Source organism: Prunus avium, chromosome 2, assembly GCF_965620075.1.
Source record: "Prunus avium chromosome 2, drPruAviu1.hap1.1, whole genome shotgun sequence".
Classification (NCBI taxonomy): Eukaryota; Viridiplantae; Streptophyta; class Magnoliopsida; order Rosales; family Rosaceae; genus Prunus; species Prunus avium.
The window spans coordinates 4,286,006-4,430,184 of NC_142285.1; the positions used below are offsets into that span (position 1 = coordinate 4,286,006).

Below are 144,179 nucleotides of genomic sequence, written 5' to 3' on the forward strand. Positions count from 1 at the left end.
AATAAATCACGGCCATGAGCTGGCCGAAGGAGCCCCTTTTTCTCGGCCCTGGCACTTACTCGTAAAACTGAAACGCAGCGTTTCAACAAGGTACTTTGCCTTCCTGAAGACAAAAGAAAAATGCTAAGGCATGGTCATCTCGGCCTCGAGTGCAGGCCGAGGCCGAGGCTGAGCAAAATCACGGCCAGAAATATTAAAGTCAGATCATCACGTGATAGTAGGGACCCATGCTTCATTTAATGAAGTATCGCCTGTTTAATGCAGCAATCCCACTGGCCACAAATAAGCATTTAATGCATGAGGGAAGGTGGGAAGTGACTGAAGTCAGGTTTTGGCGACAGAAGACAGAGTGATTAGACGTAGACATTCTCACAAGAATTCTTGCAGCTTGAGAGATTGGGTCACTAGCTATCAGAGCAATAAATGCGTCTCCACGGCCAGCGGCGCAGAAACCACGATTAGGGCGGCGGCCGAGATTCACCAGGATTTATGGGGTCACACCACCATGCTTCACGATCCCAAATGTCGATTGGACACCCACTTGCGCTAATCAGACTCCACTATGCGTAAATTCAGCCTCGATTACTCATCCAGGAACTCTTCCTATAAATACAGGGCTCGAGCTACATTCAAAGGGTTCAAACACCAAACAAAAGCCTCCCACGGAGCAACTTATAATTTCTTGTAATGCACTTTCAATATTTTACTTGCTTTCCTAGGAGTAGTGATAGTTTGTAAGGAAGATTCATTCATCAATATATCATACGACCCTTGATTTTCAAGGCGCCGGAGCACCATCTTTGTTGTTCGTTCCCTCACCCCATATATCATACGACCGTCGCTCCCTGAGCAACGCGCCGGAGCACCGCCCAAAACCCACCACTAACACCATCACTTAACGGCCTTGTAGTTCAGGTCGTGAACCTAACAGCCGAGACTAGTTCCTCTCTCGGCTACAATCGTTTGATTAGAAGACGAGTTCAAACAGGCGCACCACTCATCCATCCTACGCTCATCAACATCTCGACGCACGGTAGACCGTGCTGGCACGCCCGCGCACAACCGCACCACACCCAAAAGCAGGAAACCACGTGTCAACGCATATCCCCTTGGCCCGGAACTCCAGGCCGTGAGATTTGCGCGGCAGACAATACAATGAGAAGGGATGAAAATCAAATGGCAATTATTGTCAGTTACAAAGTGATGGACAGACAAAAGATTATGAGTGGTTTGGGGTGTGTGAAGAATGTTGTGAAGATGAAATTTGGAATTGGAAGAGTAAAAAGTTGAGTTACCAGAGTCGTGAATATCAAGTGACTGACCATTAGCAACCGCAACTTTGTCAGGTCCAGAATAATCAGAGTGAAGCTGTAAGTTGCTGAGATCATTGTGAGGTGGTTAGTTGCGCCAGAGTCCGCAAACCATGTGGAGGAGGAATGGGAAGACGGTGTGAAAGCAGTGTAATATGCAGAGGGAGATGAAGGATGGAAAGATTGGGTGAGTTATGGAGTTGGAGTATGGCCTTGGAAAGAGCTGTCCATGCAATGACGGCAAGTCAAGGCAGTGTGACCATTGCAATTACATATCTGGCAAGAAACCCTGGGTTGAAAGGTGTTGTTGTAGTGAAAAGATTGTTTATTAGAGAATGTAGGAGGGCGTTGGAAGCGAGAATTGTTGTTATTTGTGTGGAAGGGGTTGTGGTATTTATGATTATGGGATGAGGATTGGGAAGAGGAGGAGTTGGTAAAGGTGGAAGCTTTAGAGCTGGAGTTGGTAGATGGGGTGGAGGTGTGGAAGGCATGATTTGTTGGCTCAGAATGAGGAAAGAGTGTGGCTTTGTGGTCAATAGCAATTTCTTCACTAAGAAGTAGGCCATGGAGGTCTTCTGGAGATAATGGTTCAGATCGAACACGAATGGAGGTAGAGAAGGCATCATATTCAGTGAGTAGACCTTGAAGAATATGGGCAATAAAATAAGTATCATCTAATGGAGCACCAGCTGCTGCTAGGCCATCAGCAATAGTTTTGATTTGTTGAATGTATTCAAGCATGGTGAGGGAGCCTTTCTTAATGGTTTGAAGGCGAGCTTTAAGTTGAAGGAGGTGTGAATGTGTGAGGAAGGCTTAGCTGGGTCGGATAGTCGCTAGTCTTGAATGAAGCCTTCAAGTCCCTGTTTCTGACTTAGCGAGAACTAGGCCCAAAGCATCCCGAAGGGAAAGCAAGCCCTAGGGGGTACTCTGTTATTCTTACAGCAGCTCCATATTTTGACTGGCTTCTAGTGCTAATACGTGGAACAGATGAACGGCAGCTCTAGATGGTGTGCACTGCTGCTAGATGGTGTATGGTACTGTTGGATAATGTATGACACTGTTGGATGGTGTACCTAGATGGTCTTGTAAAATGGGGTCACATTGCGTGTGGCATCTCTGGAGAGAGTTGAGAATGATGTGTTTTGGTTGTACAGAGATAGGCTTGGCATGGGAGTTTCCTCTGATGAGTTAAGGTAATGAGCTTGGCATGAGAGGCCTGTGGTGTGGGAGCTAAGAATCCATAAGTTTAGCAGGAGAGAGTAACTTGCTTGAGAAATGAATGATTATTGCAGTATATTGTGGAATGATTGGATGGTGTTCAAGGCTTAAGGTGATATTATGGAAGAAAATGAGAATGGGGAGGTTAAGGCCTGGGTTTTGTGTGTTTATTTAGAGCACGGCAGTGCATGGTTTGCTGGGTTGTTTACTGTGGCTAGAGCACGTTAGCAAAAGAAAGGTTACGGTAGCAAAATGAAGGTTACGACAGCAAAAGCATGGTTTGCTAGAGTACGGCAGCAAAATGGAGGTTTGCTAGAGTATGGAGTATTTTGGGGTGAGCACGGCAGCAAGAATGGTTGTTGTTTCTGGGTTTGGAATGGCTAAAGCTTGGAATATTTTTTGGGTGTTCCCCACCAGTCCTCCCCGCTTTTTCCTTTGTTTCTCTTGCCCTTTTATACACCTTGGGAGCTCACTTCCCCACACGCGTGCACTCCGGTATCAAGGTGGTCCGGCCTGCTCTCCGGCTTCGAGGTGGTCGTTTCCTTTTGGTCGTCTTGGCCCCCCAGCTGAGATGACATAACCTCTTCATTCTATGTAGGTGCCGGGTAGGGAGTTATTCTAGATGCTGGGTAGTTGGTTTTGCTGTCGTATGCTTTGTTTTGCCACTGGACCTTTGTTTTGCCGCTGGGCCTTTGTTTTGCTGATGGGTCTTTGTTTTGCTGCTGGACCTCTGTTTTGCCGTTGGCCCTTTGTTTTGCCGCTAGCCCTTTGTTTTGCTGCTGGGTGGTTATTTAGGTAGGATAAGGGTAGGTCGGAGGAAGCGACCGGTCACAAGGGATGAGCGACCGGTCGTTTTGAAGCAGATTCAAACAAGCTGGAAATCGTGACCAGCGACTGGTCGGTACGTGCAAGCGACCGGTCTCTTTTAGGCAGAGTCTTCAACGACCGGTCGCTAGTGACGGGCGACCAGTCGCTCCAGCTGTGCTGTTTTGAATTTTCAACTCTATGCAAAAGCGACCGGTCGCCCAGAACGCGCTGGCGCTGGGCTTTTCTTTCTCTCTGCTTACCCATTTAATGACTCAAGAAAATGGGCTTGGATTTTGGGGCTCCCAAGCAGCCCAAAATCTGCATTCTTTTGAACCTTTAATGGGCCTCATGGATCCTTGTAACCATCCACACCACAACCCGCTCAGCAAGCCCCAGGCACGTATGTGGCTTGGGCTCACTTAAGCTTGTTGCATATTTTGACACTAAAAGGGAGTTGCTTGGCATCTGTTGCTTCAATTCAGCTGCACCAAAATGGATTCAGCTGCATCCTCAACTTGTGATACTCGCAAGTGCACGAGCCGTTTGGTAGTATAGCATATGTAAGTGCGAGGTCGATCCCACGAGGATTGGTGATTGAATGATCCAATTTGTTTCCCCTACACAAAATAGAAATGAAAAAAAGAAAATAAATAAAACAAGAAAGAATGAAATAACTCAAGCAAATAAGTTCCCAAGTTCAATTAGATTAACGGATTGATTTTAGCTAAAGTATGATTAAGCCATGGTGTTTGGTCATAACCTTGTGTTCCTAATTCCCTAATTTGATCATTTGTTGTCTAACCTAAAACTAAGCATTAGGAACCCATTAAGCATAGAAGAACAATTTAAACAACCAAGCATGTATCTAATCCCTGTTGTCGAATGTCCATACATACTCTTCCTATTCATAGTTCAATTCGAATTAAAGCATGGTGTCTACTCTTAATTCAAACCAAGATAGCTAACATGCAAGCCTAAATGGTGATCAATCATTCAAACTAGCATATTAACTTATAAGCATAATGAATAAGAACAAAAATCATAATTGAAACTTGGAAACTAATTAAACTTGAATACTTAAGAAAGAATGTACATTACAAATAAAAGTAAAGTAGAACTTGAAAAACTTAAGGAGAATTTCAGCACAAATATTTCATTACAACAATTGAAAACTAGAAAGGAAACTAAGAGAATTTGAGGGAGAGAAGGGAAGGGAGCTCTAGAGAAGTGTTTGAGAGCTCCCCCCCTTGGGGTGTGTTTTGAAGCTTGAAGGCTTCTCTATTTATAGGGCTAAGAGGGAGGAACAACATGATGAATTCCCACACCATCCTTCATCTTTTGCTGCTACACAAGCTTTCATCACATGGGTTCAAAGGTGATCAGTTTTGCTGCCAACCCATGTGATTGCCTTTTGCTGCCAACCCATGTGGTTGCCTTTTGGTTGCTGAAAAACGAGTTTTCTGAACCAGTCTTGGTGTAGGAAGGCCAGAGGTTTCAAAACGTATCCAATGGGGCTCAAATTTGGATATGTTATACTAGACACCCATTGGAACAACTTCTATGAAGAAAGTATTTCCATCGGACCAGTAGAAGTGTGCGTTTTGGCCCTTGCAAGTTGGCAGCCGAACAGAGACTGAAATTGACTTCATTTCATTTCATTTCTTTCTTTTTGCTTTACATGCATGCACATGCTTTCTTTAACAGCTCAGAACCTAATCTCCAGCTCCAAATTGATCTGCCAATTCAATTCCCATGTTCAAAGGCTGAGCAAAAATGCCTCTCATCATTCCTCTTCTTCTCTCTCTCCTTTCTCTTTGCTTCACATGCACATGCTTTCTCTATAATAGCTCCAACATGTACCCACTTGCTCATTCAGAAATTCATAGCTGGAAAGCCTCCCAACTTCACTCATTATGTTGGGTACAAATTCAGTTGCAGCTGGGGTGAGGCACATGGCTAAAAGGAGGCACACGACTAAATGCTGGCAGCTGCAAATCTTGCTGAGCAAGGTTGGGTGTTGGACGGGCTGAGCACTCCACAAATGTCCAATTGGGCTGAAATTTGGATATGTTGTAGTAGACACCCATTGGAACAAGTTTCATGAAGATCTTCACCTCATTCGAGCCCCATAGCATGCTGATCCAAGGCCAAGAAGTTGACCTACGAAATTGGGCTGGAAAGGGGTTGTAGCCAAAATGTGTTTGTCTTTAAGCTCATATTCCTCATATGCCAATCAGCCCTTAACATGCATGGATTGCATCAAATGTTATCTCTTGCTATCTTAACCTACAAAACACACAAACAGAGGTAAGTGACTCAAAATAAAGAGAAACTAAGCAAAATCACTAAGTAAAGAAGGCATGCAAGTGTATGAAATTATGGACTTATCAAAACAGAAAATGGATTAAAAACACAAGTTTAACTCAATAACATAACCAAATCATAAGCTAGAAGGGTACAAAATGATATACAATTATGAATCGATCAGCATCGCGTGTTATTGCCTGCTTACGCTTGGGCTATTTGTATTGCAGTGGCTTGGGCTTTGCGTTTTAGATAATGCTTGACAGTGCAGCGGGCTTGGTAGGCTTGGGCTTGCGGAACCTTGTAATTCTTACAAGTTTGCATGTGAAAAGTAGTAAACTCGTACCACCACCCCCACGTGTCAAATTGTAGCCTTGCTTGGCATGGCATGGCATGCTGTTTTTATAGCATGATAGTGCATTGGGTTTAAAAATATGCACGGGCTTTCCTTCAGATTTTTTTGGGCCTTAACAGTGGGCGTTTACAAAGCTAAGCTCATGTAAAGATCTAAGGGTTTTATCCTTGTGCAACAAAAAATTGCAGCTACAGATCTTATTGATGGATTTAGCCTTATGCTCATACACTCTAAATGTGAAGGGGGAAATACAATATAACAGACTAAATAAATAACATATTTTTGGAGATGTGAAGCCCGAAGGCTATACAAAGCTCCTACACAAACTTACTTGAGACAAACTTCAATAAGATTGATACTTCAAATACTCTACTACAACACACACTTGATACTCTTGATACACACTAACATAAAGTGGATGCGACGCCTATTTATAGGCCATAATATTAACTCAACATTAAACATAATCATAATTATTATACTCACTAAGCCTCACATTAATTTCAACTCATAAACTAGACATAATAGCTAAACCCTTTAGATTCTAACTTTTTATTTTCTAAATTTCTGACCTTTGAAATTACCCAAATAGATCTAACTTGCCGAGTGAGAAAAAGAAAAAGGAGAAGGAAAGAAAGAAAGTAGGGGAGAAGGAAAAAGGAAAGAGGAAAGAAAAAAAGTAGGAGACAGATAAAGTTGGGCTTGGGGATTAGGTTTTGGGTTTGGGAATTTGGGATTGGGCTTGGGAATTTGGTATTGGGCTAGGGAGTTAGGTTTGGACTTCAATATTTAGAAAATAAAATAAAATGAAATACTATAGTCGGTCCCGTTCAATTCAAATAAGATTTTTAAGATGAAAATGAATCGGAAATCAGACCAAACCGGTTTGATTCAGTTTTTTGAACGGAAGTTGATCTTTTAATCAACACGGTTTTTCTCGGCTTTGTTCAACCTGGTTAACCAGTTTTCTGGTTTCGATGCTTGCCCTTTTGATGAGGTAAAGGGATTCGTTTGATCTTTTGATTAGGGCTAAACAATTTCCTAAACAATTCCAAAGATGACTGGTAGTAATAAAATGATTAAGAGGTATCAATTGCAGTATATAAACTCTGTATCATTAGTCAGTTGTTAAAACTTATTCCAAAGAAGGTCTAGATCTTTACCAAAGAGAAAAAAACCCAGAAGAAAACAGTCCAAAAATCATGAAAACCAAACGTAAATTTTGTGGGGCCTTCTGTATTTGTTTTTAACGCACCCTCCAATGGATTGCATAGTCGAACTGAAACTTAGAGGGATAATGCAGTCTTGGTACCACGTAGTAATCTAGGAAAGTCGTTTTTAATTTGCATTGGCTGGCCAAAAGGTCAATTTTCTGACCCTCTCATTGTTAAGACCGACGGCATAGTTTAAGACACTCACAACCCTTATCGAGCTTTCTCTTTCACTGATACCACCTAGAGGCCTAGATCTTGAAAGCATCCAACTGATCAAGTGTTATTGATTTCTTCTTGGTTTGTTTTTGGTGAGCTAATTTGACTCTATAAGAAAAATACAAAATTTGAAAGCATAGATATAAACCGAGATAAGAACAAATTTGGCAAGATTTTTTGATACATACTATGGTTAGTGAAATTATGAATATATTGTCTTCGAATGTCCAAAACTATGTCCTTTTAAGTCTTTTAAAATTTTTTTTGTTTTTTTAAGGGGAGATCAGCTATTCTCACCACCAGCGCCATGACAGATCCACAACCTGGTGGAGCTACACACAGTACAGGGACCTTACCATCTGAACCAACCCTCGTTGGCATCCTTTTAAGCCTTTAACATTGAATCACAACCCTAAATTCTAAAATATATAACATTGTTTTAATCAAGTATAAACATTATTAAAATATAAAATATATACGTAAAATCCTATTGGATTCTCTTAAGATGCTATTTTGTAACCCTAGAAAAGTTAGGAAATCCAATTTAATAATAATTGGATTTAAATTCTATTCTGTATTCTCCCAATGACTATTGTACTATGCTGATCCAGAATGATATGTAATATACACACAAAAAAAGCCATAAAAAAAAATTAAAAAAAAGAGGCAGTGAGAGTCTAGTTTGACTTCCCTATGCTGGGCATGCAGCATGTAAATGCAAACAAATAATTCACAGACAACAATACAAAGGAATTGGAATTGTTCTGCCGAGCCCGAATTATAAATAGTAAGTGCCGAGAAAGAAAGAAACTGAGAGATGCTTCAAGTTGTCGACTTATATTTGGAGCAACCCATGCAAGTGCTGGCTGACTCATAACTCATTATCATCCCACCCACATATATCTCTATATATATATATATCCATGGAATAATGGTTGTAATAAATATATTTCGAATAAATGGTAAAATATAATCCATTCAGTTCAGTAGTTGCCATATCTGAGGAGCAACATTTGAGCGTGAGAGTTTTTTCTTTAAATAAAAAAACATTATTTTATCCAATAATTATGGTACATGAAATTTAAATTCGGAACTTGCTCTAGGTGTCAATACTAGTTCTTTAAAAAAAAAAAAAAAGGGGTGTGAATCTACCAGGGTTTGCAGTCCATAGCTGATGATATTTGGCAACTGATGGGAAATTCTCTTAAATATCAAACTCACATTTAGAGAGAATCGAATATTAGCGCGCTTTGTTCTTCATATTGGAATTTCGCTAACTTGGTTTGAGGAACCCCCAGATTTTATAGATGATCTTTTATTTGAGGATTGTAACTTGTAATTTTTTCGGGTAGGTTCTGAGAGGGACGGAGGGCACTCTACTGGAGGTAAGGCTCCTACTCCCGCTTTGCGGTTGAGCAGGTACGGCTACTCAGTTACCTTGACGATCGAGTTCAATGGTGTAGAGACACTCGCCTAATCCCCGACGACATAGCCCGATTTTTATACTTGTTACTCCTCTTTATCAAATAAAATACTATAGTTATTCTCTCAAAAAAAGAAGAAGAGAGAATTGAACATGGTAGCCAATCTTTTAACAAAGAAGGGTCATTAATTTATAATCATTTATTTAATTTTGCTAAACGGCCTTAAAATCCACATGTTTAGGTTGCATTAATTTATTTTGCTTTATGTTCTGACTTTTTTTTTATTATAAATATATTAGTGCCAAGGTGAAAAATCAATATGAATCCCTATGAGGACGTGATTTTCTATAGCTACTGCAATAAATTCTCTTGCTATGATTCTTGTTGGCGCTAAATCTGAACAGATAGAGATGAGTGCAACTTACAAGTGATGAGGACGATCTAGCAGATCGATTGAGTGATAGATGCAGATCCTTCTTGTCCTTGGATGCAGATCCTGAATAGAAGAGAGTTTGAGGTTCGTGAGGTCTATGGAACCGGTGTGGAACCAGCCTAAGACCCTCCGATGCTCAAGTAAGATTGTTTATAAGAGCTCTTGTTGTTGACCATATAAAAGTATAGAAGTCAAGCTGAAAAGTCTTACCCCTGTATTGTAGTGGAGGGGCTTATTTATAGAGGGCATTTTGTATGCTCTTAGTACTCATTTTCGATGTGGGACTCGTGGGAGGGCCCTCTGAGGTCGACACGAGTCTTTAGATATTTTGGGCGGATACTTCGAGGTTGATTCTGTACAATCGGTAAGGGATGCCGATTGTAGACGAGCTGGGCCTGTAATGCCTGTTCGTAGCTTTGAGACAATGCCATCGGTGGCCGATGCCGATTGTCCAAGGCCATGGGTACTTGGGCGAGTTTCTAAGATCCACGTGTCGTTGTACGAGTGGAGGGTCAGATACGGTACAAACAGTAGTCCCCCAAGTTGCCGATTGAGAAGCTTCTCGGTTGGGGACTTGAATATGTATTCGGCATTCTGACCCGGACACAATGGTCTCATAGTTGCCAATGGTGGTATGTAGTCCCCCAAGTGCCCGAGCGAGTGAGCTTGGATAGGAGACGGCATGATGTGCCGATTGTTGCAAGGGGTGAGTGAAAACTCATTAATATGCGGCTGTCGTTCGGCACGAGAGGTGAGTGAAAACTCATCGATGTGCGCCTGCCGTTCGGCACGAGAGGTGAGTGAAAACTCATCGATGTGCGCCTGCCGTTCGGCACGAGAGGTGAGTGAAAACTCATCGACGTGCGCCTGCCGTTCGCCACGAGAGGTGAGTGAAAACTCATCGATGTGCGCCTGCCGTTCGGCACGAGACGTGAGCGGCACGAGAGGTGAGTGAAAACTCATCGATGTGCGCCTGCCGTTCGCTAGTGGAGTTCTGCTCGAAGGTGGCTAGATCTGCCACGTTCGGGAAGTTGAAGCGTCTCTGAGGATTGGAAGCGTTTCAACTGACAACGTTTGGTCTCCCCCATGCATGCGTGACACGTGTCGGCATGGCTATGAAGAGTCGCGTCGTTTCGTATCCCGATGCGTCGCTTCGCTTCCCGATGCTAGATCGGCTTTATAAATGTGAAGAGGGGACGAGAGTTCAAATACTTGGAATTTTTGAGAGCAAAGAGAGCTTGTGAGAGGCGATTTCCGGCAACCGTGCGAAGGCTGAGCAGGCGATTTCCGGCGAGCGTGAACAAGGTGGAGGCGATTTCCGGCGAACTTGAACCACCGTGCAAACAAGGTATGTTGCCGTGTTTTGGCATTTGTATGAATCAAAGTGTTGAATTCGTTGAATGTTTGTTTGAACAATGTATGAACGAGCATGAACAAGCATGAACAAGTATGAACATAAGTGTTTAGGAGGTAGAACGAGATTTTGATTCTAGCATAGCACTTAGTTTCCCTTCGTTTGTGTTTGTAGATGTCAGATACCGAATCCGAGGGTAGGCGTAGTCCGAGGGCCTATGAGGACGAATCATCCTTGGGGAGTTCGTCCGAGGGGAGTGAGAGTACCGATTCTGGGAGCTCTTCAAGCTGTGAGATAGTGGAGGGGGCAAGAGTGCGTGCCGAGGCAGGGGGCACTTCGACGAGAGTGCCTGAAGATGGTGAGCCTTCGACTTCGGGTCGTGAGGCCGATGGGGGTGGCGTGTCCGTTGCCGTCCCAGGGGAAGGGGTGTTGAGGGTTGTCAGGGGAAGGCAACGGATTCCGATGGCGAAGCCCACGGAACCTTTGTTCGGAGTAGATGATTTAGAGCCGAACATACTAACTGAGGCTGAGTTGGCGAAGATTCGGGCGGAGTTCAATATTCCTGAATCGGTAGGAATGCGAATTCTGGGGCCCTTAGAGTCGCTCAGTGATAATGACAAGGGCGTAGTCTTCTTCACCGACGTGTTTAAGCATGGGCTTCGGCTACCGTTGAGACATTCGGTGCAGAAGATTTTGGCTGCGATCGGGTATGCACCAGGGCAGTACAATCCAAACTTTTGGATTACGTTGCTCGGGACGATCACGGCGTTCAGCTTGGCTGGCGAGGGGGAGCCGAGCTACGAACAGTTTGCCCAACTGTATAGTGTGACGAGGGCAAAGAGTGCTGATAATGGGGGGTGGGTGCAGTCCAACTGTCTATCGGCAGGGCAGCGTGGACACTTTGTGGTTGGGGTGCCGAGCTCCCAAAAGACGTGGCGTAAGCGTCGAGTGATTGTGTCCGGTGATTGGGAATCGGCACTGGGAGTGATCGTGGAGAGGAGGATTCCTACGTCTTTTCAGACAGTCGGTAGGGTAGAGCCTGCCGTTCGGCAGTGTTGTTGTTTTTTTTTTTTACCGTTCGGTGTTTGTGTTTCAGTGTCCTTGAAACGGCCTTCTGCACCGATCAGAGAGGTTGAAGCAATCGAGAGGGTGAGGACGAAGATTGCCGAAGAAGATCGCTTCTTCAAGGAGTTGCTATACTTCCGAAACCTTTACAAGGCAGGCTTGATCGGCAAAGCAGAACACGACCGAAGGATAAAGGAGGAAGAGGAAGAAAAGAAAAGACAGAGTGAGTGATGCCGTTCGGCAGGTGTCGTGAGCTGCTTCCTTTTCATATCTACCATTTCCGATATGGCTTGTGTTTTTGCAGTGGCAGGTGGGCGTCCAATGAGCGAGGCGACTAGGAGGCGGCTGGAGGGGCATGGGCCGCCGAAGCCGAAGAAAGGGCAGTCCCCCAGGCCGAAGAAAAAGGCGGCAGGAGCCTCTGGGGATGAGCAGACGGTGGCGGATCGCCGCCGGGAGAAGCAGGCGGCCGAGGCTGAGACTGTTCGGGAGGTCCACCTCCAAGTAACAGGAAAAAGGATGATTGAGGGTGCCCTCGACGCAACGCCGTTGCCGAAGCGGCCAAGGGGGCCGAATGAAGGGACATCGGTGGTGATTCCCGATGATGAAGGAGAGGGAGAGGAGGGGCCGGTGAACATTGCTTGCCCTCGGAAGGCTGTGCCGTTTATCAACAGTATGATCGATGGCGCTCAAATGGAGCTGTCAGAGATCGAGCAACTGTCGATGAAGACGTTGCGCGAGCAGACCGGATGAGCTTTCCGGCTTCAGGCTGCAGTAAGTGTTTAATTTGTTGTTTTTCAAAGTGGTTATGCATTCGGCATACTGAGTTTGTATGTGTTACAGGCTGATATGGAGATGTGGCTCTGCGTGAAGCGAGCCATCAATGCTGCCGAACGGTACCAAAAGAAGTTTGAATAGGGCTGTTCGAAGATCGCTGGTGCCGGAAAGCTCATTCAGGAGGCTGATCGGCGTGCCGAGGAAAATGCTGCGAAGATAGCGGAGCTAACGTCGAAACTGGCGGCAACGGAGCTGGATTTGGTGGCGGCGCAGGAGGCGAAGGCTGCAGTGGAGGTGGCTATGGATGCGGCCGAACGGTCACATGCCAAGGAGGTAGAAGAGGCGAAGGCGAAAGCCGTTGCTGACTACCGAGCGTCGGAGGAGTTCACGCTTCTGGTAGACAAAGAAGTCATGGAGCAATGTGACGACTTTGTCTACCGATTCAAACGGTACAATGCTGAGAAGAAGCTGAACCTGAACTTTCTCCGGGATCCGCCGCCACTGCCGGAAGGGGTGACCGAAGAGATGGTGGAGGCGTACAAGGGTGAGGATGCCGAGCCCGAGGAAACCGATGACTGGTCCTGTGCCTGCGTCAGCTGATGCCGATGTTGTAACGACCGAAGCCGATCCACCCTCCTCTTAGACTTAGTTAATTCAATCCTCATTTTTGGAGTTGTATAACATTTTTGAACATGCCGAATGGCATGTTGTAAAGACAGATGGCCCTGCGGTGGCCTTTTATATCTATGGCAACTTGGTTTTGGTTTAATTTGCTGAGTTTCGTAATTCTGTATGTGTGCATGCCGTATGTAGAATATTGTTGATATAATATTGCTCTATGGTAATGCCATATGTATAGAATAGGGATTGTGTTGAAATAAACCGATTACAAAGGTGACGACCGAAGGTGACAACCCAAGGTGCGAGCACCTGTACAGAGGGTGATGACCGAAGGTCACGTTACTTGTAGTAATATTTGAGGTGCTCTATATTCCAAGGATGGCCGAGGGTCTGACCATCGGTACCACGCAGTCGGTAAGTTCCTGGTCGGCAGACAGTGACGACCTCATAAGGGCCTTCCCAGGATGGACCAAGGGTGCCGTCGTTCGAGTCTTTGGTGGCGAGAGAAACTTTGCGTAAAACCCAGTCTCCCACTTTGAACGATCGGCGTCTGACGCACGAGTCGTAGTAGCGAGAGGTCCGCTGTTTGTAGGCAGCGTTCCGAAGCTGAGCTTGGGAACGGTGTTTATCAATGAGGTCCAGGTTGAGAGTGAGCAGGGCTTCGTTTTGCTCTGATTTGTAGGATGCCGTTCGGAACGAGGGCGCGTTGATCTCGACTGGGACAACAGCTTCGGTACCGAAAGCAAGGGAAAATGGTGTTTCTCCAGTTGATCGTCGGTAGGAGGTGTTGATGGCCCATAGTGCTTCCGGAAGGAGATCGGGCCAGGCTCCTTTAGCTGCCCCAAGCTTCTTCTTCAGTGTCCTCTTGATGATCTTGTTGATGGCTTCTACCTGGCCGTTCGATTGTGGGTGTGCCGGAGAAGCGAAGAACAAGTTGATGCCGAATCGGTGGCATAGGTGCCGGAACTGAGAGGAGTCGAATTGTTTTCCGTTGTCGGTGATGATCGCGTTTGGGAGGCCGAATCGACAAATAATATTATTCCATACGAAATGTTCGACTCTGGCTGCGGTGATTGTTGCCAAAGCTTCGTCTTCGGTCCACTTTGTAAAGTAGTCGACAGCGACGATGGCGTACTTGAGCTGTCCTTTCCCTTGGGGCATGGGGCCGATGAGGTCTAAACCCCATTGAGCGAAGGGCCATAGGCTAACAATCGGGGTGAGCGGTTCGGCAGGCAGTTTCGAGACTGAGCCGAAACGCTGGCATTGATCGCACTTCTGGACGAGTGTGGTGGCATCGGTATGGAGGGTCGGCCAGTAATACCCCTACCGAATGGTCTTGAATGCCAGAAATCGAGCCCCAGAATGGTCTCCGCAAGCTCCTTCGTGAATCTCTCGTAAGACGTAGTCTCCTTGCTGCGGGGTCAGGCACCGAAGCAATGGTAAGGAAAGGCCACGCCGATAGAGAGTCTGATTCAAGATTAAGTAACGTGCCGATCGGCGGCGGATAGCTTTGGCCTCTGTTTTGTCGTCTGGTAAAGTTCCGCTTGAGAGGTAAGCATGTATTGGATCCATCCAGCTTGGATCCTGCCGAACGGCATGTACTTCGCTTTCCGTGGTGCTGCGCCGAGCGAGGATTTCGATCGGTACGTGGCGACCAACGTTGTCGTCAATTGCTGATGCCAGACGTGATAGGGCATCAGCGTGGCTGTTCTCAGATCTTGGGATCTGTTGAACCTGGAACGCGTCAAAGTGATGTAGCAATCGGCGGGCATGTGTCAAGTAGGCAACCATCGAAGGGTCTTTTGCTTCGAATTCAGTCAACACCTGATTTACGACAAGTTGCGAGTCGCTGCATATTTTCAGCTGTCGAGCGCCCATTCCCTTGGCAAGCCAAAGGCCTGCTAAGAGAGCTTCATATTCGGCTTCGTTGTTGGAAGCTTGGAATTGGAATCGGATGGCGTATTCGATGGTAGTTTGGTCAGGGGCTTTGAGAACTTAGCCGGCCCCGCTGCCTTGTTGGTTGGATGAGCCGTCTACGTAGAGAGTCCACAGAGGGAGTGATGAAATGAATGTGCCCTCGGTTGGATGGGCGAATGATGTTGCTGATTCCGAAACGGTATTGTCTGGATTGGATCCTTCAGAGGTAGTCATTTCGGAGATGAAATCAGCCACGGCTTGTCCCTTCTCGGCAGGCCGAGGGTGATAGTGGATGTCGAATTCGCTGAGTTCAATTGCCCACTTCACTAGCCGACCTGATGTCTCCGGTCTTTGTAGTATCTGGCGTAGTGGCTGATTGGTGAGAACGGTAATGCTGTGAGCCTGGAAGTACGGCCGAAGCTTGCGTGCTGAGAGAACAAGAGCATAGGCAAGCTTTTCCAGCTCAGGGTACCAAATCTCGGCATCCTGCAAGGCGTGGCTGGTATAGAAAATTGGAAGCTCGATGCCATTCAGCTTGCGAATGAGCACAGAGCTTAATGCCGTTGCCGATACTAATAGGTAGAGAATTAACTCTTCGCCAGGAAGAGGGGTGGACAACAGGGGCGCCCTGCTCATATAGGCCTTGAGGTCTTGGAAAGCGCGATCGCATTCGGCGGTCCAGACAACCTGCCGTTTGCTTCCTTTGAGGGCTTTAAAGAAAGGGGCACACCGATCGGTAGCCTTGGATATAAATCGAGCAAGAGCGGCGACACGCCCCGTGAGGCTTTGGATATCCTTCTGAGTCTTCGGAATCTGCATGTCGAGCAGGGCCATGATTTTTTCTGGATTGGCTTCGATGCCTCGTTGGCTGATCATGAAGCCAAGGAATTTGCCCGAGGAGACGCCGAAGGCACATTTACTTGGGTTGAGCCGCATGTTGTATTTTTTTAGGACGCTGAACATGAGGGAGAGGTTGTGGAGGTGAGAATCGGCTGTTTTGCTTTTGACCAGCATGTCATCCACATAAACCTCCATCGAGGTGCCGATGAGTTCAGAGAATATTTTGTTGACCAAGTGCTAGTAGGTTGCCCCAGCGTTCTTCAAGTCGAATGGCATGACTTTGTAGCAGTAAAGTCCTTTGTCGGTGATGAATGCCGTATGCTCGCGATCGGCAGAGTTCATGAATATCTGGTTGTAGCCAGAGTATGCGTCCATAAAACTAAGAAGTTCGTGGCCCGCTGTGGCGTCTACCATCTGATCGATCCTTGTCAGAGGAAAGCTATCTTTGGGGCAAGCCTTGTTTAAATCGGTGTAGTCCTGACACATTCGCTAGGCACCGCTCGACCAGCACCGAATTGGCCAGCCAAATTGGGTAAGCGACTTCCTGGATGAAGCCGATTGTTCGCAATTTCTCCACCTCGATTCTCATTGCCTCATACCGTTCGGTATCATAGGCCCGCTGTTTCTGCCGGATGGGTTTGAAAGTGGGGCAGATGCTGAGCTTGTGGCTGATGACGCTCAGGGCGATGCCAGGCATGTCATCGTACGACCAAGCGAAGACTTCGGTATTGGCGCGCAAGAAGGCAATAAAGTCGGTACGTAGTGCCAAACTCAAGGTGGTACCGATTCGAATCTGGACCACCTATTTCGGAGAGGACGACCGATTCCAAATCCTCAACGGGTTGTGCTTGTGGGGTGACAGCTTCATCCCTGGGATCATCCGGTTTGTCCGCCCCTCTGCCATTCGGCACAGTAGTGTTAGCAGCTACCGAGTATGCTTCGCGAGGCGTGGCTCGTGCCGAACCTTTGGTTGCTGAAACGTAACATGTCCATGCACTCAACTGATCCCCTCGCACTTGGCCTACGCCAGCGTGGGTGGGGAACTTGAGGAGGAGCATGTGTGGTGACAGTATGGCTTTCATTCTGGTGAGCGTCGTCCTGCCGATGATGGCATTATACGCTGTTGTGCAATCGACCACCAAAAGTGAGTATAGATGATCGTTCGTCTGGGAATGGTGCCAACCGCAAACGGAAGTAGGACACTACCGATTGGTTCGATCACGTCACCAGAGAAGCTTAGGAGAGGGTTAATGTCCTTGTTCAGATGTTGCGGATCTATGCCGAGGGCATTGGAAGTGTCAGCGAATAGTACATTGACCGAACTGCCGGTGTCGATGAGGATTCGGCCTACGTCGAAATCTGAAATGTCGGCTCGGATGATCATGGGATCAGAGTGGGGGAAGATGATGCCTCGCTCTTCTTCTTCGGAAAAGGTAATAGGCTCCCAACCGATTCGATGGACTTTGTTGTTGCGGCCTTCATCTACGCTGAGGATCTGGGGGTACCGAACGGCACGCACATAATCTTTGACAGATCGGTTGCTAGTTTCGGCGATGGGTGTCCCTCCACTAATCATATTGATCTGCCGATTCGGTGGTTTATCCGAGGCTGGTTTAGTGCTCAAATACTGATCCAGCTTTCCCTCGTTGATGAGGCGCTCTACAATTTTCCGAAGGGCGATACACGATTCTGTGTCGTGCCCATTGTATTGATGGTATCGGCAGAACACACTGGTGTCCTTCTCGCTCTGCCGAGGAAGCTTCCGGTTGTTCGGCTTCGGTATTATGTCCCCTTCGGTCAGGAGAACATGCTCATAAGTAGTGTTGAGCAAAGTGAAGATTTCCTCTGGCCGATTCCTCTTCGGCTCGTCGAAGTCGCCTCGCCTACCGGAGTCCTTGCCCTTTTTGTTGGTGTCCTGCCGATCTCGGAAGTGGTCTTTCCGTTTATTTCGTGGCGCGGAAAAAGCAGGGGCAAGGGGTGCCGTTCGGTAGGGGGCCTGATTTGTCGCTGGATCCGCCGGGAATCGGTCATAGTGCTGTGTCGAAGGCTGACCGGTCGGTACCGTTTTGTTTGGTAAGGCCGAAGCCGATCCTTTGGAGTTGAAGTGCTCGGCCTTGGCGTGGATAGCTGCCTTTTTCATTAATTCGGAGTAGGTGGTCCAGTTGCTGCTGTGGACCAAATAACGAAACTGAGACGACCGAAGGCCGCTTTTGAAGGCACCGAAGGCTGCCCTATCGTCAGTTTCTGGACATCTGGAGTACTCATGGCTGAACCTAGCCGCATATTCTCTCAATGGCTCATCGTCTTGCTGCCGAACGGTATAGAGGTCATCGGCGGAATACAGGCGATCGGTCTGAATCATAAAATGGTTTAGGAAGGTTTGCTTCAACTGATTAAAAGTGTCAACCGTATCTGGCTCCATTCTGTAGAACCAATTCAGAGCAGCTCCGGTCAGGGTGAAGGGGAATAACAAACATTGGCCTTCATCCGTCAGTCCTTTGCAACCCAAAGCTGATTGGAAGGTATGAATGTGGGTAACGGGATCTTCCACCCCTGAGTAGAACGATATGCAGAGTGCTTGGCTGTAGCGTTGTGTAGAGGGCCCCGCTGATGAGATGGTGGTTCCTGGAGATGTTGGAACGTAATCCGATTAGTCCGTTTCTTCCAGACCGATCGCACTGTACCTTTGGCGTATGGGGGATTTTGGTCCAAGTGCCTCCAGGCGTGGATCGTCGAGCTTCGCCCGGACCTGGATGGGTGAGGACTGCCGTTCCCTCCGCCGATCGTTGATCCTATCGCGGCAATCAGAATAAACTCGATATTCGGGATGGCGCTCCTTTGGAGTGGGCACGAACGCCCTTCAGGAGACAGTCGGTTCGTGTGCGGCCTGCTGCTTCCCTCTATCCTGGACAGTGGGCTTCCGTATGCTTTTAAACGATTTCTCCTGCCGAAGCTGTGTGGTTGGTTCCTGATCGTTCTGCAACTGGGCGGAGAGTGTTTGTTGATGATGCAGCTGCCTCTGGGTGTCATCCAGTTTAGAGGCGAGAATATTGTTGTGCTCCTGCATTCTTGCCATATCCTGCTGTAGGGTCTCCATACGAGCCTCCAGGGTGGCCGGTCAAGCAGGTGTTTCTGTTCGTGGTGTCTGAAGCAAGGGAGCTAGACTTGGCTCGCCGCCGAGGCCGAGGATAGGGCCATCGGAAGGGAGGACCGAAGATGGATTCATTTTTTGGTCTCAGAGCTTTTGAGATATGGGTTAATCGATAAGCGATTCCCATAGACGGCGCCAATCTGTTGGCGCTAAATCTGAACAGATAGAGATGAGTGCAACTTACAAGTGATGAGGACGATCTAGCAGATCGATTGAGTGATAGATGCAGATCCTTCTTGTCCTTGGATGCAGATCCTGAATAGAAGAGAGTTTGAGGTTCGTGAGGTCTATGGAACCGATATGGAACCAGCCTAAGACCCTCCGATGCTCAAGTAAGATTGTTTATAAGAGCTCTTGTTGTTGACCATATAAAAGTATAGAAGTCAAGCTGAAAAGTCTTACCCCTGTATTGTAGTGGAGGGGCTTATTTATAGAGGGCATTTTGTATGCTCTTAGTACTCATTTTCGATGTGGGACTCGTGGGAGGGCCCTCTGAGGTCGACACGAGTCTTTAGATATTTTGGGCGGATACTTCGAGGTTGATTCTGTACAATCGGTAAGAGATGCCGATTGTAGACGAGCTGGGCCTGTAATGCCTGTTCGCAGCTTTGAGACAATGCCATCGGTGGCCGATGCCGATTGTCCAAGGCCATGGGTACTTGGGCGAGTTTCTAAGATCCACGTGTCGTTGTACGAGTGGAGGGTCAGATACGGTACAAACAATTCTCAAGAAGAACTAGCTCACTTGATTAAACGTCACAAGCACGCACCTGAGGTGCAGGGGCTGAGGGCATCAGACAATCTCAAGAGACGCAAATTATGTGTGCACAAGAATGGGTATGACCATGCAAAGGTCTTCACTGATCAAAGTGCTTTGGACAAACATATGGACAAGGTCCATCCAAGGTGGGAGGACTTGTACCCACAGTGCCAGAAAAAAAAAGTGCCACAAAGTATTTTTGAACAACGAGGAGTATGAGGCCCATAAATAGGGGTCATCGTTAGGCCAGCAAGCCCATGGGCCGATAGAGGCTTGCCCGATAGATCGAGAAAAAGCCCGGCCCGACCCGACCCATTGTTGAGTGGGCCAGGCTTGGGCTTAGGCATCTAAAGTCCGACCCAGCTCATAGGCTTGGCCTGGCCCACATGCTCACATACATATAAATAAATATATATAAAAAAACTCAAGTTAAATGAAAGATGGAGGAAATCATTATCTATTATCATTGTAAGAACTATAAAAAAAAAATGACGTATGGGATAAAATATGAGTTTATTAATATGGCAGTTATATAACTATATCTTTATATTTATGAAGAAAAAAAAGAAGGAGAACTATGAAGTTATGAACAAAGAAAAAAATGGAGACATAAACATATAGACAAATGTAAATAGAGAACTATGTAAAAAATGGAAACATAGAAACACGCCAAAATATAGAAAACATAAATAAAGAATTGACAAAACAAATCCATATATAAAAAAAAGACAAAATAAAGTAGGCCCATTTAGGCTCGGCCAGTTGGGCTTAACCCGGCCCGGCCCTATGGGCTTTTTCAAGCTCGGCTCATGGGATGGGCTTGGGCTTTAAATTTTCTAAAAAAACAAGGCCCGACGCTGCCCGTTATTTTCTCTCTCCTCTTTGAAGCCCAATCCAGCCCAGCCCAGCCCAAGCCCATTCGGCCCTGCCCATTGACGAGGCCTACCCTCAACCTATTCTAATCATTTACCACTAAATGAAGCTATATATATATATATATATATTTATTTATTTATTTATTTGTATTATTATTGTCCATTAAATTTAATTGTAGTAGTCCAACCACGTTTCAGTAGGGGTGGGCACGGTCCGGATTGGATCAGTTTCACTTCAAAATCACAGCCAAATCAATTATAATATGACGGTTTGGTTTGGTTCGATTTGGATAAAAGTTATATAGGAAACCGAACCAAACCAAACTAATTTAATACGATTTGGTTCGGTTTGGTTCGGCCAGTTTGGGCCTAAGCCCAATTCTCTTTCTTTTTGCATTTTTTCAACATTGTTAGCCTAATTTTAACCAACAAATTCACAACTTACTTCATACATAAATCATTTTCTAGAGTACGAAACCATCCTAAAGCTCAAAATGTCATAAAACTTCATATTTCACTAACTAATAAAGCTCAATTCAAATATTCATATATAGTTATTAACTAATTAGAGTATTACACATGTAAAATAAAATATAAATAAATAAATATACACATAAACAGTCCGGTTTGGTTTAAGCCGGTTTACAAAAGCTCAAAACCAAACCAAACCAAACCATATACGGTCCGGTTTGGTTTTTAAACTGTTTGACTTTTTCTTTGTCAAAACCAAACCAAACCGGTAATTATGATTTGGTTCGACCTGTTTCATCGATTCGGCCGGATTGATGCCCACCCTTACTTTTCAGGCCATCAACATGTGTAGAATTCTCATGACGCATCGATATACTCTCAAACATACTAGGTGCAATAATGTGGTATATCACTAATTAATGCTGATTAGCTGGTTTAAAGTGGGGTTTAATTTCATATCACATTAATTCGTTTTTTTCTTTTTTGATATAGGTAATATTGGAGAGGAGAGAATCGAATGTAGGACTTCGGGTACAGAAGTAAATAATTTGAACCACTTAAACTATAAATTCCGTTCTCACATTGGTTATTTATACCAAAGAAAAGTTTTTTTGAGGGAATGTGCTAGTCCCTAGGGTAAAAAAAGGGAAATACACACGGAATGGGGCCATATGATATTCTCCCACCCAAGACTCCGCACCAAAAGTTAAATGTTCTATCCACTTTTGGCTTTTCCTATAATTTCCTTGTCTCTTTGTCTTAATGTTAGAAGAAAGTACCAAGTGGATTGTCTATGCCTTTGAAAGAATCCAAATACAAGTTTTGGAGGCACTTGCAAGGCTCTCCCTTGCAATTCCCTCTATTACCCACTAAGCAACAAGGAAGGTTGTTGTTTTGTTTTGTTAGGACATGTTTGGAAGGGCATTGTGTTGGAGAATAGTACCAAAACTTGGCCAGCTCTTATTCCCATCCACTTCACATGTTGACAAAAATCAACTGAGAGAGAGAGAGGGAAACAAAGCAACAAAGCAAACAATTAAGATAGAGAGAAAATCTAGAGAGAGAGAGAGAGGGCTGGCCCTGTATTTCACTAATTCCATATTCCTCTGAACACACTCAAAGGACACACAAAACAAAGCAATGACGACAAAAGCAGCCTCTTGTATTGTCGCCAACGCAGCCATGGAAAAGTCCTTCAAAACGAGACCTTTATTACTATTTCACTCACTTTGCAACAAAACTTCACATCACATGAAACCCTTTGGAGTTCTTGACTCGCTTTGATGGAGTAGGAGGTCGAGCCAACCAATTGAGGAAACTTCCGCAGGAACTTTGCTGGGTTTTCTGTCAATTTGAAAACCCAGTGAGGAATTTCAATTTCGTTTGAACTTGGTCGGTTATTTTTCGGAGGAACTAGTAACTTTCTCAGGTAATTCTTTATCTCTGTGTCATTATTTTGATTCCTCGGTTTTGATGTGTTCTTGGAAATTAGTACAAAAACCCAGTTGTTCATTTGTTTTGATGTTGTTAAAGAGGTAAATTGTTTTGTTTATAGTAGACATTTGTACTTGTTAAATTCCCAGAAAATTTCATTGCTGAGCTATAATGTATTGGCTCCATGTGGCTCAGCTATAATGAATTTGTTAGTTTTGTTAACAATGGAATCATTTGCAAGAACAAGAATCAAATATTGTATTTTTAATCTTCTGCTGTGCTCTGTTTCTTAGAAACCACAAGGTCAGTTGACCCTTACTGGGATCCCTGGGTAATTTTGATTATGTGTTCTCTGATCTTCTTGCCTGTTTCTTGACCTTGCTATTTATGCGTTATTAGATACCAAAATAAGGTCTGTCTGGATATGGAGAAATTTCAGTTGAAATCGAAGTCCTTTATATTTGGGAAACCAAACCAGTAGAAAATAATATTAAAAAAGGCAGACTTAATTATTATTATTTTTTCTCAGCTGCTTTCCTTTTGGTCTAATTCTTTCTGTTTTGAAACATTTCTGGCAATCTGATCTTCAGCATCCCCTAATTGTTTTTGTTGTTAATTGAAAGAATGGCGCAAGAGGACGGGTCCCCAGTAACTTCATCACCCCTGCAGTTCTTTCCCTGGCTATCTCCTGGAATGGGATCACCATACCCAACATGGCTCAGGGAGCTAAAATCTGAAGAGAGAGGTTTATATCTGATCCAGCTTCTTTATTCCTGTGCTAACCATGTCGCTTCTGGTAGCATTGAGAATGCAAATATTTGGCTTGACCATATTTCTCAGCTAGCCTCTCCTGATGGCGATACAATGCAGCGAATAGCTGCTTATTTCAATGAGGCACTTGCAGACCGGATGCTTAAAGCTTGGCCTGGTCTGTATAAAGCCCTTAACTCAACGAAAATAACATCAGTCTCAGAAGAAATTCTCGTTAAAAGGCTCTTCTGTGATCTATGTCCTTTCTTGAAGGTTGCGTATGTGGTTACAAATCAGGCCATAGTGGAAGCCATGGAAGGAGAAAAGATGGTTCATATTATTGATCTTCATTCATGTGAGCCTGCCCAATGGATTTATCTGATTCAGACATTAAATGCTCGACCTGAAGGCCCGCCTCATTTGAGAATTACGGGCATTCACGAACAGAAAGAGGTATTAGACCAAATGTTCCATCGCTTGACTGAAGAAGCGGGAAATCTGAACATCTCGTTTCAGTTCAATCCTATAGTTAGCAAGTTAGAGAACCTTGATATCGAAAGTTTGCGTGTCAAGACTGGAGAGGCTCTTGCAGTTTGCTCTGTATTGCAGCTACATTCTCTCTTGGCAGCTGATGATGATCTTAGGAGAAAATCACCATTAGCATCTAAGAACCTGCAGAAAGTCTTGCATATGAATAAACTCACTTTAGGAGAGTGGCTGGAGAAAGATCCAATCAGTGCATATAACCTAAGTCCTGATTCTGCATTGTCCCCACTATCAAGTGGTTCACCAAAGATGGGGAGTTTTTTAACTTCTCTTTGGGGCCTTTCACCAAAGCTAATGGTGATCACCGAGCAAGAATCAAACCACAATGGCCATGCATTAATGGACAGGATCATGGAAGCATTGAACTTTTATGGAGCGCTTTTTGATTGCTTGGAGTCTACAGTACCGAGATCACCAATGGAGCGACAAAAGGTTGAGAAGATGCTTTTCGGGGAGGAAATAAAAAACATCATAGCATGTGAAGGAACCGAGAGAACAGAGAGGCATGAGAAGCTTGAGAAGTGGATTTTAAGGCTTGAGTTGGCTGGGTTTGGCAGGGTCCCTTTAAGCTACCACGGAATGTTACAGGCTAGGAGGCAGTTGCAGGGCTATGAAGGGTTTAAGATTAAAGAAGAAAATGGATGTTTAGTTATTTGTTGGCATGACAGGCCTCTTTTTTCAATATCAGCCTGGAGGTTTAGGAGATACGAGTGATGTTGGTGGTCCATGTGGGGATTGAGTGCTTTCGTTTTTGTTTTTTTCTTTCTTAATTTTCCTTTTCTTGTTTGTGTAAAGGATTTTATGCATTTCTTCCTCTGCAACTGCATAGTATCTTCCTCAGAAGCTTGGGAGAATTATTCTCTGTTCTAAAACTTTAGTTAGTTGTTAATTTGTATCCTATTTTAGTTTTCTTCCCACATAAACGCTGATGTTTCTGCCATATTTGGGTTTGAACCCTGTTCTATAGATTCTTCAAAGTTAAACACGACATTACACTTCAAAGTTATTTTCTGATATCGAATTGCATTCATTACTGGTCTCAATTGCATGTGAGACTGCAGGACCTTTTTCCCTTTCCGGTAATGTGCAGTGCTCTAAGTTTACATCAGTTTGGTTGCTTAGACAACTGGTGGTAAGAAGAGAAACAGTACTTTTAAGTAGCCGAATATCACACTCAATGCTATGCAAGTTATGCTAAATCAATCAACAGAGAATAGACTGATGTAATCATGGAAGGCAACGCAACTAATAAAGAAAAAGCAACAAATGCAGCATGATATTATCGGTAACAAAAAACCTATTTGTACCACTTTTACTGACCACATCTCTCGCCCACATGATGTGATGCAAATAGCATTACCCTTTTCAGTAGTGCAACACAGACACATTGTATTTGACAGCCGCATGCATCTCCAGTTTTTACACACAAGGAAACTGTCTTCACCAATGCATAGCCCCTTGCATACCGGAAAACCCCAGTACCTCCGACGATTGGCATCTCTCGGGTCCCTTGAAAAAATGGATTCCTACCTAGAATGCTAAGGGCACTGCCATTGTGCACACCGTCTAAGAAAGCAAAGTTCAAGACCATAAGCAGCACAGAGCCGTGTTGAGAAGGAAAAGTATATATGCCTTGAGCTCTACCCACAAGCTTTGAACTTGTTAAATTATAAGTCTCTAGCTGATTAGAATTAGTGAAATAAGCTATGAGCTTAATTGGGTATTCACGTGAGTTTTGTTATTGCCAAGTGTGAAGCTAAGATTTGTAAGGCATACAATGCCATGTCTAATGATCCTAGTCGATAGCTAGATGTATGGTTGAGATCATTTTGTGATGTAAGGGATCCAGCTAAGAGTGCTAACGGTAATATGCCTCGCTCTATGCATGTGAGGTGGTCATGATATGATGAAGTAAAATTCCTCTGCTGTACTGCAGAGCAGTGAGAGAACATTTCATTCTATCTTTGTCACTTTCGTTTCTTTCTCTTTCTTTCTTCATCATCTTTCTCATATATGCATTGAGATTCCATAGAAACCAGAATCATACAAGAAACACTAACATGGCCTCAAAGCCAGGTTCGATCACTTGAATCAGGGCGTTCTTAAGACTGAAATCGAGCTATATCGAAGCTCACTCAAGGTTTGGTGAAGGTTGCTGGATCTCGATTTTGACCTGAAACAACTTGTTTTTGGTTTATCTGAGCTCATAAATGGTTGGATCTGGAAGTTCAGAAGTGAGAACTCCGATCTTCTTCGGTGAGAACTATGAGTTAGGGAGAATCAAAATGGTAACCATATTCAAATCATATGGTTTATGGAATCTGGTGGAAAAGGGAATTACGATTCCTGATTTGGAGAAGAAAAAGAAAGCTGGGGAAGCTTTAGAAGATGAGGTTGATGAGAAAATGGTTGCAATCTTCATGAAAGATGCAAAAGTTCTGGGTATCATACAAAACGCAGTTTCCGACCAAATCTTCCCTCGTATTGCCAACGCAGACTCAGCTAAAATGGCATGGGAGAATATCATGGTGGTGACCAAGTTAGATCGGTAAAACTTCAAAATCTCAAACGTGAATTTGAATACACTAGAATGCGTGATAATGAGCCTCTATCTCTTTATCTTACACGATTGAATGAGTTGATTAGTCTGATGAAAACATTTGGTGAGATTCTTTCAAATGAGAGACTTGTTCAAAAGGTTTTGATTAGTCTCAGTAAAGCATATGATCCTATATGTCTTGTGATTGAAAACACGTTGTAGAATTGCACGAAGTGATTGCTATTTTGAAAAGCCAAGAATAATAGTTCGATTTGCATAGTGTTGATTTAGCTGAGAAAGCATTTGCCTCATTCTCAATGAGTCCAAAAGGGCAAAACAAGGGTGGTGCTCAATTTGGTTCATCCAAATTTCAGAAGAATTGGAATCCTAAGGGTAAACAATGGGAATCAGAACCCAAGTTTCAACATATACTAGCTCAGCACAAAACTTGAACTCGTCACAGTCAATGAGTCAAGAAGTTATAAAACCACAGTGTAAAGTGTGCTCCAAGTTTCATTTTGGTGAGTGCAGATATAAGGGGAAGCCTAAGTGCTATAACTGTGATAGATTTGGTCACTTGGCTAGAGAATGTACTTCAGGTAAGGCAGTTCCAAAGGCAACCTGTGCTAGCCAAATGGAGGTGACAGGGAACCTATTCTATGCAAATAGTGCAATAACTTAGGCAAAGATAAATGGAGAGTGGTACATTGATAGTGGTTGTAGCAATCACATGGCTGGAAATGTGGAGCTCCTTGTTGATATAAGGACAAATGTTGCAAGAAAGGTTCAAGTGCCAATAGGTGCACTTGTGAATGTAGCTGGTATGGGTTCACTCGTTATGGACACAAATAGTGGCAGAAAATTCATCAGAGAAGTGATGTATCTTCTAGGTTTGAATTATGAGCGGTATATTACATTTATGACTATCATGCTTCTATTTATATGATATGTATGGTAAAATTTGTCATTCTAGTTCTATTCTAGAAGATATAACATAACCAAAACCTATTGCCCTTCTTGAAACATAAATAATATAACACACTAGTTAAGTATTTATTTATAATTTGTCCAATTCCAGAAAGAGTTATGCTTTATATATATATATATATAGAGAGAGAGAGAGAGAGAGAGAGAGAGAGAGAGAGAGAGAGAGAGAGAGAGCTTGCTTCAGTTGATGGATCCCTCAAATAGGCTTAATTGAGAGACACCATTGTAGGGCCCACCATGCATTGTATTTCAATGATTTGAACTGTCTAATTTCTAGATATTCCCTCAAAGATCATCTCTGTAAAAAATCACTTAAATACTAAATCATTTGACCACTCAATTCGATGGTTCTTATTATATATAAGGAAACCACATTATATATATATATATAAGGAAACACATACACACACATACACACGCACACACACACACATATATATGGGGTGTTCTCCAACAAGTAGGGATATCAACAAAATAAGGAAATGCTGAATTTTAGGGAAGTGTTTTCATAGACTTCCATTTATGATAGTGGCATCTATTGTAAATTCCTTAAAAATTATGGACATACTAATTGTATGTAGTATATGGCTCCAACCAAATCTCCTGGTCCTAATGGGATGCCTTCTTTATTCTACCAAAAGATTGGGATGTTGTGGGGAGTGATGTTTGCCAACTGTGTCTGAATGTTCTAAATGGTAGTGATAGTGTTGTGGGGTTTAACTATACATTGATTGCTCTTATTCCGAAGATTGCTTCACGGACACAAGTTACTGAATTCTGTCCTATTGATCTCTGTAATGTGCTCTATAAGATTATCTCCAAGACAGTTGCCAACAGATTGAAGAAGGCCTTGCCCCATGTGATCTCGGAGTTTCAGAGTGCTCTTATTCCTGATCGTATGATATTGGATAATGTGCTAGCAGCATTTGAAACTATTCATTATTTGAAGCGGTTGGGAAAAGCAGGAGGGGGAAAGCTTGTGTTGAAACTGGATATGGCAAAAGCTTATGATCGTGTTGAATGGTTCTTTCTAGACCGCATGATGCATACTATGGATTTTCCTGCTCGTTTTGTCAATTTTATTATGGGATGTATTACCACAGCTTCTTACTTGGTGTTACTTCAAGGGGACCTTTTGGTAAGCTTATCCTATCCAAGGGTTTGCACCAAAGGGATCCAATTTCACCCTATACTTACTTCTTATCATGGCTGAGGGATTCTCTGCCCTTCTCCACCAAGCTGAGTTCAATTCTAAGATCAGGAGAGTCTCAATTGCTGCTTCGGCACCTTCTCTAAATCATTTGATGATAGTTTGTTGTTTTGTGATGCAGAGCCTACTCAAGTTGATAAGTTAAATCGTATATTCCGCATCTATGAGGATGCTTTCAGGTCAACAGATTAAACTGGAGAAATCAGCCATGTGTTTTAGTCCTTCTACGTCGCTGGCAGCACAGGCCCAAATTCAAGCTATATTGGGTGTTCCTATTGTCCTAGGAACCCGAAAATTATTTGGGACTCCCTACCATTGCTGGAAAGAATAAAAAATCTGATGTTTCATACTCTTAAAGATTGCATATGGAAGAAGATTACATGTTGGGAAGGTCGATTACTTTCGAAAGTTGGAAAGGAAGTTTAGTTAAGGCAGTTTGCCAAGCCATGCCTACTTATTCTATGAGTGTATTCAGCTTACCGGTTGCCATTTGCAATGAGATTGAAAGTATTATTACTCTCTTTTGGTGGTCTAAAGGCACTGAGAGAGGAATTCATTTGAAAAATTGGAAAGCTTTGTGTCGTCATAAGTCGGAGGGCGGTTTGAGCTTCCGTGAGTTAGTCAGTTTCAATAAAGCTCTGTGGGCAAAACAAGGATGGCGCTTGCTTGAATCTCCTAATTCACTTGAAGCTCATATGGTGAAAGCAAGGTATTTCCCTACTTTTGATTTCTTGAATGCCCAAGCTGGTTCGGCACCTTCATATACTTGGCTATCTATTCTGTGGGATAGAGAGCTTTTACAAGGTGGTTTACGATGGAGAATTGGTGATGGCCGATTGGTACAAATATATGGTGATGCTTGGGTTCCACACAGCCGCAATTTTACTGTGCAAACCGCTCCTCATATCCCCCAATATCCATCATAAGAGAATAAATTTCAATATCAATTTCTTCTAGCTACAATATGGAGGTAGCAAATTCCAGAAGACTGCCACAATTTGGTGAATCCAATTTTATTTCGGGTTAAAAGATTCATATGAATTCAATTCCACATCAATGTGAATACAGAGTGTAAAATCTTCTCTGCTTAGGCAGTACTGGAAATACATATTCTCTTCATATCCTACAAACCCCATCATAACAGAAAAGAAATTACAATTCTTCTAGCTAGATGATTTTAGTATCCCTGGCCTAAGTACAATACATGACTGTATAGGAAAGATTAAAAATAATAAATAATAAATAATAAAACAGGCTCCGGGGCTAATGTAAGAACAAATTTCGTGAGTGTGACACATAAACATTGTACTCAACAATGGCATCTCCTGTACTAGCATCAAACCAAACAGTATGAGCTAAGACATAACCGGGAGCCAACCTAAACTGCCCCTTGCCGCCAACAATACATTGTTCAGAACTGGATTCCTCCCAAGAAACGTACTTCCCTTGTAGCCTTCCTAAAAAACAAAAGTCATGATGACAATAAGTAATGAAATATCATTTGTGCAGCCATGGAGTAAAACCCTTGTGCTCTTCCAATGGTCTTGGATTTGGGGTCTTGCTCTTCAGTGCAGTGTATTATCAATCATCATAGTACTGCCAAATCCGGCACTTGAGCCTTTTGGCGGCCCGATAATTCTAACAGAGGTGGGGTTTTTGCCACTATAGGATGTCATGGAAGAAAAAGTGGAGTTCATGGCCTAAGTGCAATACATGAATGTATAATTAGAAAGATAAATAATAATAGTAACAACACCAACAATAAAAAGCCGGTCCTTGGGCTAGCACCAGGCAAAGTTTTACTAGAAGTGTGACACAAAAACATTGTACTCAACAATGGCGTCTCCTGTAGGATTAAACCAAACTGTATGGGCTAAGGCATAGCCACGAGCAAACCTAAATAGCCCCGTTCCTCCGATGATCGGCATCTCTCTCACATCGTTTAGCACTGGATTCCTCCCAAGGATGCTAATGGTACTTCCCTTGTACTTTCCTTCCACAAACACAAAATTCATGATCACAAGCAGTGCAAACTCATGATCACGTTGTGCAGCCACTGAGTACAGCCCTTGTGCCCTTCCAACGATCTTCGAGGTAGGTTCTTGCTTTTCAGTCAGCGCATCATCAATCATCATGGTGGCACCAAAGGTGGTAATGGTACTGTTTAGTGGCCCAGCAATTCTAACAGCACTAGGGTTTTTGCCACTAAGGATGTCATGGAAGAAAAAGTGGAGGTGGCTTGTTTTTTCGGTTTGCTGGGATTTGATGATTTTCCTAACCTCAATTCCATCCACGGAATAGAAAAAGGTAGAGTAGAGGGTGAAGAGAGTGAAACACTGAAATGAAGACATTTTAGTCTCTCGGGTATCCGTGTTCGCTGTTCTGTGTGTGTGTTGGTGGTCTTAAAGATTTTTCAGGCCATTCTAAAGGAGTTCGGGCGGGGGAAAAAGTGGTAAATATAAAAGCAGATGTTACCTTTACTCTAAGTGTGAGCTGGTTGATGCATTTTCAAGCAAGTAAGAGCATCTACAGTGGGGGATGTATATGGGGGTGTATGTTAAATATACACCCCGAGTCATCGGAATCGTCTCCAATGGTGAGATGTAAATGGATGTAAATATACATCACCACCATGGGGATGTAAAATAAAATGTATATTTACATCCATATTTACATCCCTTGCAGGCGGGACCCACCCGAGAAAAGAGAAGAAAAATGAAGAAAAGTCAACATAAAAAGTTGGGACCCACGGCTACACCCCCGAATTTACACCCCCCCCACTGGAGCAAAAAATATATTTACACCCTCCGGAGGTGTAAAGGGGATGTAAAAGTGGCTTTACACCCCCGAATTTACACCCCCCACTGTGGATGCTCTAACTGCATTGTGTAGGCCTTCTTCTACATTTTCTATTCGAGAGATGGCTAGCTAGTGGGAGTGAGGGGTGTTGGGCTAAGAGTGTTGGCCTTTTTGGCTTTTCTTTTTTGAATACGTAAAGGGCCTTTGCTTTTCAACAACATGAAAGCTTTCGTCCTATTCAAGTAAGGGATGAGAGTAACCAATGTCACACTTGGAATGTGCATCTGCCTTTCAGATTTAGTCTTCTATTGGAACACATTAGTAAACACTTGCATGCCCCACATTAATTGTTCTGAGGTGTTGGTTCATCACACTTCAGCAAAAAGATATTACATAATAAGCTGGAATGTATCAAACAGAAACGAAAGTTTGAAAAATAAGTATAGGACAGAGACGATAAGCTTGGTGCTTTGATATAAGGTTACTTACATATTGATGGTCCCAACTGCAACAATGATAGCAATAACACTGACTGCCCTCCAGATTCCTTCAATTTGTTTTGGTAGTTTGGGGGATTTCATTCGGTATTACTGCATCTATTGTTGAAGAATGTAGAGTCTTACATCGGAAACTTAACAAAATAAAATATCGCATATATAATGAGTGGTTTCACTACTAATAGCACCGAGGCCTTTTGTGATAAGACACCACACACCTATTAAGCATTGGAATAGAAATATCATTTTCTTTTTTTATTTTCTGCTGAGTTCATTTAATTTCAAAGAAACATACATTATAAGGAAAGGAACAAAGCATACCATGAGTGCACATTCAAACAGCTTTGTAGGTGAAACTAGATTAATTCTTGCGAAAAACATTGAATTGAAAACTTTGCACACTAAAGTTTTTTTAGATATTTTCTTTTGGAGTAAACTACGCTCTTATATTGTTCAAGATTCAATTGAATTAAGCAAGAAATTCCCTGTATTTTATTTTTTATATTTTTTAAAAAAAATAAGCAATTTACGCAGAAGTGAACTCCGGGTACTTTTTCCCTACCACAGGTAGTGTTCTGAGTATTAGTTGATGTACGTCAATTTTTGCTCCCATCAAAGAAGTTTAATCTGACTTGGATTTGATTGTAGTATTGCATAATTGTTAAGTCAATATAAATTCAGTTCAATGAAAATTCTATGTGATATAACATATATGTTGTGTGATTGTTGGTCCAGAACCTTTAACTGCCAATGTGATGGGAAAAAGAATCCCTCAGCCTGTGTTTGATTGCAGGGGATGTGATTTTATTTGTGGTTAAAAGATTCAAAGCCATTAAAATCCATGCACTCCTCATATCCCTCCGTATCCATCATAAGAGAAAATAAATTTCAATATCCATTTCTTCTAGCTACAGGATTGAGGTAGCCAATTCCAGAAGACCGCCATGAATCCGATTTTATTTCTGGCTAAAAGATTCATATGAATTAGATTCCACATCAATGTGAATATAGACTGTGAAAAATCTTCTCTGCTTAGGCAGTACTGGAACATAACAGAAACCCCATCATAACAGAAAAGAAAATTGCAGTGTCCAATTCTTCTAGCTAGATGATTGTGGTATCCATGGCCTAAGTACAATACATGACTCTATAGGAAACATTAAAAATAAAAAATAAGAAGAAATTTCATGATTGTGACACATAAACGTTGTACTCAACAGTGGCATCTCCTGTATTAGCATCAAACCAAACAGTATGAGCTAAGACATAACCGCGAGCGAACCTGAACTGCCCAGTGCCGCCAACAATGGGCATCTCTCTCACATCGTTGAGAACTGGATTCCTCCCAAGAATGCTAATTGTACTCCCCTTGTACGTGCCGTCCTCAAAAACAAGAGTCATGACCATAAGTAATGCAATATCATTTTGTGCAGCCATGGAGTAAAATCCTTGTGCTCTTCCAATGATCTTCGATTTGGGGTCTTGCTCTTCAGTCAGTGCATTATCAATCATCATAGTACTGCCAAATCCGGCACTCGAGCCGTTAGGGGGCCCGATAATTCTAACAGAGGTGGGGTTTTTGCCACTAAGGATGTCATGGAAGAAAAAGTGGAGATGGCTCACGTTTTCCGTTTTATCGGATCTTGCAAATTGCCTAATTAGAACTCCGTTAGTGGAATGGAAAAGGGTAGAGCAGAAGACGAAGAGAGAGCAATAGAGAAATAATGAAGACATATTAGTGTCTCAAGTGTTTCACAGTATGTTTATGATAGTGGTAAATTTGTGGTCATTTTAAAAGATTGGGCAGGGGAGCAAGGGGTAAAATCTAGATGATGTTAACATTACTCCAAAGTGTTTAAATAATGTTTGCTCCGGTGGCTGGATTTTCAAGCAACCACTGCTTTCTGTTGGATTGGTCTAAAAATAATGGTTTCAGCTTACATTCTTTTAAAGCAATGATGATTGAAACCAATGCTTGGGAAACAAATTTCTCTTGCAATTTGTATTTGCGGTTTTAGTCTCTATTATAATGTTATATATATTCAGTGTGGTTAAGCTAGCACACGTCAGCCGACCAAAATAACATGAAACTTTGAAATGTAATTTCATGACAGACATTAGTTTGGTGGTTTGTTAAGGTTATGTGAGCCTTAAGTTATGTCACTTATACGATGATGACAATGGAAACAATTAATGATAACAACAATTTACTTTTTCCTTTATCCAAAATTAAACTTCAAGTTTGGACAAAAGTCGGAATTTTTAAATTGTCCCATCACTGACATGACCATCGCCGCCTTCACCCTGCCACCACCATTAACAGAGTTACCATCTACCACTACATCTTGACTGAGGAGTGGAAGTTGGGATTCTTTGAGTTCTTTGGCTTGGTATGATGTTCCAAACTTGTCCTTGATTGAAGGTCCAAGAAGTATGCCAGTCTAGATTCACATCAAATCACCACAAAATCTTATATTCTTATTCTAACAAAGTATCGTAAAAAATTATATAACACAAAAATTTTATAGTTCATCCCATCAAACACTCATTAAACAAACAAAAGCATAGAAGTTTTTTAGTTTCATGAATTTACATTCACACCCATAATTTCTGATAAATCTAGCACATACCACAATTTGCGAGATGAACCTGGGGATCTTGAAATGTTTGAAGAAAAGGTGATGGGTGGTTTGGGTGATGATGACAATCACAACCATCTGCAACTCCAAACGAGGCACAAATTGACTAGCACGAACTCTTGGCGCCGAAGAGTTAAAAACATTACCCCAATGTCTGGTGAGTTGAAGCAAACATTGAAGAACATCTTCTGCGGCGTAATGACATCTTCCTTCAAAGTAGAAATATTTTTGGCAATCATTACATATAATTAATTAAAAGTTCTTGCAGAAGATGTCTGTATTGCCCTTCTTGTTGTCTTCAAAGTTCAAAACAAAAGGTTGGGAGCTGAATCGGTTTTCAGTTCTAAACAGCAAGCGTTGTTTATACCATATTCGACCAAGCAACTAGAAGCAATTCTAAGCAAGGCCAAGAGTCCCACATTGAAATATTGTAAGAAGTGAAGACTCCCTCTCACCTATAAAAGGAGAAACTCGGATCAGGTGAGAACACTAAAATGAGAACACTATATGAGGATCAATCTCAGCCATTCAAAGTCATCTGAACGGCTGAAGAGAAAAAGCAAGCTTAACGTAGAAATGGGTACGCTACACTTACCTCTTAGCCCATGTGTCCTACCGCGCCTTTTCCAATCGCGCCTTTCTTTATTCCTTCCTCCTCAGCTTTTACCAGAGAAACCCCAAAATCTTCAGTAAAGATGAGGAAATATCCAACCCCTCATCTTTCCCCTTCTCCCAAATGTCTGTATCTTTCTTCCTCATTAATTATTTTTTGAAATTTCCACCCCAAAAACTCTCACATTCTCTCCCCCTTCATCGTCCTCATTCTCTTCACCTTCTTCACGTCAATTCTTCTTCCAAGCTACATCTACTCACCCCCTTCCTCACACCACGACAACTTAATCAGCTACAAGTTCCTCTCCTCCCAGTCCCACTTGGAAATCTGGGTACAAAGCCAATGCTTTGCTAACCTCCGCAGTCACAATTTTGGCCTTCATGCATGCCATGGCCTCTATCTCTGATAATCTCAACCACCCAACTCCCACTTCCCAAGTCCAGGTCCTTTATCTTTTCTTTGGTAGATCTAGGATTTAAAAAGTTTGAATTTTGGTTTCCGCAGTCACAATTTTGGCCTTCATGCGTGCCATGGCCTCTATCTCTGATAATCTCAACCACCCAACTCCCACTTCCCAAGTCCAGGTCCTTTATCTTTTCTTTGGTAGATCTAGGATTTAAAAAGTTTGAATTTTGGTTTGAATTAGAATACCCAGTTCGATTTTATGTTTGATTTTGCTTGTTGGGTCTGTTTAGGTGATGAACATCAATTGGTTTCAGAAGCAACCAAATGGGAACGACGAGGTACATTTCTCTAATTTGTAGTTTGATGGGTTATATGTAAAATTGCTCTGTATATGAATTCAATTTGGTATTGGCTTAAATGGGTTTTCTTTGATTCTTCGTTATAATCTTGTTATTGAATTTTATAGTCTAGGGATTAATTTGGTGGTTTTTGTTTTCGAAAATTTGGCGTTTGACTACGAATTCGATATTTCGTGCATAAGTTTCGGATCTCTCTGACATGTGTAGTGCCTCAATATTTACTATTTTAGGGCATTTTTAGATTTTTTTATATAAATTTTTTGGATTTTGGACTCAATCTTGAGTTTCCTTAAGAGTAGCAGATTGAATCGATACCTGGGCCTCTTTATATTTCCCACACAGTTTTACTGTTTTGTTCTTGGTGTTGTCGGTGTTTTCATTTTTGGTGATGGTTGATACGGCACCAAACCAACAGTGTGTTGAAGAAAACTTTGAGAATTTATTTTTGTCAATTTTTGAGGCTCCACTGAACTACAGAGGTTTATTGGACTGAATATATATTCAATTAGGGCATAAATCGATACCTAGTTTAAAGACTGCCACTTTGGGATTGATTTGTAAGCATAAATGAGGGCTTTACACTCATCCTAGTGGAATACAACTCAAATGCAAAAGTAGAGTCCATTTACAACTCACCTTGTTGCTCATACAGAGTATAAGGGCAGATTAAACAATTGAGCTAAAGGAGTCCTATTTGTATAAGGATTAATACATAATATGTACGGTTAAAGTTGGGATTAATACATCATTTTGATATGTTGGTTGTTGTATTAATCTAAAATGTAAACACAACTGTAAAGCTATACAGAATAGTAAAAGACCATGTGCAGAGCCACTTGATGAGGAATAAACATAATGATATTATATTTTATGTGATAATAAGTGCAGAACATGGAGACAAGACTTGTGCTCAAGAAATACTTTGACAGATTTCTTTAATGGGAAGAAATCTGTGAAGAACACACCACTTCAGTTATAAATATGATAGGTCAATGCTCTCTTGATCGAACTGCAGAATCCACCCCCTCTAGCCCCATTGATTGTACTGCATAAGGAGATCGTAGAGTTGCATAAGCATCTGTCATTGAAGCAAGCATCCCTTCATCATGTAAGTGATCAAGAGGTATTGTGAGTTTCCTAAAGACTATAGCAGATTTATTTTTCAGTCTTACATGATTTTCTATAGCAAGTGTCTTTGAGGTTTATTTTCTATATCAAATTTCCATGTGTATGCATTTGTGTGTGTATGGACTATGTATGGATGTACAGATTTCAAAGCAAAGCTCTGAAATTTCTGGGTTTTGTGTTTTAGCTTTAGTAAATCATTTGAATCTTTGATCTAGGTGTATTTTATGTGTTGAAAGTAAAATATAAAACGTTAATATTAGGATCTAGAGAGCTTAATCACCTCTTTCCACTATTGGTATGAGCTCATTGGTTATCTATTTATAAATAATCAATTAGTAAGATCACAGTCCTTCAGCCTTTTAAAAGATGTGGTTGTTCTCCTCAGTCGAAAATGAGGTCCATGGTTTGACTAATTATAGGTGGTAATTGCTGGTGTTGAGGTTTGTGACAGATATAAGAGAACAGAATGAGATTGTTGTGACTATAGGAAAACAGGTAAAAGAAAATTTGACACCTTTTTATTTTTGTTTGGTGACGAAAATAAAAGGTTGTTACTAGAGTTCAAGGTTATAATAACCCCATGATTGTGGATTTTTTTCCTACTATTTGGCTCTCTAATGCTCCACTTCCTTCTTTATGCAGCTTGTTTTTTCCCTCCAATTTGGTTTTGTTTTTCTTTCGTAGTGTTTAATACCAACTTTGTTCTTCATCTGTATATGTACAAAACAAAATTTAGGCATGGTCTTTGTCTATATTTTTTAATGTCACTTTTTTCTTTTGTATTTGGTTCTTTGTCTGTATTTCTTTTTTCTTTGTTACTTTTGATAATAGTGTGAGTAGTATGATATGGGTATCATTTCTGTATCTTAATGTGTTGATAATAATGTGAGTTGGTACCATTTGTGTACCTTAATGTGTTGATAATAGTGTGAGTATGTATCGTTTCTGTATCTTAATGTGTTCACAATAGTGTTAGTATGTATCATTTATGTACTTTAATGTGTTGATAATAGTATGAGTAGGTATCACTTATGTATCTTAATGTGTTATTAATAGTTTGAGTAGGTATCATTTGTGTACCTTAATGTGGTGATAATAGTGTAAGTTGGTGTCATTTTCGTACTTTAATGTATTGATAATAGTGTGAGTATGTATCATTTATGTATCTTAATGTGTTCACAATAGTGTTAGTATGTATCATTTATGTACTTTAATGTGTTGATAATAGTGTGAGTAGGTATCACTTATGTATCTTAATGTGTTAGTAATAGTTTGAGTAGGTATCATTTGTGTACCTTAATGTGGTGATAATAGTGTAAGTTGGTATCATTTTTGTACCTTAATGTGTTGATAATAGTGTAAGTAGGTATCATTTCTGTATCATAATGTATTGACAATAGTGTTATGAGGTATCATTTTTGTATCTTGATGTGTTGACAATAATGTTAGTAGATATCATTTATGTATATTAATGTGTTGACAATAGTGTTAGTAGATATCATTTCTATATCTTAATGTGTTGATGATAGTATCAGTAGTATGGATATGGGTATTAGGTCTGTATCTTCATGTTTTCGTAATCGTTTCAGTATATCTTATGTAAACGGTGTATGTTGCAGGTATAAAATGGAATATAGGTTTGAACTATGTTTCACAAAGGCGAGTACAGTCACGTAATCAAGCAATTTCTATGTATAAACGTCAGTATTAAAATTCACCATAAAATATGGGTTGTAAACGATTCAAAGGATTCACTAGACCTTCAACATCATATTTTTATAATTTTTAAAAATGATAAATTTTACAAATAATAGAGAAATGACACAAGTCAGAATTGCAATGCTGCATCATTTCTTGTTTGCCACCAAAATATCTTTCGTAAACACTTCAAAAGGATTCACTAGAGCTTCAACCTCACTTCATTTATTGTTCACTAAAGCTTCATAATAATATTTTTATTTTTTGACTAAGAAGTCTTCATTAGCACTTTTATGATTGCTTTAAGATGAACTCAAAAGGCGGAGAAAGTTTCACATTGAGTTTGTAGAATTTTTTGGTGTGTATTTTTCTACTATTTAATGAAATACTATGGTTTTTGGAAAAGTTCGTCATCAGTGCTTCTAACGAGCATCATTTTTCGTAGCGCCACGTGTCATCAGAGTTTCAATTTATGTATGTTTATCTTTAAAAATTCACAAACAATTAATTAAAAAATCGAAAAAATCCATCCTTAATTTCTACAAATTCCATGCAACATTATCTTCGATTATGATGCGCTGAATGTTTGATTTTAAAAAAATTCCAAATAATTAATTCAAGTTTGCTTCATTACTAACAATAACACTAAGTTAGGATCACTCTTCATCACTATAACTATTCCCCCAATTATTACTTCAAATTTCCCGATGTTAAATTTTGATTTTCTTGCATCAGAGTCGAAGATAATGTTACAAGGAATTTTTAGAAACTTTCGGTGTATTTTTCTGATTTTTGTAATGAATTTTCTTGAATTTTTTAAGATAAACTCACAAAAATGAAATATTAATGGCACGTGACACTACGAGATATGAAACACCCATTGAAAAAGCTGATGATGCACCTATCAGGCACTGCCATGTGTCACTCTCTATTATTTATTATTATTTTTCAATATTTTGAATTCCAAAAATCATAATAAATTTGAAAAATTCACTAAAAAAGACTCCGCACTCCTTGTGACATTTCCAACATCTTTTGACACTTAAAATATAATTTTGACTAAGAGAAAAATTAAAACAATTTCACAAAGTCAAGTTTGCTTCCAAACTAACAATAACACTAAGTTGAAAATCATTAGTCTTCATTACTACAACTCTTCCTCCAATTATTACTTTGAATTTCCCAAAGTCAAATGTTGATTTTCACGCAATAGAGTTGAAGATAATGTCACAAGGAATTTGTAAAAACTTTCGGTGTATTTTTTTGATTTTTTAATGATTTTTCGTGAATTATTGAAGATAAACACACAAAAATGAAACATTAATGACACATGGCGCTACAAGATACTGACACTTGTTGGAAAAGCTGAGGACCCAGCCATCAGACGCTGCCATGTGTCACTCTCTTCCGTTTATTACTATTTTACAATGTTTTGACTTGAAAAAATCATAATTAATTCGTAAAAAATCCGAAAAATTCACCGAAAAATGCCACAAACTCCTTGCGATATTTTCTTCATCTTTTCAGTTGTAAAATATAAATTTGACACATAGAAAATTTAAATAATTTTTCAAACTTAAGTTTTTTCATATACTACCTATAACACTAAGTTGAAGATCATTTCTCTTCCTGACTACAACACTTCCTCCAATTATAACTTCAATTTTTTGAAAGTCAAATTTTGATTTTCACGTATTAGAGTCAAAGATAATGTTGCAAGGAATTCGTAGAAATTTTCGGTGTATTTTTCTGATTTTTTAATGATTTTTCGTGAATTTTTGAAGATAAACTCACAAAAATGAAACATTAATAACATGTGGCGCTACAAGATATTGACACCCGTTGGAAAAGCTGATGACGCACCCATCAGGCACTGCCATGTGTCATTCTCTTCCATTTATTACTATTTTTCAATATTTTGACTTCCAAAAATCATAATAAATTGATAATAAATCTAAAAAATTCACCAAAAAATTCCCCGGACTCCTTGTGACATTTCCAACATATTTTGAGACTTAAAATATAATTTTGACTTAAAAAAAATTCAAATAATTTCACAAGGTCAAGTTTGCTTCCATACTAACAATAACACTAAGTTGAAGATAACTAGTCTTCATCACTACAACTCTTCCTCCAATTATTCCTTCAAATTTATCAAAGTCAAATTTTTATTTTCCAGTATCATAGTCGAAGATAATGTCGGAAGGAATTTGTAGAAATTTTCGGTGTATTTTTCTGATTGTTTAATTCTTTTTTGTGCATTTTTTAAGATAAACTCACAAAAATGAAACATGAATCACACATGGAGCTATGAGATACTGACACCCGCTGGAAAAGCTGACGACGCACCCATCAGCACTGCCATGTGTCATTATCTTCCATTTATTACTATTTTTCAATATTTTGACTTCCAAAAATGATAATAAATTGATAATAAATCTGAAAAATTCACCAAATAATACTCCGGACTCCTTGCGACATTTCCAACATCTTTTGAGACTTAAAATATAATTTTGACTTATAAAAAAATTCAAACAATTTCACAAAGTCAAGTTTACTTCCATACTACCAATAACACTATGTTAAAGATCACTAGTCTTTATAACTATATCTCTTCCTCCAATTATTACTTCGAATTTTCCAAAGTCAAATTTTGATTTTCACTCAATAGAGTCGAAGATAATGTCGCAAGGAATTTGTAGAAATTTTCGGTGTATTTTTCTGATTTTTTAAAGATTTTTCGTGATTTTTTTAAGATAAACTCACAAAAATTAAACATTAATGACATGTGGTGCTATGAGATACCGACACCCGCTGGAAAAGCTGACGACACACCCATCAGATGCTGCCATGTGTCATTATCTTCAATTTATTACTATTTTCCAATATTTTGACTTCCAAAAATCATAATAAATTCATAATAAACTTGAAAAATTCACCAAAAAATACCCTGGACTCCTTGTGACATTTCCAACATCTTTTGAGACTTAAAATATAATTTTTACTAAGAGAAAAATTCAAATAATTTCACAAAGTCAAGTGTGCTTCCCTACTAACAATAACACTAAGTTGAAGATCACTAGTCTTCATCATTATAACTCTTCCCCCAATTATTACTTCAAATTTCCCAATGTTAAATTTTGATTTTCTTGCATCAGAGTCGAAAATAATGTTTCAAGGAATTTGTAGAAATTTTTGGTGTATTTTTCTGATTTTGTAATGATTTTTCACGAATTTTTAAAGTTAAACTCACAGAAATGAAACATTAATGACACGTGGCACTACGAGATACTGACACCCGTTGAAAAAGCTGACTACCCACCCATCAGCTGCTGCCATGTGTCATTCTCTTCCATTTTTTACTATTTTACAATGTTTTGACTTCCAAAAATCATAATTAATTCGTAAAAAATCTGAAAAATTCACCGAAAAATGCCACAAACTCCTTGCAACATTTTCTTCATCTTTTCAGTTGTAAAATATAAATTTGACTTAGAGAAAAATTCAAATAATTTCTCAAACTCAAGTTTGCTTCCATACTAACAATAACACTAAGTTGAAGATCACTAGTCTTCATCACTATAACTCTTCCTCCAATTATTACTTCAAATTTTCCAAAGTCAAATTTCAATTTTCACAGAAAAGAGTTGAAGATCATGTCGCAAGGAATTTCTGGAATTTCTAGAAATCTGAAAAATTCACCAAAAAAATACTTTGGACTCCTTGTGACATTTCCTACATTTTTTGAGACTTCAAATATAATTTTGAGTATGAGAAAAATTCAAATAATTTCTCAAAGTCAAGTTTGCTTCCATTCTAACAATAACACTGAGTTAAAGATCACTAGTTTTCATCATTATAACTCTTTCTCCAATTATTACTTCAAATTTTCCAAAGTCAAATTTCAATTTTAACAACAATTATTACGTCAAATGTTCCAAATTCAATTTTCAATTTTCATGCATCAGAGTCGAAGATCATGTCACAAGGAATTTTTAGAAATTTTTATTGTTTGTAAAATAATAAAAAAATGATTTTTCATTAATTTTTTAAGATAAACTCACAAAAATGAAATATTAATGACACGTGGAGCTACGGGATACTGACACTTGTTGGAAATTCTGACGACACACCCATCAGGCACTGCCATGTGTATTGACTTCCAAAAATCATAATAAATTCATAAAAATCTCAAATAACTTCTCAAAGTCAAGTTTGCTTCTATACTAACAATAACACTATGTTGAAGATCATTACTCTTCCGTATTACAACTGTTCCTCCAATTATTACTTTAAATTTCCCAAATTCAACTTCGGATTTTTTTTGCATAATAGTCAAAGATAATGTCACAATAAGTTTGTTTTTAGTGTAATTTTCTGACTTTTTTTTTTTTGTCAACTTTTTAAGGTAAAGACATAAAAATGAACATCTCATGACACATGGCGCTAAGAATGGCACTCGTTAGAAGCACTGACAACGCATTATTCAAGTGTTGCCACTTGTCAATCTCTTTCGTTTATTACTATTTTTGAATGCTTTAACTTCAAAAAATCATAATAATTCATTAAATTGCATCAAAATACACACCAAAAAAATTCTACAAACTCAATCTAACACTTTCTACGTCTTTTGAATTCATCTTTAAAAATTCATAAAAATACTAACGAGGACTTCTTAGTTAAAAAATAAAAATAATATTATGAAGTTTTATTGAATAGTAAATGAAGCAATGTTGAAGCTCTAATGAATCCTTTTAAAGCTTTTACGAAACATTTTTTGGTGGCAAACAACTGACGTTGTAGCCTTGAGATTCTAACTTGTGTCATTTTTCTATTATTTTATTGCATTACTTGTAAAATTTATAATTTTTAAAAAATAAAAAATAAATGTAAAATTGCTATAAGTTCCTTTGGCTTTTTGGACGGCGATTTCCTCCTTGAGCTTTGCCATCTTTTCTCTTTTCCTCGCCTGTTGTTTGTGCAGAAGAAACACAAATACCCTTTAGTGATCAAAAGAAAAGTCAAAATAAACATAATTAACGAACTTCAATCTTAAAAACAATAAACTCAAACATTTTTTCTCATCTTAATAATTTTGCAATGCAAATGCAAATTGGAGGGGGAAAACAAGCTGCATAGAGAAAGAAGGAGAGCATTAGAAAGCCAAATAGTAGACAAAAATCGATAATAAAAAACCCAATTGGGTGGGGTTATCTATTTTCTCATTTACTAGCCAAAGACACACATATTTTTTCAGCAATCACAACAACCATAGCAATTAAGGCAATCACAACAACCAATACCAATCACAATCATCCATTTGAACCATACATTATATAACTATACATACATTTACAAAGTAAGATTTTTTTAAAACCTTGATTACTAACCTTCACAGAATCACGAAAGCCAACCTTTGTCCAATCTCAAAGCCAATTACAATTTTAAACAAGGCCTGCCAAATTTAATTAAAGAGGACAAAATCAAACCAAAACCAAACAGACTAAATTAATTAACGAAGAAAAGAATATTGAAAATCAAGTAATCAAAAATGAAAATAACAAGTCATAATTAAAGATATTGATGCAGATAGAGAACGGTAGGAACAACCAGATGGGTAGCCGTAAAAATCCAATCTTTGAGCACCAGTATGACTTTGCCAGATTACTACCTTTTCCTCCACCACCATGAAAAGCGAGGGACACAACGAAGAGGAAAATGAAAGAGATATCAAATGAGAGCAGTAAATAGGGCTTTTGGACCTTGATTTTCGAATTGTGGTAGGGAAAGGGAGGAGAGAGAGAGAGAGAGAGAGAGAGAGAGAGAGAGAGAGGACGATGACGAGGAGGAGGAGAGAGATTGACGCAGAGAAACTGAGAGAGCAATACAAAAAAGGAGTTTGAAAGGAGAGAGACTGAGAGGGCAGAGAAAGAGGAGAGGGGGAGTTCCAGAGAAATGTATCAATTCTGACCAAAGAAAATAGGAGAAGGTATTGATTGAGAGGAATAAGAGGGAGTCTGAAAAAAAAAAGTGAGGGAGCGTGAAAAAATTGGGAGGGAGGGTGAAAAAGTTGAACAGCTGTTTAGGAAGGAGGGAGGAGAGAGAACAAGTTGAGTGACTCACTCTAGTACAACCATTTCATTTACAATTGCTTTTCACAGAGTCGTTGGATATATCCAACGGTGTTCTCATAGAAAATTCTCATATAAGTGTTCTCACTAGATCCTGACCCATAAAAGGAGACCACTCTCCACCTAAGAAGGGATCCCCCCTTGGTTGGGCTTGATTTTTAGTCTTTGCTTTCTTCTCTTTATATTTGGGCCCAGCCCCTTGTATAAAATGTAAATACACATTACAATGAGAATGAAAATATACTTCTCCGTGGACGTAGCCCATTTATTAAGGGTGAACCACGTATATTTTGTCTTCTGTATATTTATCGCTTGCTTAAATCTTCACACACTGGATGATGGTCCTCACCTTCACCCATCATTCATCATACCCTATCACTAAGTTGACCCTCAAAGTCCTGAACCACTTTTTGGCGTCAACAAGCATTATAGGCTATTCGTGTTTGACCACCAAATGTAGTAGCAATCATGTTTAATTTGTGACACATCTTGTTATTCTGTTGTCATTTGAGTTACAACTCATCCTATATATAATTTTACAAGAGATTTTCTATTTAAACCCCACACTTCCCTTTGTTCACCCCATGTTCTAAGTTCACCCCAACCTCTAATTTAAATTTTCACAATTTCTAAGAAAACCCCACTTTCTTCCCAAACTATACCCTAAAATACACCCCAAGTTGAAAAAATAAAAAATAAAAGAGTTTTTCTATTTAAACCCCACTATCTTCCTACTACAAACTACAGAAGAAAAAAAACATATATCTAAACTGAATAGTGGGGGGAAAAGATGAAGAAGGCCCCTACTTTTTGAGAAGAAGATGAAGGTCCCTGTGCTTGCCGCAAGACAGATAGACTCGCTAATTATTACAGTATATCATTTACTGTTAATGGAAAGAGATCCTAGACCAAATAAAGATTTCTAAATTAGAAATTAAATGAGGAGATATTTATTTGCATTGTAGACAAGAAGGTGCAACTTACCTCGGCAAGAAAAAATTTAACTTACACGATGGTACAGTAATCATCTACTGTTTACTTTTGAGCATATAAGAAGTCAAGTAAATATAAAATTTTAAATAAAAAATCAGAACAACCAAGCAATCAACAAAGGGTAGAGAATAAGATCATTACAACCAAGTAATCAACAAGCCTTTCCATCAGCTCCCACGCAGATTTTAAAGAGGTAGGCTCCTCAACATTTTACGTCTTTAAAGAGGAGTAATCTGGCAATAGAATATAGAGGGTTTGTATTTTTCTAAAACTTAATATGAAGAGTAGTGGGGTGTGTGGGGTGTGTATTAAGTTGGATGACCTTTTTTGTCTTTTTACACAATAATAAAACTAACAGCTTAATGATTTAAGTATTGGGGTGAACAAAGAGAAGTGCGGGGTTTAAATAGAAAATCTATTTTTATATACAAGTAATTAACATTGCTTTAGTGGATCATGTTGTTATAAGGGATGTGGCTTAACTTAATTATAAGTCAAGCCTACACTTTTGTCTCATTTCTAGTTAGCGATTGGCACCTCAAAAAGTCATCATACACTCTCGAAATTCTAAGTCAAGCCAACACTTTTGTCTCATTTCTAGTTAGCGATTGGCACCTCAAAAAGTCATCATACACTCTCGAAATAAGTCAAGCCAACACTTTTGTCTCATTTCTAGTTAGCGATTGACACCTCAAAAAGTCATCATACACTCTCGAAGTCCATTTTCAAGTGGGTTTTTTTATTTTTTATTTTATTTTGGGGTCATCCAAGTGGTGTTAAACATTTAGTTAATTTGTTCATGAATAATTTCAACTTTTAGTTAATGTTATTAGTCGGATTTCCTGTTCTGTGCATGAGTTACCAAGTAGCACGGAAGCTACTGCCAAGTAAGGCTTCGTTAATAGGAAGTTACATTAGAGATGACCACTTTGCAAAGACATTAATTGTGTGGAAATTTCGGGTTGATACGGGAGACCGTGTGGGGTCTAGGAAAGACTTGTAAAACATTAACTCATTCACCACTTCTACGGAAGCTGCAGCCAAGTCAAGTCATGGTTGGTCCACAATTATATACAAAAAGATGCATGATTCAATGGGGTTGTGATCTGAAAGATATACAAGTATGTTGACACATTATATTTTTTTAATATATAGCCCATAATTAGTATTAACGAGAATTAATTGTTAATATATAGACTTTGACCCATTGATCAATTAATTGTTAGTATATAGCCCATAATTAGTATTGACGAGAATTCGCGTCTTTAATAAGCAGTCATTGATCAATAGTCTCAATTCACTTAACATTTCTCATATTCAATAATCATCTACTGTTTACTTTTGAGCACATAAGAAGTCAAGTAAATATAAAATTTATGCAGAAGTGGCTCCATTCTCTTTCGTTGTGTGCATTGACCAAAATCTACTAGGAGCAAAACATTAGGAACATGAAGCTATGAAGTGTATTCATGCAGGATTTTGAGCCTCTATATTTATAAACGGTGCATTTACTCACATTTTGCAACATTTAGACCACTCCAAAAATCAAAGGTTGCATCTTGTTGCCTCACAAAAGGCCAACACTGATTCTGATTTCCATTCTTCTTAAATTGTAGTTTCTTTGGCTACTCATGTTTGCCTTGGTCTTCATCATAGTTGAAAGGCAATGGCACTGACTTGAACGCCCTGTACTTGCCAACATTGTTCAGATGCTCATTCTCCAACCTGAAAAAACTCCATATCCCACGACGGATTATCTCCAAGCTGGCCACAACCGCAATCATGGCTTGTCTATGCATGAAAGAAACATTGAAATTCAAAACAGTCTGCAACCAGGCAAATCTCAGCAACACATTTAACACCTGCATTGTTTTGTCCAAAAATCAGTAAGAAAATATTAAGCGCAACCTGCAATTGATCAAGAACGTGTTTTTCACATTGCAAAATAAGCATATATAAGTTTGGCAAGAGAATGTTACTCGATATAGCTACTACTCACCATGGCTCCGAAATATACACTTTTGTAAGGGATCAAGAGTTTATCTCTTAACCAGCGGTTCTTGGAATTCCGTTGCAGAAGTCCCCAATCCACAACAAGATCCCAATATGTTACATAGATTGCTGCAACAATTGAAAAAATCCAAGCAAGAACTTTCCAGGTCACTTCATTTTTAAGACTCTCAAGACTGTATGCTGTTCTCATGCTAACAGCTACTATTGTGAAGAAATATTTCAGCCCATTGTAACCTTGCATGGGATCTTTCTCTTCAACCAAACGGCGGAGGCACTGCAAGAAAATGGAACGGAAAACATTTCTAAGTGTCTGGCTGGGGCTGATAATGAAGCTTAGGAGGACATTTGCAAGAAAAGAAGGGATGAGCTGTGTACCTGAAGGAGACGAGACCAATACGGAATACAAGCAACGATGAAAGTGAAAGTGTTGAAGACATCTTGTGATTCGCAAGTGTTTCGTCTGAGTTTGTAGTCTCCCCAACCATAATAGCAAACGTAGAATTGCAGACTTCTAATGGCTTGCACCTACAAGAAAACAATTTATTGACACTCAGTTATTTCAAACAGAGAGAAGAAAAACAGGAAAATAATATGACTGCAATGTGTGATTTAGGACTTAGGTAGATCATTTTACTGACCTGGCTAGTTAAGTGATCTGCCAAGAAGAAATCCGGGAGTGTGACCTGAAAAAGAAGCAAAATTTTCAGATTGTTAGACCATCCAACTAAGTTAATTCAGTTTCACTTTGAAGAAGAAGAAAAAAAGTGTCTTAAATTGACTTTAATTACCTTATACAGAGGAGCACAGATACAGTGAAACAGACAAACGAGGAAGAAGTAGCGACTTGAGCGATATATGAGGTTGAAGGGGCATAATAATATCAAAACTACAAGCTGCATAAAAAGAATTTAGTTCAGTACATGATCCTAGAAGTGTGATGAGCCAATGCATCTGTAAAAATGAAATGGTTGAATTTATGATCTTACCAAAACCAAGAAGAGAGGGAGAAGTTCGGTTAGTGCTTTGTAATCTTTGGTTTTGGGGTCCATTTCCATGTCAAGATTTGAGAGCACAGAAGCAAGTGCTAGCACTGCCAGTCCAAAACTGAGAAGAAGAACCTCTCTGTAGCCCAACTCAGTTCCTTGCTTGAAACCAAATATGAAAGAGTAATTGACTCTGAACCGCCTCCAAAAGTATATGTTGCCGGCATACATAAGCATGTGCAGAAATATGAATCCAAACAAGCTGCAAGAAAGTTTAACATGTTGAGCAAATTGAGTATTATTTTTTGGTTGGAAACTTGGGAAGAAGAATAGTAAGGCAAAGGCCTAATTATGAGTACCTGTATAAGGGAAACATGTTATCCATGTACTGGGTTTTTCCTTTGTCAAATTCAGGATTGTTGGCATTGTTAATATTGCGAGCACGCACCATCAAAATAAGTGCTAATATAAGAGCAGCTGTACAGCCAGCAAAGTAACCTAAAGATTTCCAATAAACAGATTCAAAGGGAGGAAATTAATACCAAAACTGTCCTTGTTCAGTGTAAAAAAATTTAACTCTGCTGATTTAGCTAGAGGCCTTACCCATGGCAAATGTTATCCTATGTCTTTCTATCTTTGCTTTTGGCCTTAAGACGGCCATTCCTTTTCTGCGATTTGAGTTTGAGAAATGCTTGATGAAAGTAGTTTCAACCCTCTCCATAAGCTTGGTAACCTGCAGTGGTGGCAAGTGCCATATCAGATTAGAAAGCACTTTAGGCCAAGCTTCAGATAGCCTCCAAATAAAATCATAAGAATGTCAGATCATGTAAGAGAAATTCGTCCAACAAAAAAATCGCCTACTAGACAAATTGCCGCAATAGGTCTTCCCTAACAAAAATTAGGCGGGATAGGTCTCTGCCGTAAAAAATATGCCAGGTAAGTCTATCCCAACAAAAAATTGGCCGGAATAGGTCTATCTCTACAAAAATTCGCACATTTGGGCAAAGCAACAATGTTATTTACTACGAGCATAAATTCATAATCCTTTCAACATATATCTTAGAAAGATATAAGGTTGAATTGTCTTTCCTATCTTTAGCATTATGCATGAAGAATTCTCACCTCCTCAGAGCTGCCAAGGTAGGAGTTATCCACCATATTCATGTAAGGTTTTGATGTATCTCTTGAAGTAATCTGCAAAAGTAATGGGGCTAAAAACATAAGTAATACAGACCGAAGTTATCCACCAAAGGAAATACTGACGAATATTTTACTGATAAGAGATCTAAAAGCTGAAATTTCTTTTATTCTTCCATTCTATATGCATACCAATCACCTAAATATTGGCATAGAAGTTAATTGAAAACATTCTTTCAGGAATTTATGGCGTTGAAAGTTATAACTTATACTGGGAGGGGAAATACCTTGTCATATTTCTTCATGATTTTTGAAAAAGCCAACGTATTCAAGAAGCTGTTTCATTCATGGAAAAAATAATTAGCAACACAGATAAAAATAAAAAACAACCAAACTAGGTACCCCAGTTTGATCTTACCCATAGCTCTTTAGAAGCCGAAGTTTCCGGTAAAATTCAATGAAAGCCCCTTTAAGCTGTTCTTCAACTTTATTCAGATTATCTCTGCTGAACTTGAGCTCTGTCTGTGGAGGCACATTGAGGAAGCCTTTAATGGTCGAACGCGGAGTCTCAACAGTGTGATTCATTGTCACATAATTTAGTATGTGCAGTGGTGCAGGTCTAGTGTCTCTTAAGTTCTCTGCCTTCTTTTCATGAATCTTAATATTCTCTGTCTTTTTTCCATTTTTTTCTTCATCACCAGAATGTTCCTCCTGGCTATTTGATCCACTCTCTTCAATCACATCCATAGCCATGGCTGCGCACCCTGCACATGATAAAACGACGTAGTTTTAGACATAAGCAGAATATCAGCGCATAAAATACACATATCATCACAATAAGCACAACATTACTTACTGCTTGCTCTGACTCCGCGGGGAGTGGAAGCTGCCAAGGCAGCTGTTGAAGCAGCAACATCGGAAGCAAGACGAGTCATCTCCACTGACCAATCCAACGGCCTCTGCGGGTTCTCCACTTTGATGCGAAACGCGATGAAAGTATCCATTTGCTTGTTGAGCACAGCAGCTTCCTTCATCACCTCATCCACCTTAGACCTATAAAACTTGTCCACTTTATTGAACTCATCATCAACCTTTCTAAAATACTCCAACTCCTGCACGCCCCCTTCCTCTGCAGCCATTAGAAACGTGGTCTGGTAGCTCTCGGAGCCATCACGTCTCACAGAGTTCACAAGAATGGCTTGGCTTTCGATGTCGACAGGGGATATGGAGGATGGGCTGTTGGGTTGCTGCTGGTTGTGACGGCTTTGCGACGTGAGACCACTGAAGGCTCTGTACAATGTGAGCCTTCGCTTTAGGAGGTGACTGCGCGGTGTGGTGGCAACTGGTGGAGGCTTGTGTCTTTGCTTGCTGCGTTGGATTTCTTTTAGGAGGGATTTTAGATAACCATAATCCATGTATGCTTTCTGCCATTCTGGCACCATTTGTGTTGCAAACTCCTTCCCAAACTTCATTTTTTTTTAAGCTCTGTGAATTGTTAGCTCTAGAAATTAAGTCACTCGGTTTTCAGCAACTTTTTTGAGTGTGAAAAAACTGAAAAGAGCCCCTCAGATTGGTGCTTAGTTAGCTAAATTGGGTTCCTTTTGCACGAACTGCGCAGAGCAAAGAGCGAGTGAGAAATGTCAAGGACAAAGAGCCAACGAGGTAATTGGGTTGAAAATTTATGCAAAGAAGTTTCAAAATATGAGTGAGTCATAGAAGGCGATAAGATTCTAAATACAGAGGGTAGGCAGCCAAAATAGCGAGCAGAGTGGGCTCCACTGTTACTTCATCCCCTAAATTAGGGTTATTCGTTTTATTAGTCCCTGAATTTTGACCCGATTTGCATTTGAGTCCCTCAATTTCCAAATCGTTCCCATGGTCTTTCAACTTTAGTTTCGTTAGGAAAAATAGTCATGCCATCAATTTTGTTAACTTTTTATGTTAAATGCAGGGGTAAAATGGTATTTTTGTATTATTTTTAATTTCCAATTTTTGGATATTCCTTTCACTCACAAAATAAAATTTAAAATTTAAAAATCTTTTTCCTATCCTCAGTCAAACTAAAAATTAAAAATTAGTTCTTATTCCTAAAAACTTGATTTTTTTTTGTTGTTGTTGTTGTTGTTGTTAATATTTTATTAATATTTTAATCAATTTAAAATTAAAAAAATATATAAATATATCATTTTACCCCTGCATTTAATACAAAAGTTAATAAAATTGACGGCAGGACCATTTGTCCTAACGAAACTGAAGTTCAAGGACCACCAGAACAATTTTGGAAATTGAGGGACTCAAATGCAAATTTGATCTAAGTTCAGGGACTAATAAAACAAATAACCCCCTAAATTATTATTATTTTAAATATAAAAAAAAAGTTTTCCTCTTTTGTTTCCCTGCCCTTTTTGGTCAATTACAAGAAAGAAAAAAGGTTTAGGGTTGCCGTACTCGTTGAAGCAGTCGCAATTGACCAATACCTTATTCGTGGGCCCCGTGGTTTTTGTACGGAGGAGAGTTTCCATTAAAAAAAAGCTCATTTTCTAACTACACACGTAACACATTTGGTCTCTCTCTGTTTCAACATTAATAGCTCACAACTTGGAGAAATTATAGAATGATACCGTATTACCACGTCAACTGGTGATACTCCCACTCAAAATTTAACATGTGTATAACTTTTTAAAGAAAAATTTAAAATTTATACAGCTGGATTTAAAATCCCTTTTTCAATTTAAATTTAATTTAACAAAAATGGAAATATCTAAAATAATAATAAATAAATAAATTCCTCAGCAACATCAACCCCTTCTTTGAACTTGCGACAAAGCCCCCACCCCACCCCAACCTTTCTGCCATGGCTGCCGCTGGTCTTTCTTTTTTCATGTCTTTGTGTTTTTCTCTCTCCCCCTCCCCCTCCCTCCCTCCTCTCTATTACGGGTAGGGTTCAAGGAATTTAGATTGAAACTTTCTTGGGGGTGAGTTTATGGTCTTTGAGGAATCCAAGCTTTCAACATATATCAAGAGCAAATTCATTTGCCATGGGCTGTCATCATATTCACAGATAGATAGTCATGACAGGGGGCTTCGTCGCCGTCGATGAGGCAAATGATTTTTGGGTTTTTATTTTTCTTTCTTTTTTATTTGTAAGTTTTTAAAATTCTTTTAATTTTTTTTAAAGGTTAAAATGAATACTCCAGTTGTCAAAAAGTTATACACATGTCAAATTTTGAATGGGAGTATCACCAGCTGACGTGGTGGTACGGTACTATTCTATAATTTCTCCACAACTTGGCTCAAGGAAAATTATAGTAATTAATTATACTAATTAACTTAATCACAAGTTGAATAAGAAGAATACTAGCAACCTTATCTCTAACTTTCTCTTTTAGACATTTTCTCTTTTACTCATGTGACAAGTGTCACTTCTCTCTCACTTAAACCAATATTTTAAGAGATTTTCTATTTAAACCCCGCACTTCTCTTTGTTCACTCTAATACTTAAATCATTAAGCTGTAAGTTTTATTATTGTGTAAAAAGACAAAAAAAGGTCATCCAACTTAATAATTAACCCTAGTACATCTATACACACACCCACACACACTCCACCACTCTTCATATTAAGTTTTAGAAAAATACAAACTCATCTACATCCTATTGCTAGATTACTCTTATATTGTAAAGACATAAAACATTGACGAGCCTACCTCTTTAAATATGCATGGGAGTTGATGGAAAGATTTGTTGATTATCAACTTAACAATACCCAAGTGTTGGAATTCCAGTTACAGTTCTTGGAGAGAAGTAAAGTTGTTCTCTTTCTCTAGAAAGTATTAAATTTCGGGTTTGGGGTTTAAATAGAAAATCTCTTTTATTTCTTATTTTTTCAGTTTGGGGTGTATTTAAGGGTAGTTTGGGAAGATAGTGGGGTTTTCTTAAAAATTGTGAAAATTTAAATTAAAAGATGGGGTGAACTAAGAGAAGTGTGGGGTTTAAATAGAAAATTTCTATTTTAATTACACAAAAGAACATTAATTGTATTTTCATATTTGCCCTTTTTTATTTTTTAAAATAATAAACAATAAAAAAAAATATTTAATCATATACCCATTCTTAGCACTAAAACTATAAATAAACCATACACCATTTAAGTTCTATAAACAAACCCAAAAAACACCAAAAAAATGACCGTAGGCCCTATTGAATTTAATTTTGAATATTAAATTACTTTGATGCCCTATTGAGTGTTTTGGGCTTTTTTATGAGGTTTTAGGGTTGAGTTTGTTTTAAGAAATTAATGGCAGTTTTGTAATTTAAAAGAAGTTAAAAGCATTTTTGTTATGTTGTAAATGGACTTTGGGTGTGTTTCTAAAGTCTATTTCATATAAGGTATTTTTATAATTTGAGCTCCTATATTGGGTATAATAGTGAATCTCCCATAAAAAAAAAAGGGTTCTTCAATCACCCAATCCCCACCCCAACTCCCCCTCACCCCCCCTCCTCAACCTCTGGGAAAACCCAACAGTCAACACCACAACGATCACTCACAACTCATCTCTCCTTCTCCCACCTGTGCAGCCACCCCTACCTCCCACCCCAGCCACTAATTTCATTTTCCCAGCATAACCTCGACCTCTCCCCCGCTGGTGAAAACCCAACAGCCACATCCATTTTCCACCCCACCCATGTTTGATCTTTATTTATTTATTTTACAATACCTCCTTCACACGTCTCTGCACAAAAATATGAATATGATGATTTTGTCATCTTTTTTTTTGTTCGTTTGCAAAAACCTAAATTTCAGGGAGGATGGTGGGCTAGAATCGATACATAGAGATTGGGGGAAGGGGTGGGGATGGTGAGAAATTGTAGGGAGGGTGGGTGAGGTATGAGGGCAAGGACGATGGAGAAGGAGGAAAGGGACGGTGGGGTCTTCCAAATGGTTTTGAATTTGGGTTAAGGGGAGAGACCTGGAATTTTTTTTTTCTGCAAAACCAACAGGCTCGCAAATCATGTTAGGATTTTTAAGACTCAATTAAGACTCAAGAGGTGCATGTGGAGTTTCATTTGTTGACTTTGCCAAAGCAAAGGAGTTAGTTTGCTTAATCAAGGTGACACATGTCATGAGAAAAAGAGAAAATTAGATAGAAGATTGCTAGCATTCCAAGTTGAATAATCTTAGCGATGAAAAGTCGTACATGTCATATTATTCAACCCTAAACCTCTAGAAAGTACCCCGAAAATATATTTACACTAAAATAAATAAATCAATATTAATATGCAGAGGCTCCCATCTGCTTGCATGTCATATCGCAAAGTCACTCGAAAATGCCACTTGAGCTACCATCTTTGTCATTGAAAATAATAATTCAAAACCCAATATATATATATAATTTGGTACATTTACTTATTCAATGACAAAGATACAATTATATTTTTGGACAAATTACATAAAACCCCCCAACTTATAAGGTCATTTTCAAGTTCATACCCGTTTTGAATTATTATTTTCAATGACAGAGATGGTAGCTCAAGTGGCATTTTCGAGTGACTTTGCGATATGACATGCAAGTAGATGGGAGCCTCTGCATATTAATATTGATTGATTTATTTAAGTGTAAATATATTTTCGGGGTACTTTCTAGAGGTCTAGGGTTGAATAATATGATATGTACGACTTTTCATCGCTAAGATTATTCAACTTGGAATGCTAGGGACATTTACTAGTACATACTCAACCTCACGGAAACCCTACAATCACCCTTCGTTAGCCAAACTGTTAGCGAATCTGTTAAATATTGACGTGTCAAAAGTGGGACTTGTTTTTTTGATGACGTGGACTTCCACGTGGACAAAAAAACTAATAAAAAATTATTGATTTTTTCGAATATTAAAAAAAAGGTTAAATTATATTTAATTAATTAATTAAAAGTGTTAATTAAAAAAATATAGGACAAACTACATAAAACCCCCCAACCTATATGGTCATTTTCAAGTTCATACCCAATTTTAGGGACATTTACGAGTACATACTAAACGTCATGGAAATCCTACAAATTGCCCCCTCCATTAGCCAAACCGTTAGTGAATCTGTTAAATGCTTATGTGGCGAATGTGGGCTCCATTTTTTTAATGACATGGATTCCTAGTGGACAAAACAAATAATAAAAAAAATTCTACTTTTTAAAATATTAAAATTCACTATTTAAAATTTAAAAAAATGAAAAAAAATATATATATCTCTCTTCTCCTTCTAGCCCCCAGCTACCCTAACCACCACCCAAGCTTACTCAGGCCACCCATCCCGAAATCCAGACACTCCGCCCCATTCCCAACCTCCCCCACCCCAACCTAGAAAAAAAAAAAAAAAAAAAAAACTCTACCCAAATCCAATAGTCAAACTGAATCCCAAATCAAATAGACAATTTTATCAGATCTATTAAACACATTTCGACTTTTTCCAAATCCAGTATTCGAAAACCCAACTGAAGATCTAATCTTAAGTCAATAACCATATACAACAACATGAACCACGAAAACACATATCTACACAAATAACTAGCTAACAAATTTACTAATCAAACAGTCAAATAACAAAAGAAATCTAGCATACACAGATCTATTGCATACCAGTCACTGTAAACAAGATATATAAGCTATTATGAGCAAAAATATACACCCCAACTGGTACACAGTTCTCCAGGTCGAAGCATATGGCGGTTGCTGGAGATGGTTATGGATCGGGAGGAGAGATGACGCAATCGCCAAACTTCATCTTCATCGCCAAACTACCGCAATCTTCTTCGTCGAAGCCCATCTTCATCGCCAAACCCAGGATATGGGTGTCTTGATAAATTTTTGGGGGAGAGAGGGAGAGAGAAAGAGAAAGAGATCGAGAAGGGGGTAGCTGCGGTTGATTGGGCTATGGTGTCGCTCGTCGGAGCTGTCGGGGGCTGCTCAGTTTGGGGTGGGGGAGGGGTGGCTGCTAGGTTTTGCCAAATTTTTTTAGCTTTTTAAATTTTGAATTAATTTAACAATAATAAATAATTTAAACAATAAAATACTTTTTTATTAATTTTTGTCCACTTAGAAATCCATGTCATCAAAAAATAGGTCTCATATTTGCCACATCAGCATTTAACAGATTTATTAACGGTTTAGGTAACAGAGAGGGTAATTTGTAGGGTTTCCGTGAAGTTAAGTATGTATTCGTAAATGTCCCTAAATTTTGGTATGAACTTGAAAATGACCCTATAGGTTGGGGGGTTTTATGTAGTTTGTCTAAAAATATATTTATCTTGCCCTCTCTCCTCCCTACACAGCTACCCTCACCCTTGCCGTGCGCCCAGCCACCCCCTCCCTCGCCCAAATCCCGCCGACGCTGTAACTTCCGTTCAACAATTTCTCTGACCGGCGATGGTTGAAGATCGGCAACGGTGGTTGTTCTGATTGGCGTTGACACATCTGGACGTACGATGAGGCTGCTATATCTGCAACCGCACCACCAAATATTGGGGTGAACAAAGAGAAGTGCGGGGTTTAAATAGAAAATCTCTTTTTATATACCAGTAATTAACATTGCTTTAGTGGATCATGTTGTTATAAGGTATGTGGCTTAACTTAATTCTAAGTCAAGTCTACACTTTTGTCTCATTTCTAGTTAGCGATTGGCACCTCAAAAAGTCATCATACACTCTCGAAATTCTAAGTCAAGCCAACGCTTTTGTCTCATTTCTAGTTAGCGATTGGCACCTCAAAAAGTCATCATACACTCTCGAAATCCATTTTCAAGTGGGTTTTTTTATTTATTATTATTTTGGGGTCATCCAAGTGGTGTTAAACTTTTAGTTAATTTGTTCATGAATAATTTAAACTTTTAGTTAATGTTATTAGTAGGATTTCCTGTTCTGTGCATGAGTTACAAAGTAGCGTGGAAGCTGTTGAGGCCCAAAAAATTCATGGTTGGGCCCGAATAAATTCCTAGCCCAAAACGATATATTATTGGAAAAAGACCCAATTTGGAGTACACGAAAGTCTGCCATGCACAAGCCACACCTTGCATGCCATGCCAAATAAAAATCTGTCATGCTAGAAATTGATATTAAAATTATAAAGATGCATTTAGCTATGCAAATCCATGCCAATTATCCTATCAATCGTCATAATTAAAAGCATGCCAAACGACATGCTATGCCGAGCGACATGCCATGCCAAGCGGGAAATTATTATTTCACACCCAATCGCACTACAAGCTTAAGTGGGCCCAAGCCACTCGAATGCCCGAGGCTTGCTTGAGTGGGTTGTGGTATGGATGGTAACAAGTTATCATGGGGCCCATCGATTGGTCGAGAAATGGAAGTCTCGGGTCGCTTGGGGGCCTCGGGACTCAAGCCCATTTTTAGGCCCAAATGTGGGTAAGCACAAGAGAGAAAGTAGCCCATTGCCTCAACTAGAATAGCCCAACCAAAGTAGCCCATTGCCTCAACTAGAATAGCCTAACCAAAATAGCCCCATTACTCCAACTAAAATAGCCCATTACCCCAATTAGAATAAGCCAACTAAAAGGCCCAACACTTGATCAGATTATCTCATCCATTGGATGAATCATGTGGTGGACTTAAAAAGCCTATGTAATTAGAATAAAAAGGCAGCACAAGTCTTGGCACTCAGCTGGGAGAGAAAATCACGAAGGAGCTTGGAGAAGTCCACACATGAAGGGCTGCTGGGAGGCTTGGGAGCAAGTTCCAAGCAAAAATCTTTCAAGGAACCAATGGATATTAGCACGCAAGGAAGGATGCCATCCCTTAAACCAGCAGGCGCACCCACTTTCTTTCCTTCATCAGATTTGGCCATGAAAAGAGGAAGAAAGAGGAGAAAGGAGATGAGTGAGAAATGGAAGTTCCCCTCTGAGGCAGCCGCTGGAAGAAGCCTGGAGCACCCAAAATCCCTGATTTTGTGGGATTGGGCAGAGCTGACTTTGCCACCATGAAGTAAGTCAAGAAAGAGGAGAAGAAAGGAGGAGGAAAACTTAGCTAGATTTGGAAGAAACCATTAGGGTTTCTTGGAGAAGAACAAACCCCAGCAACTATAAATAGGGCCTTTTCTACCCAACACAACAACAACCCACAACCTTCAGAGAGCAAGCTTTCTCTCTCTCACTTACAAACCCAGAAATTTTTGTGCTTTGCTTGCCCATTTCCCCCATCTCCCCTGCTTTGGCAGATTGCTACAGCTTTGACAGAGTCACTGTCAAGCTGCCGGAAGCTACGAAAATCACCCAAAACTCTCCTCATTAGAACCTCTCTTCCCCTCCATTAGAACCTCTGCCCTTCGTAGGAACCCACAACTCTCTCTCTCTCTCTCTCTAAAGTGCTAAACCCATGATAATTTTGCTCCCATGCCACATGCCTCTCATGCCAAGCCCGAAAGTTTATCTGTAAGCATGAAGAAATTATCTGTAAGTTGCTGTTGTTTTTGTTGGTGAAGATAACCAAAATACTTCATAAGGCCTTGCTGCCCTTTCGAAGCATTTTGGGGCTTAATTTTCGAACTCAAACAAAGGGGACAACTTCAGCAGCCCAGCCCACTTGCTGCCGGAAGAAAAAAAGCCCCTACAGAAGCTACTGCCAAATAATTCTTCGTTAATAGGAAGTTACATTAGAGATGACCACTTTGCTAAGACATTAATTGTGTGGAAATTTCGAGTTGATACGGGAAACCGTGTGGGGTCTAGGAAAGACTTGTAAAACATTAACTCATTCACCACTTCTACGAAGCTACAGCCAAGTCAAGTCGTGGTTGGCCCACAATTATATACAAAAAGATGCCTGATTCAATTGGGTTGTGATCTAAAAGATATACGAGTACGTTGACACATTATATATTTTTTTTAATATATAGCCCATAATTAGTATTAACGAGAATTAATTGTTAATATATAGACTTTGACCCATTGATCAATTAAATGTTAGTATATAGCCCATAATTAGTATTAACGAGAATTCGCGTCTTTAATAAGCAGTCATTGATCAATAGTCTCAATTCACTTCACATTTCTCATATTCTAAAATTATAATGCTTCATTTTATTTTCTTTTTAAATAATTGAATTAGCGATAACCATGAAGGAACTTTCAGATTTGTGTAAAATGAAGTTAGGATCGATGTCGTTGAATAATCGTGAAATGGAAAATTCTTATGAAAATTCATTTATCTTATTTTACTGGGGAACAAAAATCTGGTGAGTTTTTAGCCCAGAGCAGGAGAATTCATTGAAATTGACAAAAGGGAAATTACATGGGCTCAATTGACTTGGTTCATCTCGTTCATGTAGGTGCAGCAGCTCTTGCGCGTATGTCATGTTGATGACATGTTCTACACATAGATAACAATTATGACCAATTTACTTTGACTTTTGTGGAAAATTTGGCCTGCATTTGAAAGACAGTGGGTCTGCAAAAGGCTTGTAAAATACAAGGGAAGACTTGGACATGAATATGACTATACAATAGCAGAGTTGCTATGATATTTTAATTAAAATAGCTGAGTAACTACACAGATTACGATATTTCTTGACCGAGTAATGCTAGAAAGTGAAGTATCACAATATTTATTTAATTCCATTAGCTAATAAAACATAGGCTTAACTACTACAGTGTCCCCTGAAATATTGGTCAATTCTCACTTTTCCCCCTCAAAGTTAAAGTGACTCACTTTGCCCCCTTGACCGATATTTTGTGTCTCACTTTGCCCCTCACCGTCAAGTCTGTTAAAAATTATGTTAAAAAAGCTGATGTGGCACCAATAGGACCCACTATAAGTGCACCTAGGTTTTTTAATTACTTAAAAAAATTAAAATATAAACATAAAATAGAAAATAAAATAGATTTTAGAAAGGAAGAAAAAAAAAACAAAAACCCAACCCATCCCTTCTACCCCAATCGCACCAAATCCTCCCCTTCCTTCTCTGTCCTTGTAATCCCCCCACGCACCAGAAACCCAAAGCTCCCCGCAATCCACCCTTCTCCCTGTGCAGAACACGGAAAGCCATCACCCCCCACCCGCAACCCATCCCTCCCTGCGCAGAACCCAGAACCTATTCCTCCACCCCTCCCTACGCAGAACCCAAAAACCCATCGACCCCCCTCCCCTGGTAAACCACTCTTGTTAGGTTGATTTTATATGCAAGTTTTATACCCCTTACACTTATTATTTAGTCATGATTTTATATTAAATTGGTGAGTTTAATGTGTCTTGTGTGAGTTTTTGTAGAAAAGATTGTTCGTGAATAATACATCATATAGGAAATTGGATCAAAATTATTGCCTTCGATATAGGATAAAAATCTGGAAAAATAAGCAAAACTGACTTTAGTTGACAGAAAAAATTCCCAGAAACCGTCGCTAAAAGTATGAACAACCCTTTTGTGACAGAGAAAATCTTTGAAGATCGTCACTGAAGCTCTTTTATGACAGAAAATCTGCAGAAATTATGCAGCAAATTTACAAGTTTATTTTCACTTTTTGAGCTTCTAAACGTCCCAATTCAAAATGTAGGTCGAATTTCTGTCCCAAACCTATTCCAACACATCATATTATACATTCTAAACATGTTGGCATCATCAAATTAACTTCACAAACATCCAAAATTAATTTAGGTAGCTAAGTTGATTATGACCAAAATATGAACTCAAAGTGCAATTTTGCAATTTATCTGACATATAACAACAAAACCACTCCAAACACATTTGAAATGACAAACTAAACATGTTCAAATCATCAAGTGGGTGAATCATGGTGGACAATTGGGCGCCAAGATTTGCTAAAATTTCCCTTTCACCATCTGTAAGGTTCTTCTTTGATCCCAATGCCCTCGCTATGTTTCTCGCTGCAGCAATTAAGTCGTCTTGTCCTTCCATTTCCGGACGCATAGACTTGCAATCCCCCATAGACATACAAGAAACAGAGCAAAAATGTAGACCAACAACTAAAACCTTTTCAAATCAACGGCAAGAACTGAAAAACTTTGGCAATTGAACCGAAACCTCTAATTTCCAAGAATCAGAAAAGTAAACAATACCCTCTTGCTGGCACAAATCAAAATCAATGCTTTTGTATCCAATGAAGTAGTTTATGTTGAAAACTGGCGAAGACCCAACACAGAGAAGGTGGTTCTTGGAGACTACCTAATTCAATACTGGTTTCGGAATTTTGTTATTGTTACAGCATTGAAAGTGGTCCCTTCCTCTGGATGATTCTTTACTTGGCATAACAATACTATAATTTGGGCCAAATTAGACACAATATTATATAATCTTCCTATGATGCAACAATAGCTTCTCTTCTGATGGATTTGTTCTCTCTGTGCTTGAGCTCCTCCCAGCTGCCATTTTAGCTCCGGCCTCGGTCCTCTCCCTCGAGGACCGCCAGGTCTTGGCTTACTTGATAACCCGGTCCATGAAAACCATCCCTAATATTTCTTCGATCCCGACCCAAGACCCCGAGAAGAAATCTTCCAAGAAAGGCCCCAAGTCCACCAGCGCCAGCACCCACCAGCCCCAAATGTTCGATTGCGACTGCTTCGATTGCTACAGAAGCTACTGGTTCAAATGGGACTCTTCCCCCAACAGCGAGCCCATCCACCAAGCCATCGAAGCCTTCGAAGATCACCTGGCCAACGACGAGAAGACCAAGAAGAACAGCGGCAGAGGCAAGAGAAGAGACAAGCTGAGCCGTCGCGAGGCCCGAAATCGGTCGATGTTGCTGCCGAAGATTCTATCTTTCTGGAAGAGAATGCTCAAGTTTCACATGAGCTTGCCATTGAAAGCTCTGGTTTTGGTGGGTTCCAATGAGAAAGCGGATGGGGTCGAAGAAAATGACGTGGCGATGATTGCACTGTTTAAAAGACAATTTTTATTTTTTATTTTTATTTTCTTCACACATCGCATTTAGTTTAGCTAAATAGTGGGTCCCATTGGTGCCACGTCAGCTTTTTTAACATAAATTTTAACAGACTTGACGGTGAGGGGCAAAGTGAGACACAAAACATAGGTCAAGGGGGCAAAGTGGGTCACTTTAACTTTGAAGGGGAAAAGTGAGAATTGACCAATGTTTCAGGGTGCACTGTAGCAGTTAAGCCTAAAACATATTATTAGTACTAGAATGGTTTGGTATACATATCTTTGCTTCAAGCTAACTAGTCACTGTAACTACAAAAGAGTCGAATGTGAAATATATTATGTGCACAAATTTCCCATTGATATAATATTAGGCTTCAATCCACTGGCTTCAATCCATTGATATAATATTAAAAGTCTAATTTTATAATTTAAAACCACTAAAATAAAATAAAAATAAAAAAAACTCGATAATAATAAAAATCCCCAACAACTACGCAGATTTTAAAGAGGTAGGCTCCTCAACGTTTTACGTCTTTAAAGAGAAGAGTAATCTGGCAATAGGATGTAGAGGAGTTTGTATTTTTCTAAAACTTAATATGAAGAGTGGTGGGGTGTGTGTATAGATGTACTAGGATTAAGTATTAAGTTAGATGACCTTTTTTGCCTTTTGACATAATAATAAAACTTACAGCTTAATGATTTAAGTATTAGGGTGAACAAAGAGAAGTGTGGGGTTTAAATAGAAAATCTCTTTTACAATTTTGTTCCCAAAAAAAAAAAAATTCACAATTCTGGAAAGGAAAATTTTGGCTCTTTATTTGGGTCAATTGTTGTTCAGTCAAAAATGATTTTATTTGGTTTAACTACTATTGACACTTTATTTCACCAAAACAGTAACCTCTTTTTTTTTTTTCTCTACTAAAATGCAAACTCATAGATATTGTTTCTTTTCATTTAACAAAAAAAAAATTCATAAAAACTCTTGGGGCTGTTTGGTATCCTATTTGAATCCATTTTTTTAAACTGAAAAACAATTTTTGAGTCCAAAGCTCATAATTCGTATTTAGTAAAGCCCAACTCAAAAACAACTTAAACAAGGCCCAATCTCAAAAAAGTGAGGTTTTACAGTTTTTTTTTTCTCTCTCTCCTCCATCTCTTGTCTCTCTTTGTTTCACACCTATTGGTCTCCCAGATCTCTCTCTCTCTACCCACTCTCTCTCTCCTCCATTTCTCCTTTCTTTTTTGTTGTTGTTGTTGTTGTTAATTTCAATTTGGGAATATAGGGACGTTTCTGATTGTTTTATTTTAATTTAAATATAGTTTGGAGTTCAATACCAAACAACTTTTTATATCTTAAAATCAATATTTAAAAACTCATGTTTAAAAAAAAAACATTATTTATTTTATAAGTGAACAATGAACAATGAACATTGCAGACTATTATGGATCTGCTCTGCGGGTATGGTGGGAAGAGCCTCTAACTGAGAGAGATCAATATCTAGGATATGTTGGAAGATGCACAACCTCAACTGTCTTCAAAGATTGAGTATACCTAATTTATTTTATAATTTATTTACAATTTATTAGGGACATTTCATTTGATATTCTTGGAGAGTTGTCAAATGGTTGAGGATTGGAAATATACAAAGAAATATGTTAAACAAAATATACGCTACCATCAATATAAAGAGGCAAAAATGAAAAAGAAAAAGAAAAACGAAAATCTTCTTACATCATAGCTTGAAACCTTTGCTTCCCTTCAATTGTTGTTGTTGCTGCACCACGAAAATCGAAGCATTGCAGTCGAAATCTGATGAAACAAGCAGGTCCCCGATGACCCCCAATTCAGGGAACTCACTCCACTCTGAGAAACCTAATGTCTGAGGGGAATCCAAGCCATTCCTCCTCCCAACTATGATAAGCTCAAACTCATTCATTATAGACCGAAGGATTCGCGTTGTTTGAACTGCATCTTTCGCCGTCTCTTCGACATATGTAACATGCGCATTTGCCACACTTTTCTGCTTAAATTCCTTCAACACCTCATTATCAAGAACTTTTTCCCAATCATTCATAGTTTTACCATCCTCAGCATCTAATCGTACCACTGTTAGGCTAAAGCTCCCGGGGTCTTTGGTCACCCGTTTCACAAATGTCAAGGCCTCCCTATCGTCGCATCCACCTAAGAAGATCATGGCAACGCGATACAACGATGACGAATGTCTCAAATGACCACGATGGACGATAATTCCAATGGAGCAAGGAGCCCTTTCAAGGACACTACAATTTAGTGCCCTCCTAGCATTGCCCTCAGACTCTATGCTGCCATCAAAAGCGAATTTTCGATGAAATGGGAGTAATATAATTGATGTAAGTTTGTCAAGTGCGAGTGTACATATATCCTCATGCATTAGGTTGGATGGAGAGATTGCTGTAAATATGTTTGCTGATACAGCACCTTGATTGTTGAGTTGATACTGGTTGAAGGGGCCGATGACTTTTTCGCTAAAGTGAATGTTAAATGTAACCTTTTCATGAATCTGGTGGGCAATAAAAACAGGGGAGGCTCTGCCAACAAGCTCAATAAGGTGAAGGGCATTGACAGAAATTGGACTCTCCCCAGTTGGACACGAAACATCAAGAAGGTTGATGACAGGAGCAACATCGTATTGTGAGTGAATACATGCAAGTATTCGGAGCTCAGCATTCGGTTTCATATCGATGATGTTCCTTTTTTGGTAGCCTGCATATTTGCTCGAAGGATCATACAAGTAGTTAACCATGCTAGGCACCAGTATTGCAATAATCAGAACACTAACGAGCAGCACCGCGAAAGTTTGATCATCAATCGTCTGCAATGTTCAAGGGGGGAAAAAGGAAAACAAAGACTAGTTATATATGTTTTCCATGGGCATCGTCATTCGAATATGTCTGAATGTTAGTGCCTGTATATACCAGATAGAACAAGAGAAAAGAATAATATTTTTAAGGCTTAATTAACTAGGTACCTTATAGTCATGGAATAAGGAGTATGATGCCAACTCAACTATGCCTTTGGAGCTCATTATGAAACCAATTGCGAGAGCATCATTGAAGGGCATCTTGCAAATCAAAGATGGCACAAAACTGGCCATTACTTTGGACACAAAAGTTACCACCAGAAGGACAATGTCCAGTGTTAACAATTTACGATCATCTCCGATGGACGAAAGATCAGCCTTCATTGCACATATAGTCACAAATAGTGGCGTGAAAACTCCAGAGAAAAAACAATCAAACTTTTTCACTATAGCAGCGCCTAATGGTGGTCCATCTGGAACTGCCAAACCCAAAATGAAAGGACCTAAAAGCGCGGTTTGATCAAACATATCAGAAAGAACGCCAGACAACAGAACCATTAGAAAGATGGCATATATGTATACATCCTTAACAGGCCTGCCTGCTGGTGTATGTTTCACAATCCAAAACAGGGCAGGACGAATGATGAACACTACCGCAAGAATATAGGCGATAAGTGATCCAATGTCCCTGTAAATTTTGTATGTTGGCTGTCCAGTTCCCATGAAAGCTCTGATAAAACTAGCAGTACTTGTTGTAATCACATTGATCATGTCACTGACCAGGCCGGAAGATAATCCCAACCGGCCTAGTTCTGAATTTAGGAGTTTGAGATCCTGAAGAAGGCTAGAAACAACTGCAAATGAAGTCAGAGAATGCGTTACCGCCACAAAATAAACCTTGTCGTCTTCTTCTTCCTTGAAGACATATGTGCAAGCAAAGGTGGTTAACAAGCCACATACTATGGGCACTACAAGTGACAAAATACCAATTGTTAAAGCTTTGTGTCCTGTTTTCTTTATCATGCCTACATCCATTTTCACCCCGGTTAGAAACATGAAAAAAGCATAACCAAACACCGATGCCGTGCCAATCACATCTTGACTGAGGAGTGGAAACAAGGATTCTTTGCCAGACATGTCTTTGATTGAAGGTCCAAGCAGTATGCCAGTCTAGAATTCAAATAACACCTCTTATTAGTCCATCAAACACATAACAAAGAAAGAAAAATCCCACAAAAGCTTTGCAGTTTCATGACTTTATACTATTTGGTTATGAATTAAATGCACGTCCAGATAAAGGGAATCATTTTATATTTCACTATCATGTGATCAAATAAAGAAATAAACAATTAAGAAACTTTAACTAGACAGAAGAGTATTAGAGATGGAACATACAACAATTTGTGAGATGACCTTTGGGAGCTTGAAACGTTTGAAGAAAAGGTGATGGGTGACTTGGGTGATGACGAAAATCACAACAATCTGGAGCTCCAAAAGAGGCACTAAATGACTGGCACGAACTAGCGGCGCCGGAGATTTAAAGACATCATCCCAATTGCCACCAAATTCCATATTGGGTGGTGAGCTGAAGCAAACATTGAAGAAAGTTTCATTGATCTTGTGCAGTGCGATGACATCTTCCTCCAAAGTTGAAATATTTTTGTTGGCCATCATTACATATAATTAACTAAAAGTTTTTTGCAGAAGATAATTCAGAAATGTAAAGGGAGATAAAAACAGAAAGAAAGCAAGGTTATGAGGGCAACGCATGCAGAAATGTAAAGGGAGATAAAAAGATGTTACAGTTCTAACAGCATTGGCTTATGACAAAACACTCGAACTATTTCATACGCACTTTCACCACCTACTTTATTAGCAACCGCGTTAACTAATCACACTCATCTAACCACATTAACAATGGAACTCATCTTTGCTGGATGATTCTCCATTAGTTACAACCATATATGCTTCTTATTATTATTTTAAGTTTACAAGAGTAATTGATATTAAGATTTGTAATGCTAGGCATACCACATTTTTATACCACATTGTGCACAACGTGTCTAATAGAGGTGGAGCCTACCAATACAATGGGGTCCACGTCCACCTCTATTAGAGAGATGGTACACAATGTGGTATGCCTTGCATTTTCCTATTAAGATATACTACTATTTACGAAAAGGGAAAAAAAACAAGATATCCACTTCATCCCATAGTTAGTCTATACATATAAAGCAAAAGACAGAGAATTGTGAAATATTCAAAATACTAGAAAATGTCCTTAGTTAATGCAAACATTAAGAATTGAAATTATTAATTAAATGAGGATAATATGGTAAATTCACACTTTTTCATATTAAAAAGAAGTAAAATTAAAAGAAAAATCAGATAATAAATCCTATTTTTATTGGAACACAACTACCTATTATCTTTTTAATTCTAAAATAAATTTAATTTAATTTTTTATAAAAAAAAAGCCTCTCATATGAGCAGAAGCGCGTACAAAAAGGCTAGTAAAATATAAGGACCGAAAAAATACGAATAAAGTGTAGGGTAGGGTGTAAAAGGAGAGACAAAGTAAAAGGAGCGAGAGGATGTAAGCTCATTTAATTAAGAGGCAGGAGGGGAAAGGTTTATCCAATGGGTGGGTTGTTGGAGTCCAGATCTTCTGTCCCTCTTTTTCCTATACCAACCCTGTACCCTATCTAATTCTTTGACACCTCTCTATTCACTTAACTCTTTATTTTTATTTTTTAATCAAACTTAACTCTTAATACACAGCGTCAGCTTTTAATAAATTAAGCATAAAAAATTTGAAAATTAAACAAAAAAACCAACATCCACCAACCAAACTCCCACCCACCCAACACCGTCAGCCAACCCACCCCGCCGGCGGCGGCACATTCTCCACCTCGCCGGCAGCGATACCTTCTTCACCTCGTCGGCAGCAATCCCTCCACCTCGTCGGTGACAACACCGTCTCCACCTAGACGGCGAGAACACCGCCTCTTCCTACCTCTCTTTCTCTTTCGTTCTTGAAGATAATCTCATATCTGGATCTAATTCAGCGAAGCTCATCATTCAATCCCTTGCAAGTGAAGTGATGGATCTATAACATGTATTTTGCACACAAAAATTTCAAACAAAACCACCCAAAAGAATACAGATTTTGTACAAAGGGATGGATGCCTCTGTCTGTTGGGCCCAATGCTCATCCAGATTTAACACTTTCTTCAAGAAATAGAAAACCAGATAGAGAGAGAGAGATAATAATGGTGAAATATTCTAAATACCAGAAAATGCTTTGGTTAATGCAAACATTAAGAATTGAAATTATTAATTAAATGGGGATAATATGGTAAATTCACACTTTTTTATATTAAAAAAATTTTAATGAAAAGAAAAATCAGATAATATATTCTATTTTTATGGAACACAACTACCCATTATCTTTTTTAATTCTAAAATAAATTTAAAATTTTTAAAAAATGCTTAAATGCTTAAATGGTCCATGTGTTTTACTCATTTGGCCAATTTAATCCCCATGTTTTTAATTTGACCAATTTAATCCCTGTGTTCTATTCCGTTAGTCAATATTGTTTATTCCGTCAAATTAACTTAAAATATTCATTAAAGCTTTAAAAATTAATAAAAAAATTATTGAGTTCAGTTTACAAATAAATAAAAATTATGAACACAAATAACAAAATTAAATATAATTACATAATAAAAAATCTGGAAACCCAACAGCCTCTATGTCGTTCTCTCATGCCGCTTCCACCGAGAACTAAATCAAAACTAGGCCTCCATTCTAGTTTGTTGCTATACTCAAAGCAAGGAGCATCATTCTTCTCTGGCAAGTACAAATAAATCCCCAGGAAAAAGCAAGGAAAGCTCGATGATGTTAGTCCAACGGTTGGCTTGAAGCCATGAAATCATCTTCACCTCCCTAGAAGAAGCTCAATAAGGATTTCAATGTTGAGGTTGTTTGAGATGATGTTGATAATGCTTACTGCCAGGGACGGTCCCATGAACATGTTAACCTGGGCTATAGCCCAGGGAACTTCTTTGTTTTGGGACTAAATTAGTACTCTAGTCTAGGAAATCAGCCGGATGACAAGAAGAAAGAACAGAGAGGAAGAAGAAAGAAAGAAAAAGGAAGAGAGGAAGAAGAATAAAAAGAGAGAGATAGAAGAGGAAAAAGAATAAAAAAAATAGAGGGGGAGATGATAAACAATACGAAAGAAAGAGAGAGAAGAAATAGAATAAAAAAGGGGAGAGGAGGAAATAGAATAAAGAAAAGGATGTGTGTGTTGGGATGAGTTATGTGTTTTTATTTTATTTTTACTTCAATTCCGTCTAAATATTTCCCAGTACATGTGTAGCTTTCCTCTGTTTTTTTTTTCTTCTTTATTTCCCTTCAATCCCTTAGAAAATTTTTTCAACAATATTATCAATAATTCCAAGATTTTTGTCTGTTTCAAATGTCAATAGAATAAATAAAAAGTTCTAAATATGATAAAGAAAATATATATATTGGAAAAAGAGGGCTTATAATTTTTTTTGGGAACAAACAAGAGCTTATAATTTACCCCAAAAAAAAAGGTATCCATTAAACACAGTCTAAAAAAATATATCAATCACTAGATTCATTTCAACATTTAGCCTACTCCTACAAATATTCCTAGCTTTGCCCTTGAATTTAGCCCATGTTATTTTCAAATCCTGGGTCCGTCCCGGCTTACTGCTCTTGGATGGTATATATGATTCTCTTTTAATAACTTTACAGTTTATATCCATTTGTTATGGTATGACTTTGAACTTAGGGCATGTTTACGTATCAGTAATGGAGAAAGTAAGGAATTAGAGAATTTAGGAATCGGGGAACTACAGAATCAGTATGGGAAGAATCATTCCCATTAAGCTGTTTACTAAACATATGGAATTAGCAAAGGAATGGGGTTGATTCCCGTTGTTATTGTTTACTAATTTTCATGAATCAGAATCCAAATTAATTTGATTACTAAAATGTCCTGCACATTTTCACCACAACACATATATAATTCTCAAATTGGCTAAGGAGACCAAACTAATCCTGCAGCAAACCAGTAAGGCGATGTAAACATGAGGAATCAATATGCTGAACAAGATAAACAACAAGAGCCCAGTTCAATGATAATGTTAATAACACCTTTGTCCAGAGCCAATTTCAAACAAAAAAATAAACTCCAATAAATATATATCTTTCAACTACGTAACTAGTAAACAATTAAATAATAATAACCTGCATACTCTTCATACAATTAAACTCCCCTTAGTTGGAATTATGGTAAAGTGGTAAGGGTATTTTTGGAAGTTATTAAGAGAAAACAGGAATGGGAATCGTATCGACTACTCCCCCCTAGTTGATCTGATACCTAGTTTTGAGGGGATGTGATTACGGATTTTGAGGTGGGGCCCACTTATTTTTTCATTCCTGATTGCAAGTAAACGCAGGGGAAGTCAGGAATGGAAATCATTCCCTTTCCTCCCATACCCATTACTGATACGTAAACATGCCCTTAATTCGTCTTGTGCTTTCTATGATGATGCAGCTTAAGAATCCATCAGCGCTGAATTCGTTCAAGTGGATTACAAATTCTGTGGGGTGGGTGAGAGAGAGAGAGAGAGAGAGAGAGAGAGAGAGAGAGAGAAAATAGGTGGTGGTTGGGACTGCTCATGGTGGTTGTGGTGATGGGTGTGGTGGTGGTGGTGATGGCATGAGAGAAGAAGGGCATAGAGGTTGTTAGGTTTCCAGATTTTTTATATTTGTATTCAAATTTTTTTTTTATTTTGTAAATTGAACTTAATATATTTTTTTATTACTGATAAAAATTCCAATGAATTTTTTAATGGTAAATTGACGGAATGGACAATATTGGCTAACGGAGTAAAATACATGGACTAAATTGGTCAAATTAAAAACACAGGGACTAAATTTGCCAAAAGACTATAACACAGAGACCATTTTAACATTTAACCCTTTAAAAAAAGCCTCTCGCATGTGTGGAAGCGCGTGCAGAGAGTGAGAAGAATGTATCAAGTTTCAAGTAATCCCTCACTTTTCTTTTCCTCGTGCATTAAGAAGGTATCTCGCAGAAATTCATTAATATAAAACTGGTAACAAAATAATCCTTAAAATCCAAGTTAATTATTTGAAAATTCCTTCACAAGTTTGAGAGGAAACTGGTGGAGATGTGTGTTGTTACTGCCTGCCTTTTGTTTCCCAACATATTTTGATATCCATATAGTGAAATTGTATATATATATATATATATATATTCTTTTTTTCTTTTTTTTTTCTTTTAAAGTTGATAAATCAAGGAAATGTGCTACAAAAACTTGGGCCTGGTATGCATATATGCTTGAGCTGGATGTTCAGGGAAATATTTAGGTATAGCTTTTAAATATTCTAAAACGATCCTTTTGAAAAGAGTAGCAGGATCCCCTTCGCTTGAAGAAATATTTGACACTTGAGTTATCAATGAGGAGAATACATAAAAGTGATATTTCCTTGTTAGAGTTATCAATGAGGAGAATCCGTCAAGTATCCCCTCACTTTTATTTTCCTTGTTATAGAGGGCTAGTATTTATACCAGCCTTCCTCATTAGTTAAGGTTAAGGAGGTATATACTCTCGTTTATTGTTCTTTATTGTTGAGCGGCAATTCATTAATAAATTTGGTAACCTATATCCTTATAATCCACATTAATTATTTGAAAATTCATTCACATGCGTAAATGTGTGCTAGGCTAGTTGATCAATACAGTGTGGCAGCTCAAGTTCGATCCATATTATCATACATTAGAGTAGTTCCGAGTATTGGATCTTCAATATGCAAAATGAAATCCTTGAAGTTTTTTATTTTTGGTAAAAAGATTCCTTGAAATTGGGTTGATAGGGAGAGATGTGTGTTGTTACGTGCTACCTAGGTGTTCGGTTCATTTTTACACATGATTTTTCATGTTATTCACCCACTATTTTGAGTTAGTTCTTGACATTTTATAGCTTTTTACTTCCTTTTTGTGTTTTCTTAGATTTTACCTTGGTTGGAATGAAAATGAGCTAAAAGTGCATTATTGGTTATAAACTTTGTTTTTGTTCATTTTCGTAGGTCAACTTCTTGGCCTGGGATCAGCATGCTCTGGTGCTCGGATGAGGTCACGATCTTCATGAGACTTGTTCCAATGGATGTTAACTACAACATATCCAAATTTGAGCTCCATTGGACAAGTATTGCCTATCCAACCAATCCAGCATGTTACCACAGCTCGTGAAATCCGAATTTGGCCAGCTTTTACCTCCTTTGTGTTATCTTGATTTTCTTGTTACCATAACTCTTGGTAACAAGAAGTTACCTTAGCTTTGAGATATTTTCTGAAGCAATTGGCATCTTATTGAGGACAAAGCTTCATCATGGCAAGGGGACAATGGGCTAAGGCTTTATCAAAGGTGGTAGTTTAATATTAAAAGGTAAAAGCTGGAAAGGAGGACAGAGGGAAGCAAAGGAATTGCAATCTGAAGTTGGGGAGCCTTTTGAATGTGGAAAAGAAAGTCATTCAAGAGATTACACAGAGGAGAGCAGATTTTGGAGAGCTTGGAGCTTGGAGAAAGCCAAGGTGCAGCCAAGCTAAGTGGAGAAGAAAGCTTCCACCATTGATGACCTTGAAGCTTTCATCATCTTCTCAAAATCTGTAAACTCTTTCTAATTTTATTTTGAGTTTGTATTTGGAATGAGTATGAGCAACTAAACTCCATAGCTAGGGCTTAGGTTGAAGCCCTAAACATGATTACCTTATTGTTTTGATACTTGAATGTATGAATTTCTAGATATTGTTGATGAATTCCAATTCACCAAATTAATCTATCCTTGATGTGTGTTTTTCCTTGGTTGGCCATCTTTGAAAGCATGCTTCTTGAGATTGTTGGGATTATGTGTATCTTCATGTTATCCTAAGCAATAAATGGATGAAGTAAGAATCATCCATGTGAATTGGTTTCTTGAATACCTAATGTAAACACCATGCTATTAGGGTTCTTGTGATGTTCATATTCTCTTTGAACTTAATGGGTTTTTCTTGTAATTGAATCGAAGTACTAAGCACACCTAGATTCGATTATAGGGAAGGCACAAGTATTGTAGCACTCGTACTGCACTTTACGTACATTAGAGAGAATCAATGCGTCTTGAGCCACTCGTACTGGTCTTGATTGCGAACATCTTCAACAACACGTTTAGAGTTCATCACTTGAGTATTCATGAACATTGGTAGAATTGTTTAGGGTGGATTCCGAAACCCTAGTGTTTGTTACATCTTGATTCCACTTTTTGATAATTCATCTCTGCCATTCTCATTAAATTTCAAAGTCCATTTACTTTCATGTAATAGAAATAGGTCACATCAAACAAATCAAAACCCCCCCCCCCCAAATGTGTGTGTGAGTTGCGTGTTCGACACGTTTTGTGTCTTTGTTACTGTTTTTATTTGTTTCCGTAATTGTTTTGGACTTTTGGTCCGCGTTGTGTTCTTCCATTTTCTGTGCTGAATCCAACCATATAAAGAACGTGAATTTTGGACGTATGGTTGGAAAGTTATAGGCAAAACACTGGACAGAGGTCGAAACGGAAAAAACAGAGAAAACGACTCTGCCCAAGAACGACCGGTCGCTAGTGTCTCACGACCGGTCGCTCAGCACATAATTTTGAAGTTTCGACTCTGTACTAAAACGACCGGTCGCTTTTACCTAACGACCGGTCGCCAGACCAAAAACGACCGGTCGCCAGACCAAAAACGACCGGTCGCTCTCACCTCACGACCGGTCGCTGGTCACTGTTCACAGCACATTTCCTTTTTTGTTTGTTTGTTTTGTTTGTTTCTTTTACATTTCTTTACTTTCTTTTTAGTTTCAAATTTGCATTTGTGCATTGTGGTGTGTTAGTTAAGTGTTCTCTTTGTACTCGAATTAGAACTTATAGGCAACCGACAAGTTCTTCGTGGGATCGACCCCGTACTTACATAATCTATACTTCGATAGATTCGTGCACTTGCGGGTATTTTTAATTGGTTGTTTGCACATTAAATTGTGTCCTTTTAGGAATGCAACAATTTTTGGCGCCGTTGCCGGGGAACTGGCACGGCTGCTTATCTGTTTTGTTTGAGTATGTTTAGAGTACTTAGTTTTATTTTTGTTTATTGATTGTTGTTTCATTTTATCTTGATTTGTTTTTTTTGTTTCTTTTTCTTACAGGAACATCCAAGGAGTCACCTTCACCATCACCAATGGCAGCCGCAACTGAAATTGTGGAACTTACTATGCAAGAATACTCCAATAAATTTGGGATGGAGGAAGCAAATGCTTTTGGCTCATTTCAGAATGAGTTGACTATGAATGAATATTTCCAACAAACATACAATCCGGAGTGGAGAAATCATTCGAACTTCTGGTGGACCGACAATCCAAGTTTTCAACAAGAGCCATATCAAGGCCAACATCATATTTGTCCACCTCATGATCAACCTCAACATTACACTCCACCACAATCTTACCAACCACCTCAAGGACCGACTCTAGAAGAACTTGTTGCTTCAATGGCTAGAAACACAGATAGTTTCATCAATGAGACAAAAGGCTACACACAGAGGAATGACACCCACATGCAGAAGAGAGATAATGCCATAGCCAATCTAGAAAATCATGTGGGGCAAATTGCCACAGCTTTGAGTCAAATGGAAGCAGGGATGATGCCTAGCCAAACAGTGATACCAACCGAGCATGAGCATGTTCAAGCAATTACCTTGAGAACTGGTAAGGTAATTGGTGAGGTTGATAATTCTGAAAGTCTAATTCAAAATAATGATGAGATACAGGTTGAGCAAGTGATTAGGCCTAAGGAAAAAGATGCAATCAACATGGAGGAAAATACACAAGCAGCATCTTCACCTGAGTGGATCCCAAAGCATGAAATTGCAAGAAGGGCAAGAAAGGAAAAGGTACGTCATGAACCTACTGATGAAGATATCTTACGTGCTCCTTTTCCTCACAGGTTGATGGGTTCTAAAAAAAATCAACATGCCAAGGACATATTGGAAACTTTCAAGAAAGTGCAAATCAACATTCCTCTCTTGGATGCAAACAAGTTCAAGGAATGCGAAACTGTTGCATTAACGGAAGAGATTTCTGTTGTTTTGCAAAGGAAGCTTCCTCCCAAGTTGGAAGATCCAGGAAGTTTCACAATTCCTTGTATCATTGGTGATAAATTGTTTGAAAAACCTTTAATTGATTTAGGTGCTTCAATTAATCTAATGTCTTATTCTATTTTTGAAGTACTAGAGGAAGACAAGCTGAACATCCATGTTCCAAGTACCAACCATATGTTCAATGTCATTCCTTCTACTCAAGTGAGAAGGCCACCCGATCCTAAATATGTGCCTCCTCCATCTAATCCACATATTAAAGAGCGCTTAAAATTGCTTTTGAAATCTACTCATGTGGGTAAAAAGAAAAGAATACGAAAGGGGTTGATTAGATGGCAAAGAGATTTGAAGAAACTTCATGTTCGGCACAAGGAGGCGATTGAGCCAAAACCCCCTAAGTGACCATGGTATGTTGGAAGTCCGGCAAAAGACTTTAAACTTAGCGCTTCTTGGGAGGCAACCCAAGGTGAATAGAAGAAGTTTGTTGTCGTCCTAATCGCTTCAAAGTGGAGTTTCTCTAGACTCAAACTTACTTTTATTTTACTTTTTTTTTTTTTTTTTTTTTTTTTCCTTTTGAGTTAGGATTTCAATCTCCAACCAAGGTAATTTTGATTTTTTTTTGTAGTTTCTCTTTGTTTTTCTTACTATTTTGCTTTCCTTTACTTGTTTGTGTTGTTATTTTGTTGTTAAGTTTGGGAAGTAGATTGCTTCATGATTGCACACTCAGGATTTTGGCTCAAATGCTTATTCTATTTCATTACATGTGATTACATATATAAACTTGAAAATGCATACATAAAATTCCTAATCACATGTTCATTGTTGCATTCTGCGCCACCTGAGGCTTTTGCTAGTTGCCTCTGTCTGTTCTTGCTTGTAGAATCTGCAGCAGCTCTACATGATCATCATTCCTTTTTTGCAGCATCTCTACATGCTGGTTGGCGCTGTAGAGCCGCTTCTGCAGGTCCGCCACCAGAGCTTTCAGGGCCGCCACCTCCTCACTCAGTGCCCCGCACTCCCGTGTTCTCGCCAGTAGGCGCATGCCCAAATTTGTGGCCGAGACCGCGTTGAGCACGGTTAGATTGTGGGACTCGTCCACTGCCATCTGGTCAGACCTCTGCGCCACATGCAGGTGATCTGCAACTGTCAGTCTGCTGACAGTCATGCCCTCCGGCATTACTACCCTTCGCGGCACCACCTCAGAGAAGTTTGAGGCCGAGCCATGGTGGTATGAGGAGTTTTGGAAGATAGGGGTTGGAGGAGCCCTTATCTGGGAATTTGGTGGTGCTAGTGACAGCTCAAGGTTGAGATCATCAAGGTGAGTGCATGAGGATGCCATTGTTTTGTTTTTGGATGTTTTTGATGGTTTTCCTTGAGTTTGCAGAAAGAAATGCAGGGTACTCTTCCGCTTGCAGAGGCATGGTTTAAATAGACGTCTGCTGATGCGAGATTTGTGGTCCAGCTGTTTGCCATTTTCTCTCGATACCTACGCTTCACGAGGATTTTGCGGTCGCATGCATTTATAAGGGAGCATTTCTACTTTCACTTTAATTTTCTTTTTACCTCCGTGTTTTCTGGTGTTTTTTGTTTTTTTTTTTGGTGGTGCTTTGTGTTTTGTTTTGTTTTATTTTAATTTTGGGAAGTGTGTTTTCCCTTTCGGCTGTCGTCTTTATTTTGTTTGGGAAGTGTGCTTCTTTTTCTTCTGCAACTTCATTTCTTTTATTTCTAAAAAAAATAAAATAAATAAAGTAAAATATACGGAAATGGCAAAGACAACCAGGCACATCAACAATACATTAGAAATTATTCTTTCCCAGTGCTCGGTGTCTCGGCCATTGGACCTTTGAGTTTAGCCCTATGGCTATCCTCTTCCGGGGCTTCACGCACAGCCTCTTGGGGCTCATCACTCGAGCTCCCAAAGATCGCACTCTTAGCTTGAGCGTATCTACTCTCGCGATCTGTTTTCTTGCGTTTACCCGGTTGGTCCAGGTCCTCCAGCTGCTTTCTCATGTCATGGGCGTAAACACTTACCATCTTTGAGAGATTTTGGTTCTCTTCCCGCAACGCCTCTAGCTGGTGTCGATTCACCTCCACTATCCTTGCCCTTTCCCTTTTTAAACTTTTAATAATACTCTGGCACTCTTCCACCATACTTCGCTCCGCCGCCAACTGACCTCTTAGCACCTCCACCTCATGGGACTTCGCAAGTAGGCGATGACCCACACTTGCGACTGTTGCGGTGCTTTGCACGCTTAGTGCCAGAGCATCGCTCACGACCCTGTTGTCATCCCTTGATCCCAGCACCCGTATATCCTTGGGAGTCACTAGATTTCTAGCAACTCCAAGGGCAACATCGTTGTCCAGCAGTATCGAGTCATTCACTGTCACGTGCCCCCGTGCAGAGGCAAAGTAAGGCATCCACACTGGTGCCACTGCTTGGCCCCGGGTCTGAGTCGGTGGAGCTAGGTTGAGGTCCAGCGAGAATGGGTAGGAAGAAGCCATTTGAACTTTCTTTTCTTTTTGTTCTTTCTTTTCTCTGTTGTGTGTTTCTGCGTTTGTGTGTTTTTCCCCAACTCTTTCTCTTCTTCTTTTATAGAGTTAGTTTCTACGTAACCCTAGACACGGCGCTTCTGCGTTTTGCGCGGCCCTTACGGCCTATCCCCTTAGGTCACCTCACCTGGTCCCCAACCCCTTTAATTACAGTTCCGCCTTTCAGCACTTTTGAGAAACGAAAGTCGTCACACCTTCCTATGAAGCCAATAATTCTGGCTTGGGACCGAGAGAGAGACCGCTGCTTGTCGACACGTCTCTCACTTTGTATCCCGTGACTCACAGGTGCCGAGACTTCAGGGCCCACTTTTTTCTATTTTACTGAGTCCTCGCTCTTTGTGCTTCTGACTTGGTTTCTCTGTTTTATTTACTTTCTTCACTTTTGGGCTTTCGTTTGGGTTGGGCTTTCATTTTGGTTTGTGCGTTTCTTTGGGTTGGATTTCTGCATGTCTGAGACTGTTGTTAGGGCTTACTGTTTTATTTGTTTCTGTTTGGTTTCGTTTTTGTTTTTGTTTCTGCAACCGTGTTGTAGTTGTTTTCGTGTTTGTTCTTGTATTTACTTGCTTTATTCCCTTTAATTCTTGTTATAACGTTGTTGATGCCTAAATTCTTTAACATTGAGGACAATGTTTGTTTCTAAGTTTGGGAAGGGATAGCAAATCTTTTTCGTTTCACTTAAATTCTTGCTTTAATTTATTTTGTTTTCTTTTCTGTTTTGAGTCTTTTTTGTTCTTAAGTCACTTTCCGGACATATATGATGAGATTGTGATGAATGTTTAAATGACTTGATTGAAAATGCTTTAAAAAAAATAATAATTTGTTATTCACTAAATGGCATCGTTCTAGCATGATATGTTTGAAACCCTCTACGCACTTGCCATTTGTTTCATAATTCTCTAGTTGAGGGACTTGCATGATCCAAAGAATTGTATCAAGCATGAATTAGACTTGTATAACCATATAATGTGAGCTTTGAGCCTTGTGCTTCAATTCATGAGTGTTATACACATATTCTTACTTTTCTTGTCATCTGAGTTGTTGTTTGATCTCATTATTCATTGATTTGGTTGAGCACTTAAAAGTTACTCATTCTTGTGCAATTTGATTACATGACATTTGAGAAATGATATTAAGGCCCTCTTTGGACCGTTTGTGCATTTCAAGCTAACCCTATACATGCTTAAGCATGATTTTTCCATTGTTAACCACCTTGAGCCTATATGTATGCCTTTTCTTTCAAGTAACCAATTATTACTTCTAGCCTTAGCCTGAAAAACAAGAATTTACCTTTCTAAGGAACTCGTGAGCTTTAATTTAGATGTGTTTTTCATGCTAAGTTTGGGAAGGGTTATTACACCAAATCAAAAAAAAAAAAAAAAAAAAAAAGTACTTCACTCAAAGGGTGAAAGAAAAGAGAAAAGTCGTGGTTAAGTGGCAATGGTTTCAAATTCAATTCCATGTTTCTTGGTTGTTCAAATGGAAGGAAGGAGTGTGAATCGTAATTAGTGGAGGTATAAGGCTTTGTGGTCTAATTGATCACATAAAAAAAAAATAATAATAAAAAAAAAATAAATGAGTGAAAATCTCAAGCGTGATGTTTCAAAGTCTTTTAGTCAACGATTATATGCTCTTACATTGTGAGTTCCTTGGACTTTGTTGTATCCATATCCTTCATTTCTTACTCACCTTACACCCTTAGCCCCATTACAACCTATAATAAAGACCTAAATTGATCCTAAATGTCATGTGGTTGATTTGCACACATTTTTCAGCTTTTAAGTGTTTAGCATCCTTCTTGAGATCATATTCATGCATGTTTTTCATCTTGCTAATTGTGAGTTAAGTCCCTTATGGTTTAACTCTATTCTCATATTTACTATTGAGTGATGCATTGTAACCCTCTTCCGAGTGATTCATTTGTGAGAGGACAACTTTGGTGAGATTTGAAGTTACATTTGTGCTTGGAATGATTTTTGAAGTTGTGTAAAAACTGAAATTGGAGAATGAGTTCCATTTGGCCATCACACTACTACACTTGAGCATGTTGTGTTATGAATTTTGCCGCCTTGTGAATAATGTGTAAACTGAGTTTTTCTTGTGAAAACTTTTGAGTCGTTTGCATGAGTCGCTCTCTCCTTAGAAAGTGTTCGGAAAGTTTTGTTTCGAGTCTTGTTTTAATTTCTGTTTTGCTCGAGGACTAGCAAAAGATAAGTTTGGGAAGTTTGTTCGGTTCATTTTTACACATGATTTTTCATGTTATTCACCCACTATTTTGAGTTAGTTCTTGACATTTTATAGCTTTTTACTTCCTTTTTGTGTTTTCTTAGATTTTACCTTGGTTGGAATGAAAATGAGCTAAAAGTGCATTATTGGTTATAAACTTTGTTTTTGTTCATTTTCGTAGGTCAACTTCTTGGCCTGGGATCAGCATGCTCTGGTGCTCGGATGAGGTCACGATCTTCATGAGACTTGTTCCAATGGATGTTAACTACAACATATCCAAATTTGAGCTCCATTGGACAAGTATTGCCTATCCAACCAATCCAGCATGTTACCACAGCTCGTGAAATCCGAATTTGGCCAGCTTTTACCTCCTTTGTGTTATCTTGATTTTCTTGTTACCATAACTCTTGGTAACAAGAAGTTACCTTAGCTTTGAGATATTTTCTGAAGCAATTGGCATCTTATTGAGGACAAAGCTTCATCATGGCAAGGGGACAATGGGCTAAGGCTTTATCAAAGGTGGTAGTTTAATATTAAAAGGTAAAAGCTGGAAAGGAGGACAGAGGGAAGCAAAGGAATTGCAATCTGAAGTTGGGGAGCCTTTTGAACGTGGAAAAGAAAGTCATTCAAGAGATTACACAGAGGAGAGCAGATTTTGGAGAGCTTGGAGCTTGGAGAAAGCCAAGGTGCAGCCAAGCTAAGTGGAGAAGAAAGCTTCCACCATTGATGACCTTGAAGCTTTCATCATCTTCTCAAAATCTGTAAACTCTTTCTAATTTTATTTTGAGTTTGTATTTGGAATGAGTATGAGCAACTAAACTCCATAGCTAGGGCTTAGGTTGAAGCCCTAAACATGATTACCTTATTGTTTTGATACTTGAATGTATGAATTTCTAGATATTGTTGATGAATTCCAATTCACCAAATTAATCTATCCTTGATGTGTGTTTTTCCTTGGTTGGCCATCTTTGAAAGCATGCTTCTTGAGATTGTTGGGATTATGTGTATCTTCATGTTATCCTAAGCAATAAATGGATGAAGTAAGAATCATCCATGTGAATTGGTTTCTTGAATACCTAATGTAAACACCATGCTATTAGGGTTCTTGTGATGTTCATATTCTCTTTGAACTTAATGGGTTTTTCTTGTAATTGAATCGAAGTACTAAGCACACCTAGATTCGATTATAGGGAAGGCACAAGTATTGTAGCACTCGTACTGCACTTTACGTACATTAGAGAGAATCAATGCGTCTTGAGCCACTCGTACTGGTCTTGATTGCGAACATCTTCAACAACACGTTTAGAGTTCATCACTTGAGTATTCATGAACATTGGTAGAATTGTTTAGGGTGGATTCCGAAACCCTAGTGTTTGTTACATCTTGATTCCACTTTTTGATAATTCATCTCTGCCATTCTCATTAAATTTCAAAGTCCATTTACTTTCATGCAATAGAAATAGGTCACATCAAACAAATCAAAACCCCCCCCCCCCAAATGTGTGTGTGAGTTGCGTGTTCGACACGTTTTGTGTCTTTGTTACTGTTTTTATTTGTTTCCGTAATTGTTTTGGACTTTTGGTCCGCGTTGTGTTCTTCCATTTTCTGTGCTGAATCCAACCATATAAAGAACGTGAATGTTGGACGTATGGTTGGAAAGTTATAGGCAAAACACTGGACAGAGGTCGAAACGGAAAAAACAGAGAAAACGACTCTGCCCAAGAACGACCGGTCGCTAGTGTCTCACGACCGGTCGCTCAGCACATAATTTTGAAGTTTCGACTCTGTACTAAAATGACCGGTCTCTTTTACCTAACGACCGGTCGCCAGACCAAAAACGACCGGTCGCTCTCACCTCACGACCGGTCGCTGGTCACTGTTCACAGCACATTTCCTTTTTTGTTTGTTTGTTTTGTTTGTTTCTTTTACATTTCTTTACTTTCTTTTTAGTTTCAAATTTGCATTTGTGCATTGTGGTGTGTTAGTTAAGTGTTCTCTTTGTACTCGAATTAGAACTTATAGGCAACCGACAAGTTCTTCGTGGGATCGACCCCGTACTTACATAATCTATACTTCGATAGATTCGTGCACTTGCGGGTATTTTTAATTGGTTGTTTGCACATTAAATTGTGTCCTTTTAGGAATGCAACACTAGGTTTGCTTTAAATATTCTAAAACCATCTTTTTAAACATGGCATCACCTTCTCTTGAAGTAATGCTCGTTATACATTTTCTCCTTGTCTCTTTTTATATATAGCTAACACAAACTCATCCTTTAGCTCTTCTACATAGTGAACGTGACATACTCATTCACTTCCTCTGAGTTCTGAGTTCATATATATTGTCCCTTTTGTGGTTATAATTAATAGAAAATTAGTTAAATACCCATTTCTAGACATAAAACTATAAAAATACCCTATACGATTTAATGTATATAAACACACCCAAAATAAACCCAAAAATCAACAGCTGTATATTCTTTAATTTAATTATGAAGATGAAATACCTTTATTACCCTTTTAACATAAAATTGGAATTCCTAATAAACACCAAATCAAAACCCACGTCCTCCAGTCTCTCATCTTCATCTTCAACCCCAATTTTCATTTTTTGTTCTTCCACCTCAGTTTTGACGATGAAATCCTAAGCTCTGTTCTCATGAATTTTCCCCTTCTCGAGAGCAAGAGAGAGAGAGAGAGAGAGGTGACGAGAAAGCAAGAGATCGATAGTTGGAGAGAGATTGAGCAACGCAAATGGCGACAGTTCAAATGCAGAGAGTTGCAGTATTGCCACAGGAGCAAGCCAATATTGACGCAGCAAAGAAGAACAGCATTCAGGTTTCCAATACCAAGAAACCACTCTTCTTTTACGTCACTCTTGCAAAGGTATGTTTCTGTAGGAAAATAATTTATTTATTTATTTATTTGACAAATGAAGGAAAGAAAAGGAAAAGGAAAAGGAAAATTAAATTTAGTATGCTGTGAGTATGCTGGATCTGTGACAAATTTGGAGGATTTGCAACATGAGCAAATGGACAATGACTTGGCGGATTCATGGGATGAAATGGCTCAGTATAAAATTCTATTCGATTTGCGATCTTCAAGTTTGAGGTATTTGATTTTTTTAATGTGAATTCATATTCGATTTTATTGTAGTCTGATTTGGGTGATTTCATGTTCGATTAATTAAGTTGCTGGTTAAGTTTTCATAATTTTTGCAGTTTTGGAGTTTAAATTTGAAATGTAGATCCAATTCTTCTTTATTTTATATTTTTATTTTTGTTATTGCCGATTTGGAGATAAGCTATTGGATTTTCTGATTTCATTCTAATTTGTATTTAGATATTCGTTTGAGTTTTAAATTGTGATTTTAATTTCTTTTTGTTTATAATTTGGATTGATTTCATATTCGGTTTGGTTGTGGATTTGCTTTTGTGTTTTGGTTTGAGCTGTGGTTACAAATTTGTGATATTTGATTCAGTTATCATATTAATTGAGGTATGTTTTTTGAATTTAATCTGAGTATATTCGTGTTTTTTCTGTTTATGCACTATTGGTTTTTGAGTCGACTATAATTTGTTGTTAGGTAGCAGTGTTATTACCTTATATTGGAACTTTACAGACATGCATTAGAAATAGGATTTTAGAGGAATCTAGCAGTGTTATTACCCTATACTGGAACTTTACAAGGGTTTGACATGCATTAGAAATAGGATTTCAAAGGAATCTAGCAGTGTTATTACCCTATACTGGAACTTTACAAAGGGTAGACATGTATTAGAAATAGGATTTCAGAAGAATCTAGTAGTGTTATTACCCTATACTGGAACTTAACAATGGTAGACATGCATTAGAAATAGGATTTCATAGGAAACAAGCAGTGTTATTACCCTGTACTGGAACTTTATAATGGTAGACATGCATTCAAAATAGGATTTCATTGGAAACAAGCAGTGTTATTACCCTATACTGGAACTTTACGGTGGTAGACATGCATTCGAAATAGGATTTCAGAGGAAACAAGCAGTGTTATTACCCCATACTGGAACTTTACAGTCATTAATCAACATGAAAGTAAACTAGCAGTGTTAAGAATGAGTATATGACTAAATATCTCTTTCTTTTTTGAGTTGCTGGAAATCGACTATTTTATAGTCCTATGCAATCAGTTCAATAATGAAAATCCAATATAGTTTCAAGATTTTGTCCTAGATTCGAATCTAAAATACTGTTATTACCCTATACTAGAACTTTACAGCAATTAATCAACATTACAGTAAAGGTTTGGTTTTTAAATGTCTTACTTTTGAAGCCTTTTCTTGTTGAAATTGTTCTTTGAAATTTTGTCTTTGTTTTGTAGGTGGAGGTCAGTATGTGGTGTTGGTTTTTGAAAGTAGATCAAGCTTCGTGCTCGGTTTGCATAAATGATGAAGATGATGAAATGAACAGACGTTTTGCAGAGATTGTTTAATGAAGATGCATGCTTGTAGTTACGGTTTTCAAGACACTTTTGTGTTGTAATAAAATATTTGGGCTTTTTTATAAAATTGGATTGGGCTTGTTTTGGGTGTTTTTTGAGTTTTTTTTTTCTATTGGGCATCAGTGGTAGTCTTGTAATTTATAGGAACTTTAACACTAATTTCTTATATAGTAAATGAATTTTGGGTGTGTTTCTAAAGTGCATTCTATGTGAGGTTTTTTTATAATTTCAGCCTCTATTTTGGGTATATTAGTGAAGCTCCCAAAAAAAAATAGAAAAATTACGTAAAATTCTATACTAAATTAATGTCACGTAGGTTCACTAATTCATTTTATCTGCATAATGTGAGTGTTGTTGTTTCATGAATATCGACAAATCTTTTCTAGAGAAATAGAACTTTGTGAAACACATTTATGATAACAATTGTGGAAAAATAAAGTCGTGAACAAAAAAAGAAGAAGACTGGAGAGAAAGAAAGAGAATCGGTTTTGTATTACTTTTCCTGATTTTCAATTATGAAAGCTATTACAATGTAGAACTGATTTATATCAGTTGTTTAGCTTTGTAACTGAAGCTTAACCATGCCCTGAGCCAAGGTAGGAGTGCGATCACCCTGGGCCACGACTCAAGAGAGTGCCCAATTAATTTTTTTATTTATGTGGTCATTGTTTTGTAAGTGTGGGTGTAGCTAACTTCAGTGTAACTTTCCTCCAGCAGTAGTGGCGTGCGAGTGCTGTTTGTAGTTCACATAAAAGCTGGGATCGAATCAGATCCCTGCATTGTGCGGGGTTATATTTTCTTCAGTCTCTGAATTTTTTTTTTTGTCTTCAACAATTATTTTTTGTCCTCAATTACTTCTTATGTACAAAAACTAAATGACATTATTTTTTGAAGCCCAAACCTTTTTTAATGGTTATAAAAGATATTTTTCTTAATATTCTATACACATGCGTGAATAAAATCAAATGAATTTTCTCGTGTGAAGCTATATATACAAATGGTCTATTTTCAACGTCTCCTTGGGACTAAAAATTCTCAAGGCTGGCCCTGCACTTCTACTCCAAAAACATGCTTACAAAAAAAATGAAGGATTAAAACATTTGTTTACAAAATATTAAGGTGGGGTGGCGTTGATTGTAATTAAGTTTATTTTTTATTTTTATAAATAAAAAAATTTATTAGATAAATTTCCACAACCGAACGTAAATTGAAACCTTAAAGCAATTCAAGAGTCTAAATAAACCCCTACTACATGAAAATGAAGGCCCAAATATTCAATTATGCTAATAATTAAACAATAATTATCATGCTAATAATTCAAATACCAACAGTTGAGCCAAATACCCAAAGATTCAATATCATAATTACATATGATAAGAAAGATCCAAATATATCCATTTTATTCAATACAACTAAAGAGCAAATATAATAACATATGTGATGTTTTGACGCAATGGTAGGATTGAAGAACATTAACATGGAACATGCATAATCAGTGATGAAAGCGACGGTGTCTAATAAGAACGAAATTGCTATGTCATGGTATCTTGTAGATGTGCACCGCAACAGATCATGTAGCCTTGTCTCTAGCTTCTTCGCTTCTGATGATATTCTTCTCAAAGATTATTCAAAATAAAGAATAAAAAAAATGATTATCTATGATTAAAATAGAAAATGCATGTAATGGATATTATGCAAATATTAATGGTTAAGTACTACTTTAAAAAATGAGAAGCATTTTAACGAGCCATATATAAATAAGCATTTTAACGAGCCATATATAGAAGCATTTCAAATAAATCCAATTTTTATTTTATTTTTTATTAAATAGTTCATGAGAGTTTAGATTTAAGCGTTTATTATGATTAGATATTATTTTGTATTATATCGTAAAGAATTGTGGGAATGAGCCCAATTAAAAGCCTAATTCCTAAGCATATAAGTAAATTAGTGTAATTTTTATTGAGTTACGTTTGCGTTATCAGGGTACGTAGTACAGTATTTAAGAACATAGAGCTTAGGTATTAGGGATCTATGGCTTCTCTGTGCCAATAAGAGACAAAATTATGGTATAGAAATTATTCTCTAATGCTTAAACAATAGTAAATCCTGAAAAGAAGTTTAAAAATAATAATAATAAAAAATTTGGAGATGGACTAATGACATAAGAAAGATAAGGTAAAGAAAAATAAAAAACAGCGCTAATTCATGAAAATATATTAAGCAATATATATATCTTCTACTGATTTTATAGTAACCGACTAGTGCTTGGTGGAATTGAAAACATACCTTCTTCTCTCTCCACGTGGACGTTTCATTGACACATGTCGGCTGTTTATACATACAGAGACTCAGGAGCAAACACTTTTAATTCTGGACAATTTCGAACTTTGACTTTCTCCAAGGCTGACGACCACTTCAAAGTATAAGCTTGAGAGCAGAAAGATGCAAGTTTGGGTAAATCCTCAAGTTCGATGGAATTCACATGCGGAAATGTCAATTCATCCTTAATATTTTCTCCCCCTCCTTCTGCCTCTCCAACAATTTTCTCCATCGCACTACAATACGAAACATCTATTGTCTCCAGGCAGGTAAGAAGTTTGGCTATGTGCGGCGAAAACAAGTATCTCAAATTTTCACAATCCCATACCACTAGTGATCTCAGGTTTCCAAAGCCTGAGCTAACTTGTAAACCCTTTTCCCATATGTGGCTCAGCATTGGTAACGACCCCAATATCAATTGCCTTAGCTTATCAAATGCTTGAGTAGAAGGGGTTTCCTGAACCAAAAATACTACTTCCAATAAATCGCACCTTTCTACATGCAGATCTTCTAGATTGTCGCTAGCACTTGAGGTCTGAAGATTTGCCGGTGTAACCTGGAAAAAGGGTAGAAAAGTAATTGTATATTAATTTGTTAGTGTTTCAATCATAAACATATGGGATATTATCACATTCTAGAAATCAAAGTTTGTTTAAAAAAGAAAAATGAATTGTTTATTGTTGAACTAAGCAAGTTTGGTAAGTATTCATATAAAAAGAAGTTACCAGTATTGTTTATTGTTTAACTAAGCAGTTTAATTATTGTATATTATTACATTATAGATATCAATAAGACTGTTTGCGAAAATAATGGTGATCATTTCCCAAATGAAAATGAACAAGTGTTTACAATTGTCATGGGCAATGCTTAGGCCAAGCCCATTTAACTTTTATTTATTTATTTATTTATCTTTTATCTTCAATGACATATGTACCTAAGACCAATTATAGACACTAAATTGAGATGCAAAGTTTAGAATAATGGCGTACCTCTCTATTTACAGGGCGGGGCAATATTTGAGTAAAGTTGCGAGTAGATGGACGACTTTGTAAGCAGACTAGTGGCGCACATCCAAATCCAAATCCAGATCCAGTTGATGATGCACATCCAGATCCTGATTCTTCTCTACCTCTTACATGATTATCACTCAAATTCTCTGCAACTGCTGCAGGTAATTTTTTGCTTACTGGTGCAAAACCCAATGTCTTTAATTTGGGACACTTATAAACGAACATATCTCTCGTGGAGGAGGACCATGCAAAAGAATAGGCATCAGGGCAAAATCTCTCGAGGTTTGGCAATTCGTATATTGTGAGGGTATTGATCAGTAGTTTGGGAAACAAAGTCATCGCGCCACTGCCACCTGTCTCTTTCCTTTTTTCATGGATATTGTCCTATGTGGAAGTAGCTGCCAGTACTATAGTTTCCATATTCTCACAACGGGATATTTGGACTTCTTGGAGATTCACAAGGAGCTTGTAAATTTCATAGGGGCATAGATATTTCAGACTATAACATCCTTGAATTGTTAAAGATCTTACATTTTGAAAACCTTGGAATCCAGGTTGAACGTTCTTCCACAAATGCTCAACCTCATTCAAAGGCCACACTTGAAATGTTTGTAATTGAAAAAATGCCGAGTCATGCCCTTCTAAATCAAATACTAGATTGAATACCCCTTGCGTGCTGCTAAAAGACTCCACTCCTAGTTTCTCTAGATTTGGTAACCATGAAATGCAATTTGAAGGAAATAGTGCATTACAACTTGCTCCCGCTTGTGCTACTTTTGATTTAGATGAGGTCGACCCAACAACTTGATTATCATTCCTAGTCTCTTTCATCTTGTTCACACTTTCATCATTGGGCTTTATAATCTGTACATTAATTAATTCAACATAAATAATGAATTTATACATGAGCCAAAAAGAAAGAAATACATAAGTAATGAACTTCCATCATTTGTCTTATTTCCAAATTGCCTTAATTATATTCCCACATCCTCTGTCATAAATTTTGAGAAATCCTTTTCATACCCACTATTTCCCTCAATTACTATTTACCAATAAACATTTTTCCCACCACTCAAGATTACCAAGAAACATTTGTCTTATTTCCAAGTTGCCTTAAAATCACAATATTTTAATTGAGCTATCAAATGATATCCGATTCAAGTGACTTTTTCAAAGATAATTTTTTATTGAATATCTATAAAATATTTGCAAAAATTTGAAACGTATCTAAAATCTCCAACATACCAAAAATGATTAAGTTCAACCCAAATAAACTTCGAGAACTGGACCGACAATAGCAAGCACAACAAAAGCAGCATATTCCAAAGAGTACAAGTATATACCATTCAAACATCAAAAGTGTATACATACATACCTCATAGGTGGAGTCCCGTTGGTTTCCCATGTAGAAACCACGAAGCTTTTGTAGAAAAGAAAGCTCCAAAACAGTTAATCTTGGGAAAGTTATCCTGTGAGATGCATCATCATCTTCCATTCTCTCTTTTGATATGATCTCTTCCACTTTAGCACAATTTTCAACCTTTAAGCTTTGAAGTTGTACCAAGTTTTGTGCTACGGATAGTGAAAAGACATATTTTAACTCATCACAATTGTCAATTGCAATAGATCTTAGGTTCATAAAGGAGTGCTTGTCTGGCAGTTTGCCATGACACACAGATTTTAGTTTGTAAACACTGTTGAAGGTGACTGACTTTAAGATGGGGAAGGCAGGTTGACCACGACGAGTCCAATCTATTCCATTCAGAAGATACTCTATGTCGTCGTCATCCTTTATTGATAACACTTTTAAGTGTTGAAAGCCTCCTTGACCATCTAACTCCTCGATGACATACTTTAAATTGTATGTGTGGTGTAGGCTTAAGTCTTCAGATTGCTTCAAGAAGTATCTAACTGCTCCAATCTCCAAAAATTCCTTTACATCACCACGAAGCATCAAACTATTTTCGAACAGATAACCAGGCATTTGATTCTCAAAACTCTCTTCTTCGTATGACCAACTACTATTGATAGATACATGAAATCTTATAGGCTGGCTTTTTAAAAGAAACTCATCATTTGGCAACATCTGAACATCAGGGATTTTTATGGCTAAGACATTTAAATGATCAGATAGAGACATCACCTCATCAAGGCTTGCCATGCTCGTTTCATCCTTGCTTCCTGTTGCTGGCCCCCAATTGAGAAAGCTTTCTGCCATGTACAACTCTTCCAATCTCGTCAAGTTGGATAAGACACCATGAGGAATTTCTTCAAGTCCTTCACAATCTGTTGTATCCAGCATCCTTAACCGATGAAGAAGTCCTATTTCTCTAGGCAACTTATTGATTTGAGAGCGAGCAAAGCTGAGGATCTCCAAATTCTCCAATCCTCCAATAACATGGGATATGTCTCCCAAAATGCAATCCTCTAGACACAAGGTGTGAAGGTACTTAAGCAGTAGAGATTTTTTCGAGGCCAAATAAAGTGACATATTCACATCTAAGAAAGCTAAAACCTTGAGTTCTTTCATCCTTTTAAAGTGGTTGGAATATTCTGAACTACTTGAGGAATTTTTCAGTTGTAGAAGCTCAAGTTTTGGGCACTCCAAACCATTAGTAATATCTTCATCTAACTTAACATCAATTAATGAAATTGCACTGCAATGTTCTTGGTTTGTAACTTTTTGTACTCCTGGTCGTCCTTCACCTCCACCTTCAGCATCAAATGATCTTACCATAAATCTATGAGGATCTTTTGAGGCAATTGATATGGCAACATCACGAACTATGTCATGCATTTTGATACACTCTTCCTCTTCACTATCCAGCAACAAATACCTTCTTTTTAGTTGTCCAACGAAAGAATGCACTTTGTTTCTTGCATGTTCAACTGTGTTGGTGTTTCTAAAAGTTGCTCGACCCAACCCATACCTCACCAAATACTCAATCGGAACATCATAATCTTCTGGAAATAAGCAACAAAGTAAAAAGCATGACTTGACTTCATCACTATCCAATTTATCATAACTCAATTTTATGCAAGAATAAACCTCAGGTTCCATTCCATGGATGTTTTCAGGGAGGGAACTTTTCAGTTCTTGCAAGGCAGTATTCCATTCATGCTTGCCACTACTTGGTAGAAGAGCTTTACCAACAGTTATGATAGCAATGGGTAAACCTTTGCATTGATCAACAATCAATTTTGCAACATGAGACAAATCAGGATTATTGTCCAAGGATTCACCAACAGTCACCCTGAAAAGCTCCCATGCTTCTTCTTTATTTAAGACTTGGACTCTAAAAATGTCATCTTTACAACCCATTACTTTACAAACGTCTTCATTTCGAGATGTCAACAAAATTTTGCACCCTTCATGAACTTGATTAGTTGTAAGTCCAACACCAAAAGGGATTCCTATATCCTGTAATTTAATCTCTGACCATACATCATCCAATATAATCAGGATTCCTTTACTCTTCTTGATTCTCTCATGTAGCCTTTGTGCTCTTATAGATTCACTTTCCTCGACAAATTTCATGCCTAGTGATTCTGCAATTTCAGTTTGAATTGTCTTAATGTTTACCGTTGCGGATACAGTTGCCAACACAACCTCATCAAACATCTTATTCGTTCCTTCAAATCTCTTTATGATTTCTCTGATTTCTCTCACCATTGTGGTTTTACCTACACCTCCCATCCCGCATATCCCAATTATTCTTGACTTTTCATTCCTCAAAGCTGTAAGCACATCATTCCTCAAAGCTTTTCTGGATTCAAAACGCTGAAAATTTTCACTAGAGATTATTGACCCTAGCTTTTCCAGAGGATTAGCAACATTATTACTCAATCCTTCGCCTAGTTTGAGATGAAGTACACACATATCATCAATCTCCTTGGCTTTCCTACTCAGAGAATACCGCGATTTCAAACTTGGGCATAATCCATGCAAATACCGCCTTTGGTTGTTGACTTTGGTTTCAAGTTCTCGCGCTTCATGAAATACTTTGCTTACATCCTTCAGCCAACTCTGAACTTGATCTTTGATGGTTGCACCATTCCTTTTTGCAGCATCCATAGATCTTTGCACATCATTTTTCTTGTCATCAAGCTTTTTAAGCGCATCTTTTAGACTTTCTACGTTGGAACCATAGTAAATTAGATAGCTGAGTTGTCTCCCAATGAGTGCCACTGGTTCTTCTATCACTTTAGATGCAATTGAAATACAAAGTTCTTCCATTTTTTGTTGCCGTTAGAGGCCAAGGAAATTCTCAAACGAAAAATGCAAGCGGTTCAACACCTACAATTTTAATTATGAAAAAGTCAAAGGTCAACAATCAAAAACCCAACCAAACAAATCTCATTGCAATTCTAACTCATCATCTATAAATACTCTTCCTCCTTCCCCACAAAAAAATTTCTCAAGACACCCAACCATTACATCCACACCCACCGCAGGTATCTCTCTCTCTCTCTCTCTCTTACTCCCCTTTCTCAATTCCTACTTTGACAAACACGTTTGCCAAACAATCGGGGTCTCAGTCCTCCCACTTTCGATCTTTTTGGCGCTTCAAATTGAGATTCATAATCTTAGGATTTGGGTCTTTTCCTGATTTTGTTTGTTTTTTTTTTACTTTTGAATTAGAGTTAACACCGTTAGATTTGGAGTTAAATAACATGTGTCAAGCAAATAGGGAAGGGGCATAGGGGACACCAAATTTGGGGACTGCAGATTCGCTCCTGCTATGGAGATATCAGCCATATGGGTAGGAATCATATATTCTCATCCATCCTCTCATATTAGCCAGGGAGTGGGACACTGATATATGCAACTCTCTCTCTCTCTAGAGAGAGAGAGAGAGAGAGAGAAGACATGTCACCGGGGAGTAGGAGGGAGTGGGGGATGCGAAGGGGTCGAGTAAGACTCAAGTTTTAGGAGTTTTTATTTTTTATTTTTAAGCTTTAAGCTTTTTTATTATTTTTAAATTTATTTTAAGGTATTTTATTAATATTTATGTAGAAAGGTTAGAACGGACATTTCACTTGTTAAAACCCAGTCAACTACCAGTTTCCATCAAAATTAACTAACACAAGGGGTGTGATTGTAATAAATGAAATATGTGAGATCTGACTGTAATTATACCAAACTTCAGGGAGTCTAAGTGCAATTCTCCCCTTGTTAAAATGACCCGAGCTTGAGATTTGGTGTGCCGAGCTAACAAATCTCGTTAGTAGCTCACATCTTTTTATGAGATACCTTGCGTTTGTTTCATTAAAGTTTGGTCCTAAACGTTTACAATCTTATAATTAAATGGAAAGATGTTCCAATTATTATATTGGTGGACTTCAAAATGTTGATTGATTTTCTTTCCTCACAAGGACGACCAATCTTTTAGGGATATGCATTCTTAGGGCATGTTATACTATGTTAACTCGGGTTAAATTTGAGCTTAAATTCACTTAAAAATTGAGTTAAGCCGAGCTCAAAGGGCCACCTATAATATTGTTCCACTATATATTGTGTGGGAAATATCCCATAAAACCTTATGTAATCTTTTATGGATATTACCTATATATATTTACTTAGTAATTAAATTAAATTAATGGCAAGATCATTATGGATAGAGATATTCCTATGAACAATTATAAGCTTAAACAATAGTAAATCCATAAAAAACTAGGGCATCTTTTGTTTGGTTAATTAGGAAGATGATTGCTCTCTAGTCATTCATGTTGACACTAAGAAAAGTATGCATGTGCTCGATAGAGAGTGAATTTACTAAATGCGATCAATCAATAATTTTTGTGTGGAAGTTTTACTTATATTTCAAACAAGAATATTAAGTCAAAATAATACAGACTAGTCCTTAAATCTTAGGCACCCTATTTGTGATATGAGTAGGTATGTGAGTCAACAACAAGGCACATCCGAAGCAACCTAAAGCCCCCAAGAGTCAGCTCCCTTGCTTCTTTTTTTTTAAAGAAGAATTTAAAAATAAGAAAAAATATGTTAAAAACAAATAAAATATAAGAAAACAAAAAAAACCTTTTTTCCCCTCTCTATCTTCTATTTGGACATCGCCTACCTCAAGGGGCACCCCCACCCCACGCTAGGCGATCAGGCCAAACACCCCCTCCCCCCAATCTAACTTCCAACCACGGCCCCTCACCCTCTATCTCACCGTAGTCGTCACCCCCATATCCCATCTCACATAAGGTTGGAGTTTTAGATCTATAGATCGCCAAACCAACCAAACCAAATCGGTTGGTTCATGATTTTTCACTTAATTTTTGGTTTCAGCCAACAAATCGAACTGAATTGGTTGTGAAGAATGTTTCATATTATGCGTCAAAGGGGACTCAAACCATCAACCTGCTTGTTGGAAAGAAGCGCTTGTATCACTTATTTGAGACTTCTTCTCTAGGAAGCACTTCTGCTCATAAGAGCTTCTCACAAAAGCACTTCTATTATAAAGATGTTGAAATTTTCATAAGAAATGCAAGAGCTTCTTGGAAAACTACTTGGGAGTGCGTCCTTAAGAAGCACATAGTAGGTGCTTCTCTAAAAAGCGCTTCCACGACCTAGAAGCACTTCTAACATTTTCTGCCAAACGCTATCAGAAGCCCTTCTGTTTGTCATAAAACACTTTTTGCCCTCCCAAAAGCACTCCGAAATAGGCCCACCACTTTTTTGTGAACCCTTAACACATCTTTCTCTCCTAATTTTCTCTAGTCACTATCTCTTTGTCAAGCTGCCGCATCCTCTCTTATTCCCTCTCTATATTTTCTTTTCCAGCCGATCTTTCTTCTCCTTCTCCTTTTCTATATTATCTTATTCTTCTCATCCTCATTTTTTCTCTCCTATCTTCTTCCCCATTTCTCCTCTCTTCGCAGTTGCGGCTGCACTCCTCTTCAATTCAATTCAAGGCCATCCTTCTTCTCCTCTCTTCACAGCCACCACACACCATCTCTTCTTCCTTTGATGCCACTGACGCACATATCTGCTCTCTCTCTCTCTCTCTCTCTCTCTCTCTCTCTCTCTCTCTCTCTCTCTCTCTCTCTCTCTCTCGGATGCCGCCGCACAAATGACGATCGACTTCGAACGACAGTCGGCAAACCGATGGCATCGGTGGTGGTTTCGATTGTAGAATTTCGACCACCGTCGATTCAGTGGTTGGTTTGTGCCTCTAGGTTCGGTTACCGAACCGAACACCCGAGTTCCCACATGATGAGCACAAAATTAATACAAGTTTTATCCTTAAATTTATATTTATTGCTGTTTTCTTTTATTTTATTTGAATCTATTAGATTATTTGTATTGATTGTTTACAATATTGGTTTTTTTATTTAATGTGCGGTACTTTTTAGATATTAAGAGTCTACCACCAATAGCAAATGAGGAAGAATAAAAAATGTGTTGCAAGAAGAAGATAGAAGATAAGAAGGAGATGGGCTACGGCCAAAGCCCGAAGAGAAAGAAAAAGCATGGAGACCAACCCGTGTGATGGATCCAAATTCAAAGCCTAAGAGGAAGAGAAATTGAAATTGGACTACCATAATGTTGTGCAGCCAATGAATAGAGAGAAAGAAGGAAGGTGCTGCCGCACCATGTGCAGCCAGCCACACATTCTGACAAAAAAGAATTAAAGAATGCAAAGAAGGAATGTGATGCTTGGGTTGATATATATAGCTATAAATATAAAGAGTGTGCAGAGATATAGTAGTGTAAAATGTGTGCATAGATAGAGTAGTTCAGAAAGTGGGCACCAAACAGGAGAGAAGAAAGAGGATAGAAAATGTAATAGAATTGGAGAGAATCTTGAGGAGTCCAAAGGCAAGGAACGATGGGGTTTATGATGCAGTTTTTCTCCTTTTTTCTCTACTTTAGTTTTTATCTCTTATTATGTAGTTTATTTATTATTCATTTATGTCTAGTTAAATTATGTTAATGATGAAATACCATTATTAAATTAATTTCATGTTTTTATATTTTAATTTACAAATTATACTCTTCAATGTTAATAATTTTGGCTTCACGTGATTAATAGATTAACTTTATTTTCACCACTTTTATCATGTATTTGTGGTAGTTAAGAATTGGGTTGATTTATTAATACGTCCTTGGTTTTATTGTTTTACTATACAATTTTCTTTGATCTCTTGTCATTCAAATAACCTTTTTCACCTAGGATGCTTAGGAAACTTTGATCCTAGTTAAATAATTTTATTTACATGTGATGCTTAGAATTTGTACCAATAAAGGAAAGGGGATTTACAAAAGATTTATTAAATTGCACGCTTAATTGATATATCTTGAGAAAATAGTAGATTGATTTCTAGATTGCTACTCCATGGAAATTGATAGGTAAATAATTAGAGTTTTATGGAATAGTGGTGTGGATTCTAATATCTTAGTTTATTATCATCTCCATAATATTTTTTATGTTTTTTTGGACGGAAAAAAAAACCAACAAATCAACCTTGGAAGGAACTAGGTGAGTAATTGAATTAATTTGATTGGGTTAGTTTTCTATTTTTTTCATGCAATTCTTGTGGGTACGATCTCGTTCTTACACGTCTACATTACATTCGATTCATGCACTTGCGAGTATTTATAAATTTAAAACGACACATCTGTTTGTGACAAACACTACCCCACTCATATTCCAGTCGAATCCATCATTTTAAAACCTCCAATATCCAAGTTTCAAATCCAATTACTTCCTCATAGTTCCATTCGGTTCACTACAAAACTGGCAAATCTGATCACAAAGTTCAAATCGACAACCGGCTATTGACCAGTGCATTGTCCTCGAAGACGTTGTTCACTTACTAATTTTCTCTCTAATTTACCGGTAATTCACTTAGAGAGATAAGGATAGTTTTTAGTTTTTTAGTTTTTTTTTTTTGCGCACTCCTTTCTCTTTTACCAATTAACATCACCACACATGCATTGCACTTAAGTTACCAAACTCCGTATTTGGGACCTCCCTACTAGGATCATATTTGGAACATGGACTTTTATAATATATAATCTTATATTCACAATTTGACCCCAAAAAAATTTCATTTCCAAGTTCCAAATAAAACTAAAATAAGTTATCAGACAACTTTTAAACAATTTTCAATTTTATTTTTAAAACTAAAATTGGATACCAAACAAGTTTTGTAGTTTTAGTTTTTAAAAATTGAAAAGTGAAAACTAATAAATAAAAAAAAATTTGAAATCATTATCAAGCGGACCATAAGTATTTGTTAGTTTTTTAATATATTGTTCTTGGTTTAAGAATCTTTTTTTAATCGTAAATTGAATTTCAAATGTTTTATTAATATTTTATTCTACTTTTCTTTTTCTTTTTTTTTATAAAAAAAGTGGTTCTTATATGTGCCACATTGTCATTTAAGTAAACCCTATGTGTTACAAAATTAACACATTTTTTTGGGTGAAGCATTCAAAATTCTAGAAAACACCGTTCCTTTTTTATCATTATTTAATTTTCTGGCTATGTTAGAGGGTATTGAGCCTATATCCTAATTCTTTGTCATTACCTTGCATTCTCTCACCACTTTAAGAAGTTTACTTAATTAAAAAAAGCAATCTAATAAAATGAAATCCATATATATAAGGCAAGAGACCACAAACAGTGAAACATTAAAAACCCTTCAAATACCCTTGGTTAAGTAATTTTGCTAAACAACTACATTCTTTTGTTTTTTCATTTGTTTTCTTGTTTTTTAATACATAAATTAATGTATGTTTACTCTAGAAGATTCCAACACAGTAAAAAAAAACAAAGAAGAAGAAGAAACAAAAAGTCAATTGGTGAACGCGTGAGCGCATGCCAAGAGGTAATCGATAAAGAAAATAAAAAATTTCTAAGAAAAACCAACCTTGAGTTAGCAGCAATTTATAGCCCTATCCGCAATCCGAATGCTCATTATTTCACTAACGCCATGCAACAACTACCTTGAAAGACTGCAGACATAAAGCCAGAAATATATAGATGAAACAAAGATATATATAGTTGTGCTGTGAGATGATAAATAATACAGAAATAGGACAAAATAAAGCTAAGTAGGTTTAGAAGAAGAAAAGCAAGAAAACTTATATAGACATGGAACCAAAGAAAGTAAACAGGTGACTTTGTTGGGAGAGGTCCCCGCTTTGCGCCCGACAGTACCTCGAGAGTTAGTCCCCGCAATCGCGTGGGGGATACCTTGGTTTTCACCAAAAAAAGAAAGTAAACAGGCCCCTAATCCCCAAAAATAGAGAAATAATATTACAAAGGTCACGAACATGATTTTTCCAAGTAAAGTGTCAAAACGAACCACTTGTGTTAAGCTCACCCAATAAAAAAAAAGAAGAGAGAAAAACTAAAGTGTAAAGGCAAACAACTATTTCAAGACTTACCGATCTCTCCAATGCAATGTTCCAGCAAACACTGGTGAACTGTTGCGGTAAGCTTGAATGATAGAATTAATTTTTGGGAGCTTCACTAATATACTCAAAATAGAGGCTGAAATTATAAAAAAACCTCACATAGAATGCACTTTAGAAACACACCCAAAATTCATTTACTATATAAGAAATTAGTGTTAAAGTTCCTATAAATTACAAGACTACCACTGATGCCCAATAGAAAAAAAAAACTCAAAAAACACCCAAAACAAGCCCAATCCAATTTTATAAAAAAGCCCAAATATTTTATTACAACACAAAAGTGTCTTGAAAACCGTAACTACAAGCATGCATCTTCATTAAACAATCTCTGCAAAACGTCTGTTCATTTCATCATCTTCATCATTTATGCAAACCGAGCACGAAGCTTGATCTACTTTCAAAAACCAACACCACATACTGACCTCCACCTACAAAACAAAGACAAAATTTCAAAGAACAATTTCAACAAGAAAAGGCTTCAAAAGTAAGACATTTAAAAACCAAACCTTTACTGTAATGTTGATTAATTGCTGTAAAGTTCTAGTATAGGGTAATAACAGTATTTTAGATTCGAATCTAGGACAAAATCTTGAAACTATATTGGATTTTCATTATTGAACTGATTGCATAGGACTATAAAATAGTCGATTTCCAGCAACTCAAAAAAGAAAGAGATATTTAGTCATATACTCATTCTTAACACTGCTAGTTTACTTTCATGTTGATTAATGACTGTAAAGTTCCAGTATGGGGTAATAACACTGCTTGTTTCCTCTGAAATCCTATTTCGAATGCATGTCTACCACCGTAAAGTTCCAGTATAGGGTAATAACACTGCTTGTTTCCAATGAAATCCTATTTTGAATGCATGTCTACCATTATAAAGTTCCAGTACAGGGTAATAACACTGCTTGTTTCCTATGAAATCCTATTTCTAATGCATGTCTACCATTGTTAAGTTCCAGTATAGGGTAATAACACTACTAGATTCTTCTGAAATCCTATTTCTAATACATGTCTACCCTTTGTAAAGTTCCAGTATAGGGTAATAACACTGCTAGATTCCTTTGAAATCCTATTTCTAATGCATGTCAAACCCTTGTAAAGTTCCAGTATAGGGTAATAACACTGCTAGATTCCTCTAAAATCCTATTTCTAATGCATGTCTGTAAAGTTCCAATATAAGATAATAACACTGCTTGTTTCCTATGAAATCCTATTTCTAATGCATGTCTGTAAAGTTCCAATATAAGGTAATAACACTGCTACCTAACAACAAATTATAGTCGACTCAAAAACCAATAGTGCATAAACAGAAAAAACACGAATATACTCAGATTAAATTCAAAAAACATACCTCAATTAATATGATAACTGAATCAAATATCACAAATTTGTAACCACAGCTCAAACCAAAACACAAAAGCAAATCCACAACCAAACCGAATATGAAATCAATCCAAATTATAAACAAAAAGAAATTAAAATCACAATTTAAAACTCAAACGAATATCTAAATACAAATTAGAATGAAATCAGAAAATCCAATAGCTTATCTCCAAATCGGCAATAACAAAAATAAAAATATAAAATAAAGAAGAATTGGATCTACATTTCAAATTTAAACTCCAAAACTGCAAAAATTATGAAAACTTAACCAGCAACTTAATTAATCGAACATGAAATCACCCAAATCAGACTACAATAAAATCGAATATGAATTCACATTAAAAAAATCAAATACCTCAAACTTGAAGATCGCAAATCGAATAGAATTTTATACTGAGCCATTTCATCCCATGAATCCGCCAAGTCATTGTCCATTTGCTCATGTTGCAAATCCTCCAAATTTGTCACAGATCCAGCATACTCACAGCATACTAAATTTAATTTTCCTTTTCCTTTTCCTTTTCTTTCCTTCATTTGTCAAATAAATAAATAAATAAATTATTTTCCTACAGAAACATACCTTTGCAAGAGTGACGTAAAAGAAGAGTGGTTTCTTGGTATTGGAAACCTGAATGCTGTTCTTCTTTGCTGCGTCAATATTGGCTTGCTCCTGTGGCAATACTGCAACTCTCTGCATTTGAACTGTCGCCATTTGCGTTGCTCAATCTCTCTCCAACTATCGATCTCTTGCTTTCTCGTCACCTCTCTCTCTCTCTCTCTCTCTCTTGCTCTCGAGAAGGGGAAAATTCATGAGAACAGAGCTTAGGATTTCATCGTCAAAACTGAGGTGGAAGAACAAAAAATGAAAATTGGGGTTGAAGATGAAGATGAGAGACTGGAGGACGTGGGTTTTGATTTGGTGTTTATTAGGAATTCCAATTTTATGTTAAAAGGGTAATAAAGGTATTTCATCTTCATAATTAAATTAAAGAATATACAGCTGTTGATTTTTGGGTTTATTTTGGGTGTGTTTATATACATTAAATCGTATAGGGTATTTTTATAGTTTTATGTCTAGAAATGGGTATTTAACTAATTTTCTATTTTTTTTTCCGATCACTTAACATTTCTTAAAAGTTAAAATCTCCTGCCATATATGACTATTTCTTGCTTAATTGCCATATATGACTATTTCTTGTCATATGGGCTTTGTATATTGTCAATACAATTCTTTCCGTGATTCTAGATAGTTTAGTAAACAACTTCGATTGGACTCTGTATTCTGACTCATTCTTAATCCAACTCAACATCAATCAAATTCCTCCTCACCCAATTACAAATTAATAAAGATACCATAAAAAGAGTCCATTTGATGAAATATTCAAAATATTATGTGTAAGATCCCAATTCTTAGTGAAATTTGTATATGATTGGACCGATTGCAGATGTAGTGATAAACTAGTTTTGCCTTCAAGGCTTTAGTATTGGGGAGACAAAAAGAACAAGTGATATACAAAGCCATTTAGTGGACAATTATTATATCTTATCTTTGAACCCAATTCATCATGGCAGTGGTGGAAAAATTAATGAAACATATTCCAACACTATTTATTTAGAGAATAAACAATTATGTTCTTTATTTTTTTTGTTAAAATTTAGTTTAAAACATATAAAAATTATTTTAGGAGTTCCCGATAAAATTTAAACTCAATGCCCTCTAATTTAGGAGGTTATAAATGCTATAACTCTTTTTTAATTGGTTCTCTATTAAAAAAATAATTAGCATTAATTAAAGGTTTAAAATACTCATAAAATAAAGTAAGATTAAATTATAGGGAGCCACCAGGAATCCTTTCTCTCTCCTTAGATTTAGGAGCTCCTAGAGGTCTCCCTATTTGAAGAGGTGGATAGGGAGTATGGTTGAAGTTGTATTTTTCCAATTCCTTCCTAAAATTTGTCTATGGAAGTGGTTTAAGGAGTCCATTATGAATGCTCTTACAAAGGTGCACTTGGGAAGGGGGGGAGTTTGGCCCACTTTTACACTGTGGTGCCACCCCATGTGCTATTCTTTCTACTTTTTTCGATCACTTAATATGTACTTATAATCATGGTCTTAAGTATCGATAATATCCCCGATATTATCCCGATAATATCTGATTTTTGGGGGTCCGATATTTTAACAACTAACCATATAGTTATCGTCAATATATCGATATTATCCCGATATTATCGGAAAGATATTTTCAACACTTTTATGAATGATTTGGTCAATATATCGAGATATTATCGATAATATCCCGATAATATCCCGATATGAAACTCAAAAAATGTAGAGAACTGAAGTAGCTCATTGAACTGATTTGGGCACTCTACGGAAAGCATGTCTCCTAGAGTAATACAAAAGTAGCTCATTGAGCTAATAAACAAAGCATGTCTAGCCGACAGAATGCTCACATGCTTTTACAAAATGGATAAAATATAAAACTTAGCTTTGGATTCCTGGCTTGGTTTACAAAATGGATAAAATATAAAACTCACCAACGTTTTTTCAACTTACATTACTTACCCTACCATTCAACCACTCACCTGCTTTTACTTACCCTACCATGGCAGTAGGCGGGCAGGACCAGGAATTGGTGCCATAGGGAAGAACTATACTCGTAGAGAAAGAGGCAAGGGGACATTGTCAAGTCAAGAAGATGACTCATTATCTATAACTTCGGACTCTGTTGTAGTAGGAAGTAGTAACTATGGTTATACTCATAACCAACCATTTCCCTACCCTTCATATCCCATTCCTGTTGGGATGGAATCAAGTGACACATGGAAAGAATCCGAGACTCAATCTTCAAATGATTTTGCTTATGGACAACGTCAACCGATCTCGGATCCATATGGGTGGCATGTTAACAATTACATGGAAAACTATTTTGGGGATTTATCATTTGATGACTACTCTTCAAAATATACTTACTCTACACATAGAGATGATGAAGATAGTGAAAATTTTGAACCTCATAGGAACTCTATGTGGTACTAAGTCACTCATATATCTTACCATGCAATGTATAAAGTGTAAAATATTGTAGTAATTCATTATATATAAATGATTATGGTGTGTTTAATCTTCTTTCATTAATTACTACATATTTCTACACTTACGGTGTTTGCCAGCTCGCTATATAATCAACTTAAATCAATTAAATCCATCATGCAATGCATTTCCTTTCAATTTTTTGTGATAAACTAATAGATAATTGACTAAATAAACATCCTACAAAGTTTCAATAAAAATTTCCAAGTTTTTCTTACAATTTCCGTGGTTTTTATTCAATTTTTTCCGATACCGATAATATCCCGATATTTCCTGCGATATTTCCGTGTTTTTTGACTTCCGATACTTCCGATACCTCCGATATTTAAGACCATGCTTATAATCTCCTTATTTTCAATTTAAAGAATAAATAAATAAATAAAAACACAAAGTTTATGAACATGAAAATTTTAAGATGGAATCCATAAGAAATAAAAAATTATGTGATTCCAAATTAAAATCCGTTATATGTACACTAATCTTTATTGAAATTTCTAAGATGCAGATTCCTTTACCTTAATGAATTAAGCAAGTCCATTTTGGTTACTTTGTATTAGAAATAGATCCTACGAATCTTGGCTGCACTGGAGGACGAGATCCATATATCCATATAATCAGGAGAGCACATGGGGACCTCATCTTCCAGCGAATGTAAGCGACCTGACCTGAGAGAATGACTGTCATTACCTCCAATTTAAGGGCTCTATTGTAAATACCACCGCCTCTATCATGATTTACTGCAAAGAACATTTGATTTTTAAAAAAAAACTGTGCATGCTAAACTTTTTTGTACTTTTGCAGTAAACTACGGGGGGTGTATTCAATTAGGATTATAAAGCGTTTAAAAAGATTTTAAAAATTCGGGTGTATTCAATTTGAATTTATGCAAACTTTTTAAAAGTCTATAATAGTTTGGGTGTATTCAATCTAGACTTGTTTGAACTTTTAAAATGTCCATTTAAATGTGGGTGTATTCAATTAGGACTTGGAAAAAGTCCATTTAAATTTACCTGTATTCAAAAGGAGATAGATTTGGAAGGATTTAATTAGTAAAATATCCATAGAACCATAGTTAGTAAAATATAAGGCATTTTCCAATTGGCTTATTTATGTACATGCCCCCTGTGCTTTTAAACTTATCTCAGATTACCACCTGTGTTTGCAATCGTCTCAAAATACCCCCCAACCTTTGAAAAACAGTCTCAATTTACCCGTTCCGTTAGTATTTTTGACGTTCCGTTACGAGCAATTGGCCCCACTTCGTTTTAATCTTTAACCTCTGCGAATAAGGGTTTTTTCACTTTCAGAAGAGAGGAAAGAAGAGAGGAAAGAAGATATTTGGGTGAGAAAGGGCAATTTGGAGAAGGAGGCTAGGGCTTATCAAAATCTGAGGTGGGGTTCGAATTTTGGGAAAATCTAGAGAAGAAATCACCGTTTGGTGTTAGACTTTAAGGTTAGAAAGTGCGAAGATGGTGATGCTTAGAGAATCTGAAGGTTGTCAACCCATATGTAAGTGGACCCAATTCTCACTTGATTTTCTTGATTTTGGCATGTGCATTGTATTGTTGTTTGAGTTTTTTTTTTTTTTTTGGTATACTTTTTGACTCTGTGTTGGCTCTCTGTAAATTTGGTTGAGTTGGTTGTGTTGGTTTAAATTAGACAGAAGTCGTTATAAAAATCTCAATACTCTCAATTTTTGCGGGAGCATCTCTTGTGATGATGATGATGATAAAGGTTATATTGTATGAGGGATGTGGTTTAGTCTCATAAATCATAAAGGGGAATATTCTTTTTGCTGCTCTTTTCTGCACTAATACTTGTACCTGTAGGTTAGGCTTGAAGTGATGGGAAAGAAGGCAAAGAATGCAACCAACATTTTTGGAAATGCGGCTGGGAAAATTTCCAAAGAGATTTAGAAAGTGGAGAAGGGAAGGATTGTTAAGAGTACTCTTTGCAATGAAAGAAGTTCTCGGAGCCATTGCATGGTAGGATTCCCTTGGACTTTCAAATATATGATAATTCTTCCCCAGGTCTTGTCACTAGTTGGATATAACTTGCTTTCTATTTCTACACAAATAATCCCTGATGTCCCAACAGTAGGAGGACGCTTGATGCTTGTGGACATGGCTGGCTCTGAAAATATTGAGCAAGCTGGCCAAATTGGATTTGAGCAAAAATGCAGGTAATGTCTTGGTGGTGCTTAATTTATGTTGATACTGTATGCAGCACTTTCATTGTCATTGTAACAAATGTTTAAATTATGGTTATATTGAATTCACGGACGGCAAAGATCAACCAAGGAAACATAGCTCTCAAAAGAGTGGTTGAATCCATTGCCAATGGTGATTCTCATGTGCATCCCTTTAAAGTGTGGCAATTGCGGTGGAGAAGAGCATAATCGAATTAGTTGCAATGTATGTGTCATTATCCAAAATTGCTTTACATTTTAATCTATTTCATTTGGTTTCTGACTTGATGACTTTGCTTATTAGGAACCTAGAAATCCCAAAATAAAGCCTACTAGGAAGAGAAAAGTGGCCAAGGAAAAACTTTCACTAAGTGCCACGGTTTCAACTATGTTTTCACCATTCAAATTTTCATATCATGCCTACCTAATTATTATTTGTTTTAGGTAAGAAGGAGAAGGCAGAGAGAAGAAGCAGGAGGAAGGCAACGGAGAGAAGAAGAGGGAGAGCGATGGAAAAAAGAAAAGAAAAAGAGAGATGGAGACAGGCGGAGAGAAGAAAAGAGGGAGAGAGAGAGAGAGAAACTAATTAAAAACATAAAGGGGGAGAGAGAGAGGGAGGCAACCAAGAGAAGAATCTGAATTTTTTATTTTTTTTAAAGGTATGAGAACGTGTACACGTGTATAGCAAGTCCTTTGAGTCTGAATAGCATTCCTCTTATAGCAATTCCAGCTTCCATGATAGATTTTGCTGCAGTAATTCTTGAAGGTGGCCCTCCTTCTAATTTGATCGCATCCATTCCTCCTTCCTTTAAAACCCCAACTACAGAATCGACAGCCTGCTCATAATGGAAACTGCAACATCACCCACCCATGGCCTACTTATAAAAAAGCAAACCCAATCAACAAAATAGAACACTCTCATTTCTGAAATTCAATACAGCTCTGTTTCTACTTGGTTGCAATGAAATTTGAAAAAAATGTAAGAAAGCACGTAGCTTCAATAATTCATCAATTGGGTCATAAATTTCATCATTAAAAACAACAAAAACCAAAAAAATTAGTTAAATTTCCTTTCTTTTACTTTCTCATCAGCCAAACAGAACACCCTCTGTCATGCTCATGCACAAAAAGTCAAACAATGTTCCAATGTCCTTTTCCTTCACATTCTCATAAACAAAACAGATCTTTCTCAAAATTAGAAAAAGAAAACAAAAGGCCCATAGACAATGAACCTCCCAAATCAATAGAATTAAGGAGGAATTTTCCATTTTATTCGCTACCTACTTGATTTGTGCTAGACTCATAGCAGACAAAGGGCAAGTCCCCAACCAAAAGCAGTCGCTTGGCACCATGAGCCACGGCTCGGCAGTGAACCAGCATTTCATCAAGCGTGATAGGAAGGGTGGTGTCATACCCATGAACCACCATGGCGGCCGAGTCGCCGACCAAGCAAATGTCGATGCGCGCGGAGTCCAGGTGGACAGCAGAAGGGTAGTCGTAGGCGGTGACCATGGTGATGGGCTTGCCCTTCTTGTAAAGCTAAGCACCTGCAGAGGAAACAAAGAGAGATGGTTAACACCCAAATCACAACAGTGTCAAAAGAAATTGAAACCCTAAATATTTTTTTTTCTTTACCTTTGTTGATCGAGGTAGAGCGACAAGCCAACACCCAAATGGTTAGATTAAAACCCAAATCAGTAACCCTAAAATTAAAACCCAAATCCCTCTGAACTAGAAGGAGGGAGGAGAGAGAAAGAGACGGGAGAGAGAGAGAGAGAGAGAGAGAGAGAGAGAGCATGGAGAGAGGGAGACGCGAGAGACAGAGTCTATCTGTCTATGGCTGTGGCAAAGGCAAGGCGACGAGGTGGGAAGAACAAGACTGGAGAGCGGTAGATGTGAGAGACAAGAGATGGAAGAGAGATAACAGAGAATGAGAACTATCGGGGCTTAAGAAAAAATATTGAGTCACTGTTCACTCAGTGTTTTTTTTTTTTAAAGCTTCAATTACAACGGTTGAAACGAAAACCGTTGTGGAAAGTTGTGAAATAAATTCAGAAAACTACACACCGTAAACCACAACGCTTAAAAACCCCTTTTAACAACGGTTACGTAATAACCGTTGTGGAAGAGACAACTACAATGGTTTTGGAGTCAACCGTTGTGTATTCAGCGTTGTCTTTTTGAGTATTTGTAGTAGTGTATATCCCAATTTGGTTAGGTATCCATTCATGTTAATCTGCAGACTTGATGCAAATTTATGATAAATTTTCCAGATACTTTAGTGATATGCACCAATTGGAGTGGTTAGATCACAAACTGGATAGCAAATTCAACTCCTAAGGAAACGTATTAAGTACTAAGAAACTAGTTGATCTCAGCGTGTGATTGAAATTAAGATTTAGGGCGAGTGCATGATTAACATTTTCTCAATAAAATGACATGTGTTAAACAAAATATATAAAGCTTACAGCATCGTCTGAGTCTCTGTGTGCAACATAAGCCTTTAATTAATGGAATACAATGATCTTTACTTAATTGTCATCTTCCTTAACGGGGCAAGTCATTAGAAATCGTCAAACCATTGGCTGAGCAATTGTGAGCGTTTTCTTGATCATGGTGATCCGTAGATCTTCCTGTAAAGAAGGCTGGTTTCTCCGGTCTGGATAGACTAATGGTTTCACTTTTTAACATAAGAACAACCGATGACATAGTTGGCCTCTTGTTTGCATCTTCTTGAACACACAATAATCCAATATGAATGTATCTTAAAAATTCATTTGGACTGCATGAGTCCTTCAACACCGGATCCATCAACTCCAACCCTTTCGTTTCGTTCCATAACTGCCAAGCCTGCAATTAATACCCTTCAAAGATGTAAGTACTACTCTTAAATTGATAGCTACATTGATTAGTTTTTGATAAACTTTTTGTATAATTTAACCCAAATGAAGACCTTACATAGCCTATAAGAGTAGGTGCATGATTTGTTGGATGAAAGCCTAAAAAGTTCCTTCTCCCCGCTATGATCTCAAGCAAAAGTACTCCGAAGCTAAAGACATCCGATTTTACCGAATACAATCCCTCCATAGCATATTCTGGAGCCATGTAACCGCTAATTGCAAGGCCAAAATAATTGACATGAGGGTTAAAGCCGAAATATAGATTTAAGATTATTAATTAGATAGATGATGGAACTTTACTAGGTGCCAACAATTCTTTTGGTGTTTCCTTGAGTTTGATCTTCAACTCCAAACATTCTTGCCATGCCAAAATCTGATATTTTTGGATTCATACTGCCATCTAACAAGATATTGCTCGCTTTCAAGTCACGATGTATAACTCTAAGCCTTGAATCTTCATGAAGATATAGAATTCCTCGAGCGATTCCTCCTGTTATTATGCAACGGGTTGACCAATCTAGCTGTTCTCGTTTTTTGGATTCTGCACTCACAAGTAAATAAAAGCTTGATTATTGTACTCAAGTTAGAAATTGCAAGGGGTTTTCAAAATGATGTACCTGTACTTGTACTAAAAAGAAAATAGTCAAGACTTTTGTTTAGCACATATTCATAGACAAGTATGGCTTCTTCTCCTTCCAAACAAAATCCCAGAAGCCTGACAAGATTTCTGTGCTGAAGTTTGGCTACCAATGCAACCTCATTCTTAAATTCTTGTACACCTTGTTTGGAGCTCTTTGACAACCTCTTCACTGCTATTTCATGTCCATTAGCAAGTGTTCCCTGACAAGGTATATGAGGTGCTTTATCCACCACTACTACAAAAAGGGCAAAAGACGACCAGAAAAAGACGACGGAAGAACAAAAAACCGTCGTTGTTTTTAAAAAGACGACGGTAACAAAAAACCGTCGTGGATAAGTGACTTAAACAACTAAAAAATGGAGATACTGTTGAGAATTTTTTTATAACGACGCACACAAATAAAAAAGCGTCGTCTTATTAAAAAGCTTTTCTTTATAGTTAAAATCTGACCAAAAAACAACGACAGCAGGTATGACAAGCGTCGTCTTTTAAAAATCAAGTGTCCTTTTTTTGGTAAAGACATGGTTGTTTTGAAAGAACTGCCGTCTATTATATGTAAAGACGACGGTTTTTTTATAAAAGGGTCGTCTATTATATGTAAAGACGACGGTTTTTTTTTTATAAAAGGGTCGTCTATTATATGTAAAGACGACGGTTTTTTTATAAAAAGGGTCGTCTATTATATGTAAAGACGACGGTTTTTTTATGAAAGGGTCGTCTATTATATGTAAAGACGACGGTTTTTTTTATAAAAAGGGTCGTCTATTATATGTAAAGACGATGGTTTTTTTATAATAGGGTCGTCTATTATATGTAAAGACGACGGTTTTTTTTATAAAAAGGGTCGTCTATTATTAAGTAAAGACGACGGTTTTTTTATAAAAGGGTCGTCTATTATATGTAAAGACGACGGTTTTTTTATAAAAAGGGTCGTCTATTATATGTAAAGACGACGGTTTTTTTATAAAGGGGTCATCTATTATATGTAAAGACGACGGTTTTTTTATAAAAAGGGTCGTCTATTATTAAGTAAAGACGACCCTTGTTATATGAAAATGGTCGTCTATTATGAATTAAAGACGACCCTTTTCATATAAAAAGGGTTGTCTATTATGTAAAGACGACAGTTTTTTTATAAAAAGGGTCGTCTATTATTAAGTAAAGACGACACTTTTTATATGAAAAGGGTCGTCTATTATGAAGTAAATACGACACTTTTCATATAAAAGGGTCGTCTATTATATGTAAAGACGACGATTTTTTATAAAAAGGGTCGTCTATTATTAAGTAAAGACGACCCTTTTTATATGAAAAGGGTCGTCTATTATGAAGTAAAGATGACGGTTTTTTAAAAAAGGGTCGTCTATTATATGTAAAGATGACGGTTTGTTTTTAAAAATGGTCATCTATTGTGAAGTAAAGATAACGGTTTTTTAAAAACAAGATTTAACGGTTATTTCAACTCTGATTTCGATCGTCAATTTAAAATATTTACACTAGTGGTTACCACAAAATCTTATGTTATGTTTAATGAAAGTATAAATAAACTCTTAATTGTTAGTGAATATATTGTTTTGATGGCACACGCATTCTATGAAACTAGTTTCAATGATCCAACCGTCAAACTTGTTTGTTTACACATCGTGATCATATACGCTAAAAATCGGGAAAAAAAATAAATCAAAGATCAAGTAACGGGACAAAACATTTCGACGGTTATAAACGAAAAATCAAGATTTAACGGTTATTTCAATTCTGATTTTGATAATTTTTTACAGCTACACTCCTTGACCCTATATGAATACAATGACTACATTCGATCATCAATTTAAAATATTTACACTAGTGGATACCACAAAATCTTATGTTATATTTAATGAAAGTATAAATAAACTCTTAATTGTTAGTGAATATATTGTTTTGATGGCATACGCATTCTACGAAACTAGTTTCAACGATCCAACCATCAAACTTGTTTGTTTACACATCGTGATCATATACGCCAAAAATCGGGAAAAAAAATAAATCAGAGATCAAGTAATGGGACAAAACATTTCGACGGTTATAAACGAAAAATCAAGATTTAACGGTTATTTTAACTCCGATTTTGATGATTTTTTACAGCTACACTCCTTGACCCTATATGAATACAATGACTCAATTTGATCTTCAATTTAAAATATTTACACTAGTGGATACCACAAAATCTTATGTTGTATTTAATGAAAGTATAAATAAAAAGGGTCGTCTATTATATGTAAAGACGACGGTTTTTTTATAAAAGGGTCATCTATTATATGTAAAGACGACGGTTTTTTTATGAAAGGGTCGTCTATTATATGTAAAGACGACGGTTTTTTTATGAAAGGGTCGTCTATTATATGTAAAGATGACGGGTTTTTTATTTATAAAAGGGTCATCTATTATATGTAAAGACGACGGTTTTTTTTATAAAAAGGGTCGTCTATTATATGTAAAGACGACGGTTTTTTATAAAAGGGTCGTCTATTATATACAAAGACGACGGTTTTTTTTATAAAAAGGGTCGTCTATTATTAAGTAAAGACGACGGTTTTTGATAAAAAGGGTCGTCTTTTAAAACACGCGAAAAAATGGCCGCTTAAGTGAATTCGCGCTCGACAAATTTTCAAATTTTCACCCGTCTTTGAAAACCTTATCTCTCATTAACAAGCGTCGTCTTTTAAAACACGCTAAAAAAAGGCTACTTAAGTGAATTCGCGCTGGACAAATTTTCAGATTTTCCCCCGTCTCTGAAAACCTTATCTCTCCCTCCTTGAAACCCTCCTGCACTCTCTAAAACACCCTCATGAAACTCTCTACAAAATCATCAAAAAATCGATATCAATGAAGGAGTTGAGAGATTGAGGTCTTCGCAGATCCATAAGATGTAGAGGGAGGTTCTGTATTTGAGAATCAAAGCTGGTTGAAAGGTTTGATTTGAAAGATCTCGACCTTCACTTTCTTCAAAGAAGATCTCGCTCTCAGGCACTCAACTCGCTCATCAAACTCAGCGACTAGATCTAGAAAGACTTATGGAAATCGGTCTATATATATATATATGTTTGTTCATGTATTGTGCTAATTTCGTGGGATTTAAGTGAGTTTCTCATTTGGGTTTTTTATAAATATGCACAGCCGTCCCACAAGGCCTTCGTAATCAAGAAGAAGCTGACGAAGAAGATGAGGCAAAACATACCCATCCCTCACTAGATCCGTTTGTTTTTGGACCGATAACATCATCAGGTCCAAAATACTTTTTGTTTTTGTTGTTTACTTTAATTATTTTGGAATTTCATTGTTAATTTTCTGAATCTCTGATTTTTCATTTGTTATGGTGCCACCACAAGAACAAGTACTTTGCCAATTATGCCAATTGTGTTCTGTTGTCATTCTAGACCTGCATAGATCTTTTTGCTAAGGTTAGGTTACTGCTAAACAAGTTTATGTTTAAGAGTATTGAGGTCTCTTTCGTGCAGGTCTTTCCTTTTCCGACACCAACAACTTGGAAAATGTGCAAGAAGGCAGAGCTAAGTCAACCCAAGAACAAATTGATGAAGTTAAAATCAAATTAGTAGAATTTGTGAGCTCCGTTATTTCTAATTATAGGTAGGAAGTATGTATGTAATAGAATAAAGATTGGTTGACTATGTAATAACTATTGACTCTTCAAAAAACTAAAGATAATAAAACGATGGTTTTATTGGAAAAACCGTCATCTGTATATATTATCAATGACCTCTTTTAACACCATAACGTCTTTTTATATACAATCAACGACGGTTTTACTAAAAAATCGTTGTTTTAGAGTTAATAGACGACAATATTTCAAGAAATCGTCGTCTTCACATTTAATAGATGATGGCTTTTTAACAAAACCGACGTCTTTGGATATAATAAAACATAGTTCTTTACTTAATAATAGACGACCCTTTTTATAAAAAACCGTCGTCTTTACATATAATAGACGACCCTTTTTATAAAAAAACCGTCGTCTTTACATATAATAGACGACCCCTTTTATAAAAAAACCGTCGTCTTTACATATAATAGACGACCCCTTTTATAAAAAAACCGTCGTCTTTATATATTATAGACGACCCTTTTTATAAAAAAAACCGTCGTCTTTACATATAATAGACGACCCTTTTTATAAAAAAACCGTCGTCTTTACATATAATAGACGACCCCTTTTATAAAAAAAACCGTCGTCTTTACATATAATAGACGACCCTTTTTATAAAAAAACCGTCGTCTTTACATATAATAGACGACCCCTTTTATAAAAAAACCGTCGTCTTTATATATTATAGACGACCCTTTTTATAAAAAACCGTCATCTTTACTTAATAATAGATTACCCTTTTTATTAAAAAACCGTCGTCTTTAAAAATAATAGACGATGGGGATTTACCGTCGTGGTTTTATGCATGAAAAGACGTCGCTCGATTTTACGACGGTTGAAAAACCGAATACACGACGGTGGATTACCGTCGTCTATTTCAATTTTTGTAGTAGTGCACTCATGTTAATTAAGTTTAAAGTTGTACGTACAAATTGAACTAACCGTAAGCACCGTATATTAAGAATCAAGAATTTCCAAGACAAAATGAGGATATAATTCATATTTTCATACCTTGAAGACGACACCAAATCCGCCTTCACCTAACTTGTTATTGTCAGAAAACTTGCTGGTGGCAGTTTCAATAGTTCCCAAGTCAAATTGCAAGGACTCGACACTGTTTGTATCATTCCCAACTAAGCAGAATCCAAAATAATGAGTTTCTCAAAATATTACATGCAAGGTAAGGTAGTAGAAAAACGTAGTGAAAATATAAGGAAAACATGTTGCTTTGGATTTCAGATATTTAATTTGGTTTTACCGTTTTCTTGACTTGGGGCAGTACTGTTACTGTACTTGTCCCTTACTGATCTTCTGCGTGCGAAGCAGTAGAAAGCTACAAGTACCACAGAGACGGCAACAAGAGCAACAATACTGGTGACAATGATTATGGATGGAGAAAATCTGCTTCTTCCTGTCAGAGCCGGTCCATTGATTTTGGAGGCCCTGTGCAAATATGGATGTCGAGGCCCTACATATACAAGTAGGAAAAAAAAATCCATATAGAAACAAAATTTTCTGACACGGGAAGAACACCTTCGGAAAGAGCTTCCCAGAAAATTTTCTTTAGTCCCTCTTCCAAATCACAGAGCAGATAAGTTGATTTTCCAATTTCAATGCTCGGTGAATTCTCATGTGAATGACGGAGGGAGAAAAGAACTATGATTTTGGGGAAAGGGCTAAAGCTTGGGGTTTTACAATCCAAAATTTGATGGAAGAGGGTGGTACACTGGTACTGAAGAGAAAATGATTTATTTTGATGGAGGAGAGTGAGAGAGACTTACTGAAAGAGAAGAATATTATAATGAGAATAGGAAAACAAATTAAATTAGGGCCTCTACTCCCTAAGTCGTGGAAGTTGTTGATAATTAATATTCAATTCAATTTTGGTTTTGGTTTTGGGCCCTTGCATGTGGCGTTGTGGAGTGATATTTAATATTTCATTTTTATTTTCTTGTTTTAATTAATTGAATGCGTTGACTTGGAAAAATTTGGGGCCCTTAAATTTTGGGGGCCCTGTGCGGTCGCACAGCTCGCACACCCCATGGGCCGCCTCTGCTTCCTGTATGAACGATTTATATTCTTTAATTGTTATAACCTGTATCAGACCGAAAAACAAATCCATTACTTTTTGTGAAATAAATTTTAGGATTAATTATAATTTTGGTCATTAGGGTTTGGCTCGAAAGCATTTTTAGTCACTGTGATTTTAATTTTTCCGATTCCGTCACAATACTTGCAGTCGTTAACAAATCATGTCACATCTCTCAATTTAGTCATTGTGATTTCAATTTGCCTATGCACGCATTTAGCACGTGCAATTAAACTGACAGAATAGAGAGATGTGACTTGATTTATTAACGATTGCAAGTGTAGTGACGAAATCGGGAAAATTGAAATCACGGTGACTAAAATTGATTTCGAGCCAAACCCAATGACTAAAATTGTGATTAATCCAAAATTTTAATCCATTATACCGCCCGCCTTGCCCAGGCTTTGGAAACCCCATCGAAGTCGAATTCCCATTCCTGAACAGGGCGATGCCCATCCTACTGAATTCTCAAGAGCTGCCGTCCGACCCGGTCCAACGGTCTCTGTCCCTTAGGCAAGCGCAGGAAGCGCTCTTTCAAATGGGAAAGAAAGATGGAGTGTACTATCACCTAGGGGTGGGCATAAAAATCGATAAACCGATCAAACCGACCGAACCAAACCAAACCAAACTGAAAAAGAGTGTTTTTTGACCAAACCGAAAAAGTCAAACATGGATCTGAATCGAACCGAAGGTCCACAGTTCGGCTCTCGGGTCTAATTTTTTCAGAACCAATGAACCTGAAACGAACCGGTCAATATTTAAATATATATATATATATATATATGTTACATATGGCGTCGTGTGATTGGCCAAAAATATATTCATGTGAGACTGCTTGCAGCAGATCCCTCACAATTTTTTTTTTCTTTTCCCGTAACCCTCACACACGTGACTTTCTCTCTTCTTTCACTCAGTCTTCTCTTCTCTCTTCTGTTTTAATTTTTCGTTTTGTTTTTGACCTAAGAGGCTGCGGCGGGCCTCTCTCTCTCGACCCACCTCAGATCTTCGATCCTCTCACTCTCAGTCGATCAGCCACCGTGCCGCCTTCATCCCTGCATGCAGGTCAGCTTCTCTCTCTCCCTCTTATCTATTCTATTTTTTCCCCGTTGCGTCTTTACTCCGCTAACTCTCTCTTTGCTCTCTTCTTATCTCGATTTTTCTATGTTTCTCAGTCTCAGTTTCTTATCGCCGACAACATCTATTCCTCTCCTGCGATTTCTTCTGTGGGTTTCTCTCTCATATCAGTCAAAGGTGAGAGCATCATCTTCCTTTGAATTTAGGGTTTATTCTAAATTAAATTTATGGTTTTTTTCTTTTAAATTAGGCTTGTCGATTTGGTGGTTGAGGTTGATGTGATGGTATATTTTTTCTGTTAAGGTTTTAGGGTTGTCGAATTAGGGCTGCCACCAATTAGGTTATGCTGTGTTGTGATGATTATTTGAAATTGACAAAGAAATTATGAACTGTTAGTTTCATTATACAAATTAGGGTTGCTAGCATTTAGGTTCTTCTGTTAAATTATTCTAATTAGGGCTGCTACCAATTAGGTTCTTCTTCTAAATTATACTGTTGTGATTATTTGGTTCTGTTGTTGGCGGTTCTGTTTTGCTAAATTAATTTTTGTTTTATGAAATTAGGTTCTGTTTCTGCTGCTGCTATTATGTTGTTATGCTGCTGTATTAATTATGTTTATGTTTCTTTTTGTTAAATAGGTTATGTTGCATGCTAGGTCTGTTTTGATTGGTTAGTTTCTGTTTCTGTTTTGAAAGATTAAGACCTGCGTTTCTCTCAATTTGTTGAGTTGGGTTCAAATTTTGGTTCAATTCAAAGATGATCTTTGCTAACTAGAGTCTGTTCTGAAATTTTGGTTCAATTCAAATTTTGGTTTTAATTTAAGGGGTTTTTTTTTAAAGCAGTGGGTATTTTAGGGTATTTGGTTTGAATTTATGAAAGGAATGAAGCTTGTTTGTAAGCTAACCCTATTTTTGTTTTCATTCACAGTTATTTAGCATCTCTACTGCTGAGCGTTGAAAATTTCGAAAATTTTGCTGAAATGGAGATAAATATTTGCTGCTGTAATCTGTAATCTGTTTTGTTTTGTTTTGAGTTAATATGTTTGTATTATGTAATCTGTAATCTGGTTTGTTGATGGTGAAACTTTGTGTTAATTCTTTAATTGTTTTGTAGGTTGCCTTGTTAAGGCTTTTGGAAGAATGGATGTAGCAGATTTTTTGCAAGGATATTATGTTTATGTGTATTTTTATGATGGGTTGTAATCTTTCATAAGTTTAATTTGGATTCTTTGCTTTATTTGTGTGTTATTTTTTGTAATGGTTTGTAAAACGTTATATTTCCGTTCTTGGTTGGTTGATGATTGTGTGAATGTGGGATTTATTTAGTTGTTTAGAAACTTAGATTGGAATGATGAATTTTTATAGGTTTATACATTTGCATGATTTCAGGATTTGAAGAGAAGTAAAAAAGTTATTTGGGCCTGTTAATTAGAACTTATTAGGTTATGGTAATTTGACAACAAAAAAATGGTTTGGGTTGAAACTTGAAAGTAAATATGAATTGGGCTTTTTTTGGCTGACAAAAAAATATAATTTGGGCTTCTAAAAATGGATCATTGGGCTCAAGCCCAAACCGATCAAAATCCAGAACCGACCTGAGACCCGAAGCCCATTTACAGTTTGGCCCAATTTCGGGTTTTACCCTAGACCCGACCCAACTCGAGGACCGAAGTCTTCATCGGTTCAGCCCACGGGTCGGCCAAAATTGGACCCGACCCGAACCGTGCCGAGGTGGGCAGGCTAGGACTATTCTCTTATTTGAGTTGCTTTCGATGGCAGGCTAGGAAAGAAGGAAAGCCAGCTAGATAAAGGGCTAGAGCAGGGTAAATGCCCTAATCTGATATTTCATTTGTTAATCCTGAGAGAGCAGATGAGGAATCAAAACTCTCTTTAATGACAGAGGCTGATTTGGATTGGAGATCTCCTTGGCAGAATAACAGGAGATCATCAGCAAAGCAATTTTTTGGGGATCAGAATTAAATCAGATGGGATATCTTATCAATGGCCAAAACCACACCACACAATTGTAAGACATGGATCAAATTGAAGATTTGCATGGTAACCATAATAAGCATACATACCTTCTTTAGGTGCTGGTGCTGCTGAAACAAGACCTGAAATATCTACTGACGAACCGGCCGTAGACGCAAAGAAACCAAATTTCTCATACCTTAAATTGCAGCTGGGTTTAAGAACTCTTCCTCCTTGCATTCCACCGCTACAGGTTGTAATTATTGAGATGGACTCTTCAAGGCAATTACCGCAATCTGTCTGGCCTAGGTCTGGAGTGCACTGAGCAAGTGCGTATATTGTTTCACCTCCAGGGACAGTTGCATGCCCTGCTGCAAAATTTTTTAAATCATGCCCTGACAGAGCTCTCTCCCTTAAAATACCCAACAAGGGGGTAAGCACCCACTCAAACTGTTCAGGATTTTTAGGAAAGTTTGGGCTAGACACACACTCAAGAGGGTCCTCTTGTTTAATACCAAATATCGACTTGTTTGAGTATCTCACCATACAAAGCTCTGCCCATATGATTGCTTCCTTTTGAGTTGAACAATTTTCCAAGAGAATATCAGTAGAGTTGTTGAGACAAGCCTGACAAATTTCCTGTGAGAGATCTCCTCTGCATAATGCAATTGCATTGATCTTGTTGGAGTCTTGTCCCCTGGATGAACTGTAAAACCCGAAATTGTTTTGGGCGCTGGAGGAGAAGGAAGAGAGGAAGCTGGTGAGGTTCTCTTGGTACTTGTGACCTGCTGTGTAGGTGCCAGTATCAGAGCATTTCCAGCAGTAATCAGCTGTAGGTGTGCACATTCCATCATTTTGGGATATGGTGGGAGCAACAAGGTTTAAGATAATAATAGCAAGATTAATGAAGAAAAGCATTGATCTTGAGGAACCCATTTTTCTTGCTCAACTCACAACAAGTAACAACTACTATGTCTTAAAGGAAAGACAAGATGGTGCTGTTTCTTGGTTGTATTTGGGCTGTGGCCCTCTCTTTCCCTTTCGTTTTATTGAAAGTCTTTCGACCCAAAAGGAAAGACAAGATGGTTTCTTGACTTAAAAATATACAAGGTCTAGATGGTTTCCTGACCCTTAATTTGACCTCAAGTCTTCTCTTTGAATTTTCTTCTGACGTTAGCCAGACGACATGTTTTCCTCACTCTTTATCATTGTATTGGAAGACTATGATGCGGGCCAACCAGAAAGCACAAGGCAATTGCCAGGTATATTCATCAGACATGTCAGTCCATCAATTAAAATCCGAAAATTTATTTTTATTTTAATATTTTAATATGTGCCTAAACCCATTAGCCCAACCCAAATTAATCCGAAATTTATTGGCTTGTGTTGGCTTGATTATAACTGTATTGGTTGGATTTGGGTTTTGTTGAAAATTTGTTTCAACTTCGGATTAGTTTGGCATTTGATAAATGGATTTACTATTGATTTATCCCCTGAACTTGTACTGTATTTTCAAATTGCACCCTCACTTTTTTTTTTGGAAAATTGAGTCCACAAACTAATTTTTATTGTCAATTCCACCCTACCGTCTAAATCAACATGTCATCCAATAATCCGTCAAATTATTTAAAAATATATTTTTTGAAAAAATTAAAGGAACAAAATAAAAAACAAGAAACAAATAAATAAATAAATAAATCCTGTGGACCCAACCCACTTTCCCCCTCCTTCCCCTTGCGGTCTTCTTCTCCTCCCCATTTCCCCATGACCACCACCTGAATCAGACCAATCCCCCCACCTCCCCCCTTCAGTTTTATTTACCCCATACCATTCACCCCTTCCCATTCTAATCGGTTTCCCCATGACCACCACACCACAACGAACCCAGAACCCACAAACCTACCCCTATTCACCCCTTTTATTTTATATTATTTCAACATATAAAATGACCAATTTGCCCTCATATTTAACGGCAAATTGAATGAAATGTTGAGATTTAGACAGTAGGGGAGGAATTGCCAATAAAAATTAGTTCATGTACTTAATTTTCTATAATAAAAAAAGGTAAGGGTGCAAATTGAAAATATCGTATAAGTTCGGGGGTAAATCAACAGTTGACCCTTGATAAATTGATACCAAAACAAATTGGTTTAATTTGGCCTCTCAAATAAACGACAATTTGGTTTTACTTTATGCAACGCTCCGCCCAACTGATCGCTTCATCTTGGGTCGAACAATTCTTGAAGAGGATGAGACTGGACTAGTTGACACAAGTGTGACAGTCGTTGAGGGACACATCTCCTCTGCATAATGCAATTGCATTCACTTTGTTCGGGTCTTGTCCCTTTGATGAATTGTAAAAGCTGTTAACACCGTAACTAACTGAGCAACTAGCTAAGAAAGATCATCCACGTGCCATACTTTGAGAGGTCATCACCTTAGCCAAAGAAGCATTACCACAAGTCACAACTCTAAACAAAGCAAGAGGAGTCCCACATCGGAAAACTACAAGAAGTGAATACTCCCCCTCACCTATAAGAGCAGACCACTCTCCACTTAGGAGGGGATCCTAGACTGGGCTGGGCTTCTCACTTGTTACCTTTATACCTTTATATTTGGGTCCAACCCTATGTACAAATGTAAATACACATTATTACAATAATAAGAATATACTTCTCCGTGGACGTAGCTGTTGGTAATTTTTAACAACAATATTAAAACCTTGCAAGTGCACAAATCAAATGATAGTATAGTAAGCAAGCAAGGGTCATTCCCACAGAGATTGTAATCTAAAGAGATGTTTATCAATGTCACACAAAGAAAACTAGAACACAATTAAACACGAAAACAAAATAAAGATTGAAATCACAAGGACTTCCACACACACGCCAACACCAAGGGGGTTTTGATTTGATTTTGTAAATAAAAGAAAACAAAACAGAATTTAAATTAGAGTTTAAGAGAAATTAGTTTAAAATCAATCAAGAACAATAGCTAGGACTCACTATCCACCTCCAAACAATCAATCAATCCATAAACAACAATAGATAATCAATTTCTAGCAAGCATATGATGACGACACTCACAACAAGATCATGGCATTTGACTCGAGTTGTATGATTCTCTCTTAAGTGTATGTAAAGTGTATGGCATTTACATCAATACGTGTATTCTTAATTGAAATCCAGTATGGCATTTACTCAATTTAACAATCAAGAATCCATTACGATCAAAGAGAATATGAGTGTCACAAAAACCCTAAAACATGGCATTTGTTATTAGGAATTCAAGAATCGATTTCTCATAACTAGTTCTTAACCCAATTATTCGTTGCAAACAAGAACACATTCAATATGGCAATTGACCTATGTTCTACAACAATTTAATTCCGATACATGCTTCAAAGTTAGCTACTCAAAGAAACAAAATATCAGAATTCACATAACATCGAGAAACCGAAATCATCCCGCTTGTAGAAACTGAAAAATCCATTCAAACTTGTTTATAGAATTGAAATCATGTTTAGGGCTTCAAGATTAAGCCCTAACTAACAAGAAATTAGTTACTCATGTTCTGGGATGAACTCAAAAATAAATACATAAGAACTGAAAATTAAAAGAAGAAAGGAAAAGAAAGAACTCGCTGGCAGCTTTTTCCTCTTGCGCGGTTGATCTCCTTCGGACGTGTATCCTCTGTATGGGGCCTTGGCTGGCCTTTTATATGACTTAAATCAAAGTCCTAAACCCTAAAATTTACTGAAAAGTCGTCCAAGAAGTCTTGGTAAACAAGGAATCCAAATAGGAAAGTAAAGATCACAATTCCTAACTCCACAGGGAAATACAGCTCAGCCCAATTGTCACACGATTTGGGGTTCTTCGGCCTTCTAGAAAAATCAGGAAAAATATATTTTAGAAAGATAAATGTCTTATCTTTCCAACCATATATAGCACGTAACTTGGAAAATTCGGGAAGGCTTCCGTTTCTTCATATTCACGTAACATGTACGAAACTGTCCTGTCTGCACGTGGGCTAACGTTACTTGTAATACTGTACCAATTGGCTCGGTAGAAAATTCTGGAAAAATCACAGATTCAACTTCAAGGTGTTAGCTTTCATCTCCAATTGACCTTGCACTAAAATTCCTCCGAAAAGTTGATTTTCCCTTAAAAACCTTCTAAGAGCGCAGAAAAGCTGAAAATCAGAAAAGTGAAGTAATAAGCCCTTTTTAAGTCTAATTCTTCTACAAAGCCTAAGTAAAGAGAGTACATAAATGAGTATATTTATGGACTTATCAGTAGCCCATTCATTAAGGGTGAACCACGTATATCTTGTCTTCTGTATATTTATCGCTTGCCCAAATCTTCACACACATACTAAAGGTCCACACCTTCATCCATCATCCATCATCCATCACACCTCATCACTAAGTTGGACTCAATCTTGGCTGAACCATTTTGAGCATCAACAAAAGCCATAATTGATTTGTGTATTGTTGGAGGAAAAGGAGGAAAGGAGGCTGTTGAGGTTTTGTTGGTAGATGCTGCGCCAATATTGGAACATCTCCAGCAGAAGTCGGCTGTGTAAGTGCACACACCGTCGTTGATTTGAGCTACGGCAGGAGGAGCAACAAGGTCCAAGATAATAGGAATTGCAATGAAGAAGATGAGCAATCTTAAAGAACCCATTTCTTGTTGCTGAAGTCAAAAGTACTGTTGTATACAAACTAGTAAGAACCTTTTTTTTTTTTTGGTCGAAACTAGTAAGAACTTGTGTCTTCAATTCTTGGTTTAATAGACTAGTAGCATTATGTATTTGCTTTGATAATCATCAATCCAGTTATTGCCGCAGATGGTTGCTGTGAACACTTGACTTTATCAATCCAGTTATTGCCCCAGTTGGTTGCTGTTGACAATTAAATTTTATTTATGGGTTTGTAGTACAATATTGACAAATCCTCTGTTTAAAGACAGAGTTGTGGGGCTTATTCAAATAAAAAGGACTCCTCTGAGTTGTGGGGCTTATTTTTTCAGTTAAATTAAATGGATAAATAAGAATTCATCTGCAACTTCATGCCTCTCCACAACATATTGCCAATCAACGACAAAGGCCTTGTATTTTATGGTTAGTGAAGATATCATGCAGAACAAGAAAATCCTGAAGTGTGAATGTTGTTTATAAACAAATGACAATAAACAATCAAAATATATTATCTCCCACTCCCATCCCAGGGTCTTATTTTCATATGCTGCCAAGGAATTGCTTGATCATCAGAAAAAGATGAAAAAAAAAAAAAGGTAAGGAGACTTGAGGGTTTAGCATTTTTTTTCTTCTTCTTCTTTGATTTCTGGCACAAGAGTGAAACTATAATGGGTAACTTACAGGAGGGGGCTTGTAGCCCTATTGTAACCCATCTGAAGTTTACTTGAATATAACTTAAACACGTTTATTTATTTGTTTTTATTTTTTCGTGAACCGTTCTACAAATTATTAATCGAGAGACCACACCCATATGATTATTGTTGGGTTCATTTTTACACATGATTTATCATGTTATTCACCCATTATTTTGAGTTAGTTCTTGACATTTTATAGCTTTTTACTTCCTTTCACTACTACAAAAAGGGCAAAAGACGACCAGTAAACAACGACGGTAGATCAAAAAACCGTCGTTGTTTTTTAAAAGACGACGGTAATAGAAACCCGTCGTAGAAACATACTTTAAACACCTAAAAAACGGCACACGTATAGATATTTTGAAACCACGACGCACCAAATTAAAAAAGCGTCGTCTTATTACAAAGGTATTTTCAGAGTTAAAATCTGAACCTAAAAACAACGATTGCATCTATGAAATCACCGCCGTAGAAAGTAAAGACGACGATATAAAAATAAGACGCCGTGTTAATTAATTAATAAACACGACCCAATTTTCTTAGTCAGCGACGCATAAATTCAAAGGAATCTACGACGGTTAATTACAAAAAAAATCGACGATTTAAATTAAGTTACCACGACTGTAAATATAAATTTATCGACTTTTTAATTATACTATACTACGACGGTATCCATAACTCTACTGTCACATAATTGTACTAACCACGACGGTTTGTTAAATTAACGACATACAAATTTTATGCCATTATTCGTCTATCATTACCAGAATGAACTTTGTTCCTCATCATAATCGAACCAGAATGAACAAAGGCAATGTTTTAGAAGTGGATGATGTGCCAATTACTCTCACAAGGAGTTTGAGGGCAAGAAGCTTGTCTCAGCCGCCAAGGAAGGTCTCAACTGTTTCTTCCTCTCATATGCAAGCTGGGCCCTCTCCTTCCTCTTGTTCTCAAGCTCCTGCACAGCCACAGATGAATATCTAATAATTTCAGAAAATCAAAATCAACAAAGTATGAAAAGCTCACTCCTCGATTCCCATTTTCATCAAAATCAACTGTTTCTTGAAAACTCCTGTGTAGCAAGGGTGGAACCAGACTTAGAATCTGTTGTGGGTTGTGCCCTCGTATGCCTTCAAACGGGCAAGTGCGGCTGCAAACCCATGCAGGTTCTAAGGCTGGTTCCACCCTTGCTACACAGGAGGATGTAGCAAACCCATGCTTGGCCCTGATGCAGACCTTGTTCTCCTTCTGTGCAGAAAGACAATTTTTTAGATGATGTGTGCGTGTTTGTGTCTTTCAGATACACACACATCAACGTCCAAGCTGAAAAATGAAAGCGAGGTGAGACAGAGAAGTGATGTGCCTCCAGAGAGGTGAGAAAAAGTTGAAACCCTAATTGAAAAATGAAGACGACAGAAAGACAGAAAATAAGCAAATCTTATATACCACGTCGGTTTTTTTACATTATCGACGTTTATATATAACATACACGTCGTTTAAATTTAAAATAAGGTCGTATAAATTATTTAACAACGACGCTATATAAAAACGACGTAATTTTTTGGAAAATTAATTTATTGTGTAATTAAAAAACTTACACGTCGGTATGAGTAATTAAAACGACGTGGTATTAATTTTTCACGTCGGTATTATTGAATATAAGGTCGTTGGGTAAATTGGAAAATGACGATTCATCTTTTTTGAAGAAACATGCGTCGTGTAATTCGATTTAAAAACGTCGTTTCATTAAAACATAACGTCGTGGAAAGTAATATTATAGGGCAGTGTTAACAATAGCGCCGTATAATGTATCATACTAGGGCGCATACTATTAATAGCGTCGTTTTTATGAAACTGTTTTTTTATTATTTTAAACTTTTCGCCTTCCTGACCCATACTTGCACTGTTTCCAAACCCGAGAAAAACTTTCAAGCTTCTCTCATTTTTCATTCTCCAAGAACTGTTTCAAACTTTCAAGCTTATCTCCTCTTCGTCTTCATCTCTGAACTGAAACACCAAACTCCAGAAGAAAGCTTTCATCGCAAGCAAAGGGTAAGCATTTCTGGAAGGATTTTTGTTCCTGTTTTGCATGCGCATATCATTTTCGTTTTTTTAAATCTTTTTACATTTTTTCTTTCCAAGTTTGATAAAATTTGCAGACAAAGACGAAAAGTTTCCAAGTTTGAACACTACTCTGGTTCTTTTACTTCAACTAAATAAGACGACGGTGGCTTGTTATTTACGTGGTTAGATTTATAGACCACGACGGTTCGTCAGTCACCCTAGCGTCGTGTGAAAGTGTTCTTCGTTGTTTTTTAAAATGATATCCTTTTTTGTTTTTGATTTTTAAGGATATATTCATCGCATGTTTGATTTCTCTGAACAATGGTTTTTGTTTCGAAAATCTTTTTAATTATTTTTCTGCTGAAAATATTTTACGTTGTTCCTAATTTGTTTTTGTGGTATAGACGACGGTATATTAATATTTACGTCGTTTTATGTTCAATACCACGGCGAATTTTTATTATTAACGTCGTTGTAATATTTAATACTCTGTTTTTGATTATATCATAAGACGTCGGTTGTTTATTATTGACGTCGTTGTAATATTTTATCACGTCGGTTATTAATTACCGTCGTGTAAATTTATTATTACGTCGGTTGTTTTGTTCTTACGTCGTTTGAAAAATTATAATACGTCGTAGTTTATAAATAATCGTCGTGGTTTTTCTTAATTTCACTGATATATTTTCACTTGCAGGTTTAATTTGTCTGTAACCATGGTTTCTCAATCCCAAAGTAAGGAGTCTGGCTTGAAAAAAAATGAATCCTCGAAGAAGGAGCTTAGAGTTGTAAATCCTCAAACCAAGTCCTCGAAGAAGATGAAGTTTGTTTCATCTTCTGAGACAGAACCAGGCAGCACGGCAACTATTTCTGAGGAGCCAAAGTCAGGTCGGGGTATGAGCACAATGCCCCGTGTTGTGCAGAGAAAAATTCAGAAAATCAAGCCTGTTGTTGAGCATAATGAAGAAGGGAAACCATATGGCCGTGCACATAATGAGATGCAGTCCTACATTGGTGTGTTGGCACGCTCCAGAGTCCCACTTGTGGACAAGAAATGGGTTCAAATATCCAAGGATATAAAAGAGCAGATTTGGGAAGCCGTTGACATGGCTTTTGTGGTTGGTAAAGGGGGCAAGCAAATGGTGCTATCTTCTGCCGCCAAGAAATGGAAGGATTTCAAGTCTACACTAACGAGGTTTCATATCCTTCCATTCATCAAGGAGCAGGAAAGATTAAGGCAGCCCCCTGAAACATACAAATTCATAGAGAAAGCTCAATGGGATGCCTTTGTAGCTTCAAGGTTATCTGAAAAATTTGGGGCTGTGCATGAAGAACAATCACAGAGGAGGGAGAAACTCGAGTACAATCATCGATTGTCTCGAAAAGGATATGTTGGTTTTAAGGAGGACTTGAAGGAAATCATGCCTGGGGTAGATATTGATCGATCTACCTTATGGAAAAAGCAAGAGAAGACAAACATGGTAACATCCCGGATCCAAAGACTGCAGAGAAAGCAAAATTAATTGTAAGCCTACTCACTCTGTTTTAAAAATTTTATTACGTCTGCTGTTATATTTTTGCGTCGTGTGAAAAGTTTTACTACGTCGAAATATTTTAAAACGCGTCGTTAAAGGTCTGAATCTGGAATCCATGCTCTATTTTTTGTAATTATATCATAAGACGTCGGTGGTTTATTATTGACGTCGTGTTAATAAATTAATAACGTCGGTATTTAGTTAGCGTCGTCTGAAATATTATATTACGTCGATTGTTATGTTATTGAGTCGTGTGAAATATTATATTACGTCGATTTTTTATAAATAACCGTCGTTTGTTTTCTTATTCTGACTTTTTATTATGTCTTTTTGTTAGGATGATTTGCAAAAGCAAGTCTCTGAAGGCACTCTTTCTCTGTCAGGAACCAATGATGTTTTGACAATGGCTTTGGGTCCCGAGCATCCAGGAAGAGTTAGAGGGGTAGGGGCTGGGGTTTCCCCTAAGCAATACTTCAATTTACCTAGACAACAGAAGGTAAAGTTTGCCGATCAATTGAAGGAAAGTGTAAGACTTGTCCTTCAAGAAGAGACTTTGAAAATGGAGGCTAGATCAAGGGAAGAGAGTTTAAAGATGGAGGCTAGGACCAAGCAATTGGTAGAAGCTGAGAGGGAAAATTTGCTGAGTCAGCTTTCCAAACTCATCCCCAATTTTGATCAAAGCATGCTGAAACTGAATACAATGTCCCAAATCCAAGGGCAAAGTCCCAAAAATCCAATGTCGGACAAAGCAAGCTGCTCTGGGGCACTTGATGTTAGAGCCCTTCAATTTGAGGAGGATACTGCCAAGAATGGGGAAAAGCAGGAAGAAATGGTAACGTTTTTGAACTTTGAATTCTCCGTTTCTCTGTTTATATTTACCGTCGTGTTAAAGTTATACCACGATGCATTTTTTATTAAACCGCCGTTTGATGTTATTTAGACGTCTGTAATTATTATACCGCCTTCTGTTAACGTTTACCACGACGGTTTATTTATTTGTTTTTAATTTTTGTACAATGTCATTTATATATTTCTTTATTTCTTAAAACAGAAATCTGGGGAAGTAGAAAAGAGAGTAGAAGGAAAGATACTTGAGATAGTTGAACAGGTAAATTCTCATAACTTAGCCTTTTGTACAATGTCTTATATATATTTCTTTATTTCTTATAATAGAAATCTGGGGATGTAGAAAAGATTGAAGAAAAGAAAGATGAAAAGGTAAATTCTCATAACTTTGCCTTTTTCATTTGTTTTATTTTCTTTAAACCGTCGTTTGTTTTAAATTTCCATGCCATTTTTTATTTAGTTGAATGTTTAAATTGTTGTACAATCTTTCTTATATATATATATATATATATATATATATATATATATATATATATATATATATATATATATATATATATATATCTCTTTATTTCTTATAACAGCAATCCAGTGTTGGAGAAGAGAAAATTGAAAAGGTAAATTCATTAATTATGAATTTTGCATTTGAATTAGACGTCGGTTTTATTTAAACGACGTAATAAAGTATTCATTACGACGGTATTTTTGTTACCGTCGTGTAACTCATTTTAAGACGACGTTTGTTATTTAAAACGTCGTTGTTATTTATTTACCACGTCACTTTATGTTGCTTTATTTGTTCAAACAGAGTACTGAAGTACCAGATTATTCAAAGCTGGAGTTGCCATCTTCTTTACAATCCCTTTGTAGTTATGTTGAATCGACACTAAAGCCTCAGGAGAAGGCTATGTCCTTTACTATTGAGAAGGAGGTGTTTGGCATAGATCGTAACACCTTCGTCTTGCATGAAGATATTACCCAATTTGCTGGCATGGAAGAAATTGGGGCTACTGTCGTTGCAGTATATATGAGGTTTGTCCTTATCAAATATTCATTTGACACTCTCCTTTATGTTTAAAAAAAAAACTCATGGTTTCAATTCATATATTTAGGTGCCTATTTGATCATCTGAAAGCTACAAATATGGTGAATATGGTTGGCTTTATCGACCCTGCTGCAATTAGTGCCGACGCTGGTTCATTAACTGACAGATCACGTCTCGTAGCCAATCGACTTCAAAAAACAGATGGTGAACAGATTTTCCTGATGCCTTACAATCCAAGGTTAGTCTCCAAACAAAAAACAGGATTTTGTTTGTATGATGCTCTGCATATAAAACTATTTAACCTTTATATTTATTTTGTGCAGCCGTCATTGGGTCTTGATCATTGTGAGAGCAAAGAAGGAGACCGTCTATTTTCTGGATCCACTGCCTGGAAATCGTGTTGTGGATGAGGACGGGGAAAACATAGTGAACTCTGCTCTAAAAATGTATAATACACACATAGGCAGAGTAGGCCGTAAAACACCTCTTTAGAAAACTCTGCCCGGCACTCCAAAGCAACCAAGCAGTGTAGAATGTGGGTATTATGTCATGCGCTTTATGAGAGACATCATAAATGATACTTCCCTGGAATTTGAGAAGACGGTAAGAAGAAAATTTTCAGATTTATTTTTATGTCGGTTTTTATATTATCAACGACGGTAAATTAAAAATACCGTCGTTGAATATATATCCTACGTCGGTAAATGAATAATAGCGTCGTCTGTGAGATTAATCTTTGTTTATGGACTGCAGTTTGGCAAAGGAAAGAATCAAGCGCCATACCCCCAAGCTGCCATTGATGAAGTTAGGAAAGAATGAGCAGAGTTTGTGTGTGTTCATATGGAGTAGAGGAATTTTAGCATACTTAAACATTTTATAAAATGTACAAATTTTGTTAGAATTAGACAAGTTTTTGTACAAAATTGGTTAGAATTAGCAAGTTTTTGTTGACGTCAACATCCCTGAGGTTTTCATGTTGTGAAAAACCCAAGATCATGCTGAACCAAATTTGTTGAGGTTTTCATGTTGTGAAAAACCGTAGTTTCTTCAAAAAGACGTTGCAGACACATAACAACGTCACAGTTTTTAAAAAGCGACGTAAAAGGTTGTTCAAACGACGCTCTTGGTTCTATAGACGACGTTGTTTTCTTGATATTAGACGGCGAGAAGTAAGAGTTTTGGTCGTGGAAAATGGTTTGTACGTCGTTTTATGTGTAAAAATGGCCATGGTTTATAATTTAAACGACGTTTTGTTTTAAAATTAAGTCGTTTATAATAATTTAAAACGTCGTTAATTTATTAACGCTGACGTGGTTTGTGGGTTTTATTAATAATATTTTATTCCATTTAATTCAAATATTCATAATAAATTTAAAATAAATCCAAAAAATGCAACGTCAACTCCTATGAAGTCATTGTGATATTTTCTTCCCCCTTAAGCTTTAAAAAATTAAGTTTGAGTTATACAAATTTAAAATTACCACCAAAAAGAAAAATGTTTTCATGAGTCACAACATCACTTATACTTTAATGGTTTAGGGTTTAGGGTTTAGGGGGATAAAGGTTTATTTTTGGGGTTTAGGGTTTATGGTTAATATATATTAGGCCCTAAAACCATAAATCCTTTTCTATAATTATTTAAACATATATATATAATTTAGGGTTTATATTTTATGGTTTAGGGTTTAGGGTTTAGGGTATAGATGTCATATTTAACGACGGTTTTATTGTTTTCCGTCGATGATTTACGAAGAGCGCATTTCTAAACCGTGGTTTCTTTAAAATGACGTTGTACACACATAACAACGTCATATTTTTTTAAAAAGCGACGTAAATTATTGTTAAAACGACGCTATTGGTTATATAGACGACGTTGTTTGATTGACATTAGACGGCGAGAGGTTAAGAGTTTAGGTCGTGGAAAATGGTTTGTACGTAGTTTTCTTTGTAAAAATGGCCATGGTTTGAACTGTAAACGACGTTTGTTGTTAAAATTAAGTCGTTTATATTAGTTAAAACGTCGTTAATTGATTAACGACGACGTGGTTTGTGGGTTTTATTAATAATATTTTATTCTATTTAATTCGAAATATTCATAATAAATTTAAAATAAAGCCAAAAAATGCAACGTCAACTCCTATGAAGTCATTGCAATATTTTCTTCCCCCTTAAGCTTTAAAAAATTAAGTTTGAGTTATACAAATTTAAAATTACCACCAAAAAGTAAAATGTTTTCATGAGTCACAACTCACTTATACTTTAATGGTTTAGGGTTTAGGGTTTAGGGTTTATATAAATTTAGAAAAGGGATTAGGGTTTAGGGTTTTATGGACGAGATATTTTAGGCCATAAAACCCTAATCCCTTTTGAAAAATTATTTTTAAAAACAATATATATAATTTAGGTTTTATTTATTAGGGTTTAGGGCATATTTCTTTAGACATTTTAACGACGGTAGTTTGGTTTTGCGTCGTAAGTATATTTACAACGACGTCATTTTTAAAATAAGCGTCATGTTTAGGTTGAACTTTTAACGACGATTGTGTTTTTGTTTCCGTCGATGTTTTTTAAAAAGCGTGCTTTCTAAAAATTTCAGCTCGACCTAAAATTTTCAGATTTCGCTCTAACTCTTATACAAGTTGACCATAGTCTGTGTCCTAAAACATTTCGCTCCGCTCTCTCACTTCAACTCTAATTCAAAGTTGGTCTCTCCGTCTAATCCAAGTTGGCCAAGTTTACAACTCCGTCGAATCCAAGTTGGCCATAAGCTGTGAGCTCTGCCTACTTGTAAGTGCAAACCCTAATCTCATGCTTGTAAATTCATTGAATGATATTCAGTTCTGTGGTAAAGGGTTTTGTGATTTTTTAATGTTGTCGACGGTATGGGTTAATGGATTTAATGTTTAATGTTTTCATGAATCGGGTTTAGGGTTTAATCTTGTCGGATCTTTTAATACTCTCTGTTATTATGAATCGGGAATGGATTTAATGTTTTCATGCTTAGTATATGTTGGTTTCGTGCTTAGTATTAATGTATATGTTGTGTTCTTAATACCCTACATAAAAATTAATGTATATGTTGTGTTCTGAATATATTCTGGGTTCTTGAAAATAAACTGGGATTTCGAAATCTTTTTTATGCATACGACGACGGTTTTTTTAACAAACCGTCGTCTATAAAAATATACCACGACGCTTGTTTTAACTACCGTTGTGGTTCAAGTTCGCTGGCGTCTGTTTCTTACTAGCATTAGACGACGTTTTTTAAAACCCGTCGTCTATATATGTGTAATACGTCTGTTGTTTAAAAACCGTCGTCTGTATACTATATTATTTGCTATTAAAACCTTATATAATCTGCTATAGTGATAGTCATTGCTTGTCTTTTCACCTTATTATAGATAATAGGATATAGTGTCCAAGATGGATAAGTCATGGATGCACTTGGATAGAAGATCGAAGGCATATGAGTTAGGGGTGGAAGCATTTTTGCAATTTTCTGTGGAAAATCTTCTAACTACAACGCATATCCGTTGTCCATGTGTTAAATGTGCGAATTTGAAATTGTTTGGGGTTGGAATTATAAGGGATCACTTATACTTTAATGGAGTTGACCAAAGCTATAAGAATTGGACATTTCATGGAGAACCTTGGGAACCAATTGCAACTAGTAATGCTAATAGAAATGTTGAAGAAGATGATGACCATAGTAGGTACAGTTTTGTGTCTGAAGAAATAGAGATGGATGATAATGATTTTGGTGATTTTGGATCCGATCCTTATGAGTTTGCTAATGTGATTGGGGATGGAGATCAACCATTGTACCCTGGTTGTAGAAAGTACACCAAGTTATCGGCATTAGTGAAGTTGTATAATTTGAAGGCAAAACATGGGATGAGTGATGTATGTTTTACAGAATTATTGATACTTCAGGGCGAGTTGCTTCCAGAAGGAAATACAATACCGGCCTCTATGTATGAGGCAAAAAAGACTTTGTGTGCATTGGGGCTGAGTTATTAGAAAATCCACGCATGCCCCAATGTTTGCATCATGTATAGGAAGGAGTATGAAGATTCAACTAATTGTCCTACTTGTGGTATCTCAAGGTGGAAGGAAACCAAAGATGGATTCTTGAAAGAGGGTGTGGCAGCGAAGGTGTTGTGGTATTTTCCTCCAATTCCAAGGTTTAAAAGGATGTTTCAATCACATGAGACAGCTAAGAATTTGACTTGGCATGCTGCTAGAAAATCAATTGACGGTCAGATGTCTCATCCGGCGGATTCCCCGTCTTGGAAACTTGTTGATGATAAATGGCCTGAGTTTGGTAATGAGCCGAGAAACTTGAGATTGGCTCTTTCATCTGATGGATTCAATCCCCACAGTTCTCTAAGTAGCAGATATAGTTGCTGGCCAGTTATCTTAGTTACATATAATCTCCCACCATGGCTGTGCATGAAACGAAAGTTCATGATGTTGACTTTATTGATTTCCGGTCCTAAACAACCCGGAAATGATATAGACGTCTACTTGGAGCCTTTGATTGATGATTTAAAATCTTTGTGGGATGGGATTAGAGGAATGTATGATGCACACATAGGAGAATATTTTACACTCAGAGCTGCATTACTGTGGACCATTAATGATTTTCCCGCCTATGGAAACTTATCTGGTTGTGTTGTTAAAGGATATAAAGCTTGTCCAATATGCGGCGATGATACACCTAGTCACAGGTTGAAAAATGGCCACAAAATTTGTTACATTGGGCATAGAAAATGGTTACCAATTAATCATCCATATAGGAGGCAACGTGCAGCTTTTAATGGGAAACCTGAATATGGCATGCCTCTGGAGCCATTAACGGGAGAAGAAGTGCTGCATATGGTTGAAGATATTAATTACATATGGGGATCGAAAAAAGGGGGAGGTGGAGGTGAAAATGATGGTGACAGAGTTTGTTGGAAGAAGAAGTCAAAATTCTTTGATCTTGAGTATTGGAAATACCTTCCAGTGAGGCATGTCCTCGATGTTATGCACATTGAGAAGAATGTTTGTGATAGTATCATTGGTACATTGCTGGAGATCCCTGGAAAAAATAAAGATGGGATTGCTGCTCGGTTAGATTTATTGAACATGGGGGTCAAAACTGATTTGCAACCCGAGTATGGAGAAAGAAGTACTCGTTTGCCTCCAGGGCCTTGGAATTTGTCAAGAGCAGCGAAGAGAGCGGTTTGCAATTCTTTCTATGGTATGAAGGTCCCTGAAGGTTATTCTTCAAATATAAAAAATCTTGTATCTTTACAAGATTCAAGACTTCTTGGCCTTAAATCACATGATTGTCATACCTTAATGCAACAATTGCTCCCTGTGGCAATTCGTTCTGTTTTGGAGAAGCCTGTAAGGTATGCAATAACTCGTTTGTGCTTCTTCTTCAATGCTATATGTGCAAAGACGGTTGATGTTTCCAAGCTAGATAAGTTGGAAGAAGATGTAGTAGTTACTTTGTGTTTGCTTGAAAAATACTTTCCACCTTCATTCTTCGATATCATGGTTCATCTAGTAGTACATCTTGTCAGAGAAGTTCGCCTATGTGGGCCAGTTTATTTTAGATGGATGTATCCGTTCGAAAGATATATGAAAGTTCTAAAGGGGTATGTTCAGAACCGTACTCATCCCGAAGGTTGCATTGCGGAGCGTTATATAGCTGAAGAAGCTGTAGAATTTTGCATTGAACATTTATCTGATATTAGTACAATTGGAGTGCCATCAAGTCAGAAGATAGGAGTTTCAAAGCCATTATCAGGTTGCACAGTGAGCTTAGTTGATCGGGACCTGTTGAACCAAGCACATCTATATGTCTTGGAGAATACGGAGGAAGTTCTACCTTATATCGAGTATGAGTTTTATTCCTTAAGTTTCCATTTTAAATTATTCCTTATGTTTATCTTATATGTTTGGGATCGTAATGCTTGAATTTTTCGTGTCATGTAGGGAACATATGATCCACATCAAGGCCGCTTATCCAAAATTTAGAAAGAGAACAAAGTGGCTGCAAGATAAGCACAATAGCACTTTCATTCAATGGCTACACTTGAAGGTATATGTTATTCAATAACATATTGGACTTTTAATTTTCTTCTTTCTATGTTAGATTGAATTAAGATATGATTAATTTGCAGGTTCAAAGTGAACTTGATGAGGGAGGCAATCATGGGGTATCAGAAAATTTAAGGTGGCTAGCAGCTGGTCCAAACATGGCAGTGCCGTTATATAGGAGCTATCTTATTAAAGGTGTTAAATTTAACATCAAGGCACAAGATGATGTGCGGACAGTTCAAAATAGTGGAGTTTATTTACTTGCACATACCATGCAAGTTGCTAGTGCCAAGGATAAAAACCCAATTCTCTCAAATATGAGTTTTTATGGTGTCATTCAAGAAATTTGGGACCTTGACTACCAAAAGTTTACAATCCCAGTCTTTAGGTGTGATTGGATAGATAGTACTTCCGGCCTTGTAGTCGACGAACTTGGATTTACCCTTGTAGATTTGAGTAAAATTGGACATAGGAATGACCAATTTGTTTTGGCTTCTCAAGTCAAACAAGTATTTTTTGTTGACGACCCGATGCATCATGGTTGGTCGGTAGTGTTATCAGCGCCTAATAGAGAATATAATGATGATGTTATTGGTGATGATGTCTTAGGTGATGTGAGAATTGAGTGTGAGCCATTTACTAGAGGGATGCCAAATGTGGACACATTTGATGAACTAGTGGGTGAGTTTGGGAGTCAAAATATTTGAGATGGGTGTGAAGATATATGGATTGAATGATGCTCTTGTAATTTATGAAATTATTTATGCCCTAAACAGCACTACTGTATGACATTAATTTTGTAATAAATTGTAATGTGTTTTCTTCACTTTCATTATGCAGGTTTTGGACACAAAACAATCAGTACATAAAATACTGGTTCAGTATTATAAAACGACGGTCCTTATAAAACTGTGAAAAACAGACGTCTGTTGTCATAAAATTGTCAATAAAAAATGACGTTTTGGAGCATTCAACGAAGGCATTGAATTTACCGACGTCTAAAAGCGAACTGAAAGTGAAAAAAGACGACGTTATTGTGAAACAGTTATTAACGATATCACGTCGGAGAAGGATAAAGAGCCGACATGTAATTACAAATAACACGACTTCAGTACAATAATACCGACGTCTAAAAGGACAGATATCGAACCTGAACGTTACAAAAGATGACGTCTTGGATGGATTAGACGACTATTATTTTACTAAAGACGACGTATAAATAGAGAAACACGGCTGTCTTTTACATTATCACGACGTTGTATATCACATACTACGTCGTTTATAGAAATAAATATGTCGTAAGTCATGAGCCTAACATATTTTCCACGTCGGTTATGTAAATATATAAGACGTAGTATATATTAATAACGTCATATTTTATTTATTTAAAGACGTAGTATATATATACAAACGACTGTGTTTGTATAAAATAGGTCGTCTATTCTTTTCCATGACAATTTTTTGGTTCATTTTTCAGTATACAGACGTCGGTTTTTTTTGTAAACGACGTTGTTTGGTACAACAACGACGGTGATTTACCCCTAATCGCTATTTCCACGTCAATATTAATGGAAAAACTGAAGTAACAATTCTATTTAACGACGGTTATATAAATATATTGGACGTCGTATGAATTAATAACGTCGTATTTTATTTATTTAAAGACGTATTGTTTTCTTTTACACGACGGTTGTTGTATAAAATAGGTCGTCTATTCTTCTCCCTGGACAATTTTTTGGTTCATTTTTCAGTGTACATACGTCGGTTTTTTTTTGTAAATGACGTTGTTTGTTACAACAACGACGGTGATTTACCCTAACCGCTATTTCCACGTCAATATTAATGGAAAAAACGAAGTGGCAATACTATTGCACGACGGTTATATAAATATATTGGACGTCGTATGATTTAATAACGTCATATTTTATTTATTTAAAGACGTATTGTATTCTTTTACACGACGGATGTTGTATAAAATAGGTCGTCTATTCTTCTCCAGGACAATTTTTTGTTTCATTTTTCAGTGTATAGACGTCGGTTTTTTGTTTGTAAATGACGTTGTTTGTTACAACAACGACGGTGATTTACTCTAACCGCTATTTCCACGTCAATATTAATGGAAAAAACGAAGTGGCAATACTATTGCACGACGGTTATATAAATATATTGGACGTCGTATAATTTAATAACGTCATATTTTATTTATTTAAAGACGTATTGTATTCTTTTACACGACGGATGTTGTATAAAATAGGTCGTCTATTCTTCTCTAGGACAATTTTTTGGTTCATTTTTCAGTATACAGACGTCGGTTGTTTTTTTGTTAATGACGTGGTTTGTAATACCAACGACGGTGATTTCGCGTCGTGGTTTTACTTTGCAAAAGACGTCGCTCGATTTTACGACGGTTTGAAAACCAAATTCACGACGGTGAATTCCCGTCGTCTTTTGCCTTTTTTGTAGTAGTGTTTTTATGTTTTCAAAGATTTTATCTTGGTTAGAATGAAAATGAGCTAAAAATGCTTTATTGGTTATAAATTCTGTTTTTGTTCATTTTCGTAGGTCAACTTATTGGTCTTGGATCAACATACTCCGGTGCTCAGATGAGGTGAAGATCTTCATGAAACTTGTTCCAATGGATGTTAACTACAACATATCTGAATTTGAGCTCCATTGAACAAGTATAGCCTATCCAACTGATCCAGCATGTTACCACAGCTCTGAAAATCTGTTTTGGGCCAGTTTTACCTCCATTTGGTGTCATCTTATTTCTACTTGTTACCATGCCATTTGGTAACAATAAATTACTTGATTGAGTGCAATTTTTTGAGACAAAGAGCATCTTTGTGAAAACAAAACTTCATCATGAGGAGTAGACAAGGAGACAAAGACTTTAGTAAAAGTTGGAAAGGAGGGATGAGGAATGATGAAGGCATCTTCATTCATTCAATGGATGAATTCATTTTGGGCAGATTGTCTTTGAGTTGGGGAGATCAGATTATGCATTTTTTGCAGAGACTTGAGAGCAGATTTTGGAGCTAGAGAGTTAGAGGAGGAAGACAAGGTGCAGCCAAGCAAGAAGGAAGAAAACAGACAATGCCATAGCCAGTTTAGAAAATCATGTTGGGCAAATTGCCACAGCTTTGAGTCAAAGGGTGTAGGGGCTTTTTTCTTCCGGCAGCAAATGGGCTGGGCTGATGAAGTTGTCCCCTTTGTCTGAGTTCGAAAATTAAGCCCCAAAATGCTTCGAAAGGGCAACAAAGCCTTAGGAAGTATTTTGGTTATCTTCACCAACAAAAACAACAGCAACTTACAGATAATTTCTTCATGTTTACAGATAAACTTTCGGGCTTGGCATGAGAGGCATGTGGCATGGGAGTAAAATTATCATGGGTTTAGCACTTTAGAGAGAGAGAGAGTTGGGGGTTCCTACGAAGGACAGAGGTTCTAATGGAAGGGAAGAGAGGTTCTAAGGAGGCTTGGTGAAGAGTTTTGGGTGATTTTCGTAGCTTCCGGCAGCTTGGCGGAGACTCTGCCAAAGTTTCTGTCAATCTGCCAGAACAGGGGAAGCAAAGGAAGATGGGGGGAGAATAGCACGAAAATTGTTGGGTTTGCAAGTGAGAGAGAAAGCTTGCTCTCTGAAGGCTGTAGGTTGTTTTGTGTTGGGTAGAAGAGGCCCTATTTATAGTTGATGGGGTTTGTTCTTCTCCAAGAAACCCTAATGGTTTCTTCCCAACTTAGCTAAGCTTTCTTCTTCCTTTCCCCCCTCCTTCTTGATTTACTTCATGGTGGCAAAGTCAGCTCTGCCCAATCCCACAAAATCAGAGGTTTTGGGTGCTCCAGGCTTCTTCCAGCGGCTGCCTCAAAGGGGAACTTCCCTTTTTCACCCATCTTCTTTCTCCTCTTTCTTCCTCTTTCCATGGCCAAACCTGATGAAGGAAAGAAAGTGGGTGCGCCTGTTGGTCTAAGGGATGGCATCCTCCCCTGCGTGCCAAAATCCCTTGGTTTCTTGAAGGATTTTTGCTTGGAACTTGCTCCCATCAGCCACTCACGTGTAGCTTTCCAACGTTCCTTCATGGTTTTGTCTCCAAACTGAGTGCCATGGCTTATGCTAGTTTTATCCTAATTATGTTGGCTTTTAAGACAACCACATTATCTATCCAATGGATGAGATGGCTTTGTCAAATGTTGGGCTTTTTGGTTAGTTTGTTCTAATTGGATCAATGGGCTATTTTGGCTAGTTTATTCTAATTGGGTCAATGGGCTATTTTGGTTAGCTTATTCTAATTGGATCAATGGGCTATTTTGGTTGAAGCAATGGTCCATCTCCTCTCTTGTGCTTACCCATGTTTGGGCCTAAGAAAATGGGCTTCAGTCCCGAGGCCCCCAAGCGACCCGAGACTTCCATTTCTCGACCCATCGAGGGGCCCCATGATAACTTGTTACCATCCATACCACAACCCACTCAAGCAAGCCCTGGGCATTCGAGTGGCTTGGGCCCACTTAAGCTTGTAGTGCGATTGGGTGTGAAATAATAATTTCCCGCTTGGCATGGCATGTCGTTTGGCATGCTTTTAATTATGACGCTTGATAGAATAATTGGCATGGATTTGCATAGCTAAATGCATCTTTATAATTTTAATATCAATTTCTAGCATGACAGATTTTTATTTGGCATGGCATGCAGGGTGTGGCTTGTGCATGGCAGACTTTCGTGTACTCCAAATTGGGTCTTTTTCCAATAATATATTGTTTTGGGCTAGGAATTTATTCGGGCCCAACCATGGATTTTTTGGGCCCAACCTAGCCAAATAGTGATCAATCCAACTGAGCGTGAGCATGTTCAAGCAGTTACCGTAAGAACTGGTAAGGAATTGGTGAAATTGATGATTCTAAAATTTTGATTCAAAATGATGATGAGGTGCAGGTTGAGAAAGTGAATGGGCCTAAAGAAAAAGATGAAATCAACAAGGAGAAAGATAAACAAGCAGCATCTTCATCTGAGTGGATCCCAAAGCATGAAATTGCGAGAAGGGCAAGAAAGGAAAAGGTATGTCGTGAACCTACTAATGAAGATATCTTACGTGCTCCTTTTCCTCACAGGTTGATGAGTTCCAAGAAAAATCAACATGTCAAGGACATACTGGAAACTTTTAGGAAGGTGCAAATCAACATTCCACTCTTGGATGCAATCAAAGCAAATTCCAAGTTATCCAAAGTTCTTGAAGGACCTTTGTACTAACAAGAGGGAATTTAGAGATCATGAAACGGTTGCACTAACGGAAGAGGTTTCTGTTGTTTTACAAAGGAAGCTCCCTCCCAAGTTACAAGATCCAGGAAGTTTTACAATTCCTTGTATTATTGGTGATAAATTGTTTGAAAAATCTCTAATTGATTTAGGTGCTTCAATTAATCTAATGCCTTATTTTGTTTGTGAAGCCCTCAAATTAGGTGATCTTAAACCAACTTATGTCAGCATTCAATTGGCGGATTAATCAGTGAGATATCCAAGAGGAATCTTGGAAGACGTACTTGTGAAAGTAAATGATCTCATTTTACCAGTTGAGTTTTTGGTGCTAGAACAGGAAGAAGCTTCTATTCCGGGTGCGGATCTTCCATTGATTCTTGGCCGCCCTTTCATGGCCACTGCAGGTACTAAGATTGATGTTAAACAAGTAACATTGACAATGACAGTTCAAGGGGAAACGATAACGTTCAAGGAATTTGATGCTTTTAAACTTCCTAATGATGAACATGAATGCTTTCGTATTGATACATTGGATCAAATTGTGCGAAATACTTTCAATAGAACTCATGGTACAGATTCATTAGAAAAAGTATTGACACAAAATCCTCAAGTCACTGAAATTGATGACGACGAGTTGCATGAGGCGGTGCAATTCCTTAATGCATGTTCAGACGTGTCACGTAAGTATACTCCTAACTTTATTCATTTGCCAGTCAATACTGAAAAGTTTGTTCCTTCTCTTGACAGGGCACCTGAGTTAGAGCTCAAACTATTGCCATCCCACTTGAAGTATGCTTATTTAGGTGAAAACAAAGGCATATCATGACAAACATATCATTAGGAAGTCATTTAAAGTGGGGCAAAAAGTATTACTCTTTAACTCTCGGTTCAAGCTCTTTCTAGGTAAGCTTCGATCCCGTTGGACTGGCCCATATGTTATACTCATGTCTATCCCCATGGTGCAGTTGATATTCGGCACATTGGCACGGGAAAGGAATTCAAGGTTAACGGGCATAGGCTGAAAATCTATCATGACAATGTTTTGCATCAAGAAGATGAAGTGTTTCACTTCATTGATGTACCTGTTGTGGTGCAAAACTAAGTTGGGAAGGTAAATTACCACACGAAAAAATATTAATAATATATAATAAAAAAAATTGAAAATATTTCCATGACTCGTAAATTTGGAATTTGTCCAAAATTAGATTTCAATCTCCAACCAAGGTAATTTCGAATTTCTTGTTGTTTCTCTTTGTTTTTCTTAGCCTAATTCTTTCCTTTATTTGTTTGTGTATCTAATTTGTTGTTAGGTTTGGGAAGTAGTTTGCTTCATCATTGCACACTCAGAAATTTGGCTTAAATGCTTATTCATTTCAAAACATGTGATTACAAACATAAACTTGAAACTGCATACATAGATTTCTGGATCACATGTTTCTTTTCGCATTCTGAGCCACCTAAGGCATCATGCTAATTGCCTCTATTTGCTTGTACTTGTAGAATCTGCAGTAGCTCTTCATGGTCCATATTTCTCCTTTGCGGTGTTTCTACATGTTGGTTGGTGCAGGAGAGCCTTCTCTGCAAGTCTGCCACTTGAGCCTTCAAGGAAGCTACTTCCTCTGTCAGCGCTGCACGTTCTCGTGTCCTCGCTAGTAGGCACATGCCTAAATTTGTAGCTGAGACCGCATGGAGCATGGTTAAGGTGTGGGACTCATCTACCGCCACCTTGTCAGACCTTTGTGCCAAATGCATATGATCTGCCAGCATGAGTCTATTGACAGTCATATCTCCCAGCATTACTGCTTTGTTCGGCCTTGCCTCATCAAAGGTTGAGGCCGTGCCATGATGATAAGAGGAGTTTGGGAAGACAGAGTTTGGAGGAGCCCTTATCTGGGACGACAGTGGCGCAAGGGATAACTCAAGATTGAGATCATCGAGGGGGGTAGATGAGGTTGCCATTGTGTTTCTAGATTATTTGATGTTTTTCTTTGAGTTTTCAAGAAGAAATGCAGGCACTCCTCAACTTAACTGAGACGAGGCTTAAATAGACTTCTGCTGATAAGGGAGTAGACAACACTTCGGATCTCCAGAGTGATGTCCTGCCCTTTACCCTTTTCTCTCGGGTCCCTTCACTTCCAGCGCAATTTGCGATTGCGTCTATTTAGAGGGGAGCATTTCTACTTTCACTTTACTTTTTTTTCTCTCCTTGTTTTCTGGTGCTTTGTTTGTTTGCCTTTTCTTTCCAATTGTCAATTTTGTTTTGTTTAAGTTTGGGAAGTGTGTTTTCTTTTCTTTTTTGTTGTTCTTTTTTCTTTTTTTCTCTTTTCTCTTACAAACTTTTTTTTCTTTTATTTCTCAGTTTAAACAAAAAGAACAAAAATAAAAACAAACAAACAAACACACTAATAAGGCAGTAGATTTCATTTCTTCACGTGCTCGGTCTCTCGACCATAGAACTTTTAGTTTGGCCATCTAGATGTCCTCTTCTGGGTTTTCATGTTAGACTTTAAGATCAAACAAGCTATAAGTACTAACCTTGAGAAGCCATGAGAACTGGACAGAAAAGATTTTGAGCAGCAAGCAAAGGTCTTCCAATCTTTCTACACGCCTTATGCACTCCTAATATGGGGTAGGATTTGTATGCTTGAATGTGTATAAGATCGGGGACCTAAACCTTGTTTTTATAGGTGATTTGACCTAGGTTTCTTGCCCATAAAGATTACCTAAATCATGCCTTAATCACCTCTGGAATCCATGACAGAATAGGATAGATATCTCCTTTTATTTTATTCCTTCTTCACCTCCAAGTATCCGGCTAATCAAATAAAAACTTTCCACTTTTATTCCTCAACAGATTCTGTACCTTAAATAGATGCAAACTCAATTAGGGTCTTACATTCTCCCACTTGAGTGCAACATCTATTTAAAACACTTCCTTACTGCCTCAGAATCGATTCCTTATGTGCACAGTTTGGAAAGCTCATTTGATAAGGATATCTATATCAAACTCTGTGTCAAATTTCATCAACTCATAGGATTGCAGACATGATATCCAAATGATATGGTATCATCCACCTACAATCACCACAAGCAACAATATCCACATAGAGTACCAGCAAGTCATGGTTATGTTCGCATATATCAGAAGTGCTAAACTGTGAAGTATCATTCCTGATATATGAATGGTCCACTTTATAACCACTTAGTGGTTTAACTTTAATGCTCAATATATATAAAGAGCTCCTTAATATTTATAAACAATCCTTACTCATATTGCAAAAATTCAACAGAATCAGAGTCAAAATATTCATTCATATTGTCAAATAACATGAAAACACAGTACCAAAACATTTAAAATAAGAACATAGTCTAAAACACCTCCCACTAAAATAAGGCATCTTCAAAGCTTGACAACACTCCCATATTGTTGACATGCCTATGAAAAACTAAATTAGGCACTGCCTTATTTAATGGATCAACTATCATTTCTGTAGTGCTTATGTAATCGACATTTATTTCACCATCTCTGACTTGTTCCCTAGCAGATAGGTACTTAACTTTCATGTGTTTGACTCCTGAGGATTGCTTGTTATTTCTACAGAAGAAAACTGTTGCTTTGTTATCACAGTACAACTGAATTGGTCTTTCTATGGAACTTACTATCCTCAAATCATGTATAAAATTCTTAAGCCAACTACTATGGTTTGCAGCCTCATAATAAGTTATAAATTCTGCATACATGGTAGACGTAGCTATTGTTGACTGCTTCACACTCTTCCAAGCAACAGCTCCACCTCCCATCATAAAAACAAAACTAGAAGTTGATCTAGCTGTGTCTGCACATCCTGCAAAATCTGCATCGCAATAGCCAACTAATTTTAATTCATCTGTCCTCCTAAAAACCAACATGTGGTCTTTAGTCCTTTGCATGTATCTGAGAACCTTCTTGGCAGCTTTCCAATGAACTAAACCTGGATTAGCTTGGTATCTTCCCAAAACACTGATT

The 144,179-nt window shown here is 37.7% G+C and overlaps 4 protein-coding genes, 2 long non-coding RNA genes and 7 pseudogenes across 8 annotated transcripts; 3 read left to right on the top strand and 10 right to left on the bottom strand.

The window, feature by feature from the left end:
- Nucleotides 1–14,418: 14,418 nt before the first annotated feature.
- On the bottom strand, nt 14,419–14,973 carry LOC148296294 (uncharacterized). Its single transcript, XM_088248470.1, has one exon. The coding sequence runs from the start codon at nt 14,971–14,973 to the stop codon at nt 14,419–14,421; it is 555 nt and encodes a 184-aa protein (XP_088104596.1).
- A 7,164-nt stretch (nt 14,974–22,137) lies between these two features.
- On the top strand, nt 22,138–24,827 carry LOC110773800 (scarecrow-like protein 3 pseudogene; annotated as a pseudogene). Its single transcript, XR_015833409.1, has 2 exons — nt 22,138–22,538; nt 23,167–24,827. The product of XR_015833409.1 is annotated as a scarecrow-like protein 3 pseudogene (transcript).
- Nucleotides 24,828–25,081: 254 nt separating this feature from the next.
- On the bottom strand, nt 25,082–30,272 carry LOC148296295 (dirigent protein 7-like; annotated as a pseudogene).
- LOC110773802 (dirigent protein 22 pseudogene) lies at nt 30,261–30,956 on the bottom strand (annotated as a pseudogene).
- Nucleotides 30,957–32,787: 1,831 nt separating this feature from the next.
- Nucleotides 32,788–33,702, bottom strand: LOC110773803 (dirigent protein 22 pseudogene; annotated as a pseudogene).
- A 1,426-nt stretch (nt 33,703–35,128) lies between these two features.
- LOC148296296 (uncharacterized) lies at nt 35,129–39,042 on the top strand. Of its 2 annotated transcripts, none has more exons than XR_015833595.1 (4): nt 35,129–35,707; nt 35,819–35,866; nt 36,776–37,010; nt 38,635–39,042. It is a non-coding gene; the product is annotated as an uncharacterized LOC148296296 (long non-coding RNA). The 2 variants fall into 2 exon arrangements; XR_015833594.1 differs by having other exon boundaries at nt 35,130–35,707; nt 36,776–36,995; nt 38,635–39,033.
- Nucleotides 39,043–43,207: 4,165 nt separating this feature from the next.
- Nucleotides 43,208–44,769, bottom strand: LOC110773809 (uncharacterized). The gene is made up of 3 exons (XR_002529362.2): nt 44,324–44,769; nt 44,104–44,168; nt 43,208–43,844 (listed from the first exon to the last, which is right to left on the bottom strand). It is a non-coding gene; the product is annotated as an uncharacterized LOC110773809 (long non-coding RNA).
- A 2,508-nt stretch (nt 44,770–47,277) lies between these two features.
- On the bottom strand, nt 47,278–51,675 carry LOC110773808 (phosphate transporter PHO1 homolog 3-like). The gene is made up of 12 exons (XM_021978330.2): nt 50,827–51,675; nt 50,389–50,734; nt 50,258–50,306; nt 49,956–50,027; nt 49,437–49,566; nt 49,193–49,331; nt 48,837–49,095; nt 48,639–48,743; nt 48,489–48,533; nt 48,226–48,375; nt 47,837–48,124; nt 47,278–47,699 (listed from the first exon to the last, which is right to left on the bottom strand). The coding sequence occupies exons 1-12, from the start codon at nt 51,440–51,442 to the stop codon at nt 47,463–47,465; spliced, it is 2,436 nt and encodes an 811-aa protein (XP_021834022.2). The 5' UTR covers nt 51,443–51,675; the 3' UTR covers nt 47,278–47,462.
- Nucleotides 51,676–62,290: 10,615 nt separating this feature from the next.
- LOC148296297 (uncharacterized) lies at nt 62,291–62,932 on the top strand (annotated as a pseudogene).
- Nucleotides 62,933–64,514: 1,582 nt separating this feature from the next.
- On the bottom strand, nt 64,515–67,379 carry LOC110773813 (cation/H(+) antiporter 4-like). Its single transcript, XM_021978335.2, has 3 exons — nt 67,101–67,379; nt 65,874–66,875; nt 64,515–65,717 (listed from the first exon to the last, which is right to left on the bottom strand). The coding sequence occupies exons 1-3, from the start codon at nt 67,377–67,379 to the stop codon at nt 64,599–64,601; spliced, it is 2,400 nt and encodes a 799-aa protein (XP_021834027.2). The 3' UTR covers nt 64,515–64,598.
- Nucleotides 67,380–87,527: 20,148 nt separating this feature from the next.
- Nucleotides 87,528–92,761, bottom strand: LOC148296298 (disease resistance protein At4g27190-like; annotated as a pseudogene).
- Nucleotides 92,762–108,066: 15,305 nt separating this feature from the next.
- On the bottom strand, nt 108,067–118,938 carry LOC148296299 (cysteine-rich receptor-like protein kinase 15). The gene is made up of 7 exons (XM_088248471.1): nt 117,979–118,938; nt 114,075–114,386; nt 113,828–113,949; nt 109,163–109,373; nt 108,834–109,074; nt 108,592–108,745; nt 108,067–108,483 (listed from the first exon to the last, which is right to left on the bottom strand). The coding sequence occupies exons 1-7, from the start codon at nt 118,883–118,885 to the stop codon at nt 108,181–108,183; spliced, it is 2,250 nt and encodes a 749-aa protein (XP_088104597.1). The 5' UTR covers nt 118,886–118,938; the 3' UTR covers nt 108,067–108,180.
- A 24,619-nt stretch (nt 118,939–143,557) lies between these two features.
- Nucleotides 143,558–144,179, bottom strand: part of LOC148296300 (secreted RxLR effector protein 161 pseudogene) — a 795-nt pseudogene continuing 173 nt past the window's right edge.

Excerpts from the sequence above, each read along its gene's own strand:
- LOC148296299 (XM_088248471.1), bottom strand. The coding sequence starts at position 118,885 with ATGGGTTCCTCAAGATCAATGCTTTTCTTCATTAATCTTGCTATTATT. Across the intron at positions 113,950-114,074 it reads TGCCCCAAGTCAAGAAAACG|TTGGGAATGATACAAACAGT; the intron begins GTAAAACCAAAT and ends GATTCTGCTTAG. Across the intron at positions 108,746-108,833 it reads AAAAGAATTGTTGGCACCTA|CGGTTACATGGCTCCAGAAT; the intron begins GTAAAGTTCCAT and ends CCTTGCAATTAG.
- LOC110773808 (XM_021978330.2), bottom strand. The coding sequence starts at position 51,442 with ATGAAGTTTGGGAAGGAGTTTGCAACACAAATGGTGCCAGAATGGCAG. Across the intron at positions 50,735-50,826 it reads CCGCGGAGTCAGAGCAAGCA|GGTGCGCAGCCATGGCTATG; the intron begins GTAAGTAATGTT and ends TATCATGTGCAG. Across the intron at positions 49,096-49,192 it reads AACATGTTTCCCTTATACAG|CTTGTTTGGATTCATATTTC; the intron begins GTACTCATAATT and ends ACTTTCTTGCAG.
- LOC148296294 (XM_088248470.1), bottom strand. The coding sequence starts at position 14,973 with ATGGGCGCTCGACAGCTGAAAATATGCAGCGACTCGCAACTTGTCGTA.
- LOC110773813 (XM_021978335.2), bottom strand. The coding sequence starts at position 67,379 with ATGATGGCCAACAAAAATATTTCAACTTTGGAGGAAGATGTCATCGCA. Across the intron at positions 66,876-67,100 it reads AGGTCATCTCACAAATTGTT|ACTGGCATACTGCTTGGACC; the intron begins GTATGTTCCATC and ends TTTGAATTCTAG. Across the intron at positions 65,718-65,873 it reads CCTTATTCCATGACTATAAG|ACGATTGATGATCAAACTTT; the intron begins GTACCTAGTTAA and ends TGAACATTGCAG.